General features: G+C 40.8%; 1 protein-coding gene across 1 annotated transcript; it reads right to left on the bottom strand.

Moving 5' to 3' along the window:
- Positions 1 to 17,909: 17,909 nt before the first annotated feature.
- On the bottom strand, positions 17,910 to 110,607 carry Gng2 (G protein subunit gamma 2). Its single transcript, XM_090345091.1, has 3 exons — positions 110,564 to 110,607; positions 32,312 to 32,428; positions 17,910 to 21,246 (listed from the first exon to the last, which is right to left on the bottom strand). The coding sequence occupies exons 2-3, from the start codon at positions 32,396 to 32,398 to the stop codon at positions 21,118 to 21,120; spliced, it is 216 nt and encodes a 71-aa protein (XP_090201217.1). The 5' UTR covers positions 32,399 to 32,428; positions 110,564 to 110,607; the 3' UTR covers positions 17,910 to 21,117.
- Between the last annotated feature and the right edge of the window lie 6,447 nt (positions 110,608 to 117,054).

Below are 117,054 nucleotides of genomic sequence, written 5' to 3'. Positions count from 1 at the left end.
AAAAGCACTGTCCTGAGAGCCAGGTTTAGATGCAGGCATCATTTTGGGTCTAGGCTTCCCAGGATTCCTCTCTGGGAAATTACAGCACTGAGCTCTGGTGAAAGATGTAGGATGGCCGACGAGATTTGTCCAGATCCTACTCTGGCATCCAGACAAGAAGCTGTTTTAAAAGAAGTTGTGTTTTGGTCTTCTTCATAGTCTATGCAATATCTTACATAGCTGTTCTCTGCTCAAGACATGCAAAGCCTCAGGTAGTTTATAATAGGTCATCTAAGGAGGACACAAATCCTGGTTAAAGAATGAGGGTGGGAAGCTGGGCACAGTGGCTCACTCCTGTAATCCTACCTACTCAGGAGACCGAGATTTGAGAATCAAGGTTCAAAGCCAGCCCGGGCCCTAAAGTCCATGAGACTGTCATTTCCAGTTAACCTCTAGAAAACCAGAAGTGGTGCTGTGGCTCTAGGGGTAGGGCGATAGCCTTGAGCTGAAAAGCTCAGGGACAATGCTCAGGCCCAGGGGTAGGGCAGTAGCCTTGAGCTGAAGAGCCCAGAGACAGTGTCCAGGCCCAGAGTTCAAGCCCCAGGACTGACCAAAAAAAAAAAAAAAAGAAAAAAGAAAAAAAGAAAAAAATGAGGGTGGGGAGCCTCTATCCATCTCATTCTGTGGATATTTCTTGAGTATCTGTGATGTAGCAAAATAGACCAGAGATGTAATAACAAGGACAGACATGAGTCTCATCTCTCTCCCTTCTTCTCTTTCCTCTCCTTTCTGTCTCTGTCTCTCTGACTGTGTCTCTATCTACCTATCTGTCTGCCTTTGACTCTGTCCCTGTCTCTGTCTCTCTCTCTTTCTCTGTCTCTCTCTGTCTCTGTCTCTGTCTCTCTGGATCTCCCCTGCCCCCCTTCACTCTCTTGCTCTCTCTGTTTCTTTCTTGTGCCAGTCCTGAGGCTGAATTTGGGGCCTGGGCACTCTCCCTGAGCTCTTTTACTAAGAGCTAGCCCTCTACCACATGAGCTAAGCTCCACTTATAGCTTTTTGTGATTAATTGGAGATACAGACTTTTCCTGCTTAAGCTGACTTCAAAAATTGACCCTCAGATCTCGTCTTCCTGAGTAGCTGGGGTTACATGCCTCAGCAATTGGAGTCCTTGTTGGACTCATCTCAGCCCAACAGGGAGACAGGAAGCAAGACAAAGGCTATGGAGCTTGAAAAGAGCTTGATGAGGACTGGTGGAAAAGGTGTCATTTAAGGTGAGTTATAAAATATGAACAGCTATTGAATTCTCAAATGAGGAAAGGGCAAAGAAACCAAGAAAAGCAAAAAGCCCTTTATACTGGGGGCTAATGGCTCATGCCTGTAATCCTAGATACTCAGGAAGCGGAGACCTGAAGATTTCAGTTTAAGATAGCCCAGGCAGGAAAGTCCCTAAGAATCTTATCTCCAATTAACCATCAAAAATGGGGGTTGAGCCAGGCGCAGTGGCTCATGCCGGTAATCCTAGCTACTCAAGAGGCTGAGATATGGTTCAAAGCCAGGCTGGGCACTAAAGACCCTGAGACTCTTATCTCCAATTAATCACTAGAAAAGGGGAAATGGGGCTGTGGCTCAAGGGGCAGCCTTAAGCTAAAAAGCTCAGGGACAGTGCCCAGGCCCAGAGTTCAAGCCCCATGACCCACAAAAGAAAAAAGAAATGGGGGTTGAGGGCCAGGAGAATGGCCTAGTGGTAGAGTGCTTGCCTAGTATTCATGAAAACCCAGGTTTGATTCCTTGGTACCACATACATAGAAAAAGCCAGAAGTGGTGCTGTGGCTCAAGTCGTAGAGTTCTAGCCTTGAGAAAGCCCCAAGACAGAGCTCAGGCTCTGAGTTCAAGCCCCAGGACTAGCAAAAAAGTAAATAAAAATTTTAAAATGAGGGTTGAAGAGCTCAGTGACAGCACCCAGGCCCAGAGTTCAAGCCCCATGACTGACCCCCCCCAAAAAAAATGGGGGTTGTATGTGGAAATGGAGCTGTAACTCAAGTGGTAGAGTGCTAGCCTAGAACACAGAAAATTAAGGATGGTTCCCAGGCCCTGAGTTCAAGCCCTATCTACACACACACACACACACACACACACACACACACACACACACACACACACTCGGAGTCATCATCAAGTATGCAATGTCGGGAAATCCTAGGAAAGGAGAATATGAATGAGGTAGAGATTTGCTGGTTAAGAGAGGAGGAAATGAGGGTACATGCTGAGTATTTCTTGTTTGAAGTGCTTAGACCAGAAGTGTTTCTGATTTTGGATATTGTTGAATATTTGCATAAACATAAGAGGTATCTGGGGATGGGATCCAAAGTTAAACATGAAATATTCATGTTTCATCCATATCTTTTTACAAATAGCCTGAAGATAATTTTACATAATATATTTAGGACATTTGCGTTTTGACCACACCTTGTCACTTGAAGTTAGTTGTGGAATTTTCCACTTGCATATTTTTTTTTATTAGGAATGCATACCTTATAATAGGAGGGCAAAATGGCAGGGCCTCACAGGCTTTATTCTATAAATAATAGCAAGTCAAAGGAGGTTGCAAGCAGGAGTGACACATTGTGATTTGGATTGAAAGATCCCTGACTGCTGTGTGGAGAACAGGATGTACCTGATAGAGAGGGAGAAGCTGGAAGGTCAGCTTCGGAATTATTGTGGCCACTATGTGAACAGTGGTGGGAATGTCAGAAGCTATGTGCAGATTGCCCTAGACTGTCTTTTCAGATGATTTCTGGGAATCATGCAGAATCGATTGTATGAGCTACCCACTACCATAGTTTTCTCTCTATTCCTCAGAAGACTTGGCATCCACAGCTATGTAGACCATTTTTTTTCATTTATAGAAAAATCAATTTCTGGGGCTGGGAGTTTGGCCTAGTGGTAGAGTGCTTGCCTAGCATGCACGAAGACCCGGGTTCGATTCCTCGGTACCACATACATAGCAAAACACCAGAAGTGGTGCTGAGGCTCAAGTGGTAGAGTGCTAGCCTTGAGAAAGTCCAAGGACAGTGCTCAAGCCCTGAGCTCAAGCCCAGGACTGGCAAAAAAAAAAAAAAAAAGAAAGAAAAAAAAAAAGAAAAATCAATTTCTTAGTAAAAAAAAAAAAAAAAAGAGGGATATATAGCTGCTATCAAGACAGATTTTGCCAAGTTCACGTGGCTCATGCCTGTAATTCTAGTGACTCAGGAGGCTGAGCTCTGAGGACTGAGGTTCAAAGCCAGTCCAGGCAGTAAATCTCCAATTCACCAGCAAAAAGAAGAAAAAACTAAGCACATAGGCCCTCAGTTCAAGTCCCAGTACATACACACACACACACACACACACACACACACACACACACACACACACACACATGAATGAACGCTTGCATGTTTTAAAAAGATAGATTTAGATTTTCTGGCTCATCAATGGGATTAAATTCTAACAGATTTTCCAGTGAGATGCTGGCTCCAGTTCCTCTCTTCAGTTCAGAAGAATTATGGTGGTTTCTCTAGTTCTAAAAGCCTTCCTGAAAAAATGTGTGCAATTATGTTGGGGTTTAATAATAAAGAAGACAAATCGTTGCTCTTTAGACTCATTAGCCCATGAACACTTTGCTGCTCTTTGGTTTTTCACATTTGCTGGGCTGTTCCTACTTAAGCTTTAGCAAATCTGAGCAGCCACCTCCTGGGAATTCAGTGCTTAGAACCCAAGACTCCATGCTGGGACCAGGTATTAGCAAAAGCCTAGAAAACACAATCGCTCTCATCCTTTCCTTCCAACTGTAATTACTCAGCTTCCCTGATGGCCTTGGTGGAATCTGAGACCTGACCTCATTGCTTCCACTAATGTCTATGCAAGAATAAATAATTTAGATTGCTAATGAGGGTTTGAGCTATTTTCCCCAATGACCCCAACTTTCTGGCAGCATTAGATTTCAGCAGTCTAGATAAGTGTGTTTCTAAAGCTCCTGCCATCTTTTCCCTCTCCATGGAGAAGTATGTGGATTTGATTTTCAGAATGGTGTAAGTCTTCCAAGGCTGTCTTTCATAAGCACCCCTGGAAAATAAAACAAACCTTCACTCATCACTCAAACCATTGCTGAAGAGCTTGCTAAAAAGCAGTTCATGACTACAGATTTCTGCTTTGAACCTCCTATGGCCAAAGACAAAAGGCAAGTTACTAGCAATTTATGGTGCATCCGTTAGGGCCCCCCCTTTACCCTAATGATTGCTCCAAATTTTAGGGAACTTCCAAAATGGCAAAGAATGGGAGGCAGAGAGGAAAGCAGTTGGGTATCTTCATTGTCCCTTACCAGTATCCCCTGGGATGCACTCAGTCCTGTGAAATCCTCAGTTCCTGCTAAGCCCGTCACATACAAAAATAAGACTGCGTCTTCCACACGAGAAGACGTTCATTCCTGTGGTCTCTAGGGCCCAGGGGACATTGATACTCTGCTGCCTTATGGCTTGTGAAACTGAGCAGCACAAAGAATTTGTGCTGCCTCAAAATATTTGCAAAGGACAGGACCCACATGGGACCCTCAGGTGTGTTTTGTTTGTTCTGTGCTAGTATGTAAAAATATAAAAGAAAATAAAATCTCTATAACTCAGATGATTTTATATATTCCAGATTTCTCGGAACTATAATAGACTCATATCACCTTAAAAAAATAAACAAAGAAGCAAGAAGAAATGGAGCAGCACTAAGATGATGATTTAACACACACACACACACACACACACACACACACACACACACACCACTCCCCTCAATGTTCTATATACACCTTTTCAAACAGGGTGTCAGGCTAGGTGGGGAGAATGTTTGTGTCTGCCCACCTTGACTGTTCTTATCCCACTAATCTCGTCAGCAGGACTATTCTATCCTGAGTCTGTGCTTTTACAGTCTGCTCTTGCCCATCACCATACCAGTGCATGTGTTGTTCTACCTTTGGACACGGATGGGCGTTAAACTCTTCAGGCATAATGAATGCAACCAGCCCAGAGTGGAGATACTGATAGGCCTTAGGCATCCAGCTCTGGAAACACTGGAGACCCATTTGGTTTGAGAGAAGGTTGCTTGCTTTGTTTCTCTCAGGCTCAGGGCTGTGGGAAAGTTTAGGCTGCAGCTTCTTTGTACTTCAGTTCTGCCTTTGTGTTTGAAGATTCTGACTGTATAAAGAAACATTTCAGCAAAATGTCCTGATGGAGAATAATACTGTCAGTTGTCACTACAGGCATATATAAAAGTCACTTGGAGTTTTGTTTAACTTTCAAGGTGCATGATAAAGCCACCTATTGGAGCCATACTGTAGTATTTCTAGAGAAATAAATAGCAATTAGTGTCACATAAAACTAAAAACTGTGAAGTTCACGTAGAATCTTGAGTTTGCAAAATTACTCGTGTTTCTTTGGTATCAAATGCTTACTAATGAAGTGTTGATTTTTTTTCACACAAAAAAATCTGACTATAGTAGAAGAACACAGCTCTCTTTAATGTGCCCAAACTTAGTCTAACTAGCTTACCTAAATTGGAATAAATGGTTCAACTCTCTATTTAGAATCCACATTTCTTTGAAGTTGGTAATTCCTGATTCTTTTCCCAGTAAAAAAAAAAAACAAAAAGAAAGAACTAAGAGATTAAAAAAAGGAGTGTTATTTGGAGGTTGAAGAGAGTTCATCCAGACCCACAAAGATAGTCCTTGGACAAAAATGTGTTCCAGGGCTGGAAAAATGTTCAAACCAGCCAGCTTGGAGAAGAAATTAAGAACACATGTAAAATCTTGCCTACACATTCACCTCCCAGAAGTTGAAAGAGGTCAAATCATTTCTATTTTTCAAGGTTTTATGTTTGCTTGTGAAATGAAAGAATATGAAACCTTAAAAATATGAGTACCACCCGGGCAGTGATGGCTCAGACCTGTAATCCTAGCTACTCAGGAGTCTGAGACCTGAGGATTGCTCTTCAAAGCCCACCCGGGAGCGAACCTCTGTGAGACTTTCATCTCCAATTAATTACTAAAAAAACCAGAAGTGGCACTGTGACTCAAGTGGTAGAGCACTATCCTTGAGCTGAAGAGTTCAGGGATAGGACCCAGGCCAAGAGGTCAAGTCTCATGAAATATGTATTACATATATAGTACACATGTATATATTACATATATAGTATATATATATATATAGTACCTATTAAATGTTAACAAATATCACATTGGCTGGATGCCCATGGCTCATGTCTGTAATCCTAGCTACTCGGGAGGCTGAGATCTGAGGATTGTGGTTAGAAGCCAGCTCTGGCAGAAAAGCCCTCAGACTCTTATTTCCAATTAGAGACTCAAAAAATGGCAGTTGGGCCGTGGCTCAAGTGGTAGAGCTCTATGCATGAGCAAAGAGAGGTCAGGGACAGCCCCTAAGCCCTGAGTTCAAGCCTTAGAACTGACAAAAAAAACCCCTCAAAGCAAACTAATAATTCAAATATACACATGTGTGTGAGAGTGCATACATATCCCCCTCCCCCTGTGCATATGGCCATATGTGCATGTGTGGAAGTTAAGTCTGTACGAGGCTTGTTTTTGTTGATGTGGTTGGTTGTGGGACTTGAACTCTGGGCCTGGGCACTGTCCCTGAGCTCTTCAGCTCAGGCAGGTGCTCTACCACTTGGAGCCACAGTACCACTTCCAGTTTTCGATTCATTAATTGGAGGTAAGAGTTTCACAGACTTCTGTGCCCAGGCTGGCTCTGAACCTCCATCCTCGGATTTCAGCCTCCTGAGTAGCTAAGATTACAGTCATGAGCCACCTCGCCTGGCTTGTTTCAAGGTCTTTGGGAGTTTGAGAATTGGAATTCAGCCAGGATATGGTAAAGGGCGGGGAGGGATATGGACTTGAGCTCAAACATCAGTACTGCCAAACAAAAAAAAACACAAACACTAGAATGAATGAGACTGATGGGCAGGATTTGAATGCAGAAGAGAAAGGGTTGGATGTATTTTGGGCCATTATGGTTAGAAGACAAATACTTGAAATCTTTGGGGCAGAAAAGAAGGAATACCAACAACAAACAGCCAGTTGTGTGACTGGGGTTTGAACTCAGGGCCACACGGTTATTCAGCTCTCACTTGATCACTCAGCTGGTGCTCTACCATCTGCGCCACACATGGAGCTCTGTCTGGCTTATTTTTTTCTTTTCTTTTATTGTTGGCTATTTTATAGATGGAGTCTCTCAGACTTCAATTCCTATGGTTTTTCCATATCTCAGCCACCTGAGCAGTTAGGATTACAGGCTGAGAGACTGGTATCTGGCTCTAGTGGTTTTAATTTTCCCTGTGTTTGCTAGTGATTATTCAGTCTGTACCCTCAGGCAGATAATTTTTCTGAAGTCTAGATCCTTGTAGTAAGCCTTCCTGTCCATAGATCATTTCCAGGTGGGTGCCCTTTTGGTACTTCAAAGTCAAAATTTCCAAAGATCAAGTGTGTTCCTTTTACTATCTTACTCCCAAATTTTCTTCAATTTCTGTTTCTGACCTGTTTTCCTTAAATCTGAAAAGTCATTCATCCACAGTTCTTTCTGTGTAGAATTTTCTCTAATCTCCTCTTCCGCATTTCGCCTAGTACCACCCACTCAACTCCATGGCAGCATCCCAAACTCCCCAGCCTCTTGTTACATCCTGATTTCCTCTTCCCATTTTACCTTCCACTGCGCTAATTGGTTGTGTTCTTTGCCGTGTAAAGGCTATTCCCATTGCTGGACTATAAACTCAGCCAGAACAGGGACTATTCCTACCTAGCTCACCCTATCTGAAGAACAAACTAAAAAGACTAGGGGGAGTGGCTCAAGTGATGGAGTGTTTCACTTGGCCTGGACTTCGATCCTCAGTACTGTGACAAATGGTCCCTTCAGGACCACTTATCCTTCTTGTTCAGCAATGAAGCCCTGAGCCACACTCCAGGCTCTCATCTGCTATTCCTTCAGCTTGCACAGCTGGATCCCTGGAGAGGCTGTCTTCATTTATAATAATTTCTTCTTTCCCACTTCGGTTGTTTCCCAACCTTTCAGTCATTGAGTTAATTAAATGCAGAGTAGGAAATAGGCCAAATCTCTTGTTCCACAAAAACAAATTACCCTTGCTGTCCTCCCCTTTTCCTTCTATGTGGGGAGCAGGGAACTGTCTCATATGTTTTCCTTCCAATCTACTGTGCTTTGTCCATCACCTTGAAATGGTTTGTTCAATAGCCCTCCCTCAGAGGAGCTCCAATTTTGTCTTTCTTAGGTTAGCCTCTCTACTGACTTCCTAGACAAAACATCTAAATGGAATATACCATCTTACCTTGCATCATTTAGCTAATTGAAACAAAATCCAGTGTATTATTCAACTAGAAACCCTTTTCTTTTTCTCTTCATTATATACAGTAGTCAGCAAGCCTGGGGATTTTCTTCTCTATCACAAACCCACTTTCTTTCTTCCTTCCCTCCTCCTCCTCCTCCTCCCCCTCCTTCCCCTCCTCCATCTCCTCCTCCCCCTCTACTCCTCCTTCTTCTACTGTGAATGTCTTTGGCCTCTTGTTCTTGAAGTCAAAGTTTCCTGATGTCTAAAACTTTTTGCACCTACTTACTTTAGAGGGATATTTTCATGCTGGTATTGAAATCAGGACCTCATACTCTTGTTTGGCTCTTTTACGCTACCACTTGAGCCACTCTTCTATTTCTGCTTTTTGTTGGTTAATTGTAAGTAAGAGTCTCATAGACTCTTCTTCCCTGGCTAGCTGTGAACCTGTATCCTCAGATTTCAGCCTCCTGAGTAGCTAGACTTGCAGGCACAAGCCTAGCTCCACTTACTACTCTTGAAACTTATATATTAATACTTTTCATAATATCTGTGCCACTTCTGGGATAAAGTTAAAATTTTTTGCAAAGAAGACCTTTGATTACCTGGTCTTAAACTTTCTTTCCTGCCCTTGCTTCCAATTTCACTGGTGGAATCAAGTAACATGGACTTATTTGCTATTCCCAGAATATACTGAGAGCTTAGCTTTTCTGTACCAGTGGTCTGGGGGCCTCCCTACCTCTGTCCTTTCCTAGCCTGATGGATTTCCAGTCTCTTGTGAAGTGCAGCTCTGACATCAGTCACTGCTGTGTTTGTTCCCTGACCTCTCCTTCTCCACGTAGGCAGTCAGGCCTGGGCTCTGTTGCTGTCACCTTCTGTTGCTCTCTGATGAGAAGCTCTGCAGAGTACCTTTCAAGCAGGCCTGGGTCTGCAAGAGACTGTCTGTCTTTTGCTGTGACATGCTATCATATAACATGGATGCCAAGTTAAACCAGTATTCCAGTGGCCTGCCACAGAGTGATCCTTTTATTGGCAGCCTCCCCAATAGTTGCAACAGAGTTCCTACATCCAAACCCATTTAGAGTTAAAAACAGACTTCCATTCATCCTAAGACAGTCGGAAGTCCAAAGTGGGTCCAGTGTTTTGTTTCAAGTCACCATGGAACTGGTTATGCCCAAACCACATCCAGATTTATACCCCATAGATTTTATGTATTGTTTTTTTAAAGGCTAGGAGCACTAAAACTATTTACGACTGCACCATCTATCTTCATTAGTATAACTCTTAGTCTAAGATTCTTGCCTTGGAAAAGCAAAGTAGGAAAGGAAAGCTTTGTCTCACTGTAGAAATTGTGGGAACTTTCATCAAATCAATAGTTTGTATTTCTGGACTTCCCAAATCTTGCTGTTTACTAATCCTAAACTATTATATCACACTATTTACCTGGTAATCAGTCCTCTCTCTTTAAAAATGTTGCCTTAACCCTGACCTGACTAGTAATAAACCATCATTGCTAGGCATCCATCAAGCAGGACACTTCTAGATTAGAGAGGCAATAACCTCAGATTACAAGCTGTTCTAGGAGTCAAAGTTTAATCGTCTTCTGCTTACCTTGGAGATTGTTCATTTGCATTCAAGGAGTGTTCTGTTCTCATGGCAAGTTTGTAGTGAAGAAATTGTGCATTCTTAGATATTAATGCCTGTAGTGCTAGGAACAACTCCACCAGGCCTGGGCACAGTGGCACAGGCCTTTGTTTCTAGATCCAAGTCAGCCTTTGGCTTCCTCCTTGGTGTCAAAGCCCTTCTACTATTAGAAACTCCATGATATGGAGTCTTCTGAGAACTTGACAGCAGAGGGTGCTCGTGAGAAAGAAAAAACAATCTGGAAGCTTTTCCCTGTCAGGGAACTGGAAAATTCCCACACAAGAGGAAGCACTTAATTTTAATTATTGTAATTAATGGTAAATTCAAGCAGACTTCCACAGGACAGAAACCCAAAACAGCCACAGAGTGATTGAGGGGCCAACTGCAGGAAACCCAGCAGAGAAACTTTCCCAAGTGGAGTTCAGACCAGGACTCCAAACTGCTAATGGGGTCTAGCAAAAAGCTAAACTCTTGAAATAACAGATTCTCCCCCCACCTCTGCATACATACAAGTAATTCTGAATGTTGTAGCATGAAGGGCATACCATGCTGAGGTTCTTCAGAAATGCTCACTCTGGGGTTTCTGAGAAATGACTTATAAGCAGAAGGCTACTCTAAGCTAGGAGTTGGCAACACTTTTTTTCCTCTGGAGAGCCAGATAGTTGAGATAGTTTTCACCTCTGAGGGTCACACGGAGCATTTATCACAATTTCTCAACTCTTCCCTTGCAGCTTGAAGTGGGCCCAGAAAATAAGAAAGGCACGAGAATAGTAGAATACTAAGGAAATCTAATAGACAATGAGGCTTGAATTCCATATAATTCTACATCATAATATATTCTTTTCTCAGTCATCAAAAAGTGTGTGTGTGTGTGTGTGTGTGTGTGTGTGTGTGTGTGTGTGTGTGTGTATGCCTTCACTTGTAGGTCATATAAAACTCAGCTGGATTTGGATGTGGCCTGTGGTTTGCCAACCTCTGGTCTAAAGCAACTCTTAGCCCAACCTCTGTAACAGCTCCAGCTTTCAGGGAGCAAACTTGTATAAATTCTTCACCAAATAACCATCTAGAAACAGTTATTCTCCAAGACAGAGAAAGGAGCCAGGACACCACTCTGAGGTTTGGTTGTATATATTACTTAACAGAGAAAATTGTTTTTTAAAAATTCTCTATCATGCTAGTGGCACAAGTATGTAATTATAGCTATTTGGGAGCCTGATTGCAGATAGCTGCTTCAGGCCAGCCCAAGCAGAAACTTTTGAGAGACTTTATCTAAATAATAACAGCAAAAGTAAGATTGGAAGCCTGGTTCAAGGGGTAGAACCTAGTAAATACAAAACCCTGAGTTCAAACTCTAGTACTAAGAAAGTTATTTCTTGTCATCGATCACCTTTTGTTACACTGCCACAGAATTAGAGAAGAGGGCTGAGGTTGTGGTTCAAATGGTGATGTACCTGCAAGGCCCTGAGTTTGATCCTCAGTACTAACCCACCTCACCCTCTAATTAAAATTAGTGGAAAAAAAAGCCAACATGCAGCTGGATGTACTAGACTTTGAACCTAAACTGAATGGACAAAGTGGCAGAATGGACATTTTGTACCCCTGACATAAGTTTTCTAAGGTGTTATATATGATGATATCAAGAGCCTGAAACATAAAAAAGTATATTAATTTCTTTTTTTCTTTTTCTTTTTTTCCAGTCCTGAGGCTTGAACTCAGGGTCTGGGCACTGTGCCTGGACACTTTTCTTTTTTGCTCAAGGCTAGCACCCTGCTACTTGAGCCACAGCACCTCTTCTGGCTTTTTCTCCCCCCTGAGTATGTGGTACTGAGGAATCGCACCCAGGGCTTCGTGTATGCTAGGCAAGCACTCTACCACTAGGCTACACTCCTAACCCTTAATTTCTTTTCTTATTGCTGTGATAAAATACCTGACCAAAACCACTTAAAGGAGGAAGGATTCGTTTTGGCTCACAGCTTCAGAGGTTTTGGTCTAGAGTCCTTGCCTCTGCTGGTTCTAGGCTCATAGAGTTGTAGACTATCATGTTGGTGGGAACATGTGGAAAAGGCTTCCATTATGGCAGAGAGGAAGTGGAGGGGAGAAAGGGAGATGGAGAGAGAGAGAGAGAGAGAGAGAGAGAGAGAGAGAGAGAGAGAGAGAGAGAGAGAGAGAGAGAGAGAGAGAGAGAGAGAGAGAGACAGAGACAGAGAGAGAGACAGAGAGAGACAGAGAGAGACAGAGACAGAGACATACAGAGACAAACAGACAGAGACAGAGACTAAGGGACCCATATAATCTTCAAGGCTTCACCTTCCTAGTTTCTACAACCTCCTCAAAGTATCACCACACATGCATCTGTGGGAGCACATTTCATATACTAACATGGTGTCTAGTAACTAACATGGTGTGTAGTACCCGATATAAGGAGTTTGGTGTGAAGAAACTTGTTTATGTATGAGAAACAAAGTGGTGGGTTTTATAAAGAAAGATAGACTATATAAGAGAGACAGACTGTCCCATCCCTGAGAGCAGAATCTCAATGGTAGGATAAGCCTATTCTTCCATAGCAAACTGTGCTCTGCTGAGAGCATACTCTTCCAGTTATGCAATTCTGGTTCTGTGAAAGCTCTTTGCCTTTTCTTTCCTTTGAGCTCTTTCATAATTTGGTGTGCTGTCAGTATCAGATAGCAATGCAAAACATCTCTTATGTTTGGATGTGTGACTGAATTCTGTCTGGGAGATGCTCAATTGATTGTCTCCTTTGTGAAGAAGCTAGTTTTGTGAACTCGTCAGTATTCCTAATGTATCAATGCCTCTCTACTCCCTGACTTTTGTTTTGAACCAGTTGAAAGGTAGGCCTAATTTCCTTACTAATAAGGAGTTGAAAAAAATTTTGACAAGTGTTTTCATGCCTGTATCAGTCATGACCTTACCTTTTATACATGAAAAATCATCTTCTAACTTTCTGTTTCAGTATGAAATTGAATCCAGGAGTATTGCTGTAGAGATTATTTAAACAGAATCCTGGAGGGATAACTTACCGTATTTCTCTCTTGGCCCTTTAAATCATCACCTTTATCCGTGTTCCATTCCTTACTCCAACTTTCTGTCTGCAAAATCATGAGTTAAACTAGAAGACATTCTATGAAGAAATACTACTCACACTTTAGTGCCTAATGATACCTTTATACCTTAAGAATCATTATAGACCTCCTCTAGAGCTTTGGCTTATGTGAGTTGTATCTAATACTGCTTGCTAAATTAGAGATGAAAATATATCTTTAAAAATATGCATTTGTGGGCCAGGAGTTTGGCCTAGAGGTAGAGTGCTTGCCTAGCATGCATGAAGACCCGGGTTCAATTCCTCAATACCACATAAAAAGAATAAGCCAGAAGTGATGCTGCTGTGGCTCAAGCAGTAGAGCTCTAGCCTTGAGAAAGCCCAAGAATAGTGTTCAGGCCCTGAGTTCAAGCTCAAGGACTGGCACAAAAACAAACAAACAAAAATGGGCATTTGTTACTTCATTGCAAATAACAATGACATGCATGATGTGTTTCTGTGAAGCACATTATGTATTTTTTATGAAAAATAATTTGTTTTTATGAAAATATATTTGTATAAAATGAATATATTAGTCTATAGAATGGTAAAAATACCTGGGATTGTTTTCTAAACTTTTGCAGCTGTTTTTTATTTTTTCATTGTTGTTGTTGCTATAGTTGTTGTTGGTTGTGGGGCTTAGACACTGGGCCTGGGTGCTATCCCTGAGCTCTTCAGCTCAAGGCTACCACCCTACCTCTTGAGCCACAGCACCACTTCTGGTTTTCTAGTGGTTAATTGGAGATAAAAGTCTCACAGACTTTAGTGCCCAGGCTGGCTTTGAACCTCGATCCTCAGATCTCAGCCTCCTGAGTAGCTAGGATTACAGGTGTCAGTCATTGTGCCTGCTGGCTTCTTTGATTTTAAATTTTTTGCCAGACTGGGTCTTGAACTCAGGGCCTAAGCACTGTCTTTGGGCTTTCGCAAGGCTAGCACTCTACCACTGGAGCCCCAGCACCATTTCTGGCTTTTTCTATATATGTGGAACCAAGGAATTGAACCCAAGTCTTTATGCATGCTAGGCAAGCACTCTACTACTGGGCCAAACTTTGGGCCTCTTGCAGCTATTTTAATTATCTAACTTAATAGACAATAATTGGATCATTTTATATGTATTTGCATTTAATCTGCTCTGACTTCAGTATCTAAAACTTCCAATGTCATTCATATGAAAATGAGAATAGAAAGGGAAAATGACGTAATAGTGTAATTACAAAAATAGCTTTGGCATTGTAGATCCTCTGACAAGTCCTCAGGCATCCTCAAGAACACCTTCCAGAACACTCTGAGAACTGTTTCATAATGTAAACCAAGATGGCTTACCAGTGGGGGTAAGGATGCTTTGATGATGGGATGTTCCAGGGCTCTGAATAGAATGTGCTTTCACAAGCTTTTTAGAGTAGCTTTTTCTTACATTTCTGAGTGTGTGTGTGTGTGTGTGTACGTGTGTACGTGTGCACACGCGTGTGTGCTCAGAGTAAATGTGTGTGCAGCACTGTTGTTCTATGCCTGGGATTCTGTTACAAGCCTGAGTGGGGTTATGCATGTTCTTTGGAGTGGGAACAGGAAATGGGCTGAGGGTAGGAGAACGAGATAAGGACCATTTTATCTTTTCCCAAAGAAGCTCCAGTGGGACCTCAACATCACATTTTTCAAGGGTTTCTGTCCAGCTAGTCATAACTAGACGCATTCAGTCCTCTTGCATCACTTTGCTTGTGGCCCTCTGGGAGAGGTAATGGGATCTAACAACAGGGAAGCAGTTATCAGAATGGTAGATGGAAAAGGAAGAGAAATGCCATCTCTCCCATCCCCTGAGAGTCCCAAATTAAAAAAAAAAAACTAAACACCCCGAACCTTCCTGCTGTAACTATCCTTCTTTGTTTTCCTTGTAACAAGCTCCTTGAGATCAGGAGAAGTTCTCCCTGGAAGGTGCACTGACAGCTACTGCTGATGTTTTTCTATTTGCCAAATGAAGAAAGGCAACTTGGAAGGCACACAAATTTGTTTTCATGCCAGACAAGTAATCTAGAGGCTTGATGTTTACAATCTGCTTATTTTATATATAACACATTCAGAACTTTCCTTTTAGCTGCCTTGTTATATATGTACATGCCAATTCACACTCTGAGATAGTCACGAAGAGTTAAATCTTTGTAACTTAGGTAAATTGAGATTGATGTCTGTCAGATGTCATTCCACAGCAATGTGGATTTGGGGGAAATATCCATCTTTCTAAACTTCAAAATCCACTCCTGGATTGAATTAGTGTAGTTCCTCCCAAAGCAGAGCCTGAGGCAGGGCCGCAGATGCAGGAAGATTATTGCAGAGGGTGGTGAGAATGATCTCAAGAAGCAGAAATGGGAGAAGGAAAAATAGATTAAAGGAGAAAAATCCAACATGATGAATTACTGGCCTGGTTACTGTGGGGATGGTAGAGGCTTAATCTTGCTAGGAACTCCCCTGAGATCATATAAAAAGCATCTTTTTGAGGGTTAAGGGTGAGCCAGGTCTTCATACCCTCCTTCCTTTCCCTCAGTGGCCGAGGTTCTTCCCAGGAGAACTGACTTCCACTGGGAAGAATGAGCTTGCCAAGACCTCTACACTGTAGCTGTAGCTGAAATCAGAAGTGGGTCATGCATGTGCAAGCAGCCACAGAGGTGTCTGCTTCGAGAAATAACATCTAGTCAGACCATTAATATCAGAATCAAATGGGATATTATCTACAAAATGTTTTGCAACCTCCGTGGAACATAATTAGGGAATTAATACATGCTTACTTTGTTATCATTATCACTGTGGTTATTAACATTTTACTTTCATGAGTGGCAGAAACAAAGGCAAGTGTATGGTTTTTATAGGCCTTCAGGAATGACATAAAATCGAGCTAGGCTTCAAGGACTCACCTCTCTGCTCTTCGGTTATTTATCGGGCAGTTGCTTTGAGGTTCCTGCCACTTGCAACTTAAGGGATCCCTGATGAATGACTACTCAGGGGAAAGGGGTGGGCTAAGAGTAGAGTATGAGGGTGACAGGGACATACCAACCAGTGTGATGAGAATTTAGACATGAAACATGGACAGTCTCAGTCATGGAAAGGGCTGTGTGTGTTGGGGATAGAGAGGAAAAACGAGATGAGAGTTGAGAAGGAATCACCTATTGTTTTCTGCCTTGGAAAGTTGCTATGAAGAAGGGACAGTGCTTCTTTATAATCCCTTCCTTCATGTATTCTTTCTTTCTGTCAATCTACCATCCAATTCATTATCTTTTAATCAGTCTATCATGTATCTACTATATTATATCTATCAATCATTTATATAATCTATCTATCGAGCTATCATCTCTAGAGCTAGGAAAGGGTGTTCCTATATAGCCTAGGCTGGCCTCAAACTTGTGGTGATTCTCTTTTCTTAGCCTCCTGGGTTGTGGGATTACAGGTGTGGACCACTTATATCCAGCTGGGATCAGGCATCTTGTCCCCATTTTAAGGTTTGAAAGAACTTGCCCAAGGTCACACAGGAATTCTGTGGTTAATTTCTGATTCCTCAGCTTAGGTCAAAAGGACTTTTGCTTGCACATTGTATGCACAAAGGTCACACGGCACCATCTTTCTGTACCTGAGGGTACAGATACATCTTCCTCCTCCAGCTTCTCTTTCTAACGGGAAAGAAATAGTAGGAATTCTCACAGAGGAAAGGCTTGAGAGCCCATGGCCCCCTTCATTAAAATAAATTCTGTCTGTGTCTTTGCTTCTAAATAGAAGAAAATGTAGATTTGGAGCAGAACCGAAGGGAAAGGGATTTCCCTTGGCAAATTATTTGCAGTTTGTGGATTGGAGCTGACCCAGCTCCAGTTCCCTTTGTCATTGTGAGATCTGTCTAAAATGTGACCAGCTTATTAAAGAACGGGAGCTGAAGAGAGTCCTCCCACAGGGTCACAAGGAAACAGGATCAGACCTAAAACCCATCCTCATCCTCCTCACAAGGTTTCCGGCTAGGACTGGCTGGATTGTCACCCTCTGTTTCCATGGTCACTGGTGACTATGCGTTCTGTGCTTTTCCTTAGGCATTCTGTTTCAAGCATGGGAATGAGTGGTCGTTGCCTACAGCATGCAAGAAAAGGCTCGGCCCCAAGTCACTAGCAGAGAATCTGAGCTCGTAGAGGGCCAGGACATTCTCTTTTGAAAAGGGATTCCAGGTGATGCTCAAGCAGATGACTCACTAGAAACAGTGACTTTCACGCCCTTCACCAAGTGGTTCCTTCAGCCCTGATTTAGGGATGCTGGTTGTTTTCTTTTGTCCCCAGCCCCCCGCCCCGGGAAAGAGCCAGTGCTTTTTTCTTTACTAGCAATATGCACTACAAATTGTCATAATTTGAGACATTTAGAAAGCTTTCTTGATTAGGAAGAACTTCAAGAAGCTGCTGCATCTAGAATTCTAAGGATCTGCCATGTCCAGCACTCCTTTTAAACCACACACAGTTTATGGCTCTTTTTGTATTCAAAGAAAATGCTTTTTTTTTTTTTGTAAAGGAAATAAATCTACTGTGACATGGTCATAGCAAGCTGAAGTGTATAGATCTTATCTGTATGGCTCAGCCGCCATGGTTTTTCCTTCTCAGATGGTCTACCTGATGTACAGAGACCAAGGGAGAAAATCTTATAGTCTCAGGTGAGTTATCCACTTCCTTACGACTTCTGGCATCCAAATGCTAAGGAAAATCAATGTGCTCCTATTTCCCCGTGCACCTGTGCTATGGCAGGGCAGACGAACCACCACGGAATGCTGGGTCCACAGGCCTTCACAATGAACTTGACTCCCCATGAGTGAATCTGAAAATTCCATTTATTAAAACAAATACATTATTCATGTGGGATGAAAATGTGCACATCACATTCAGGTTTTCCTGCTTTAACATTTCTCTATTTCCTTCTTTTTTTTTTTTTTTGAAGACACACTTCATAGTTCTTACGTAGGAAAATGTGAACGATCTTGGGCTGTGAAGAGTGACATCTATGTAACAAGTCGTCATTACCAGGAGCAGCTAGAAGCAAATATTAAGGAAGAAAAGTATAAAAAAAACCTTCAAAGAGCATGCTTGATTTTCTTTAAATTTTTTAGGTGAATATGAGTATAAAGAGAAATGATTTTCACTTGACTTTTCCTTTAAATCTTCTGATAAAAAAATCAAATAGTACCAGTCTTCAAAAAAAATTTTTTTCAATTGAAGTTAATACTGAGAATGTTTTTTTTTCTTTTTAGAGTTCCAGTTTTAAATATGAAATGTATTTTTGTGTATTTCCTAACTAATTCCAGGACAGAGTTTCATTATTATTCAATATATTATACAAGAATATAGAAATTAGGGCCTTCAATAATTAAGCTGAATTCTCCTATTAGTTACTCTTAAGATAAAATTATGCTGGTGAAAATGACTGTTGAATTTCTAAAGGAGAGGCCTAAAGTAATCAAAATACCTTCTTTTACCTTTAATTAATGCAAATATTAATAAGCCAAAACTCATATAAAGATTCTGATATTATAACTCCATACTATAAGACATGAAATTATGCAAAAGCTTAACCATTTTTTAAAATTTTCAGACAGGCTATGTGTTTTCTGCCTTCTTTCTCCTTTAATAAGCATAATCATATGCAACTCAGAAATTAAATTCTAGTTGCTAGACCTGAGTTAAGGTGCTTCTTAAAAATGATGTGTGTGAGTGCCAGTACTGAGGCGTGGTCTCAGTGCCTAGGTTGGCACACTATCACTTGAGCCACAGGTCCACTTGCAATGAGGGTTGGTTTTTTTTTTGTGTGTGTGTGTGCTTAAGGAGATAAGAATCTCACAGACTTCTCTGTTCAGGATGGCTCTGAGCATGGGTCCTCAGATCTCAGTATCCTGAGAGCTTCATTCCATATCTATTATTCCCAAGATCTAAATGTACACAGAAATACAAAGAGTCTGTCTGAAAGAAAGAAATGAGGCAGACTACGGAAACTATGTGGGCCTTCTAACCATGTCATCTCCACCCCAGGATACCTTTAAGTCTGTTGTTTCTCTGGCGCATATAGTCATGTTGCAGCTCATTTGGATAGCATTTTAGCTGACCTCATAGTGTTCCTAAGCCAATGGTATCATACTATATTTCTGTCAAAATTTGAAAAAACAAAAGCAAAATCCCACGATCTCCAGCATCCCCAGGACTATAGCTTTGTTTGATCAGAAACAGAAGTTTCTGGTTAAAAAAGCACATTCATACATCTCACAAATGATTCAGCATCTTTCTTTTTCCCACCCTAGACGTGAATTTGAATTGGACATATTTATTCCTTCACCAGCATGCCCACAGAGGAGCTAAGGAAAATATTTACAAAGCCTGTTGCAAAATCAGTCCTTGACAATCTTTTTTTCTTTCTTTCTTTTTTTTAAAAACCATCTTCTCTATCCTTTCTGTACATTAAACAAACAAACAAAAAAGCAGGAGGAAGAGTAATGGTGAAGGAAGAGGAAAATTAATTTGGAATTAATGGTCTTTGGGAATTTGAAAGCAAACAAGCTGTAGGAGAGTTTCTCTTTGACTGGAATTGACAGAGGAAAAAAAAAGTGAAAAAGGCCTCAGAGTCTGCCATTACTGGTGAAGCCTCTGTTGGAAGGGAAGAATGGCTCTCAAAGTCTTGTCTTGAGATGCAAGAAAGTTGTAAATTATGACAGAGAGATTCTGATAAAGTAGAGGACAAAATAACAAAGGTTTTGAAGAACATGCCAAGAAAAAAAACAGACTTGTTCATGTTGGAGCCAGCTGGCAGGAGGGCGTAAGGGGATAGGGGATTGGACCTGTCACTCAAAGGATGGGTGGAACCTACAGGGGTGTCTGGTCATGCTTGAAAAAGGATGATCATAGAATTCTAGTCAAAAGACTGGAGGGCCTTCTTTCTGTCTAGAATGTCCATTATTCAATGGAAAAGAGACATGCTTATACATGATAAAAAAAAAAAGATTTCTCAAATTGTGGTACATGCTTCTGTCCTGGACAAACCAAATTGCCTTGGTTTCTGGGAAATCTACTAAAGGGGTACTTACACCACTGAGAACTGAGAGGTATTTTAGGCATGGCTAAGGCTCTGAAGTGATCTCAGTTTTCCAAATAGTGAAGGATTTCTTTTTTCCCTCTCCTCAGGATCTTCTCTTTTTCTCTTCCTAGCTTCCCAGTTAAAACAACCAAGCTTCTGAATGGATGTAACATAGGGACATTTTCATGCAGAATTACTCAAAAAACGGTCACAAAGATAGGAAAGCACCAGTCACAACACATGATTTACTTTTACTTGCAGAATCAAAGCTACCATGTACAAATATTAGGAATAGTGATAAGAGAACACAGACAATTGGCAATTTTGTTGTTCTTACCAAGATAATATATCACAGGGAACATCTTCCTAAACATTTTGAGTGTTCATTTGAACTTGGAGTTCCATCTTACAGACTAGGCTAGCCTTCTCTTTGTACTACTTTAATGGGAAGGGGTAGAAGAAGGGAGAGGGAGTGGAGGGAGCACAAAGAAAGGCACAAAGACTAAATAAACATCAGTATCATTAAACTGAACCGTGGCTACACTGAACAATTCAGCTTATCAGAAGGTATTCTAAAGACAAGATTCATTTTGAGAAGGTCATACACATCTTAGCTCAGTACAGCTGTCTTTTTCAATGTTTATTTTTATTTTTAAATACGAAGCAGAAAAGTAAGGTGGGGGGGCTGGAGGTGATAGCAGAAAGAAGTGACACCAATCGTATTTTTTATACATTCCCCTCCTCCAGGCAGGTCTGCAGAATCAGATCTCTTAAGTCAGAAGTGGATCAGCTTTCATTCACCTAAAAGGGACCAATTCTTTAAACATGCACAACCTGGAGTTTCTAGGCTGGTTCTTCTCCCTCTCTTTAAATGCCATGGACGAGAAAGGCGCCCACTTTGATAAGAAACATTACGCCAATGTCCCAGGAACCCCGAGGCTCTTCAGCCTCTTCCTGGAAACTTAAAGGATGGCACAGAAGAACTTCTTCTCCCGAAAGGGGTTTTCTGAGGCTGGGACTGGGGTGAGCAGGGGGTCTTCCTTGGCATGCGCCTCACAGTAGGCCATCAAGTCTGCCGCTGCTTTGGAAACCTGGAGGGGAAGACAGAGACAATGGAAATGGCAGGGACTGTCTGGATCGGTTCTCCAGCCACGCTCTGGGGGTGAAAGCAAAGTCAGCACTGCTGACGCTGACTCTCAGGGCTGACCAGCAAGCCCTGCCCAGCGTAAGGTGTGTGAGGCACAGAGGGCCACACGGAAGGAACCACCGTACAAGGTCAAGGTCATGCAAATGGAAACCCTGATTTTTTTTTTTTTATTCTGGTCCTGGGTGTTGTACAGGACCTGGGCTCTGTCCTTGAGCGTTTGTGTTCAGAGCCAGCATGTTACCACACTATGTCATAGCTCCAGGTTTTTCGCAGCTAATTAGAAATAAGAATCTCTGTCTGGGCTGGCTTAGATCTCAGTCTCCTAAGTCACTAGGATTATAGGCATGAGCCACTGGTTCCCAGCCCCCACCCTCCTGCTGTATGGATCTCCTTTAGTTCTGGGTCTAGTATCTCACTTGTGCCACTCTAGTCACAGCTGGGTTACAAGGATTAAATAAGTGAGACAGTCCATGTAAATCATTTAGGGCTTGGCATCCAGCAAGCTTTCCACAAGAAGCAGCCATTGTTATCATCCTATACATGGCCACCTGTCTCTCTCTGCTTCAGGAATCCCGTTAGTGATGTTCAAAGCCAGGCTGATTCTCTCTTTAATCAAAACAGATCTGAAGGCACAGATATGTGTGTATGTGTACACCCAGACAAACAGACAGACAGACCGACAGACACACACACACAGAACTTTATGAAGTACCAAAATGCACTGTGTCTATGATTGCAACCCCACACTGCTCCTCTCAGAGAGGCTGTCACTGACTGTGGTGTTGCTGACCACTTCTCAGAACATTTCTGCCCCTCCTTGTTAGGAATTTCCAGTCATTTTTTCTCATCAGTGACCACTTTTCACTATGTGAGAGAGTGAATTTCATTGTGTGACTATCTGGGATGTGAAAGATGATCCACCAGAAGGATGACATTTGGAATGAAAAACATAAAGCCAAGAGTCCATTTTTTGCGCAATATATTTGCTCTGAAGATCACTGCAAGACTTTTCCTATGGGTGTCATGCCACTATAGTATGAGAGAAGGTTCTCAGAGCCGCTGCTACGAGCACAATCATCTGTAAGAGTGGAGTCCATTATATTAATAACATTTCCTGTACCTCCTTATCTGTGAGGTACACATACCCACACCACGTCACCGGTTACTGTCATCACCTAGCACCTGCCCTCACCAATGAGATGTGAGAACTGAGAGAGGTCACTTCATCAGCTGCTTTGTGCTTTCCCCCCTGCCACTGGGTCCAGTTGAGGTAAGGACTAGGAATGCCCTCAGTAGCTTGCACAAATGGAAGAGGGGTCACACTCTTGTTTGTTCCTTGTTCTAGGACAATTCTGATGCTTAAAAGGCACTCACATTTACCAGTAAGTGGTTGACATGAAGCTCAGTTTCATCTTCTTGGCCCATAAATCCTCCAATTCTGTTCCCTTTGGCACAGACCAGACAGAAGCTGCTGATAGAAGCCACTGTATGTGTCAAGAGTCCTGGTGACTATGACATGGGGACAGTGGCAGCTGATGATGACCCGATTAGATAAGATCTCATCCTAGGCCTATAAATCATAGGCTCACTTCATTCCAGACATTATTGCATTTCCTGCTTGGATATGTAGCAGGAGTGAGGAGTGCATTTTTGCTATTGTAAGCCCCAAAGAATCAGAGTCACCAAAACTAATCTTCCTTGACTGATTTGAAGAAGCATAACTACTGGCATAATTATTTGTTTGCTCTGAAAGGTCACTACAAACTGAATGACTAAACAACAGGATTTTATTGTTGCACAATGCTAGACATTTGTTGTTGGAAATAAATGTTGGTCCTCACCAGAGTCCTGGAAAAAGGATGGTTTCCATGCTTCTCCCTGGTGGTCTATTAGATACTGTCAATCTTCCTGTTTCTTGGATTAACAGATGCATCAGTCATGTCTGATTAATAGATGTATCACTCAAATCTTGGCCTCTGTCTTCACACGGTCTTCTTTTCTTTGTGGCCAGTTTTCCCATTTCATCTGTCACTTATCTGGGGCTCGCTGTAATTTGGTATAGCCTCCACTTAACTTGATCATACCTTCTTCCCAATTAAGGTCATTTTTTTTTGGCCAGTCCTGGGCTTGAGCTCAGGGCCTGAGCACTGTCCTTGGGCTTTCTCAAGACCAGAGCTCTACCACTTGAGCCTCAGCATCATTTCTGGCTTTTTTCTCTGTATGTGGTACCGAGGAATCGAATCCGGGTCTTCATGCATGCTAGGCAAGCACTATACCACTAGGCCAAACTCTTGGCCCCTTAAGGTCATCTTATAAGAGTCCAGATGGGCATGAATTTTAGGGGATACTATTTCACATAGTATAGCATATTTATGCAAAAACATCAATCTTGAGCTTTAATAGATATTGCAGTGCTCATAAAATATTTATATTGTGCTCCTATTTTGTCTCAGACATTGAGCTGAATTATTCTCTTTTGATCTTCAGCATAATCCTGTAGTAAGATTTTTTCATTTTTTATTAAAGAATTTATTAACATTGATTTTTACATCATATTTCAAATGATGTATTTAACAAGTATTCAAGAAGGGAATCTCTATATACAATCACAGGCACTTGGTTTTTAGAACATAATCAAAATTAGGCTAAGGGTTTGTATATCATAGATACATATTAATCAATGTAATAAAACATTATATCTATAGAGTCATAAGTTTTTATGTCTATATTTCCCATACCATGTCCATCTCATTGGGTATGCAAATATTGGGTCCTCGCTCTTGCTCTGTTTGGATCTAATAACCACATATTAAGGAAACCATGCACCTTTTGTTCCTTTGATCTTGACTTGTCTCACTCAACACGATTTGCTCTAGATTCATCCACTTCCCTGCAAATGCCATTATTTTATCTTGTCTGTTGGCTATGTATAATTCCATTGTGTGTGTATATCTATATCTATATCTGTATCACATTTTCTGAATCCATTCATCTGCAGTAGGGCATCTGGATTGTTTCCATTGCCTGGCTATTGTGAATAGTGCAGAGATGAACATAGCTGAGCAGGTGGACTTATCATATCTTGGGTTATGATGTTCAGGGTAGATGCCCAGAAGTGGTATGGTGGGATCGCAGGGAAGGTCTATTTTCAGTTATTTAAGACACCTCTACACTGCTTTCCAAAGTGGCTGAACTAGCTTACAATCCCACCAGCAATGTAGTAGGGTTCGTTTTTCTCCACAATCCCGCCAGCAACTGTCATTGTCTGAGTTCAAAATCTTGGCTATTCTTATGGGGGTAAGGTGGTATCTTAGGGTTGTTTTTATTTGCATTTCCTTTATGACCATGGATGATGAACATTTTCTCATATGCTTTTCTGCCATTTTAATCTCTTCTTTTGATAAGTCTCTCTTTAGTTCCCTTGCCCATGTAGTAAATGGTTTGTTGGGTTTGGGGGGTGGTTAGTTGCTTGAGTTCCCTGTAGATCCTGGATATTAAGCATTTGTCAGATGTATTATTGGTAAATACCTTTTCCCAGTTGGTTGGCAGTCTTTCTGTAGTAAGAATTTTTATCAGCCTTTTATAGATGAAAAAAATTAAGGTTCAGCAGATTACACGAGTTGTTCAATATCATATAGCAAAATTAACGGCAGAAATGGAACTTGGACCTTGACTTTTTTTTCCAGTACGCCACTGTCATCCATATATCAGCCACTACAAAGAGTGTCAAGTTCCAAAGGTTGAAAATGAAATTATTCATGCATCTTTACTAAACATTACTGTGATAAAAGTGAAAGGAAACAGCCTGTTCTTGTCTTAGCTACCCGGTGAAAGCAAAAGTCAAACCTTTAGGCTGAATTGCAACCCTTTTTTTTCCTTAGTGTTTTTTAGTTATTTGAACAATAGTCATTATTAAACCAATCAGGATCGTAGCTGTTAAGCAGCAGAGACTGTAAAACAGCAATACTGATCACACTGAAAAACAACATCAAACCCCAGTAACAGTGACAACCCATTGGTTGAGAAGAGATTCAGCACCGTCTCTTCCGTGTCATCGCCTTTCTGTTCCTAGGCACCTTTGATCATGTGGAATGAATTTTCTAAATCCCCTTTGATGACACTGACACACTAAATGGGGCAAAATGTAATAACTTGTTTAGAGTTGTTCATAGCTTACATTTGGAAAAATGAATGTCGAAGTACACGCGAGAAGTTGGTAACTAGGATTTAGTCATGGAGACATATCGGACAAAACCAAGTTGAATGACAGTCTAAAATAAATGGCCTATACTTTTCAAAAGTGTCAAGAAAGTCAAGGGAACTGTCACACAGGGCAACTAAGTGTAACGCAGTGGTTGTGAACTGGGTCTTTTGGCTAAAGAGGATATTATTGGGATGATTTCAGGGTCTCAGGACTGGAAGTTAGTCATGTATTCGTCTTAACTTCCCGACTAATGACTGCATCATGATAATGTAGAATATTCTTAGTTATAAGAAATATACATGAAAGTATTTAGAAGTAATGAAATTTTTTTGACAACTTATTCTCAAAATTCAGAGAAAATAAGGTAAGCGCTAGTGGCTCCCACTGGCTTAGGTCTGAGGATTACAGTTCAAAGCCAGTCAGGACAGAAAAATCCACCATCAGTCTTCTGATCTCCAACTAATTCTCTACTGGCTAGAAGTAGAGCTTGGACTCAAGTAGTAGGGTATCAGCCTTGAATAGAAAAAGCTGAGCAGGGGTGGGAAGCCCTTAGTTCAAGCCTTACTACTAACCCCCCCCCCAAATCATCATCATCCTCATCAGAAACAAAATTCTCTGCATGGTACTTTCAACTCTTCTGTAACTTAGATTATTTCTAAAAAAAAAAATCTCTTTATAAAGCAGCTGCCAGTGGCTATCACCTGTAATCCTAGCTAGTGAGAAGGCTGAGATCTGCGGATTTGAGTTTCTAAACCAGCCTGGGCAGAACAGTCAGCGAGACTCTTTATCTCCAATAAACTACTCAGCAAAAGCTATAGGTGCTGTGGCTCAAGTGGTAGAGCACTACCCTTAAGCACCCAGGGATAGCACCCAGGCTCTGAGTTTAAGCCCTAGGGCCAGAAAACAAAAAACAAAAACCTCCTTAATAAAGGAAAGAGAAAAGAGAAACTAGATGCCATAAATGCACACAATATTTTCAAAGTTATACTGCAAAGGGGAAGAAATAAATGAGATAGTTGCTAGAAGACGAAGTGGAGAGTCAAGAAAAATACAAGCTTTAGTCCAATGGAGAAATAAGCTGTATTCCAACAGAAAAGACAAAGAAGCAAAACTAAATGAGACACAATGGACAGGAGTGACTACAGGAGGATGCTAAATGCTTGGACCATTTTTCTTCTGGTTAGGTAGATAGAACGTGGTGCACAAAGGAAGAGATTCGTGAGTATGTGTATGTGTACACACACACGTGTGTGTGTGTGTGTGTGTGTGTGTGTGTGTGTGTGTGTGTGTGTGTGTGTGTTTTGGTATTGGGGCTTGAACTTAGGGCCCAAACTCTCTCTTGGTTTTTTTGCTTTATGGCTAGTGTTCTACCACTTGATTTATGCCTCTAGTCTGGCAATTGTCTGGTTAGTTGGAGATGGAGTCTCACAGACTTTTCTGCCTGGGCTGTTTTTGAACTGTAGTCCTCCAAGTCTCAGCTTCCTGAGTAGCTAAACTGACAGGCACGAGTCACCAGTGGCTAGTGAAAAAATTCTGTTTTGACAGCAACATTGATTGGTCTTCACAGACTAATCAACCGCTGAAACCCAGTTACTCCACAGTCTCATCCAACTAGAAGCAGAAAGGAGACTGTCCTAGGCTTTCCCAGTAAAGGCTAGCAGAGTCTGAAAGAAAAGAATCTACTCCAGACAGATGCTTCCACAGCCTCTGAGAAGAAGCTGCTATCAGAAAGGATGGAAAGCAGACCTCCCTCACCTAAAATGGAATGTAAGCTATAGCTCCATCTTCACTATACTTCATTATGCCTTGAAACTAAGACATGTCTTAAAATTGATGTCACAAAATGTGTACAAGCCATCATGCAAAGTGATAAGCAGACTTATCACTTTGGGATATTCCCTATACATTCAGGGTATCAGTCTAAACCCTGCCCTTTGGGTACAGCTGCCTGCATTAACAGAGTCATCCAGGGTTGACATAATTTTGATTTCTTGCTTAAAAGGATTCTGATTATACTACATGGAGGATGGAAATGGGGAGTATATACTGGGAAGACACACTGCACCTCTTTTACTGAAGTCTTTCTGTCTCTTACTTTTGAACAAGTTTCCCCCTCTAGCATTCAAATACAAGCTATCTTTTACCTCACAGCATCATCAGTAGTTGTGTGCTTTCTTGTTTGCTGTTTCATAAGTTTAAGTGTGACATTTCACACTATCTCCCTGCCACTCTCTTTGCCCCCTTCCACATTGCCATGTTTCCATTCTCTTTACTGCATTTTCAAGTCTAAAGTGTTGGAGTATCATTTAGCTATGCCTAAGGCTCATGAGCAGATAATGGTCTCATTAACCCCAATCTCTCAGGATCTGTGATGCAAAGGGATAGAAAACAAAGAAGCCGAGAAACAAAAATTCCATTCAGATCTAGCATAGCAGCCGGTGTGGTTCTGTAGGCTATCTGGGTGAAAAGGTCACCCCTGCCTCAGTGATGTCAGTTATACCTTCTTGTTAAACAGTTTACTCTGTTACCTTTGTGAAAGCTCTCCACTGTTTACTGGGAAATCACACATCTGGCATCTCCAGAGCAGGGCCTCCATCTGCTGACAGGGCTATGCCTAGGAAGTGGGTGGAGAAGCTGAACTGCTCAGAGGCCTTGCAGGGATTCTTCAAGAAAGATAAGCAAGCCCTCGACCAGCAAGCTGACGACTGTGATACCACCATCCCAGTTTTACCCAACAGCAGAACTACAAATAATCTGTCATGTCACCACCCCACACTTGAGGTGCTCACAGATGCTCTGAGGTGCAGGACAAATAGTGAAATACAGGCTGCTGCTGCATTTCCAATGAGGCCAGGTCTAATGACGTCAAGAAGGATGTGGAGAGGCGAATGTGAAGAGTGCCCAGGAAGAGGCAAGCACACACACTCAGGTGATTAGACTAATGCTTGGACTGTCTTTCAGTAATGATTTATTTGTATCTTCGGAAGGGCAATTAGGCTGTGGTGTGGCTTCTTCCTGGGGCCATTTGGTAATTATGTTTCCTGGATGTGTTATTTATGTTGCAATAAGCCTCATTCATCTTTTTGTAACCCTTTACTAGACTGACAATCTTTGTGTGTATGTGTGTGTGCTGGTCCTAGGGCTTGAACTCAGTGCCTGGGTGCTGTCCCTTAGCTTTGTTTTTTTTTTCTTTTGCTCAAGGCAAGTGCTGTACCATTTGAGCACCTTCTACTTTTTTTTTTGGTGGCTAAATGGAGATAAGTCTGATGGACATTCCTGTCTAGGCTGCCTCGAGCCTTCATCCTCACGTCTTAGACTCCCAAGTAGTCACTGGTCCCTGGCCTAGATTATCAATCTTTAAGAGCAAGGGGGTTTGGTGTCTTTTAATTTCTACATCTCTAGAACCTAACAAGACCAGCAACATAGAAACATCTCAATTACATATTTATTAGATAACTGAATGAATGAATGAATGAATGAGCAAAGAGGAAATATTGAACCTTGCAAGGAAAATTTAGGGAAATTTTGCAAAGGACCTAATGCTCAACCTAAATCTTGAAGGAGTCGAAGGAGTTTAGGGTTAGTAAAGTAGACAGGTAGAGAATCAAAAGAAATGGAACGATGATGTAAAAAAATCAGTGTTAATAAAATCTTTTAACAAAGAAAGAAAAATGGAATGTTCTAGGTGTGTGAAATTGCCCTCAAGGGAAGTGAAAACAGTTCAATGTGAAATGTGGGCAAGAGATGAAGCTGGAGAGGTGGTAGGAGCCAGAGGAACTTAACGAGTGGATTTACAAGTGCTGGGGAATCATGGTAAATTTCTTTCACCCATGGGAAGAGGAAGGCAACAAGGTTTTTCTCTGGAAAGTTTCCTTTGGTCGCAATGTGACAAGTAATTGGTAGCAATGTGACAAGTAATTGGTAGCAGGGATGGAGACAGGTTGAGACTGAACTACAGGGATCTGTTAGCAAGTCGCAGTAATCTGAGTGAGGGCTGAAGAAGGCCTGAGCTACTTTTGAAAGGTCTAGTGCAGTGGTCCTTCTCCTGTTGTGGGTGTCTAACCCGCATCCACACATCACACCCTCCTTCAGGAGCAGTGCCTGTGGAGGCAGAGAAAATGCCAAATAGGAGCTTTCTGCACATTTATCTAAATAGAGTCACCCTGAGAGGCAGAGTGTTATTTTCCAGAAGGTTCACAGAAGGAACACTTCTTCACACATGAATGAACTGATGCTCTTCTTTTTCTGATCCTTGCACAACCTTCATTTCTTCAGCAGTTGGTCTACCTGTCACCGGAGATTTTTTTAAGCAAGAGACAAGAAAAGAGGAGAAATGAAAGCTGACAAAGCAGCAAGGCATGTGGTAAGGGCCCTTTCCTTTCATTATCTCATTTGCAGATAGTAAAGAATGAAAGTCATTCAAAGTAGGGCACAGTGTGAAGTATCTCATGGTCTATTACCAGCAGTAAAAAAATTTTTTTGGTCATGGGGCCTGAACTCTGAGCCTGGTTGCTGTCCCAGAGCTCTGCAGTGCAAGGCAAGTGTTCTACCACACGAGCAACAATGGTGGTTAATTGGATATAAGAGTCTCATAGACTTGAGTGCTTAGGTTGGCTTTGAACTGCAATCCTCAGATCTCAGCTTTCTGAATAGCTAAAATTACAGGTGTGAGCCAGCAGTTAAATTTCTACAAAAGAAACCGGGTACCAATGGCTCATGCCTATAATATTAGCTGCTACTCTGGAGGTTGAGGTCTGAGGATCCTTGTTTGAAGCCAGCTCAGGCAGAAAAGTCCATGAGACTTTTGTCTCCATGGAACCAACCAGAAGCTGAGGGTGGAGCTGTGGTTCAAATAGTAGAGCACTAGCCTTGAGCACTAAAACTCAGGGACAATGTCATGAGTTCAAGTAGTCCTTCCTCCCCCCCAAAATGTACAAAAGATGGAAAAATGTACTGTACAACTGCTTGACTCATTTATGGAAGAAGATGAGCTCTCCCTTCACCATTTTTTATTTTGGGGTTGGTCATGGAGCTTGAACTCTGGGCCTCTGGGCCTGGGCACTGTCTCTGAGCTCTTCAGCTCAAGGCTACCACCCTCCCACTAGAGCCACAGTGCCACTTCCGCTTTTCTAGTGATTAATTGGAGATAAGAGTCTCATGGACTTTAGTGCTCGGGCTGGCTTTGAACCATGATCCTCAGGTCTCTGCCTCCTGAGTAGCTAGGATTACAGGTCTCATAAGCCACCTGGCTCTCCCTTCATTCTGTAGGACACATCTGATGCCAAGGCTAAATCTTTTGAATTGGGAGAGCAGTTCTCAGCCTAGCCTGTACAAGGAAATTCACTGAAGGTTGAGATCACAGCCCAGGATATTCTGATTTGACTGGTTTGAGAATTGGTCCTTTTCCAGATCCCTCTGAGTTTTATGACTACAGATAGTCTAAGAATTATTGCCATACACTCAGGGTTAGCAAACATTTTCTGGAAGGGCCAGAGAAATAAATATTTTTAGGTTTTTGTTGGCTGTGCAATCTCTGTTACAACAATTTACTCTGCTGTTGTAATGTGAAAGTAGTTATAGGCAATATGTAAATGAGTGAGTAAGTGTAACCATGTCCAAAATATAGTTTATAAAAACAGGCCATGGTTGAATTTGGCTCATGAGCTATAGCTATTGTCTCCTGAAGACTCTAAAGGATGGCTGGATTGACTAGGTAGCTGAATAAGTATGGAGAAAGTAGGAAAAATACTCTGGTTTAAAAAAGGCATTTGGCAGAAAGCTCTCAGTTTTGTTTCCTAAGTATAATGAAATATGTTTCTGACTTCATAGAATGCTTCTCACAAAGTACATTTGTGAAGACAAGTGAAAATTCATCTTATTGCCCGATCATAGCTGTCCATTCAGAAATGACATTGTAGAGCCAACTTCATACTCACAAACTGCCAACAAAGGTTTGGATTTAAAATCATGCTTCAATATAAATTAGCCCTAATTTATGGCAAAGCTGACAAGTTAGATCTGGGAAATGAAAGGAGAAGAAAAGAAGACTGTTAATTTGGATGAAACTATTTGGTTTGACATCTGAGGGAGACCTAATAAGGTATAAAGAAAAATAATCACTAACTTGCAATAGTAAAGAAAACATGAAAGGCAGGCACTTAACCTTAGAACTCAAATGAGGACCACACAAGCGTCCAAAGGGGACTAGATTCTTCGTGATGTTGGGGAGGTGAACTGGTAGATGGATGAGTCTTACGTGTTGCTGTATCCTTGAGTAGAATTCAGTCACAATACATGCTTTTTCGTTTTTCTTTTCTTTTTCTTTTTTTTTTTTGGCCAGTCCTGAGGCTTAAATTCAGGGCCTGGGTACTGTCCCTGAGCTTCTTATGCTCAAGGCTAGTGCTCTACTACTTGAGCCACAGAGTCACTTGTGGGTTTTCTGTTTGTGTGGTACTGAGGAATCGAACCAGGGGCTTCACACATACTAAACAAGCACTCTACCACTAAGCCACATTCCCAGACTCTGTGGTTTGCTGTTTTTAATATTTTGGTTTTTGTTTTGTTTTGTTTTTCATTCAACATGGTGACCCAGCTTTAATTCACACTATCATTTTATGTGGGGCGGGGTGGGAAAGGCAGGGATGGCAAAGACAGGAGAAAATTGAACATGTCTAATCATGAAGTTTCTCTGCTCTCATTTCTGGTCATGTTCTTGTCTGTGGAAGAATAATCAGACAACAGATGACCACAGATCATGTTCCTTACAATGCAACCAGGTGACCTGTGAGTGTTAGGTTGTCCTCACCTTTATCCTATCAATGTTGGCTTCCATCTTAAGCTGTTCTACCAGCTTCCTGGCTTGTGCTATGCTGGCAGTGTTGTTGCTGGCCATTGGAGTGCTGGATGGAATTTTTCAGATACCCTAGAAAAGAAAACAAATAGAATACTGTCAAGGAATTCACAAGCTGCTTAATGTACAAGTTCCTTGTGACTGGAGGATGCTAAAACAGGTTTTATAGACCCCTACATCTCAGTCAATACTATATCTGATTGGCAGGCAGACTAGAAGATAGAAGATTAAATTTGCTTTTTCCAATTCTTTTTTCACCATCTCCTTTGTAAGGGCTTGGGGTAGAGGAAGAGGGAGGAGAGAGATAGAATGTGCATGAATGTTCCCCAAATTAGGAGAATAAGACACGCTGCTACATTAAAGAAACATCAAATTATCTTGATTTACAAGATATGTTTAGAATGGTAGCTGTGACAGTATACACCATTACATATGTATTTGCTGTTTATTGGGTGCTGTTATTGTCAGATACTGTGTTAAGTGTACTCACAGGATAAGAAGGGAAAGGCAGGGCCGGGAGTTTGGCCTAGTGGTTAAAGTGCTTGCCTAGCATGCATGAAGACCCGGGTTCGATTCCTCGGTACCACATACATAGAAAAAAAAAAGCCGGAAGTGGTGCTGAGGCTCAAGTGGTAGAGCTCTAGCCTTGAGAAAGTCCAAGGACAGTGCTCAGGCCCTGAGCTCAAGCCCAGGACTGGCAAAAAAAAAAAAAAAGAAGGGAAAGGCAAAGAAAGGGAGCAAGACTAAAATTCATGCTTTAAAGTTTATACTGCTTTCTTCTGATGGGCTCAGGCCCTATCTTGCCAGCTACTGTGGCCAACTCTAGTTGTTATATTGTAGAGACATTAGACAAGAAAGTTGGTTTTTCAGTATTGCTTAACTCAGCATTATTGTAAAGGCTAAGGTCTCTTCATTCTATTTGAAATATGATTCAATTCACAATTTTTTGTTTACATTGTTTCAGGAACTCATCTGTCATGTCAGGGTGGAGGAATTGTTATGTGTTTTTGACTTTTTAAAAAAAAATTAATTAATAGAAGAGTTACATTATATTTGCCAGATAGAAGATGCATTACTTCACAAACAGGAACTGTTATGTTTAATTGATAAGTACCTTAGTTACTAGTATTTTTCCTAATCAAGTACAAAATATTTTTTTCAATAAAGAAATACAACATACATGTCTGCAAGTGGAATTCTATACTTATGTAGATCATAAGGTTTCTTTGTTCTAATCTGCCAGACTTCCTTCTCTGCTGTGCCTTTCCCCTTTCAAGTGTTGTCTTGATTTTATTTCTCTTCTAAATCACTTCTTGACCCATTGTTTCATTTTGCTCTTCATATTCATCTTGAAAATATCCTCTTTCAGTGACATATCTCCCCCCGCCCCTATTTGGATTGGGTTTTGCTGGATATTGATGTGTTATATATTATTTCTGGCCCTGCAGGTATTGGACACCCACACTAAGACAATGTCTGAGAGTTTCGAATTAACTAGAGTGCATGAACCAAGAAACGAGAAGCATTAAATATTGCGTTGGTCAACACTTGAGACATCATATTCTAAAGATATTATATTGAAAGTCATGACTTCAGATAGCTTTAGGAAATAATTTTATCTAGGGAGCAGGAACAGGAGTCTAAAAGAAAAAAAAAGGGAAGAAGAAAAGGAAAATCTAGAGAAGAAAGAATAATCCAAAATAAAGAATACATGGTTTTTACTACACACTAAAATGAAGAAATATTCTTCATTTTAATTACCCAAAAAGCAAGTCCATAACTCATTTCATGCATATTTCTTGATATATAATTCTTCAAGACAAAAGAAGAAATTATGTATAATTCTCTGTACTATGCATCCATAAAGAGTGTTACTTTATAATGAAAACTGCAAAATAAGCCACCCAAAAGCATTTGTAGCATAACTTGGAAGAAAATGAGCTGTTCTTTTAGTTTCTTTTCAAAGGGTATGGAGACAATTGAGTGAGAAGAAAGAATAAAGGGATTTTTTTTAAGCCAGAAAGATCTTCAAAATGTAATTTCATATATTTGAAGATCAAAGGAGGACGAAATACAGGTCAAAATCACAGAAAATAAAACATGATTTCATTGGCACGGTTAGAGACCTAATCACTCATTCCCCTTGGAAAATTATACACCTACAATCAAACAGCTAACATCTTAGCAAAAATTCATAGGTACAAGAAAGAGTACGGTTGTGTTCAGTGAGGGTAGTCTAACTCTTCCTGCTATCCTAAGTTGGAAGCATCTATGATCTTTACAGTTCATGAATACAGATCATGAACACCAAATACTATTCTGTAAAGCTAATATTTCTGACAAACTATAATTTAATCATCATGCTACAAAGAGGATCACAAAGTTCTACGGACCTCACAGGGGATCAGAAAGGTGTGGGGGACTGCCCTGCTGCTCTCTGCCCTTGAATCTAACTCAGATCACACAGTACCTAGAGCAGAGATTATAGTTTTTTTTCCTAATACCTCTTTCCTCTTTTTTCAATAGCTATGACATTATTTTTTCTTTCTGACAGAGATCACAAACCTTACCTGAGTAAACGCAGCTAAGAAAAAGAAAGAAAGGTAGAAAGAAAGAAACCAAACATTGCTGCCTCCCTTACAGCTAGATATAGTTACCTGACTAAATTTCGGTAGATAGAAACAAATGTGCCTTTGCTTCCATTTCTCCTGCTGCTGAACATTCTAGGCTGAGCGTGAAAGATCTGTGCCCTAAATGACTGTTGGTAAGCTCCATGCCAGCTGAAGACTGGCCACTTTATGTGAGAGAGAAATAGTGTCTGTGTTGCTTACAGCCCCATTATTACTTCCACTGGTCAACCAACCTGCTATTAACTGATTAAATGCCCCATTTCTTTCATTAGAGTAGCTAGGAAAGTCTGTGTCCTGAAGTATTTTCATGCTCTTGGGAAAAGCTGCAGGTGTCCTAAGAAAACCACAATAGTGTTAGTTCTATTACTTGTATAACATACACAAATTCACTGGTTTAAACAATAAGCAGACTTCTTTCAGTTTTGGAGATTAGAAAACTGGACCAAGTCTTACAAGGCTAAAATCCAAGTGTAAGCAAGGCTATCTTCCTTCTAGAAGTTCCTCTGGTATGCCTTAATTGCCTCTAACTTCTAGCAGCTTCTTTAAAGTGGGTACAAGTGGGTGGAATCCTCATATCCTGTCTTTTTGAAGTCACATCTCCCTGATTCTGATTCCTCATTTGTCTTCTTTCCACCTTTGAGGGCCCTGTAATTACAGCGCCCCTTTACCAGATCACCTGGGATCATCGTCCTCTCTTGAGGTCATCTGATTACCAATATTAATTCCATCCATGTTGATAGGTTTCAGGAACCGGAAAATTATCAACATTAGATGAGAGAGTTATTCTACCACCTTGGGAAGAAGACTTCTGCACAGGTGGGGAAGAGAAGTTGGAAGGTGGGAGGAAGAAAGAAGATGGACGACAAAGATGATTAGAACTCTGAATGCATTTGAAACCTAAACAGGCTTCAGAGAAAAGACAAATGTAGGCTTTGGGTTTCTGGTATGAGTCAGATGAATCCAAAAGGCTCTTGTTTTACCATGGCACCCTGTCAGAGTCCTGTGGAAAGTTTTATAAACATTTGATGCATTTCCCCTTCTCATATCCAACCAAATTCCTATAAAAAAACATGAAAAGAACATCTCTTGAAGATAGAAAGAGTGATAGACCAGTTCTTGTTTTTCTAAAACATGCTGCTAGCATTTGGATGATGGGTAAAAAAAAAATCAAGTGAAAATTACACTCCCATCTATTTTAGATTTTGAGTCACCTGGTAGGGAATTTTCATCTACTGGAAAGTAAAAAAGGAGCCACGAGCTGGGACTTGAGGGTAGAATCAACTGATGAAGATGCAGAGTGAGAGGATAAGCAATACTACCCAGAGATAGGGCAGGTGGGGGATCTGGACCCTGGAGTGGAGCTGAGCCTATATTTTGGCTACCTCATTCCATCTTCCCTTAAATGTAGTTTTCTTTCTTTCTTTCTTTCTTTCTTTCTTTCTTTCTTTCTTTCTTTCTTTCTTTCTTTCTTTCTTTTTCTCTTTCCTCCCCCTACCTCTTCCTTCTTCTCCTCCTCCTTCTAAAATCTTTTCTCTTTCATTTCCATTTTTTAAAAATTTGCCATTATGCAGAGTGGACATCTGTACATTTGGTGACTTAGCTCTTATGTGTTTTTTTCTTCTAGTTTCCCTCCACATCAAATAACATGACGCTATTATTATCACTTGCTGAGACTTACCCCTACCTTTCTAGCCATGAATGTGGTCCCCTAATAGAACTGTCCACCATGAGTCTCGGAATCCCAACTCTGAATGCTTGTTAGATCTTTTAGAAAAAGGTTGTGATTTTTTTCTGAATCTCATTTCCCTGGAGGCTCTTTTCTCATGTTGTGACTTACACAGAACCTGAAGGTCAGTGAAGGAAAGCTGACATCTCTAAATGTTAAACCCATGCTGTCCTCAAAGCAAGTGGCTTTGGAAATGTCAGAGAAGACAACATACATGGAGCCAGGCTTTCCATTTTTGAAACACCATGTGAGGTGTATTTCTACTCCTGTTAGGTGGCTTAGCTCAAACTCTATAAAGTCACCTAGTGCAAAACAAAGCAAGGAAAATATACCAAGAATGTGGGGAGAGGAGGGGGGAAAAAGCACCATCCTCATATTCAATTATGAAAAATACAAAGTTATTCTGTCTTCCAAGTTTGAAAGACAGTATTTGGACAATGCAACACACACCACACACACACACACACACACACACACAGAGCTTCTATAAGAAACATCCTTTATCATCCTTTATAGTACTAAATGCAGCATGAAGGTTATGATCTTAGTCATTGTGTGTGTGTGTGTGTGTGTGTGTGTGTGTGTGTGTGTGTCCTGGAACTTGAACTCTGGGACTGAGGATTGCCCTTGCACTAAGGCTAGTGCTCCACTGGAGCCATAGCTCCACTTACAGCTTTTTTTTTTTTTTTTGCCGGTCCTGGAGCTTATACTCAGGGCCTGGACACTGTTCCTGAGCTTCTTTTTCTACTACTTGAGCCACAGAGATAGTTCTGGCTTTTTCTGTTTATGTGGCTCTGTGGAATGAAACCCAGGGCTTCATGCAAGCATTCTACCGCTAAGCCACATTCCCAGCCCCAGTTGGAATACATATATATATATATATAAAATTTGTCATAGGGCTTGAACTCAGGGCCTGGGCACTGTCCTTAAGCTTTCTCAAGGCTAGCGCTCTACCACTTGATCCACAGCGCCACTTGCAGATTTTTCTGTGTACGTGGTATTGAGTAATTGGACCCAGGGCTTAGTGTATGCTAGGCAGGCACTCTACCATTAGTCTATGCTCCTGGCCCACCCAAGCTGGAATTTTTATAAGTACTGAATATGTAAGTTGTTTGGGATAGTGTTAATATTGTCTTCTAATGTGTGAGCATGGTCTATCTTTTCATTTACTTATGTGTTCTTTAATTTCTTTTGGAAATTAAAATTCATTGTGTTATCTCCTTGGTTAATTGCTAGGTACTGTTGATGCGCTTCTTAGATTGTTCAGTGTTGATGTATATAAATGTTATATCACTAGTTCTTAACATTGGAGAGGAAACTTTTCCTCTCCATTCCCACCTGACTTGAAAGCAGTCCTATGCGAAGAGAACATGGTTGAGGAAAGGCTATAATGAAGTCAAGGAGTAGGGTTAACGGAGTTCCATTAGATACTTATGCAGTCTCAACAATGAAGGACACATTTTCCATGCCAGTCAAATTGGGTAGAACTTACTTTGTTTAAAGAGAAAAGGAAATGGTTTGAATCCACTAGCTACTGAAACAGCTCTAAAAGAAATGTAACATTCTGCTGAATGCCACCTTTTTGAGAAGGTGAGGAGGCAGAGAGGGAGATGGAATCCACTTATAGTGTGGCTTTAAAAAAAATCATGATTATCAACTCCAGATGAACATTTCTGAGAGTCAGCTGGGGTGTTGAGCTAAGATAGGGCAGTGATAAAATTACTTCTTTTGGGCCCAGCACGCTGCCCTGATCTCAGTAACTGGTGGCAGCTGCCAGGTACTGGAGAATCTGGTGACCCAGGTAGGGTGGGGTATGTGTGTGGCTATATTCTTTGAATTTAACTCCTAATTATAATGCTGAAGTCTCATTAGGAGAATTATAAAAATAACCAAAAATAATAATAATTGGCTGGGCATCAGTGGCTCACACATGTAATCCTAGCTACTCAGGAGGCTGAGATCTGAGGACTGAAGGTCTAAGCCAGCCCAGGCAGGAAAGCCCATGGGAGTCTATCTCCAATTAGCCAATGAAAAGCCAGAAATGAAGTTGTAGCTCAAGTGGGAAAGTGCCAACTTTGAGCAAAAAAGCTAAGAAACAGTTCCCAGGTCAAGAGTTTAAGCCCTAGTCCTAGCACCTCCCACCCCCAACAAAATCAGGAATTTACCTTCTGGCAATTTCAAATAGTATTCAGTATTTTATCCCTACCCCAGCTTGACTGACTAGCATGGATACCCAGGCAGGGTCTTATTTCTTAGGAGGTGTTTGGGAATGTGTGGGTTTAGTTTCGGTTATGACAATAAACAGGGGTACATCTGGCACACAGTACACAGAGGCAGGTGGCCCATAGCTCTGTAGTGGCCTAGAAACAACCAATTGTGTGGTTCCAAATGCCCACAGAACCCTTCATGAAAACTGTGGAAAGACATCCCCCAGATGACTGTCACAGGCAGTCATGTGTCAAAAGCTGCTTAAAGCATGTGCCCGCGTGCCTGGGCACTAGTGGCTCATGTCTGTAATGCTAATTACTTGGGAGACTGAGAATGGGAGGATCATGGTCTTGAAGCCAGGCCAGGCAGAAAAATTTACGTGGCCTCTTCTCAACCACTAGCTCAGCACAATGGTGCATTCCTGTCATCCCAGGATACATGGTAGTCTAAGCTGGGTACTGAGGTGCCAGGTCTGTCTTGGAAGAAAAGACCATGAGATTCCTTATCAACAGAGGGAAGCAAATAACTAGTGCAAAACAATGCTGGAGACATAGCTCAAGTGGTCGAGTGTGTGCCTTGCACATGGTACTCAATCAAACTCCAGTAGCACCAAAAAGGAAGAAAGAAGCAAAGAAACAAAGAAAGAAAAGAAGAAAGAAGGGTGGGGGAAGGAAATAAATAAGGAAGAAAAAGAGAGAAAGAGAGTAAAGAAATGGAAGAAAGAAAGAAAAAAAACAAAAGAAAGTTTCTTTATGCAGAAAGGTCTGATTCTAGGCTTTTATATTCTTACATTATAGAATTCCTACTTTTCCAGTGGTAAGTGGTAAGTGCTCATAATTCTCATTTTCATTGTTATGCTTTATAAATATTGGCCTCTGCTCATTTTGTGAAATGTACTACTAGAAGATTATGCTGGGTTATATTTGCCAGCAAGCTAAAAAAATGCAAATAACAAAAATCCCTAGGACAATTATGGGGATTATGTGTGAGAGACTGGTTGAACTAAGCAAGAATGTCTTAATTATCCCACCTGAATTCCAAACCAAAGACTAATACAGAAGGCATTCTATTATATTCAACTTCTGGGGGGCATCCACCCCCATCTGAGCAACATGAGAAAGAGGCCTGTTGGGAATAATAACGTTTAGATGAGATTTCTGTGCCTAAAAATATATCCAGAATTTTGGTCTGTTTTAGGAGGAACTTTTCCGTTAAGAAACCATAATTTCCCTGTCATTTAGGCTTGGTTGTAAACACACAACCCCTTATTTTGTGGCACAAGGATAAATAAATGTTTTGATAATGAGCTCTTTGCCTTAGGAAGTATAGGTTAGTTGTGGAGGATTTCATCCTTTGCTTATTTTTTTTAAGCACAAGGCAGACTTGTCCAGGATCTTTAATTTTAGTTACAACTATGTCTTTCTCAGTACCATGCTTTTGTATTTGCAGTAGGTGCTGAGCAGTTTTGATTTATTTGTTTTTTAGACTCATGTATATTACATTGGCAATAAAATAAAAAATTTCTTATAGTCTCCCAGACTTGTCAATGTCTTTATTTTCAGTTGGTGTTAACATCATTGGTGTTTATTGTTAGTTGCTTTTGAAATAGAAAACTAATTTTAAAATATTCCAACTAAGAATTTTTAGAGCTCCCACAGTTAGTTATTTGGATAAATGTCTTTGCCAATTGCTTATACCGTAACTCAGTTTAGGTTCAGCATATTTTTTTTCCATTTACCTTTTTTTTTAATCCCTACTCTAATTTATTCAACAAGAAGTATTTACACTATTATTAAATTTATTCTTTTATATGTGCTGATTAGATTAATATGTATTAATATTGGAATATATTATAGAAAGTGTAGTTACACATATATGTATATGCATTCAATAACCATTCCTGTAAAGAGTTCTCACAATCAGAACATTTATGAATAGTGGTTGCAATGGATTTAAATAATTGTAAAATATTAGACTTACGTCTCCTCTCTTCTTTCCTCCCCTCTTTCCACTGCCCTCCTCAGCTCTTCTATCATCTTTCTTTGACCTTCTTTTTTCTTTCTTTGCCCCTCTGACCAATCTTTTGCCCATACTGTGGGTTGAACTTAGGGTCCAAGCTAACTCAGCTAGCTTGTCTAAGCTAGCTTTGACCCACGATCCTTTAGATCTCAGCCCCCTGAGTAGCTAGGATTACAAGTGTGGGCCACCAGAGCCTGGCTTATACCTTTCTATTATTAGTTTTCCATTTTGCCCTAAAAGTGCTAAAGAAGCATTTGGGCATGGTGGTACACATCTGTAATCCTAATTACTTGAGAGGCAAGCACAGGAGGATATGGAGTTTGAAGCTAGCCTTGGAAAAGTTAATGAGACCCTGTCTCAAAAGCAAAGTGAAAACAAAAAAGCTGAGGGGTCTAACTCAAGTGCTAGAGTACTTGCCTAGAAAGTTCAGTTCCCTAACCAGACGTCACACCTGCAATCCAAGCTACTCAGGAGGCTGAGATCTGAGGATTATGGTTCAAAACCAGCCCAGGCACGAAAGTCTATGAGACTTATCTCCAATCTTCCACCAGAAAACTGGAAGTGGCACTGTGGCTCAAGGGACAGAATGTTAGCCTTGCGCTGAAGAGTTCAGGAACAGCCCCTGGGCCCAGAGTTCAAGCCCATGACCACCACCACCACCAACAACAACAACAAAACAGAAAGTTTAATCCCCAAATACTGAAGAAAAAAAAAGCAAATAAATCGCTGTTCATCAGTGAGCACTAATTTCTTTTGATCCCTAGGGACTAATTTTAAATCAGTAAGCGTTTTATTGTGGACTTGCTACTTTTCCTTCAGCTCACTCAAGTGCTGAAAGATCTAGGTTAGAATCAGTCTTGTTCTCTCTCTCCCTCTCTCCCTCTCCCTCTCCCTCTCTGTCTCTCTGTCTCTCTTTCTCTGTCTCTGTCTCTGTCTCTCTCTCTCTCTCTCTCTCTCTCTCTCTCTCTCTCTCTCTCTCTCTCTCTCTCTCTCTCTCTGTCTCTCTCTCTCTCTCTCTGTCTGTCTCATCTTTCAGCGATTGGATATACTGTGAATTTTGGGTTGTCATAATAACTTGGCTTTCTCATCTGCCTTGGCTCGTTTTTTTTGAGCGACAGTGTAGAGGTTGATATCAAAACTGATGAGAATACACTGGGAATAGGTCTACATCAGCAGGCACAGAGAAGAGGATTGGAGATAGAGAATGTAGAACAATCTTAGACTGAATATTGACAGGCAGGGTGCTGATTCCCTCAGTTCTCCACCTCTACTCTAGATCTTAGTGTTCTGTTTGCTTCACCTACTCTCCAATACTCTTGGGAAATACCCCTATGTTGGATGCTTGCTGCCCCAGGGGACAGAAATTGGTGGGCCAGTGGAACCAATGGAAATCTATCCAACCCATAGGCTTTGAAGTGACAGTTTCCAGTATACAAAAAAAAAAGCTTCTAAAGTGAAACCAGCCCTGAACCAGGCAACTTACCCTTTATTGGTCAGCATTCATTGCAAATGCAGGACCATTTTAGTATACTAGGAATTATAAGAGACTGCCGCTAGGTTTTTCTTTGAGTAGTGCTGGAGAGTGGGCCAGCTAAATTCCCAGAGGGAATATTTAGCAATTAATCTATATCCTTAGTATAGTGGTGGGAAATAGTACAACACTGATGTTACCCCATTCTGCCTAAACACAGATAGTTTAGTTGAAAGCTTCCAGCCAGCAACCTGGTTGTATCTGCACAAATCCCAATGCAGAAATGTAAGACATAAGAAAAAGAAAGACAAGCCAACCTAACAACTACATGATAGTGAAACAGATGAAGTCTCAAAGAAGTTTAAAGAAGTTATTGTAAATATGGTCATTGAATTAAAAAAACATGAATAGCATCATGAATTAAAAGAAAAAATAAACACTGAATGAATTAAAGAGAATATAAATGAAATGTAGGATATAAAAGAACTCAACAAGGACATAGACATCATGAAAAGATTTCAAATAAAAATTCTGGAAATAGGAAGCTTAGTAAGTCAAGTAAAAACTGAGCTGACTCATCAAGACTAGATTAAACAATACCATGGCATGAAGACAAGGTAGATGTATTAGAAATGTTCAGAGAAAGGAAAAAATAAGAATGCATGACTGGAATTTAACTAGGACATCACTAAAAGAACAAACCTATGAATCATGGGCACACAGAAAAAAGAAGAGGAAAAAATGAAAACATATAAAATATATTCAATAAAATAATACAAGGAAAATTACCCAAATCTTGGGGAAAGGATGGATATCCATCTGTTTAGCACCCTAAACAGAGATGAATAGGAAAAATTTCTGTATCATAAAACATTCAAACATTAGGTATACAGAATAAGGAAAAATATTGACAGATGCAAGAGAAAAGCACCAACTTACATTTAAAAGCAGATCCATCAGTTTAACAACAGATTCCTCTAGAAAAATGCTGAAAGGAGGATATAAAATGGTACATTTCAAGCCTTCTTTCTAAATTGAGGGAGAAATAAAAACCTTTCATGATAAACAAAAGCTAAAGGAATTTATGGTCACTGAACCAGCATTATAGAAGAAGTCAGAGAAATTCTGTAGAAAAGAAGGAGAAACATAAGTGCAAAAACATAGGAAAGAATGAATCTTACTAGATGGTGAGGATTATAAACAAATCAAACACTACAAAACAACTACATGACAGGAAACTATTCATATCTTTCACTAATAATTATGATTGTTAATGTTCTTAATTTACCAACCTAAAACACAAACCAGTGGATTAGATTTAATCATAAGACTTGACCATTTGTTACCTACAAGAAACATACTTAATTAGTTAAGGTAAATACAGGCTTAGAGTGTAAGTCATGCCAACTGGCAGAACTGGTTAAGCACCTGCAGAAAACCAAATTTGGATCCTTCTTTGTCACCCTGCACCAGGATTAACTCCAAGTGGATGAAAGACCTCGAGGTAAAAGCTGACACACTGAAAACTTTACAAGACCTAGATACACTAGGCCTCCTTGGCACAGGTCAAAATTTCTTAATAAGGACAAAGAAACACAACAAATCAGAGAAAGTCTGGGTAAGTGGGACTGCATTAAATTGCAGAGCTTCTATATGGCAAAGGACATAGCTAGCAAATTAACTAGAAAGCCTACAGAGTGGGAGAAGATCTTCACTAACCATACAACGGACAAAGGCCTCATATCTAAAATATATCAACAGCTCAAAAAATTGAATCACTCCAAAACTAATCTCCAAAGAAACAACCATCCTATTAAAAGATGGGCCAAGACTTAAAGAGAGTCTTCTCTGAAGAAGAAATAAGAATGGCCTATAGACACATGAAGAAATGCTCAACCTCTCTGGCCATAAAAGAACTGCAAATCAAAACAACTTTGAGATTCCACCTCACTCCAGTTAGAATGGCCAGGATCAAGAAAACTAATAACAACAGATGCTGGCGGGGATGTGGATAGGAGGGATCACTACTACACCTTTGGTGAGAGTGTAAACTCAACTACTATGGAAAGCAGTATGGCAGTTCCTCAAAAGACTAAACATAGAGCTCCCCTATGACCCAGCAATTCCACTCCTTGGCATTTACCCAAATGTCCAGAAACAAGGATATACTAAAGCCACTAGCACAACAATGTTCATTGCAGCACTATTTACCATAGCAAAGATATGGAACCAACCCAGATGCCCCCCAGTAGATGATTGCATCAACAAGATGTGGTATTTATACACAATGGAATTCTATGCTGCTGTCAGAAAGAATGATATCGCCCTATTTGTAAGGAAAAAGACTTGGAAGAAATCATACTAAGTGAAGTAAGCCAGACCCAAAGGAACACAGGCTCAATGGTTTCCCTCATTTGTGATAATTAGTACACATCTAGGACTCTTCTAGCAGAGGATTACAATAGCTCAAAACCTAGATACATAAGGATCAATAGGATAGAATAGAAGACCCAGAAATAACATAACTACAGCCCTCTGATTTTTGAAAGGAATAAAAAAAGAAATCCATTGGAGAAAAGGTATCCACATGGGAATGTCTAAAAGGAGATTCCTATCTCTCACCCAGTACAAAAATACTCAAAATGAATCAAAGGTGTTAATGTAAGACCTGAAAACTTGAAACTTTTACAGGAAAACACTTGAAGATAGAGGTAGAGGCAATGCCTTTCTGAATTGGATTCCAATAGCCCAGGAAACTAGAGCAAGAATTGATAAATGGAGTTGCATCAACTTAAAAATCCTCAGCACATCAAAGCAAACAATTACCAGAATAAAATGGGAGAAAAGCTTTGAAAGTTATTTATTGGACAATGGATTAATATCCCAAATTTATAAAGAGCTAAAGGAACTAAATATCCAAAGAACACAAGTCCAATTAATAAGTGGGAAAAATGAATTGAATAGAAAGTTCTCAAAGAAGAATTATAAATAGCCAATACATGAAGAAATGTTCATCATCCTTAGCCATACAGAAAATGCAAATCCAAATGACACTGAGATTCTATCTCATCTTAGAATGGCTAGCATTAAAAATAACAACTACAACATATTCACAAATGCTCTTGAGGATGTGGAGTGGGGTGGGGAGAAGGAAACGTATACACAGTTAGAAATTCAAATTAGCATAGCCACTATGGAAATTAGAATTCTGGTTCCTCAAAAAACTACAAACAAAGCTATTCTATGATCCTGGTATGACCTTCCTGGGCAGATATCTGAAGAAACATAAATCAGCATATAACAGAGACACCTGCACACCCATGTTTAAAGCAGCACTATTAACAATGGCAAGCTATGAAATCAGCTTAGTTGCTTATGAATGGATAAAGAAAATATGATATATATATATATATATACACACACACAATGGAACTCGGCTATACATAAGAACAAAATTACATCATTTATAAGTAAACACATGGTCATCATATTAAGTAATATAAACACCCAGAAAGACAAATAGTATGTATTCTCTCTTGTATTCAGGATCTTGACCTAAAAAAATTTCATGAATGGTAACCCCTCTGTACATATCCCCGACAATAAAAAAAATTGTATGAATGTAAAAGCAGGCCTGTTTGCAGGGGAGGGGAGAGGCTAAAGGATAGGGTGAAAGAGAGGTAGATATAATCAAAGTTCATGATATACAACTGTGCAAATAGAAAATGAAACTCCTCACAATGTCTTTTGAAAGCAATGTGTGTGTGTGTGTGTGTGTGTGTGTGTGTGTGTGTGTGAAAGAATAGTAGAGAGAGTGAAAATGATCAAAGTATATCATGTACATAGGAATATAACAATGCAATCCACTTATACAATCAATATCCTTTCATTTAAAAGGACATAGCATTCCATGGAGCACTGGTTTGTATCTGGAAAAAAGAGAGGTAAGGCAAGGTCGGAGGGTGAGATTGGAAGGAAAGGACAGAAAGAAGGCAGAAGGCACAGGAGGACAGTCAACCCTAGGAAACAGCCAAGAATTCACAGAGGGCCATATGGCTGGACACCACGATGTTAGCTACGTTGAAGGATAGATTTATAAATAAAACAAAATAGGATGGCTGTAATCCTAGCTGCTCAGGGAGCTGAGATCTGTGGATCTAGGTTCAGTTCAAAGCCAGCCAGGGCAGGAATGTCTGTGAGTTTCTTTTTTTTTTTTTTCATATATTTTTCTTGTAATTAAAAGAAGGGTTACATTATATTTGCCAGATAGGAGGTACATTAATTCACATACATTGATACCCTTTCTCATGTCTTGGTCCCGATTTCCCTCCCCCCTCCCCCACCCCTCATCTTGTTTTCCCCTTTCCCTATCCAATTTCAAATAACCAAATACAAATATATCCAATATATCAGATAAAAAAGTGAGATACTGTAACAATATGAGATAACCAAGGGATAGCAAAAGAGATGAGAGATAACATAGTACATTAAGGACAACAATCACTCATTATATGGCTTTTGTTTCCATATCCTAGAGGTCCTTTCATTTAGCGTCATACTATATGGCCTTATGTATCTAGGTTTTGCTCTATTTGCTTCTAGGAAATTATTCATATTTACAGATATTTTATATGGATCATACCACTTTACAAGAAATTACACTTCCTCCATATTATTTCACTAAATTCATATATATATGAATATATAGTTCACATTATATTTTGAGCAACTTCATTAAAATATATAACGTAGGGTTAAAAATCAGAGCTCTCATTATTTCTAGAATATACAGGCATTGATATCAACAAACATAAAAAGACATACTGGTTATTATTCTGTACAAAACAGTATATGTTATTTATAGGCCATGGAGTGCAGGTGCTATCGTCTCGAGTCTAAGTACGGATTTCAGCTGCTTAATATCTCAATGTGTTTTACAGTGAGGCAGAGTTAGTGACACCTTCCTCTAAGGATGGAGTTCAGGGAAAGCAAGTCAATTTCATAAATAATGATACAAACTGCTTCCTACAGATTGAATCCTCAATGAACACTTACTTTTATCACTACATTTACTGTTAAGATGGCAATTCATTCATTTCTATTGAAACGAGGAGATAGGATCTAGCAGATGCCTTGGTTATGTGGTGGATGATAGAGTACGGGTTTTAACTGGTGCTACCTTGTCTTCATAGTAGAAACAGGGAAGATCCACCCTCTCAGGTAATAGGCATGCCTGAATTTCTAGAGGCAGGGGCATGGACTTGGAGAATAAGTTACTGGACCTGTCAGTTCCGTGTCTTGAACTTGGGAGACTTTCAAATTTCCTGTGACCCTGCCTCCTCATGCTGACCCTGTTTAGGCTCTGACCAGATCATGCCATTATGCCATGCCTTGTGTCCTGTGTCTACTGGTATCTCCTGTCTTCTGACTTTTCTCCAGTCTCCTTGGAGTTCACTTCAACTCTCCACTGGGGTTGATTTGGTTTACTGATACATTTTCTTTGCTTTACAACAATCATGGCTCAGTTTTCTAAAAGAAATAAGTGTATCCAAGGAGCTGCAGGTCTTTGTGACAAGAGACCACCTGTAGCCAATAAAGACTCCTAGTCTGGCTACTCAAAATCTGGCTTTGCTGTTTCTCATGATTTAGTTACCTAAAGCACAGATATAAATAAAAAAACCAAACAGATATTGCATTGAAAATGTAAAAGCATTTGAAAGATTGTAATGCTGTGTAAAATTTACCTAAATTGGATAGATAATAGATAGATAGATCCATTGGTAGGTGGACAGGTCATTACAGTACTTGAGGAACTAATGAAATGACCAGTCTTTTAGCCAGTAACTGAAGGAACAGTAAAAGTTGAGAAGTATAGCTAAAATATACAGCTGTTGTGATTATGTTACTACTACTTTTGATGATACTGTCTGCCTTTGGCAGATTTATCAACACCACAAGAAATCTACTTTCCTTAAATTACTCTTTTAAATTTTTTTTGCCAGTCCTGGGCCTTGAACTCAAGGCCTGAGCACTGTCCTTGGGCTTTCTCAAGGCTAGAGCTCTACCACTTGAGCTTCAGTACCATTAGTGGCTTTTTTCTATGTTTGTGGTACAGAGCAATTGAACCCTGGTCTTTGTGCATGCAAGAGTACAATCACACTAGGCCAAACTCCCAGGCCTACTCTTTTAATTTTTAATTCCAGCCAACCAATCGTCTGTGAATTTCTTAACTCCAATTAACCACCAGAAAACTGGAGGTAGAGCCGTAGTTCAACGTGGTAGAACACGAGCCTTGAGCAAAACAGCTTGGGGATAGCTCCCCTGGACAGGTCTTAAATTCAAGCTCCATGACCCACAAAAACAGAACAAACAAAAAAATAAACCAAAGCAGGAACCTTTCCTTTTCTCTCTCCTCCCTCTCTACCTTTCAGCGTTCCTTATTTCTGAGAATTTGATTTTAGAAGCCAAAGCTCTGTTCTTTCACCAGGGCCCTAGGAACTCATGCAAATGCATTAGCCTGTAGACCAAGAGCTCACCATGTACCAGGAACCTGGCCAATTGATTTCAAGCATGACTGTATTTAAGTCACACAACAAGGCAGGGGAAGAGAGTGCATCTCCCATGTTGGAGGAAACTGAGGCTTAGATGAAAACCACACAGCACTGAGAAGTGTTTCCAAGAAACTCTCCCCAGGGAAAGATGTTCTTTCAGCTCTTCCTAAGTCACACTTCCAGAGGCACCAGCCTGATCTTAATCAGGAGTCTATATGGTACATGTTTAATCATTTTCCCAAACACCACATAACTACTCACCCCCCCCCCCATCCACAAATGGCTGTGGGTCTGTGTAGCTTCAGGAAGGGGGCTATTGCATTGCTTCTTTTATATGCATTAGCCCAACAGCCAAACTTGGCTCTTGAGCCAAAAAGGAAAAAAAAATAAACAAAGAAGCAACCTGTCAATCGCATATCCTCCCTATTTGCATGTGGTTTATGAGGGAAGCTGCCACTTACCAAAGGAGAGAAAAGACCAGATCTGGTCTGCCTTTCCTCAAGTCAATAGGAAGCTGTGCTGCGTCGGGAGGAATGCAAAGCTGGGCTTCCCTGCAAAATCTCATCACCAGAAACCATGATTGGAAATGACAGCTCTCTGCTTTCCAATAAAATGCTGTTTTTGAAAGCATTAACCTCTATAAAAGTTAGCTTTTCTCTCGGAAAGGGGGTCATGGGTTAGCTCCATTTCATGACTTTGACAAAAAAAAATGAAGACAAAGAAGAAAAAAAAGAAAAAAAATCACAGCCTTGAAAAATGTTGACTTCAAAGTCATGAATTTCATGGCTTTTGCAAAATGAAAGAAGTGAATAGGCTGGGTTGCAACTTTAAAATGACACTGTAAGATTTCTGTTTTTATCTGTGCTTCGGAGGAGAAGGACGTGGCTCTTGTCCATAAATGGGTATTGGCATTATTGTTAGATGCAAAGCAGCCTTTGTTCACTCCAGAGGGGAGGAGGAAGCCCCGATCATGAACCAGTGGGGTTCCAATAAAAGAGGAATAACAAGCTAGTTTCCATAGAAATGGCTCTGTTAACCTCCGGAAGTCTACTGCTCTGTGACAGCAGGCTCCAGAGAGGTGTCAGGCAGTGGCCTTCTGCTTCCTTGGGAGATTACCTATTGTGTGATCGTTTGTAAGAACCTGCTGCTTCAATCTGTATTAAACCAGGATTTACTCCTCAGATCTCCAACCTGAAGAGTCTTCTAGTGTTCGGGAGACTTTGCTGGCTGAACCTCCTCACCCTAGCTCCAACAATCCTATCAGATTACAAAATGATGCAAATCCAGTGGAAAGCAGAAGTGCTGAGCTCCCCAGATAGGAACTGGAGCTCTTCCATTCAGGTTTAGTTTTCATCACTGTATTATGATCTGGGTATTCCCACAGATGCAACTGACAGATGGCACAGAAGGAAGAAGCATGCAATAGGAGACAGAAGAGCTGGATTCTAGTCAGCATGAAAACTCTCAGCTATGTTAGAATGGAAAAATCACTTAGCCTCTTTAGGCCTCAGTTGTTTAGCCATAAAGTGAAAATTGCACCTGTGTGTGCCTAATTATTTGAGACAGCACACTATATATTATGGAGTGCTACAAGAGACAGAAAAGGACCAACACCATTACTGAACAATTATTAAATACTGTGGCCTAAAACTATGACACGAATATTTATTCCTTACAACTAAGAACGCAGAAAAGGAACCATGGGACTAAGAAGGGCAAAGGAAAAAGCCTGTGTACACATTTAATTATGACTTTATTAAAAACTTAAACAGGGGCTGGGAGCATGGCCTAGTGGTAGAGTGCTTGCCTACCATTCATGAAGCCCTGGATTCGATTCCTTGGTCCACATACACAGAAAAAAGCCAGACATAGTGCTGAGGCTCAAGTGGTAGAGTTCTAGCCTTGAGAAAGCTCAAGGACAGTGCCAGGCCCTGAGTTGAAGTCCCAGGACTGGCAAAAAAAAATTTTTAAAAAAGCCAGATGCTAGTGGCACATGGATGTAATATAAGCCACGCAGAAGGCTGAGATCTGAAGACTGTGGTTTGAAGTCATTCTGGGCAGGAAAGTTCATGAGGCTCTACCTTCAATTAATCACTAAAAAGTTGGAAGTAGAGCTGTCATTCAAGTGGAAGAGCACTAGTCTTGAGCAAAATAAATGTTCAGAAGTCAGTGCCCAAGCCCTAAGTTCGTGGTCCAGGATTGGTATAAAAGGGTACAAAACCCTTTAGGCAATAGCAACTTAAGCAATCCAAAGCGAGAAAGGAAACATTTTTATTGTATTTTATTATTGGGACAATGTATAGAGGAGTTACAACTACATTCGTCAGGTAATAGGTGCTTTACTCCTCGAACCTTGATAACCTTTCTCATGTCTTTGACCCCCTTTCCCTCCCCTACCCTTCAATCATTTTGTTTTCAGGAAAGGATGTATAGACTTTTGCATCTACTTTTGAGATTTCTGACCACCTCTTAGAGATATAGCGATCGTTTGAAAATCAATTGTAACTCAAGATTAGCAAAGATCGATCAAGTATTTAATGTGTGTGAGCCAGAAGGAACATGCATGTGTCCCACTAAGTTGCTAAGGAAACCAGCTGCCGAGTGGAGCAGCTGTGAGAACAGTGTGGGCCTCCTCAATAATTCTAGGAAGGCCCTGTCTCTCATTGTTGTCTTCCGGAGGGAAAAACCCATGTCCACATATGGTGTCTGAAAAGGTTTCCTATAGTCATTGAACAAACTTGCAAGCCTAGCTAGCATCGGAGGCTTGAGTAACTGGCTGCCTTGCTCTTTCGCCTTAGGCCTATATCCCTTATGCAAAAGCCCAGCATACCACATACAGTAAGCAATCTGATCTGGCCAGCACTGCTGGCTCTGGCTCCTGTTGCTGCTTTGACCTTAGCCAAATCACCTCGTTTTCTTTTCTCCCAGTACAGCTCAGGTTCACAGTGGCCATGGCTTAGTCCACTGTCTTTTACTTCTCACACATAGAGTGTGTTCGATCTCAGCCCTAGTCTCTTGCCCTCTGAGAAAACTTCCCCAGGCTCAGAGTAACCTGCACAAGCCTCTTGAGACTCTGACATCCAAGGAGCCTGTGTGGGAGAATCCAAGGTACTTCTCTGTTGGTTTTGGTTATCCTTATTTAGTGTGGCTATTTATCTAACAGATATTCTTTAAGCCTACCACTTAATTTCCCAAATAATTGTGAGTGTGTCTGTTATCTTGCGCAAAGGCCTTTACATAGGTTGTCGTCTCTACTTGCAGCACTGCCTGTCTCTGTTTAATACTGCCTGTACCTGTTTCTCTTCTCCTTCCAGCCTAGGTTCAAATGTCAAGATTCCTGTGGAGCAAATCACCTAGATGTCCTCCCTCTAATTCCTGCCATTCTCAAGCACATCACTCTGAATGAATATTCCCTGCAATGCAGTACAACAATCTTTTTTTTAAAACTTAAAATAGTATATGTTTTATTAGTACCTCATTTATAGGAAAATAATACACAGAATATCATTTGGAAACTTTACAAAATACATACATATAAAAGAAATTAAAAATCAAATACATGCATATGGAAAAAAGTAAATCCTAAAGTACTGTGATACTTTTCCATTCCAATGGTCATCTGTGACATCTGATAATATTGTAATGCCCCAAACAGTCGTATCAAAGGACTTAAGCTTTAAAGTCAAGTACAACAATCTGTAACACACTATAATATTAAATGAATGATCATCAGTCTCTCCTTCATGCAATGTACACTTAGTGACTGTGGTGTTTACAGTGGATGGTCAATAAATATGTTAAAATAAGTCAAAGTCTTCCACAGTCCACCTGACTCCAGCTCTACATATTAGAAGCTCAGGAAATGTGTTCCACCTGTGAAGATGAGCAGGGCCTCAGCTGTGCCTCCCATTCACTCACCACACAGAACCTCCTGATGCAGATTGCTTATGATGGCTAACATAGCATGCCCTCCAAAAGGGTACCTCCAAACTCGCATTCATCTTATCTAGTCTTTGAATACCTCTACATTCCTGGGAAGCAATATATAAGAATAGAGTAGATCATCTCTCTTGCCATTTTTTCTAACCATTGCCAGGATCTCTCAGCCTGAGATTTGAGAATTGTGGTTTGAAGTTAGCCCAGGCAGAACAATCTGTGAGACTTTTATCTCCTCAGCAAAAAGCTAGAAGTGGAGGTGTGGCTCAAATGGTAGTGCAACACCCTTGAGCAAAAAGGCCTAGTGAGGGTGAGAAACACTGTGCATTTAAGTCCTAGTACTGAAACAAAAAAAGAAAAAGAAAGAAAGAAAAGAAGGAAAGGAGAAAGGCAGGAAAAAAGGGGAAAAGGGAAGGCAGGAAGAGAAGAAGGACAGAAGGAAGGAATAGGACAGATATTTTATGTTGGTGATGGTATTGGTGTTGGTCATGGGGCTTGAACTCAGGGTCTGGGTATCATCCCTGAATTCTTTTGCTCAAGGCTAGTGCTCCACTGCTTTGAGACACTGATTTTCTGGTGGTTAATTGGAGATAAAAGTCTCACAGACTTTCCTGCCTGGATAGGCTTTGAACCACAATCTTTAGATTGAGTCACTAGTGCCCAGCTTCCTTCCTTCCTTTATTCCCGCTCTTCCTCCTCCTTCTTCTCCTCCTCGTCCTCCTCTTCCTCCTCCTCCTCCTCTTTTTACAATGTCCTAAAGTACAAGTGTAGACAACTTGTGCCCTTGCGGATTCTGAATTTCCCTAGACTGGTGGGACTGGACCCTGTCTTGTCCAGAGGATGAAGGAAACTTATTGGAAGCGTTGACTTGGGGGCCAGGAATTCCTCTTACAGAAACAGGGTGAGCATTCCTAATCTGAAATCTGAAAGTGTTCCAAAATGTGCCATTTTCTTTAATGCCAGGATACCATACAGATGGAGAACTACACACCTGATCTCCTGTGACAGGTCATAGTCAGAACACAGGTGTGACACGAGTGGTGCCTAAAATTACCTTCAGGCTATGTGTCTAAGGTGCGATGAAACAGAAAGGAATTCTGTGCTTGTGACTCACATGCCCTTCCCCAAGCTATCTCACAGATGCATGCAAAGATTCCCAAATCCTAAACACCACTTGTCCCAAGAATGCTGCGTGAGGGATACTCATACTATTCTGTTTGTTGTGTAGCACTCACCTACTGCAGGTTGTGGGTACAACAGGTTGACAATTGTGTCTATGTGCTGGTGATAGCACCATGTTTTCAGGTACTAGTGTAAGGAGCTAGTGAACCGCTCGACTGCTCTCTTCTTTCTTCCTAGCCTGCTCTGTGAAGGAGGTCTTCACTTAGGAAGAGCAGTTAGCCAAGACTAAAACCTGGATCGACCTTATTTAGACCACGGAGTTGATGGAATTCTCAAGTCTCAAGGTTACAGGAAGTTCAGATGCTGTCTTTCAACTGCCCCCAAACAGGACTTTCTCTTACCAGCACTGATAAAAGAAATTTTGAGAAGCAGGTTTAGAAAAGTCTCCCCCAAAGTATGGAGGCCAATGGGGTATGGGCTTGAGTTTGGTTCCAGTTTCTCATCCATCCCTAAGAAGTCCTGAAACAAGATCCTCTCCAGAACTGGATAGAGGACTTTTTTTTCCTAGCAATGTCAAGTTAGAAAAAGGCTCCTCAGTAAATAAATGTATGCCACTGACTTTGAACCAGGGCGAAATATAAGGCATTTGAAACCCACTAAACGTGACCCAGTGTTCCCAGGTAAAGGAACTCCAAACGACCGAATGATTCTATGAATTGCCTTAGAAAACATAACTATACACTGGTATCAAAATCCAGGAGAGACACTCAGATTTTAGATACCTGGGTAGATGGAGCTTTTTTCTGTTTCTTGAATGGCTTTTAAAATCCCTACTAAACCCCTTCAGCAACAGCGTGGTGCTCACGGAATAATGGTGACATGTTCTGATAGGTTAACATGAAAAAAATTGGGCTCCATGTTTCCAAACTTCAGATTTCTTTTTCTGTACTCTTTTATGAAAACTGTAAAAAAAAAAAAAACCTGCAAATTTGACTACAAAGGTATTCTAATTAGTGTGTGAATAGTATTTGTTAAGCAGGTCTCTTCTTTTTAATAAACTAGGTTTGATGTTGTGCAGAAGTTGAAACAGATAATTGTGTGTGTCTCCAGAGAATCTTTTTAGAGGACATTTCTCTTTTATAAGTGTGATATTTTTCAGTGGGAATTTGAAGGGAAAGATATTATGGTGTAGTAGCAGAACTAAGAGGCTGCTTAGCAAGGGATGGACAGTCCGGGTACCCCCAAGGTTCAGAACTTAAGACATTTACAAAGAGAGCTGGGATGTGGGGTGCCACAGGGTGGCACAGGGTTCTGAGGCTGGAGGTCTAGATTTGATTTTCAGCTTTGCTGAGTGATCATGAAAGTCATCTCATCCTCTCTGGGGCTCAGTTTCCTTTCTTGTCGGTGAGAGTGTTAAGGTCCTTTTAACCCTGACTCCTGATATGATCGCTGATTCCTTTTCAGTTCTTTGTGTTGGTTGTTTCCTAGCTCTGACTTAGTTTTCTTCCCCTTGCTGTGTTAGTGAATTCTGAAGCCCTGGGACTTTCTCATCACAGTTAAGTTTAAGGCCATATTCCAAAATTAAATATACCAGGACAGTGGATAAGCCTTCAGTAAAGCTCTAAGACCATAAGGATCCCAGTTTAAAAGGGAAATTTTAAATTCTTCCATCTGAGACAATCTGATTCCTGGCTTTTCAGTGAGCCATGATTCTCACCATTCTTTAATTCCACTAGGATTCCAATCTTTTGAGCATGCTGCCTTTTCTCTTTCCTTCAAAACCGTCACAGTTCTGTCTGTGTATCTGGCTCAGATTCTGTCATTTAATGTATGGTACGGTCAGCCTTGTCCCTTCCAGGAACCTGGCCCCTTTCTTTCTTCATCTCACAGTCTGATCAAGTCTCCAGTCCTGACTGCATGTACTTCTCAATCGATTCTGGAGCAACTAGGGGTCGAGGTGATGGAGGAGGCAGTGGGCACAGTAGAGCAGGGTTGGGTGCCTCACTAAAAACCCCCAGACAAATTTTAAAAAAGGAGAGGGAGACTCAAATAAACAAGATTAGTGATCCTATGGGAACAATCACGACTAACATTCAAGAAATTCAGTCCATTATGAATTAGTACTTCCAGGGCCTATATTCAAAGAAACAGGAACATTTAGTAGAAATGGATGGTTTTTTAAAATAAACATAGGCTACCCACATTGAACCAAGAAGAGGTAAGTCAACCGAACAAACTGATTTCATACAATGAGATAGTGGAAGCAATCAGTGAAATGCTAGCCAAAAAGAGCCCAAGTCCAGACGGTTTCACTATGGAATTCTACAAGATTTTCAAGATGAATTCATAACTATACTCTTGAAACTCTTCCAATAAACAGAAGCAGAAGGAGTCATGCCAAACTCGTTTTTTTGTTTTTTTTTTTGTTTTTTTTTTTGGCCCCTTTCTCTTTCTGGCCCCGCTCGCTCCGGCCCGGCCCTGCTCCTGGCTTGCTCTGGCCCCGCTCGCTCCGGCCCGGCCAGCTCTCGCTTGCTCCTGGCTCTGCTTGCTCCCGCCCCTTCTCACTCTGGCCCCGCTGGCTCCGGCCCCGCTCGCTCCGGCCACCACTCGGTTGGGCTCTGTTCACTTCAGCTCAGCTCGCTTCTTTCGCTCTCTGTCGCCGTCGCAGTCTCGTCTCTGCCACTTTTCCGGTTTGGTTGTGTCTCGTCTCTGCCACTTCCGGCTTGGTTGTGTATGTGGGATACCGAGGAATCGAACCCGGGTCTTTGTGCATGCTAGTCAAGCACTTTAACTGCTAGGCCAAACTCCCGGGCCCCCAAACTCATTTTATGAAGCTAATATTACACTCATCCCCAAACCAGGGAAAGACTCAACAAAAAAGGAAAACTACAGACCTATCTCTCTAAAGAACACAGATGAAAAACTCCTCAATAAAATACTAGCCTACAGAATCCAGAAACAAATTTAAAAAAATTAAACACTATGACCAAGTAGGCTTCATCCCACAGATGCAAGGCTGGTTTAATATTTGCAAATCAATCAATGTAATACATCACATCAATAGAGCTAAGGATAAGAATCATATGATAATTTCTCTGGATGCTGAGAAGGCATTTGACAAAATACAACATCCATTCATGTTGAAAGCACTAGAAAAAATAGGAATAAAAAGTACATTCCTCAAAATAGTGAAAGTCATATGTGAAAAACCTACAGCCAGTATTATACTAAATGGTGAAAGACTGGAACCATTCACCTTAAAATCAGGAACTAGACAGGGATGCCCACTCTCTCCACTTCTCTTCAATATAGTACTGGAACCCTTAGCCAGAGCAAGAAGGCAAGAAAAGGACATCAAAGGGATCCACATAAGGAAAGACGAAATTAAACTATCCCTATTCACAGATGACATGATCCTTTACCTGAGTAATCCAATAAACTTCACTCCAAAACTCTGAGAACTAATAAAGCACTTTAGCAAAGTGGCAGGATACAAAAACAACCTTCAAAAATCAGTAGTTTTCTGTATGCCAACAATATGCAAACAGGAGAAATCAAGAAAATGATCCCATTTGCAATTGCCACCAAAAGAGTAAAATATTTAGTCATTAACTTAACCAAAGATATAAAGGAATTATTCAATGAAAACTTTAAAACCCTAAAAAAGGAATTAAAGAGGATACCAAGAAATGGAAAGAAATCCCATGCTCATGGACAGGGAGAACCAACATAGTGAAAATGGCCATACTACCAAAATTGATACACATTTTCAATGAAATCCCCATCAAAATCCCAAAGACATTCTTTACTGAAATAGAAGGTGTAATCCAAGGGTTCATATGGAACAACAAAAGACCTAGAATAGCCAAAGGAATTCCAGGCAAAAAGAGCAATGCAGGTTGTATTACAATACCAGTCTTCAAACTCTACTATAGAGCCATAATAACAAAACCAGCATTGTATTGGCACAGAAATAGACCACAAGATCAACAGAACAGAACAGAAGATCCAGAAATAAAATCATATACCTATAGTCAACTTATATTTGACAAAGGAGCCAGAGATATACAGTGGAACAAACACAGCCTATTCAATTATTGGTGCTGGGAAAACTGGGCAGTCACATGCAGAAAATTAAAAATTGATCCCAGCCTTTCACCATGTACAAGCATTCATTCAAAATGGATCAAAGACCTCAATATTAGACCTGACCCTGAAACTGCTACATGATAAGAGTAGGAGAGACACTGGAACTCATAGGCACAGGCAAAAACCTCCTGAACAGAGTCCCAGAGTCACAACAGACAGGAGAGAGACTCAATAAATGGGACTACCTAAAAATAAAAAGTTTCTGCACAGATAAAAGCATAGCTACTAAACTAGAAAGACAGCCAACTAACTGGAAACAGATCTTTACCAATAATACATCAGACAAATACTTAATATTCAATATCTACAGGGAACTCAAGAAACTATTCCTCCCCCCAACCCAACAAGCCAATCACTAAATGGGCAAGGGAACTAAAGAGAGACTTATCAAAGTAAGAGGTTAAAATGGCAAAAAAAAAAAAAAACCCAAACAAACATGTGAGAAAATGTGCATCATCCATGGCCATAAAGGAAATGCAAATAAAGATACCACCTTACCCCAATTAGAATGACCAAGATTCTGAACTGAGACAAGGATAAATGCTGGCGGGGTTGTGGAGAAAGAGGAACCCTACTGCATTGCTGGTAGGATTGCAAACAAGTTCAGCCACTTTGGAAGGCACTTTGGAAGTTTCTTTAAAAAAACTGAAAATAGACCTTTCCTACGATCCCGCCATACCACTTCTGGGCATCTACCCTGAGCATCATAACCCAGGATATGATAAGGACACCTGCTCTGCCATGTTCATCTCTGCACTATTCACAATAGCCAAGAGATGGAAACAACCCAGATGCCATACTGCAGATGAATGGATACAAAAAAGTGATATATATAAATATAGATATAGATATATTCTACATAGCCAACAGACTAGATAAAATAATGGCATTCGCGGGGAAGTGGATGAAACTAGAGTGAATCATGCTGAGTGAGATAAGTCAAAACCAAAGGAACAAAAGGGGCATGGTATCCTTAGTACGTGGATATTAGATCCAAAGAGTACAAGAGCGATGACTCAATATTTGGGTACCCAATTTGGTACTCAATATTTGGTCTTTGAGATATAATCATAACTACATAGACATAAAAATCTATGATGGAATATATACTCTATAGACAATGTTATATAGATTGATATGTATCTATGACATACAAACCCTGAGCTTAATTTTAATTGTTCTAAAATCTAGGTGCCAGTGATTGCATATAGAGAGTCCCTTCTTGAATACTTGTTTGTTAAACATGACATTTGAAATATGATGTAATAATCAGTGTTAATAAAATCTTTCACCCCCCCAGACGTTAACTTCCTATGGATTTAGCCTTCTGTGCACAATTCCTTAGTCATTTTCTAATGACTTTTTCACACCATCTCTTCTCTCCTCAATCTTCTCTACCTATCCCCTCAATCCTTCCTTCCTCCCCATCCTCATTTCCAGCTGATAACATTTCTTGTTTTCCTAAAAAAATTAGCAGCATCAAGAAGTGAGTGTTTATGTTCCTCAGGACGTGTATTTATGCATGAACATAATGAATGTTTATTATTGGATTTAGGGTCCACCTGGACAATCATCCTGTATCAAGAGACTTGATCACTCCTGCAAATACTTTATTTTCCTCATAGATAACCTTTATTAATGGCTAGGGTTCAAACCTGCTCTCTTTGAATCGTCTAGCACCATATAACACGATAGGTTCCATCCCTTTCCTTAAACACTTCCGCCTCTTGGCTTCACTAACATTACTCTTTTCTTCTTTTGTCAACCACAATTCTACTTCATGTGTCTATGAATTTACTACTTTAGTGAAAAGTAGAGTCATACACTATAATGTCTTTTGTGGTTGATTTAGCTCATTTATGATTCAAGATTTACTTATGCTGCAACATAACAGGATATTCTTCTTCTTTTTTAAAAAAAATAGATGAAATGATCTTCCTCATAGATACACATACCATAAAAATATTATTAGTCATGGAGCTTGAACTCAGGGCCTGAGTGCTATCCCTGAGCTTTTCAGCAAGGCTAGCACTCTACCACTTTGAGCCAAAGCACCACTTCTGGTTTTCTGGTGGTTAATTGGAGATAAAAATCTCACAAACTTTCCTGCCCAGGCTGGCTTTGAACCTTGATCCCTAGATCTCAGCCTCCTGAACAGCTAGGTTTACAGGTGGTACTCAGTCACACATCATGATTTATCCATGCATTTGTCAATGGATACTTGGGATGCTTTTACTTTGGGTTTAATGCAAATAGTGCTGCTATTGAACTGGAGTGCACATGTCCTGCTTTCCATTCTTTGGGATATATGCTCAGAGATAGGATTGTGGATCAACCTCTCCCCCATTGTTTTCTTTTTGTAAAGGAGATCGCACCATGTTGCCTAGAATATGTATGCTCAAGGCAATCCTCCTGCCGTAGCCTCCTCAGTAGCTGGAACTATAGACATGTATTAATGAATTTGACTTATTTTTAATTTTCTTTCTTTTTTTGTGGTACCAAGGAATCAAACCCAGATCTTCGTGCAGGCTAGGCAAGCACTCTACCACTAGGCCAAACTCCCAGCCTCTATTTTTAATTTTCTAAGGAAGCTTCATAATGCCTACAGCATTTTGCATTCCCACCAAGTTGAGTAAGTCTTCTACTAATTTTTCTATGTCCTTGCCAGCATTTGTCATCTTTAGTCCTTTTGGATTCTTGTCTTACTGTCCTCTCCAATCTTTTGTAGTTCCCCTCCTTGGCTTTTGCTGTTACTTGGAAATAAAGTCTTGCAGACTTTTCTGCCCAGGCTAATTTTGAATTGAGATTCTTTGCATCTCAGTTTCCTGAGTAGATATCTCAGTAACCTCAATAGCTCCGTCTATTCTTTACATAGCAACCAGAGTGTTGTTTTAAAAGTTATTTTAGAATTATATTGGCCTTCTGTTCAACTCTAATGGCAGTGCCAAAGTACAAGTCCTTCAAATTTTCTTCAAGCTCTGACTGATAAGGTATGATAGTGTGTGTGTGTGTGTGTGTGTGTGTGTGTGTGTGTGTGTGTGTGTGTATCTCTGATTTACTGTCGCCTCTGTCCTTATTTACCCATCCAATGAATAACTTGCTAGTTCTTGAATGTTCCTCTCCAAGGCTTTGGAGCTCCTGATGCTTTTGTTTGGAATATTGATCTAATTTACTCTCTCACTTTAGTCAGGTGTCTCCTCAAACACCAACTTGGAGGCTTTGCTGGCCTTCACATCCCTAGGAACACCCCTTCTCCCCGAGTTCCCATCTCCTTATCCTGATTTATATTATCATTCATTACTACCTGACATATATTTTAGCATTATTTGCAGGTACCACTCACTAAATCATAGGCTCCATAAAAGCAGAAGATTAGGCTGCTTTCATTATTACTGAATTGCTGGTGATTGGCATAGTGCCAGGCTTACAGGAAAATGAATGAATCTCCGTAGCTAGTCACACCATGAATTAATGAGTAAATGAGTGAATGAATGCAAGCATACATGGTGCCTTTGTCCAAAAGTGTGAGATGGGGACCTGGTTCTGTTGATCACTTGTAGATGGACCTTAAGCTACTTTGGACATAAAAAATGCCTACAGGGGGTATGGGAGCTTACTGACAGTTGGCTTTGAAACAGGTTCCCTTTGGTTTCTAAACAGTGCTCTTGCCCTATGGGTTAGGGGATTTGATGCTAACATTACATGATATTTCTGGAGCTTGTTGGTTCCATTTAGTCCATTTAGTGTTAGGTCACCAACATAGGTTAAGGTTAGCTTCAAGGACTCAGATTATATTTTCTTCTGTTTGGAGGAAACACTTCAGAGGCAAACCAGAAACAGATGTTGCAGATGAAGAAACAAAAGAGAGATCTGGTGACCTGAACAAGGTCAAAAAATGTTGGTTCCCTTGCTCTGAGAACTAGCATTTGCAGTAGGAAACTTGAGAACACAGAACAAGGTAAGAACATAGAACAGGCAAGGCCTGATCGTTCTGGTGAAAACATTTCATTTCCTCCATGAAGCAGAGCCAAGAATGGAGCTCACATCTAGAATCATTTTGTTTACAGTGGGGACGAATCTGTCAGGCTCATGCTTACCAAGCCTGCTTATCACCAAGGCAGGACTGGCAGAGCTGACACTGCCTGGAGGAATGAGAATATTTTGACCACAGGAAGGACACACAAAAGAATGATAATTTTAAAATATCCTCAAATGATGCCTGGCCGGAGCAGCTGAGGTTATGTATTGAGGTGAAGGGAAACGAGTGCTGTGCCTGGTGGGAGCAGTGTGTCTGCTGGTCTGTGTAGAAACAGATTCTGTATAGAAAGCATCTCCCAGATAGATGCTTCCTTTACTGGGAATTTTAAAATGAGGATTGTAATTCTCCACCCCTCCCCCCACCAAGGAAAGAAGGTATTATTATCTTCAATGGTTTTCCATAGGCACCAAGTCTCCTAAGACTGGTCTGTCAAACTGGCAGCAGGGCAATCCTCAGTGCCTGATGCCAGTCTCCATCCTTTGTTCCTAACCTGCCAGATATAGCAACTACAAGGAGGCTTGTGGGTAAAAGATTTCAGCATTATTTCATCCCAAGGGATAATTCTATGAAAATAGAACCAAAAGTGAGTAGGAAAGAGAAGTAAATCTTGCCTTCAGGTAGGTGTGTGTGTGTGTGTGTGTGTGTGTGTGTGTGTGTGTGTGTGTGTGCTTGAACTTAGGGCCTGGGCCCTGTTCCTTAGCTATTTTTGCTCAAAGCTGCCACTTTATTATTTGTGGCACACCTTCACTTCTGGCTATTTTGGGTGGTTAGCTGGAGATAGAGTCTTATGGAATTTTCTGCTCTTAGCTGTCTTTGAAACTTGATCTTTACATCTCAGCTTTCTGAATAGTTAGGATTATAAGTGTGAGCCACCAGTGCCCAGCCACAACTTTAACACCTGTATATTCATTCACCAACTCTACTCACCCCCATGCACTTCTGGGATTTAGGCTCATGTGTAGGACTAATGCCTGGTATATTTTTTTTCTCTACCCTTTGTCTGGCTGAGAAGAGCAAATGTTGCCAGAGCTGCTGGAGGATTCTGTGATTTCTGAGTCTTCATTTCCAGAGGCCCTGGGTGAAAGGTCAATTTTCAGCATCCACATGGGTTGTCAGTGAATGGGAGATGAGTCATGCAAATGAGCTGCATCCATCAGGGGGAGATGGACTGGCATGGTCACAAATGGGCAAGGGCCCCATTGCAACAGCTGTTTATAATCACCGGTAGAGCAATAACAAACAGCCCTGTGTCTCAACTACATTACTGCTTGACTTTCCACTCAGGTAACACCCAAGGAAGTAAATGGAGTCTGATGTATTTTACTGAAGTCTTATTAACACATTAATAATACAGAGTCATTTGCTACATTTAATTTCTAGGATTGGTCTTGGTCAGTAATATCACTTACTTATAAAATACTGGGTATTTCTCAGTGTGCATATAACAAACAACAGAAAAAATCAGTATGAAAGCAAGGGCAAGAAGGGGTTTGGGGGAGGGAAAGTGGGAGAAAAACACAGGAAGGGGTACCAATGTTCAAGAAGTAATGTATCCATTACCGGATGAATGTAACTGTAATCCCTCTCTACATCACCCCAATAATAAAATAATTTTTTTAATAAAAAAGCAAGGGCATAGTGAGGCATGGTTAGTGAATTCTGAGGCAGAACTATTGAAAATTCAAGACTAGCCTGGGATACACAAAAAGACCCTGTTTTAAAAAAAAGAAAGGAAAGAAAGGACAGAAGGAGAAAGAACGAAAAAAGAAAAGGAAAGCAAAGAGTGTATGAGCTTTTATAATCAGAACTCCTCTTCTGCCTAGGACAAGAGACGATGTCATGTCATCTTTTTTCCTTCAGAGCAACTTAGGCTGGGCGGCTGTTTCCACCCCAGCTTCCGCTGCCAAAGCACTGTTGCAAATCATCCTCAGCGATCCTTAGTGAGGGTCTTCCCGGAGACTGGATGGACAGCGGTCAGTGACAGCTGGAGGATTTTGTCTGTGGGGAAGGAGCCTCATGCTTTGGCATTAGCTACACAGGGAATGTTGAGTGATGGAATGTCATTTCTTCCAGGGGAAGGGTAGGAGGTAGCCTCGCACAAACTCAGTGAAATGACTTTAAGGATATTTTTCCCCCTTCAACCATTCTGGGGTTGTAACCCTAGATTTTGTACAAACTAGCTTAGTGGTCCCGGCAAATCACTTGTCTTGGATGCCTTTTAAATGTCAGTTCATCTGTTTCATTAATATCGGACAGACGTTTTTGTCATCATAATTTCTTTGAGGGTGGCTATGTGGACATTGTGAATTTTTTAACCCTTGATTCTAATACTGTAGGACTTTCCCCTTAAAAGAGTGTCAAATTAATATAAATAGCAAGATCCACCTGACCAAAACACAGTGTCAATCCATACCACAGACAGAATCCGAGCCCTTGATTGGAATCTAAACCAGAGGGGAAATACTCTTCCTACTTAAGAATCTCAGCCTCCATTCCCAAATACCTGAAAGCCACCGTTCTGCCTGCTGATGAGAAAATGTCCCACATCACAGGAGAGGCTTTTTGCCTTTTGTCCTTCCAAAGAAGTCCCTGGCAGCAAGGCAGGGCTCCAAGGCAGAAGCAAATCTGGTGCTCGCTCTGTATCTGCTAGCTCTTCACTGAGCGAACACATCTGGGCCTCACCATCTCACACATCTCAGACTTCCAAGCCTCTCCTCACACCACACTTTGACCTGATCTCAAACAGAACGGATTAAAACATGAGGGTGTACCACTTACCACTGCTCAAACGTGTGTTAGTCAGCTTTCCATCACTGTGACAAAACACTGGAAGAAATTAGCATACAGGAAGAAGGCTTCGGAGGTCTCAGGCAGTCCTTGGTGGGCTGAACCCACTGTCCAGCTTGTGGGTAGAGAAACATGGGAGAAGGTTGTGGACTGGAAAGTCCTTCAGCCCAGTGGCCAGCAAGCACATGGACTGGTGGTGGTGGTGGTGTGGGGGTGGTGGTGGTGGTGGTGTGGGGGTGGTGGTGGTGGTGGTGGTGTGGAGGTGGAGGTGGTGGTGGTGGTGGAGGTGGTGGTGGTGGTGGTGGTGGTGGTGGTGGTGTGGAGGTGGAGGTGGTGGTGGTGGTGGAGGTGGAGGTGGTGGTGGTGGTGGAGGTGGTGGTGGTGGTGGTGGTGGTGGTGGTGGTGGTGGTGGTGGTGTGGAGGTGGAGGTGGTGGTGGTGGTGGTGATGGTGGTGGTGGTGGTGGTGGTGATGGTGGTGTGGAGGTGGAGGTGGTGGTGGTGGTGGTGATGGTGGTGGTGGTGGTGGTGGTGGTGGTGGTGGTGGTGGTGGTGTGGAGGTGGAGGTGGTGGTGGTGGTGGTGATGGTGGTGGTGGTGGTGGTGGTGGTGGTGGTGTGGAGGTGGAGGTGGTGGTGGTGGTGGTGATGGTGGTGGTGGTGGTGGTGGTGGTGGTGGTGGTGGTGTGGAGGTGGAGGTGGTGGTGGTGATGGTGGTGGTGGTGGTGGTGGTGGTGGTGGTGGTGGTGGTGTGGAGGTGGAGGTGGTGGTGGTGGTGGTGATGGTGGTGGTGGTGGTGGTGGAGGTGGTGGTGGTGGTGGTGATGGTGGTGGTGGTGTGGAGGTGGAGGTGGTGGTGGTGGTGGTGATGGTGGTGGTGGTGGTGGTGGTGGTGGTGGTGGTGGTGGTGGTGGTGGTGGTGGTGGTGGTGTGGAGGTGGAGGTGGTGGTGGTGGTGGTGATGGTGGTGGTGGTGGTGGTGGAGGTGGTGGTGGTGGTGGTGATGGTGGTGGTGGTGTGGAGGTGGAGGTGGTGGTGGTGGTGGTGATGGTGGTGGTGGTGTGGAGGTGGAGGTGGTGGTGGTGGTGATGGTGGTGGTGGTGTGGAGGTGGAGGTGGAGGTGGTGGTGGTGGTGGTGATGGTGGTGGTGGTGGTGGTGGTGGTGGTGGGGGTGGTGGTGGTGTGGAGGTGGAGGTGGTGGTGGTGGTGGTGGGGGTGGTGGTGGTGGTGTGGGGGTGGTGGTGGTGGTGGTGGTGGTGTGGAGGTGGAGGTGGTGGTGGTGGTGGTGATGGTGGTGGTGGTGGTGGTGGTGGTGGTGGTGTGGAGGTGGAGGTGGTGGTGGTGGTGGTGGTGGTGGTGGTGGTGGTGGTGGTGGTGGTGGTGGTGGTGGTGTGGAGGTGGAGGTGGTGGTGGTGGTGTGGGGGTGGTGGTGGTGGTGGTGGTGTGGAGGTGGAGGTGGTGGTGGTGGTGGTGATGGTGGTGGTGGTGGTGGTGGTGGTGGTGGTGGTGGTGGTGGTGGTGGTGGTGGTGGTGTGGGGGTGGGGACGTGATAGAGCCTTAAAGGCACCTTTCTGAGGATCACTCATTTCACCTAGATCCTACCTCCTAACTCTATCACTTCCAATCGTCCATCAATTTCTCATTCCATCAATGGAAGAATCCATTGAACAAGTGCAGCCTCCATGATCTCATCACTTCCTCCAAAGCCCATCTCCAACACCAAAACATTGAGAACCAAGCCTTTACCACATGAGGTGAACTTCAGGTCAAAAATGAGGAATGGTGATGACTTTTTATTAAGTGTTTCTTCATAACTTAATAGAGTGCTTTCCTATGCATTATGTTTTGGTTTCTCAGCTATTCTGTGATGTGCACCCATTCTGACATGTTCAGGTTAGTAAACTGGACCTGAAATGAATTAACTTTTATTTTGGTTCACAAAAAATTTTATTTATGCCAATACCAGGATTTGAACTCAGAGCCTCAAATTCTCACTTGGTTTGTGCTTGAGCCATACCCCAGCCTGTTTTTTATTTTTTTTGCTGGATACTTGGAGGTTAAAAGTTTCATAGACTCTTTTGCTGAGGCTGGCTTCAAACTTCAGTCCTCCAGATTTTATCCTCCTGAGTAACTAGGTGTTGATATGAGCTACCAGTGGTGCCTAACAGTGCAAAATCTTTTAAGTAATACAAGGTTACGAACCCAACTTCTGATGTGTTCTCTGAAGCCAACTGAAACAAATCTCCTTGCTGAAAGTAATTCAAACTGAAATGTGAATGGCTGATACTTTAAACCCATCAAGAATCATCTACACTTAAAAAGACAGACCTAATGACATCGTCCAAAAAGATATGCACTCATTAACTTGACTTATGTAACTGAAACTTTTCTGCATAGAACCTTTATAATAACGATAAAAAAATGTAAGACCTAAAGGAAGTGGTGCTGTGGCTCAAGGGGTAGGGGGGTAGCCCTGGGCTAAAAAGCTCAGGGACAGCGCCCAGGCCCAGAATTTTTAAAAAAGGGGGCTGGGAGTTTGGCCTAGTGGTAGAATGACTGCCTAGCGTGCATGAAGACCCGGGTTCGATTCCTTAGTACCACATACATCGAAAAAGCCAGAAATGGTGAGGTGGCTCAGGGTAGAACACTAGCCTTGAGGAAAGCCCAAGGACAGTGCTCAGGCCCTGAGCTCAAGCCCAGGACTGGCAAAAAATAAATAAATAAATAAATAAATAAGACCTAAAATGGATAATGAGTCTATAGTTCCAGAATGAAGATAGTGGTAGGGGTGTACATTTTAGCATATTTGAGCTGAGATATTCTCTTAATTTAATTTAATCTTTGTCCATTCTTGTTTATCTGCACTAGAGGGCCTGAGCTAGAATGTCCTGAGGGGGTGAAAAAAACCAAACACACAGGACCCCTGTACCACTAGGGAATCTGTGAGCCTGTTCTGTCAAGCAAGCTAGTCTTCCATGGACATCTCCAAGTTTATGCAATTTGCATTGCAGTTGAAATTTGCCAAACAAATAGATTTTCATTTAAATTGAAACCAAATATCTACTCAGAGAATGGGAAAATGGAAATGTGTATTGGATTATATTTGGAGAAAGTAAAACAAGTCATTCTATCCCATGGCTTCAAAATACAAAGAGTGGTACTAATTATATTGTGTGTGTGTGTGTGTGTGTGTGTGTGTGTGTGTGTGTGTGTGTGTGCTTGAACTCAGAGCTTCTTGCCCTGGCTTTGCTTTTCTCCTTGCTCAAGGCTGGCGCTCTACCACTGGAGCCATACCTGCATTCCCGCTAGTGTGGCTCTCCACAAGCCTCCTTACTTCCATTCAACCTGGCCGTCCCCTGGTCGCTGTGAGAGTAGCAGAATGCTCTGAGTGGCTCCATGGTAAAGGTTTCTACTGGGAGTGAAGCCCACCAGCTCACCTGGGCAGCAATGGCTTCCTAACATGGAAAGAAACCTGAGTCAGGTCCCCACCATTTCCTATTTAATCCCGATTATTTTCTCTGCTCTGCTCAGGGGTTCATTAGAAATAGGAGAATGTTGGAAAAACAACAACCACAACAAATCAAAGCACCCTGCCCACAATGAACTACAAAATGATTTGCTAGAAACAATTGCTCTGCTAACAAATGCACACGCAGCCTGTTTAAGGATGGAGCCGCAAGTGGGCACAAGGCAGCCTTCATGCCACCTCCCTCGCAGCCTTGGAAATGATTAGCCGCCACCCTCGACTGGGCCCTCCGGAGACTGCCACCCCCGCTGCTCAGGAAGCAAGACCCGGCGCCGAATGAAAGGGGCCTTTCTTTATAACCTGGAGTCGGTTATTTCTTAAACAGACTCCCACATAAAGACTTTTTTGTTTCTCATTCTTTAGGAAAAACTGAGCTCTTTCTCAAGTCTTTGGGCAGAGGGAGGAGAAAGTAAAGGCAGTGGGCGACTCTGGTGGGGCATGGCTGGCGACAGAGGAAGGGACTCACCAAGAGAGTCAACCCTAACATCAGAGGACAGGCTGACACCTCAGGGCCACAGCTGGTCCCTATTCCTAGTGGGGGTCCCTACCCACAGTGAGGGGAAGCTCTCTGCTAATGTGCTTAGGATCAATCTCAAGCAACTAGGTTTGCTCTAAGTAGACCTCTTTTAACACCTTTTTCCTTTCTCCCTTTTCTTTTACTTAAAAAAGCTATGTTTTCTGCTTGACAAGATTCATAATTTTTTCTTCCTCATTAGGGTATTTTAATTTGTCACAGAAAAGTAATTATTCTTGACTGGGTGCCAGTGACTCACACCTGTAATCCTAACTACTCGGGAGGCTAAGATCTAAGGATGGCAGGTCAAAGCCATCTGTGGCAAGAAAGTCACTGAGACTCTTATCTCCAAATAAGTATGTGAGAGAGAGAGAGAGAGAGAGAGAGAGAGAGAGAGAGAGAGAGAGAGAGAGAGAGACAGAGACAGAGAGAGAGACAGAGACAGAGAGAGAGAGAGAGAGACAGAGAGAGAGAGAGACAGAGAGAGAGAGACAGAGACAGAGAGAGACAGAGACAGAGAGAGAGAGACAGAGACAGAGAGAGAGAGACAGAGAGAGACAGAGAGAGAGAGAGAGGGAGAACACAGAAGTAGAGCTGTGGTAGAATGCTGGCCTGCTGGTCTTCAGCACAAAAGCTTAGAGACAGCACCTAAGCCTTGACTGATGCCCCCACAGAAAAGTAGTTACTCTTTCTATGGAAATATAACCTAAAATTTGTCAGGCATTCCAAAATCATTTGGCTAGTAGATAGGAAAAGGCTAGAGTTTCATTAATTAAGCTATCTATTTATTGTATAGGTATTGTGGGTTGAACTCAGGGCCTAGGTGCTATCTGTTAGATTTGTTTTGACCATGGATTTATCTCTTTTATTCATGCTGTGTATTCTCAAAAGAAGATGAATCTCAGTAGATAATAACTTTTCTTTTCTTTTTTTTGTTTTTTTTTTTTGCCAGTCCTGGGCTTGAGCTCAGGGCCTGAGCACTGTCCTTGGACTTTCTCAAGGTTAGAGCTCTACCACTTGAGCCTCAGCACCACTTCTGGCTTTTTTTTTCTATGTATGAGGTACCAAGGAATCGAACCCGGGCCTTCGTGCATGCTAGGCAAGCACTTTAACCACTAGGCCAAACTCCCAGCCCCGATAATAACTTTTCTTTTTATCACATACCAACACCACAAGGGACTCAGTTACAATGCTAACAACAACAATAAAAACAACAAAAATGGACCAAGAACTGATTTGAGTCTGGCAGATCCAAGATACCATATTAAATACATCTTGCTATCATTGGATACTTTACCATTGTAATGCTCTTATTTTTTCACAGTGATAGTGACTTCTGGAAGTAGGGCAAAATTTGAAACATCTCCTGATTTTGAGAGCTAGACCAATAAAGGGATAAATGCCCTGAATATCCATTAGCTTTTTCCTGCAAGGTTGGCTCTCTATCACTTGCGTCACAGCTATCTACTTCCAGCTTTTTGCTGATTTCTTGGAGATAAGAGCATCACTGGATTTTCTTGCCTAAGGTGACTTTGAACCTTGAGCCTCAGATCTCAGCCTTCTGAGTATCTAGGATTACAGGTGTGAGCCACCAGCGCCTGCTAGGGCTAGAATTTTATAGTTCAATTTACTTGGCTGTCACAAGATCTGTCTGTTTGGCTATCTGTCTGCCTCCCTGCCTAGTTCTCTCTCTCATGCACATAGGATAAATGGTATAGTCTTATTAATTTTCTCTTTAATAATTAAACATTTAATAATAAGTTCTCATAATGTAATGGAGTTTGTGGCCTTACTAGGATGAGGATGCCAAAGACAGTACAAAGAAATGCTAAAAAAAAAAAACCCACAAAGAAAACAAAGAAAAACATGACAAGAATCTCAAAACCTGCGTGCATTAAGAAATGATAAGAAGTTGATGCGAGGTATTGGTAAACTACACCAGCTTTAATAAAACAGAATCATGTCAGGAGACAGAAGCTAGCTAAAGTTCATGTTCATGGCCGTTTTTTGACGATTTTTTATGACTTGAAATAATATCCTTCCCAAGTTTAATTTATGAAGTCTCATGACATTGTTTTTAAAGAACAAAAACCCATTAATTTAAGAGAACCCAGCATCTCAAGTAACAGCATTTATTTATTATTATTATTATTATTCCACTGCTTTGGTTCCTGGCCTCAGCTGTGAAAGCAATATGAGGTGAGCACTGATTTAATAACCTGTATGTACCCCATGCTCACGGGCTGAATTACTTTCTTACGTCCTAAGGAAGAAGAGAATCCCTGGGGGTATGAAATACAGCCTTCTCTTCTCGCAATCAAGAGTTGTATCTAGCTGGGTGCCAGTGGCTCATGTGTGTTATGCTAGTGACTTGAAAAGCTGAGCTTGAGGAGGATTGTTTTTGCCAACCCATGAGGATCCTGGTCCATACATCTACCCAGATAGGAATCCAACTCCTATCTCAAGAATAATTAGTGTAGCCAGATGCCAGTGGCTCATGTCTGTAATCCTAGCTTTTCAGGAGCCTGAGATCTGAGGATTGAGATTTGAAGACAGCCTAGGCAGAAATGAGATTCTTATATCCAATCAACCAGCAAAAAGATGCAAGTGCAGCTGTGGTTCAAGAGGTAGAGTAGGAGGCTTGAGCTCCAAAGCTCAAGAACAATGTCGGAGTTTAAGCCCAGGCCATGAGTTCAAGCCTCAGGGTCTCCCCCGCCCCCCAACAACAAAACAGTTTGTTGGCAGCTGGTGGCGCTAATCCTAGTTACTTTGGAGGCTAAGATCTGAAGATAAGTGCTTGAAGCCAACCATGGCAAAAAACGGCTGTGAGACTTATTTCCAATTAATTACCAAAAAGGGGCTAGAAGTGGAGCTGTAGTTCAAGTCTCAAGTGGTCGAGCATTACCCTCAAGGAAAAAAAAAAGAGAGAAAGAAAAGCTAGGCTCTGAGCTTAAGCCCCAGAAGTGGCACCATAAAAAAAAATGGAAAGTTCCATTTTGTGACTAAAATAATCATGGTTGCTTCATGCCTGTACTTTTAGCTGCTCAGGAGGCTGAGGTCTGTGACTCATAGTTCAAAGCCAGGAAATCCCCTGAGACTTATCTCCAATTAACCAGCAGACAGTCAGACATGGAGCTGTGTCTCAAATGGTAGAACACAAGCCTTGAATGAAAAAGTCAAGCAAGAGTAGAAGTTTGAGCCCCAGTATTGGCACATGAAAAATAAATAAAATAAAGCAATCATGACTCAAGATCTCAATGGTATATTTTTTTAAAGCCTGACTTCTACTTTCCCATCTCCTTTGATAAATGCTAAGCATCTTTAATCGGAGGATATTTGGTATGTTCCGGATTTATTCTATTTGCTTAATGTTAGAAAAGGCATGGCTCTAATGAACTCAGTCGTGGGTTCTGTCTCTAATCCCCTAGAGAACATGGATGTCACAAGAAGATTACAGAGGTGATCTCTGGGCGAAGACAACCAACCAGTCCAGCCACTGCTGCTCACTGAAGCCAAAAGCAAAGCAAATCCCTCCTCCTGCCTTCCTCCTGGGGTTCAGTAAGTGTAAGTGGAAAAACCCTTTCTTCCTCACCCTTCTTCCTAACAGTCTCTAGGAAGGAGAGACTAGAGGTATGAGATCCTCTCCACCCTCTGACAGACCCTTCTCCATTGCATAACACCCCTGGAATCTTTACTACTCTGGGCATGGTCCAAGGAGGTTGCACTTCCCCCAGCATCCTGCAGGTGGCTCTCCATGGACTGACTCGTTATTCTTGGCTCCCTTCTCCCCACTACAATGCTGTCAACTCTTCCTCCCAGGTATTTAATTGGATTAATTTTTTTTTCCTGAATTATTTTAGCAGAGGAAATTTTGGGTGCTTTAACACTGGCATCTTTGAGAACTGATGTACGAAATAACCCAGCACAAAGTAGACGGGTCTGGGAACTAACTGAACCTTCTGCTTGGAAGGCATTGTTTGTAATTACTCCACAATCTCCCTAAAATATTCATCTAAAAATATGGCATTCTCCCCTGAAATTAGTCCTTGGTTAAACACTATTGGCTATCACTCAACACAAAGAAGTGCCATGCAGAAATAAAATGATTATATGAAAAGACAGATTCATAGTTCCAGTCACTGCTTGGTTCACTCTTGTATATTTTCTGTCTCTCGTATGTACTATGATGTGCAGAACAGGTTAAGGAAATGGAAATACGAAGGAATGGCTTCCTGTTCTCAGGGTTTTCCTTTGAGACTAGCTTTCCTATTCTTGTACAGTCAGCCCCATGGTATCCTGCATGATTCTAATCCCTCCCTCTCTGGAAATGACATAGTGTATATATGTATCTTACAACAAATGGCATTATCTGTCATATTCTCCCACTGTTTCAGGAGAACCTGGATTGGGGCATCCTGTGGCATGTTTCTGTACCAGAAAAGAGCATGTGATTCTTAAGTTCTGAGGCAGAGAACCCTTTTTCTTCTGTCAAGGGCCATTTGGATATTTATAACTTCATTCTTGGACCATACAGAATTATCAACACAGGCAGACTGGCCATGGGCAGACCATGAGAAACCTACAAGAAGCAAGCATGTTTGTTCATGATTTGTCACACTGGATATGGCTCTTCATTCCTATATTCAGGCTAAAGAGATACTTTCAGGCTGAGCATGGGTGCTTTTCAAATCACTAGCAAAGAGCCATGTCATTCTTTTTCCAAATAGCATTTGGTATAAAATGTTTTAAGAACTAAAATTTTTATGTTAGGGCCGGGAGCATGGCCTAATGGTAGAGTGCTTGCCTAGCATGCATGAAGTCCTAGGTTTGATTCCCTGGTACCACATACTTAGAAAAAGTTGGAAGTTGTGCTGTTGCTTAAGTGGCAGAACCCTAGCTTTGAGAAAAAGTCCAAAAACAGTGCCTATGCTCTGAGTTCAAGCCTCAGGACAGGCACACAAAAAAAGAATAAATGTTTAAAAACCTTAAAGTTCATAAAGAAAGGATTTTATTTATTTATTTTTTTGCCAGTCCTGAGGCTTAAACTCAGGGTCTAGGCAGTGTCCCTAAGTCTGTATGTGCACAAGGCTTAGTGCTCTACCACTTGAGCCACTGTACCACTTCTAGCCTTTTCTAAGTTGTTTATTGGAGATAAGAGTCTCATAGACTTTTCTCCCCTGGCTGGCTTTGAACTGTGATCTTCAGATCTCAACCTTCTGAGTAGCTAGGATTACAGGCATGAGCCAAGGCACCTGGTGAAAGGATTAAAAAAAATAGAAAGTCATTTTAACTATGAGAGAAAAGAGATGGCATCTAATATATCACATTTGCCTATTTCCCCCTTAATATTTTCATTTACCCTGAGTTCAATTTGTTTTCTTTCCTGTTGCCTCTTTAAACCCTTCCTGTATCCAAAAGGAGCCTAAGTGTCCTGTGAGCTCCCTTAGGGTTTTTTTTGTTATTGTTGTTGTTCTATTTATTTTATTTGGGGCAATAGTAGTCTACAAGGAATAAAAGACATTATATTAAAGTCATCATAATTATCATCCTCTCCCTCACAATGGACCAAAGATATGATACAATAAATCAGAAACGCTTTGGTTAAAAGTTGTCATTCTTATTCATAAACTGGTGAATTTCTTTTACTATAAGGCATTAAGTCTAAGAGATGATGCCTTTAATTTAAGAAAAGAATAAGCGAATGGAAGGGAGTTCAGAGAACAGCCAATTTGACCTGTGAATATACCTAACCGAGGGGACCCAGTGCTTTCTATAATTTTCTGACAAGCTAAAGGCAAAGCAAGCTCCCAAGGAGAAAGAAATGCTCTGCAGGCAAACTCAAGCGGGCAGGCATGAAGTGTCAGGCTCCTCACCCTTCCTCAGGTCCAAGTAGGAGACCATGTGCAGGATACCAGGGTTCATTATCTCTCACCCATGCCCCCCAATTTATTGACAGAGGTCCCTGTGGTACTATCTTTGGATTTCTTTGAAAGCTATAAAATGAGTGAGTGGCTCTATAGTAAGATCAGTTGAGTTTGTACTACATTTAAAACAACAATAGCAAAACAAATGCTTGAAAGTGTTATCAGATAAAAAAATAAACTAGCCCACTGGGACCGGAGCCACAAGTTTCATCCGCACAGATCTCTGTTACTGGACCCAGTAAGACTGCTAAAAAGCTCCCTGAGACTACTTTAATTAGGTGTTGCCCTTACAAATGAATTAATTAATTAGAGATAAGCACCTGGAGCACATTAGTCTTGCTATCTATTTAAAGCTTTAAATAGATTTTAAAAAACCTGATTATACCACCTTATGATCAGATCCTATTACATGGGACAAAATGACACTCAAGGTGTTTACCAGGCCTCTTTTCAAAACAATGAGCACTTAATTCAAATCCTTCCCCTGTCCTAGGCAACCTTTAGACCAGAGGTTGCCTGGGGAAGAGCCAGGGTTACTGTGGCCATTGCTTCTTTCTCAGCTTTTTGTTTACTTTGGGTGGTACTGAGGCTTGAACTCAGAGCCTCAATTGTTCCACCACTTGAGCTATGCTCCTCGTTCTTTTATTTCTCAGATAAAATCATCCACTTTTTGAAAAGATATCACAGGTATGCTTCCTTAAGAATCTGCTTTATCTTGACATTTCGTACAAGGGGTTACCATTTAGCATGCCCATTAATATGTCCTTGGTGCATCTTGATCCTTCTTCCAGCATTCTCTCCCATCCCATCTGCCCCTTCCCCTCGACCACATCATTGCACACTTCCTTTAAGGACAATGACTATTATGACCATTCCTTCCCTTTTCCATTCATCAGCTCCCTCCTGCTACACCCCTCCCCATTCCAAACAGGTAACAGCTTTCTGCCTTTCATTTTGCTAAACTATCTGTTAGCTGTTCAAAGAGTTTGAACTCCTGTATATACTATACTTTAGTCAGCTTGGTCATGTGTATATGGATTTTCCCCCGCGTGTGTTTATCTGGGAGGTTGCTATTTGTATCTGTGATCTACACGTGAGAGAAATAGGTCCCCTTTGTCTTTCTAGACCTGGTTTATGTCACTCAATATACATTTTTCCCTCCATCCCCCCATTTTCCTCCATCCATTTCCCAATACATTATATAAGTTGATCCTTCCTTATTGTTGAAACAAGTCCATTATATATACATTTGTGAGTATATAAGCATTAATGTATATTCATAATTAAAGTATATTAATTAAAATTATTCTGTGATCCAGCACCATTTCTGGGCATTTAACTGAAAGATTGAAGGACAGGATACAATAAAGGCACTTGCACACTCAGGCTCAGTGCAACACTACTCACAGTAGCCAACCTACAGAAACAGCCCCAATCCCCTACAAACAATGAATGCAAGGAGAAAACGTGGGCCTCCCTCTTTTGTGTACACCTGAGTCATCTCATCCTTGCCTCGGGAAGAGTTGGGATTTCAAGTTTGCACCACTACACTTGCCTCCTTCTTTATCACAGATGAATGAAGTGAACCTACCTGGCAGGTCTCTTCCATCCTGCCTGGGGCTGTCTTAGCTATTTCATGCTGTCTAATGGCCTCTATCCAGTGGCACAGTCATGCATGCCTCGCAGCCTCTGGTTGGAACAATTGTGGTGACAGACACAAACAGGAGTAAAAACTAAATTACTTGGAAGATAGTACAACTTAAGTACCATCTGCAAACACACACACACACACACACACACACACACACACACACACAACCAAGCATAAGTAGTCTGGTTGTGGCATAATATCCAAAGTAAAGCTCTTACAAAGAGCTGCCCACACCGTCTTGTTTCCGTGGGAAGTGCATTTGGCCTCATATGAGACTCACTGACATCACAGAAGATGTCACTCCGCAGGGAAAAACTTACTCTGGAATGTCAGATAGGGTCAATCACACAGTTCTGTAATGGGAATTTCACCTCTGGCACTTCTGCTGGTTTGTCTGGAGAAGCTCAACAGTAATGAAAACAGACAGAACTTCATTGACAAGAGGGGCTCAGCCCTACAGGCAGCATCAAATACCCCCAGGAGAAGTCCTGGCAGCCATGGCTCGCCAGGGTAGCTGTGCTGCCTTCAGGAAGGAGCCTCTCCCTACCTAACTGGAATGAGCAGAAACCTCTGGACATGCAGAGATGAAGGGGTCTTTAAGGTTGGGGGGCAGATAGCAGGACACCTGGGCGGTGGGTTTTAGTTTGTTTAAGAGGCGGTGGGACCAGGGCAGCCGAGGGTTCCCTTCTCTGTCACACTATACACAGTGACTGGACTTGGCACCTGTACCACACCCATGCTCTTGTTTTCTGTGTTGTTCCCTTGAGGTGGGAAATGGCTAAAACAAGTATGTCAGTCAGCCTGCTACAGTTCTCTTTCCCTGCAGATCCTTGAACCTGTGAATCCAATGTTTCGGCTTTCAAAGGGATGCAGCTGCTGACATGCCCGGGGCCTGAGTATCAGGCTTCTGCTACCTCCTTTCAAATGGGGAGGGGAGATGGAGAGAGGAGGAAGAGCCTGGAGGTGGATGGTAGGAGAGTGTTTGATCTGTTCTAGTGTTTCAGTTCTGTATGTTCAGCCACCATGTTCTCCCATGATCCTTCCCCTCACTCTTCTAGTAACAACAAAAACTGACGCTTTCCTGTGATGGAGAAGCAGGTGGCAAAATGGTCAAGAGCGTGGTCTCTCTGCCCAACTGCCCAAATTTGGATGTCCATTCTGCCCACCCCCCATGAGCTATGTGACTTAGGCTAAGTGATATATCCTTTTGCCTCCATTTCCACATCTGGAAAGGGCAGGTGGTGATAACAAAGGACCCAGATCTTTTGGGATCTTGCAAAAATTAACTATGTTAATATATAAAAAGCATTGAGATCAGAGTCTGAGGCTGTTAGCTTTTTTTTTAAAATAAAAGATTACTAAGCAATTAATTTATACCAAAGTCTTTTCATGCTTCATTCACTGTATTAAAATCCTATCAATAGATCCATTTTACAGAGGTGGGCAATGAAGCAAGGATAAATGCTTTAGATTTCCAAGATGTCCAGGTTAGTGAGTTATGGTGGCAGGATGTTACCCCAGGCCACTTTCTTGCAATGCATCTCTGTGGCTTCCAAAGTGGCCACCCAAGACCAGCTAGTTAATGCTCAGGGATGGTTTTGCTTCCACACATCCCAGGATTATCTAGCAGGACACCTAGTCACGTTATCCTTTGTGGAGCCTGGCCAGCTGTGTGGGCATACAAGCCTTGACCCAGTTCCCAAGTCCCCAACCACATTCTTCACACACACACACACACACACACACACACACACACACACACACACACACACACACACACCACAGCTGGTACAGCCAGGAAAATTCTGAAGGTAATGACACAGAATTGGCTTTTTGTTAAATAACAATTCAAAACTGACTTGAGTAGCAAAGATGTAATGGAGAAGTTCAAAAGCTAGAGGCAAAAGGGAGGAAAGTAGGTTGTTCTGGAAGCTCTGGCAGCAAATTCCATGTAGACAGGTGACCCACATTATGTGAATTAAATGCTGCTTTGGAGGCATGCTGCTACGGGCTTCTTACAATACGGAACATCTCAGGGAAATGTGGAGATGGATTAAGGCACCAGGGCTTCTCTGCTGTAATTCAATTAATAGAATGGGTATGGACTTTAGTTGGAATCGTCCCAGGTGTCTGAAAGGCAAAGTGGGGCACAGGCTTTTAAATCTACAAGGGTAGAAAGCAGAGCCTCTGAAGTCTGCTTGGCCCCTACGGGGGGGTGCTCTGTGCTGCACTGGGTCCTAGCACAAAGGTGTTTTGCTCATGAAGCCCCAGTAGACAATGAGGGCAGGGGGCAGCATGGGTAGTGGAGCCTTGGCAGTATCTTCACCAGCTGAGCTTCCTCTCCCATCCTGCCCAGCAGTCATCTAACCCATTTCCTCAATGTTGGTGGTCCTGGGGTTTGAAACAGGACCTCAACTTCACTACTACTTGAGCCACTCTTCCAGCCCTTGTTGGGGGAGGGGTTTGGTTAGCTTTGGTATAGGGTCTTGTTTTATGATGGAGTAGCTAGGACTGCAATCCTCTTGTTTGTGATTCCCTGTGTCACTGGATTACAGGCACATATCACTTCACATAGACATTGTGAATCTGACTCTAGCTTGAGATGGCACATGCAGTTTTCTGTGTTTGCTAATTGATTGAGTTGGAATTTCTCCAACTTTTCTGCCCTGGCTGTCCTTGAACCATGATTTGCTGATCTCTGCCTGCCAAGTAGCTGGGATTACAGGCTTGAGTTAGCACATCCAGATTGTAGCTATTCTTTTGAAATTTTCTATACCTGGAATTCCTTTTCTACAACCTATTCCTTCCAGCAGGACGTGTATGTAGTTCTTACATGATCTAGCTCCTTCTTTTCTCTAGAAATGGCCTCCTTTAGTTCAAAGAGGCCTTCTCCTTCTGCTTCAGGGGTTTTGCTTGTCTTTGTTACTTGTTTTGCCTAGCAAGACTCTTCTAGCAGCTCTTACTCATCTCAAACTTATACTTTAGATCTCTGTATTCTTGGCTCATTGAAATACTGCTCATTTCCTAGATGTAATTAAAGTTTGTAAATGCATATTTGGACTATCTGGTTATTGTCCATTCCTCGACTGGGCAGGAAGTGCTTCATGTTGGCATCTGTTTTCAGTCATGATTATATATCCATGTTAAGAGGGCTTTTTATTGCTTCTGGGCTATGGTAGCTACTCAGTATGTATTCATTTTGGAATGACTCCATGAATGAATGAATTTCATTCTGCCAGAGTCCTGTTTCTCCAATTCTTCAGGATGAAATAGCAACCTTCTTTACATATTAGATATCCTAGTGACTTTTCTCAGGTGATCTGTACTGTTTAAAGGATCTTGAAGCACTTGTGAAGTTTTTCTGGAGGGGATGGTAGGAGACTGCCAGAAAGAACTGAGGGAAGCCGTCATTCTGTGATCTGCTTCGCCTCGTGTCCAGCTCCCACGGTCTGCACCAGTGGACATACCAGTGCCTGACGGTATCAGAGTTGGCTTACTAGGGGGAGAAGGTGTGCAGAGCTCTGGAGAAGGCACAGTGGCCTAGAAGTCAAGCTCACAGAACATTTCCACTTCCTGCTGGTGTCTGTAATCTTACTTCCACCACCTTTCCTTCTTTCTCCTTTTTCCTTCCTCCCTCCCTCCTTCCCTCCATCTCTCCCTCCCTCCCTCCCTTCCTGCCCTTCCTTCTTTCCTTCCTCTCGCCTTCTTTCCGTTCATTTCATTTTTTATGCTTAAATTCTTCTGCCAAGTAACATCATACCTTTCTTAAAACCAGGGCAAGTTACACGACCGTGAAGTCCGCTGGCTCTGTGTACACTTTTCTTACCACATTTTCTTACACTAGCATAACTGGGCACAGTACTTTAGGGGACCGCTCAGCAGTATCTAGGAAACTCTTAATGTATATACCCTTTCTCTCCAGACTCTTTCCAAAATTTTACCTCACAGAATTTCTGCAGACATGCCTCTAAGCTCTACCTCTCAAGTATCTCCCAAGTATCTAGGATTACAGACTTGAGCCACTGTACTCAGCTAAGACTTGTGCTTTATCAAAGACATCTATACTTCCTGCCTGACTCAACTAACTCTTACCTTATCAAGACAGTGGTGGCACATTAAATGTCACAGAAAACAGGCTAACACAAAGGTCAGAACACTGAGAAAAACCTATTACTTCTTTGATGGCTGGAGGCTGATAAAAGAAGATAGATTCCTTTCATAGACAGGTTTAATTCTCCTTAGTGCCAAGTGCCAATGCATTGAGGTCTTACTGTCATTACAATCTTTTCTGCTATGACTTTGGTGGGTTTCTACCTATCGCCAATAGTTTTGAAGCCAGCCGTCGACATCTGTTCAAAGAATTCTAGTGTGGCTTTTCCTTTCTGTTGAGAATGGTTTGTACCTGTCTTCCACAGTTTTGTATAACTGAAAAAGAATGTGAACATGAATCTGCACCTCAAAAATTAGCAGGAGGTTGGGGAAGCATGCCCAGCATGTACTCAGGAAGCCAGACTCTTGGCTATGCCATCTCTGTGTTGCCAGTGTGGTCCAAGGAGACTTGGCAGCAGCTGTCAGCTGGTGATTGTGCCACCAGCATTAACTAAGTAATACTGGCACAGGTCTTCCAGCAAGCTGTGTAGAGACTACATTCTATACACAGCTGTTCTCCTGTTTTCATGATTAGAGGTAGACTGCAGTGTGATAGATTGAATGCAAACTCATTAACAACAACAACAACAACAACTATAAAAACACACCTTGCAATAGTTTTCTCAGACCATGCACGTCAAAGGTTTATAACCTATCAGTAATACACTGAAATTTGAATGTTTTGGTAGGGAAGGGGGAGAGGAGTGATAACTTAAATGTTTCTAAGTTATAATGCTGGGAATCATTGTTCTAGAGATGTTACAGGGGGATAATTTCTCATTCTCCCCTGAAATGTGATTATATTCTAATCCAGTTAACCCATCTCTTTAAAGGGAACACTCGGTTCATTGGTTGAACCAAATCACTATCTGTACATACATTTTACAAGATACCCCTCATTAAATATGGAACTAAGATGTACCATCATATCTGAATTCCAAGTAAGTTGAAGAATATGAATGGTGGCATAGAAAAAAGGAAGGAGGAAAGAGGGAGCAGAGCAGGACCACTCAAAGTCAGGTGGTTAAAAAAACTGGGTGTAGAAACTGTTTTTTTGGAAAGCCTAGATTCTAGAAACTTCTATGAAAGAGACACAGAAAGAGTCCCCTCTGAATTTGCTGGCAAAGATAATGATATCAGCCTTAGGTCTCTGTCATATCTGATCTCATCCTGGTGAAAAATGTACCTCTGGCACCAAGCAGGACCAAATGCTATGGCCTGTTTGGTTCTATTCTGTATGTACTTGTCTGTCATTCAAAACAAAGATAACAAATGCATTCAACTTCTCTAATTTTATTTTTTACACATTTGGCTTCTCCTTCTTTAGTTAACTGACACATAAAATGATATGTAACAATAGGGCACTAGATAATTATCTTTTCATTTTTGATCTAAAGGGTGTGCTCAGAAGTGTTCATTCAGCGAAACTAGGTGGGGGAGGATTTGGGGTGGAAATTGTGCTAAGATAATTGAACTGAGATAATTTATCGTTTCTATTTTTGAGCTACCATAATTTTCATTGATATAGTTAAATGACAAGAAAAGATACACACACACACACACACACACACACACACACACACACACACTACTGACTGAAAATTAAAGCTGCCCACAGTGAAAATTTAAAATAGTTAAACCATGTTTGAATACAAAACTCTTTGTAAGGAAACATTACTGAATTCCAAACGACTAGGTACTTTGAGCAGAAATTTGTGAAAACTGAGACGATGGAGGAAATGGCTCATGCCTAGAATTCTAGCTACTCAAAAGGCTGAGGATTGAGGTTTGAAGCTAGCACAGGCAGGAAAGTTTGTGAGACACTTATCTCCAGAACCAGCAAATTTTAGCTAGAAAAAAGGTGTGATTCAAATGGTAACACTCCAGCCTTGAGCAAGTAAAGATAAGGAACAGTACACCAACAGACACACACACACACACACACACACACACACACACACACACACACACACGTTTCATCCATTGTGTCCATCCCTGGGTTCAGGATGATTTGGAAAGAACAAGGACAGTGCATGACCCAGGCATGTCAAAAGTACAGTGTGCAACTTGTTCACCCTCCCACAACTCCTAGAACTCACAGAAAAAAATGTTTTCAGTGCAATCACTAAATAAAATGCTCTCTGAAGCTATTTTTAAGTGCAGAGGTATTAGGTTTCTAGCACTGTTAAAACTCACCCTATCCAAAATGTTCCAGAACTTTGTGCTCCCTGCACTACCAGCCAGATGGGCAATTTGAAGACACAAACAGGAAAAGCCTACTATACTAAAAGCCACAAAGTATATTTTGAAGAATGTATTTAAATGGAACTGATCAAAACCTTGCCCAGGAATGGGGCACTGGTGGCTTACCCCTTTAGCTGTAGATACTCAGGAGGCTGAGATCTGAAGATCATGGTTCAAAGCCAGCCCAGGCAGAAAAGCCTGTGAGACTCTTATCATCAATCAGCCCCTCAAAAGCCAGAAGTGTATAGCTCAAGTGCTAGAGCACATCTTGGGATAGAGAAAGCTTCAGGAAAGCACACGGGCTCCGAGTTCAAGCCCCAGTACAGGCACAAACCAAAGCAAACCACAACCCAAATCTTCAGTGATGGTATTGACACCAAGGCCTCCTAGATAGCCAGGGTCTTGAGGCTTCCTCCTCTCCCCTTCATTCCTACCATCTCTTAAACACAGCCTGCTCTGCTGTCCCTGCCAACTCTGGGGTAGGTGGAGGGTGCCACACCCACCTCTGATCACCTTCCAGGACATTCAGTGGCTGCCAGGCCCTCCAGCATCTGTGCTGAGCCCCTCTGGGCCCACTGTCACTCCGATGGCCCTGGTGGGAGACATCTCTGGCTGCTTTCTCGTCACCACAAAGAGATGATTACTCTGCTCACTGGCAGGAGATCATTTGAGTCTGCTCACAGCTTATGCTGCTACATGCCAGGCCTGGCTACCCCACACCAAGTTATTTGCCTAAAATGATAATTCAGAATGATAATTCCCATCGACGTATCATCCACTCAGACAATAGGACCTAAGTATTGTCAATGGTTTGCAGTGCAGATGTGGGAACGCATTGGTGTTGTGTTCCACGTTTGAGCTTTGCGTGCACCAACTACCTAACCTAAATAAACAACGTGGGGGCAGCTGTTGGGAGCATTTAAATGCCAGTGGGTACAATTTCACCACTGTGTGCATTCCATCCTGAATACTGCATGGCTCTTTGTGGCACTTAGACAAGCAATAGACTCCAAACCTGGTTAAGGCTACTTCTCTGCATCTGAGAAGAAGTTAGGAAGGTGAAAACTGCTCTGTGCTCAGCCCAAAGCTGTACTGCTGTCCTCTTCCAGAGGATATGGGAACAAGGAAGCAGGATCACTCTCTGGGAGCAGATTATTAAATGTATTAAGTGAAATTGTCCAAAGCTCAGAAATAATTCAGAAGTTGGACACTGATGGTTTATGTCTGTGATCCTAGCTACTCAAGAGGTGAAGATTGGGAAGACAGAAATTTGAAGCTAGCCCAAGCAAAAATAAAAAAGGGTGTGAGAACCTGTCTCAATTGAAAAGACGAGGTCTGGTGATATTTTAGTACTCATTCTTTACACTAAAGAAGATAACCAAGGTCAACTTTAGCAACTAATAGCACCCTATTTATGGTAGGAAGTGTTAATAGGAGAATCATGGTCCAGGCAGTCTAGTCAAAAAGCAAGAGTGTATCTTAAAATAACCAGAGCAAAAGGGGCTGTGTAGGGGTAGTAGAGGGTCTGTAGCAAATACAAAATCCTGAATTCAAATTTTAGTATCACAGGAAGAAAGTAAGCAAGGAAGGAAGGAAGGAAAAAGGAAGGAAGGAAGGAAGGAAAGAAGGGAGGGAAGGATGAAGGGAGGAAGGAGGGAGGGAGGGAGGAAGGGAAAGAGAGAGAAGAGAAGAGAAGGAATAAAAGGGACACAGAGATGGAGAGAGGATGAGGGGAAGGAAGAAAGAAGGAAAGGGCAGGAGAGACGAAGAATGGGAGAAAAAAGATAAAGGAAAAAGATTAAAAAATTGATTAAAAAAGAAAGAAGGAAAGAAATGAAGAAAGAAAGGAAAAGAAGTAAGAAAAAAAGAAAGAAAAACATCACTGTGTATCTTTTAGTGCCATACTAGAGCCTGGGTTGGTCAGATACAATACAAGATATATTTTTACTTAATATACAGTAGGATGAAGACTTTGTAAAATTAGATGGTCACTCATGAAGGACTGATAAATTTTAAATTAAGTTTGTCTGCTAGAGATGTAACTTATTTGATTGAAAAATGGCTGCAAAGGTTATGGTGTTGATTTTTGTTGTTGATGTTTCTTTTTCATAGAAAAATAGCCGTTTATATGGAGCATGACCATAATTTGGGCATTCTTTCTTTCACTAACCATATGTCTCTTAAATTCCTTAAATCAGACTTTTCATTGAAGTTCAGCCCAATGAATTAATTACATTTTTGACTCTCGTGAATTTGTATGAAATTCATGTCTTACCTTTTCCCAAACTAACTATCATAATCAAATAGGTTTATTATTCTGATTATCAAACTGTAATCAAATATTCAGAGAGCTACAAAAATATCATCAAAGAAACAAAATGGTTTCCAGTGGCCAGTAAGTTGATAGAATTAAGTTTATCCCATATCATCAAGGAGGAAGAAATCAGTGGATAAGGATTCGAAACCTTAGTAGCAATGTCCATCCATCTGGGTTCTGAGCAGAGGAATGCAGCATCCACTTGACAGATATATGCGGGGTAGTCTGTCACCAGGCTGTCATGAGACATAGCCGCTATATCACTACGTCCTTTTTCTTCCATTTCCACGATCACTAGGTCACCACTGGCAGAAGTGAGTTTTCCCAGCAGGGAAGCATTGTTGGGGCCTGCAGAAGTAATCTATACAGTTGGTAGTTTGATTTCTCATGGTAAATGAATAAATTGGCAGTGGCATGTGGTTTTATATTTTTTCCCCAAAACCTGGCATCCTGTGTGTCTATGCTGTACTTTAATCACCTCTGGGTCTTCTACTAGATCAGCTTTCTGAGCCTGCAGACTGTGGCCTAGTCCAGTCTCCAGTGGCACCGAGGGAAATACCGGTAAACAAACTCTAGCTGTGGACATGGTTTTGTGAATTTGTTTGCGTTCAGTTTCCAATGTCTTGCAGACCGATAGTATTGTAAAAATCCAATAAAAATATATAACTAGAAAGCTGAAAACAAAAGATCTCAAAGAAAATGTAGACTCAAGTTTTTCATTCGTAGGTTCAACAGAGCTCACATTACTCTGTAAAACAGAAGTTTCCTTTAAGAATGTTTAAAAAAAAAAACTTTTCAATGCATGCTCTCAATATATGCACATATGTTCAGTCAGTGGAGCTACACTCATCTGAGACTCATTAAGAAGGTAAATAGTTGGGCCTTATCCCAGACCTCCTGAACCCAATCCCTGGTTGAGGGACCAGCAGTCTATGATTTAACAAAACCTCCCCTGTGGTTTTGGTACAGGCAAACGTTTTAGAATTAGTAGAAAACAGGAGTCGCTATATTAAAGGCACCAGGCCCTTAGAGAAAGTTGAAGCTGACAAGATGGGGAATGTAGGGAGGGATGTAGAAGGTACTCCGGGAAAATGGAGTCAGAGTAGCCCAATCGAAATCCTCAAATACACACACACACACACACACACACACACACACACACACACCTTTACTCCCTAAAATGTTTACAGGCCAGTGTGAGACTTGCTCTATCACCTTTTCTACACACAGATTTAATCTTAAATAGTTTAAAACTGGGCTGGGAGTTTGGCCTAGTGGTAGAGTGCTTGCCTAGCATGCACAAAGATCCAGGTTCAATTCCTTGGTACCACATACATAGAAAAAAGCCAGAAATGGTGCTGAGGCTCAAGTGGTAGAGCTCTAGCTCTGAGAAAGTCCAAGGATAGTGCTCAGGCCTTGAGCTTAAGCCCAGGACTGGCAAAAAAAAATAGTTTAAAACTATAAGAAAGCTATAAGATCATAAATCAAATTCAAATTATTATGGAAAGTTTTATTCTTGAGCTCATTATTCTTCCAACTAATCTATATGTCCATTTGTAATTTGAGTTGTGAGATGAAATAACACATCTTTAATATCTTAGAAAGATCAATCTTCCTTGACTATTGCTGATTGTTTGGAAGTTATCTGTTTTTTTTTGTTAGTCATGGGGCCGAAGGCTGGGCCTGGGCCTTATCCTTGAACTCTTCAGCTCAAGACTACCGCCCTACCCCTGGAACAACAGTGCCACTTCTGGTTTCTGGTGGTTAACTGGAAATAAGTGTCTCATGGATTTTTTAGTGCCTGGGCTGGCTTTGAACCTTGATCCTCAGATCTCAGCTTCCTGAGTAGCTAGGATTATAGGCGTGAGCTACTGTGCCCGGCTTGAAGGTTACTTCTTATCAATTAATTTTTCATATGATTTTTTCTACATTCCATAAAGTCTCCTGTCAGTGTTTTGGTTGCAATTGTTAGCTTGGTTCACATTAGTTAATTTGGTAGTGGATTAGAAAAGACAGGTTTGTGCATTCTCAGCCTAGCCCTGCACCTCAGTGTCTGCAAGATGGGAGGTGAGCCATGGAGCCTGAGCCTGGGAAATAGCAACCCAAAACCACCTCTGCAACAAATTAAGTTTAAAAAATGTAGAAATGACTGTGAAGGTGTTCCAAAAAGTCACAGTCCTTCTCTTTTTTCTCATTTCCTAAACACTGTCAGTCCTTACTTTATCTAATTAAGTCATTTTTATTTTGAAGAAAGAAAGTAATGAAGAATGAACATAACTGTAAGCAATATATTTTTACTTTTGTTCTTGTTTGACTATGACTTAATAATTTTAAGTACAGTTCATTTTTGGCCTCACTTTTTGGTAGGTTGTATATGGTCATAACATATATGATAATAGTATTATTTGACATAGGTAATGGTGTAATTTCTGATTTCTCAGTTCTTATTGGAGGGTTTTTTGTTTTTGTTTTTGTTTTTTTTCTTTATTAACGTTGATTTTTACATCATATTTTAAATGACAGGTTTAATAATGAGTGTTCAAGAAGGGAATCTATTTACAATCACTGAGACTTAGTATTTAGAACTTAATCAAAATTAGGCTAAGGGTCTGTATGTCATAAAAACATATTAATTTTAGAAAATAAAACATTATGTCTATAGAGTCATAGGTTTTTATATTTATATAGTTATGTTTATATTTCCATTACCATGTCCATAGCATTGGGTATGTAGTTATTGAGTCCTCGCTCTTGTACTCTTTGGATTTAATAGCCACATATTAAGGATACCATGTGCCTTTTGTTCCTTTGGTCTTGACTTGTCTCACTCAACATGATTCGCTCTAGACTCATCCACTTCCCTGCAAATGCCATTATTTTATCTTGTCTGTTGGCTATGTAGAATTCGATTGTGTATATATACCACATTTTCTGTATCCATTCATCTGCAGTAGGGCATCTGGATTGTTTCCATCGCCTGGCTATTTTGAATAGTGCAGACATGAACATAGCTGAGCAGGTGTCCTTATCATATCTTGGGTTATGATGTTCAGGGTAGATGCCCAGAAGTGGTATGGCGGGATCATAGGGAAGGTCAATTTTTAGTTCTTTAAAAAACCTCCACACTGCTTTCCAGAGTGGCTGAACTAGTTTACAATCCCACCAGCAGTGTAGTAGGGTTCCTTTTTCTCTACAACCCCGCCAGCAACTGTCATTGTCTGAGTTCAAAATCTTGGCCATTCTTGTTGGGGTAAGGTGGTATCTTAGGGTTGCTTTTATTTGCATTTCCTTTATGACCATAGATGATGAACATTTTCTCATATGCTTTTCTGCCATTTTAATCTCTTCTTCTGATAAAGTTTCTCTTTAGTTCCCTTGCCCATTTAGTGAATGGTTTATTGGGTTTGGGGGGATTAATTTCTTGAGTTCCCTGTAGATACTGGATATTAAGTATTTGTCAGATGTATTATTGGTGAATATCTTTTCCCAGTCAGTTGGCTATCTCTCTACTTTTGTGACTATGTTTTTATCTGTACAGAAACTTTTTATTTTTAGGTAGTCCCATTTATTGAGTCTCTCTCCTATCTGTTGTGACACTGGGATTCTGTTCAGGAATCTTTTGCTTATGCCTATGAGTTCCAGTGTGTCTCCTACTTTATCATGTAGCAGTTTCACGGTTTCCAGTCTGACATTGAGGTCTTTGATCCACTTTGAGTTAATGCTTGTGCATGACAAAAGGCTAGGGTCAATTTTTAGTTTTCTGCATGTGGCTGCCCAGTTTTGCCAGCACCAATAATTGAATAGACTGTGTTTGTTCCACTGTATATCTCTGGCTCCTTTGTCAAATACAAGTTGCCTATAGGTATGTGGTTCTATTTCTGGGTCTTCTATTCTGTTCCACTGGTCTTCTGGTCTGTTTTTGTGCCAATACCAAGCGGGTTTTTTTTTTTATTATTATGGCTCTATAGTAGAGTTTGAAGTCTGGTATTGTAATACCACCAGCATTGCTCTTTTTGCCTAGAATTGTTTTGGCTATTCTAGGTCTTTTCTTGTTCCATATGAATCTTTGGATTATATCTTCTATTTCAGTAAAGAATGTCTTTGGGATTTTGATGGGGATTGCATTGAATTTGTATATCAATTTTGGCAGCATGGCCATTTTCACTATGTTGGTTCTCCCTAGCCATGAGCATGGGATGTCTTTCCATTTCCTACTGTCCTCTTTAATTTCTTTCGTTAGGCTTTCATAGTTTTCATTGAGTAATTCCTTTACATCTTTGGTTAAGTATATTCCTAAGTATTTTATTCTTTTGGGGGCTATTGTGAATGGGATCATTTTCTTGATTTGGCCTTCTGTTTGTGTATTGTTGGTGTACAAGAAGGCTACTGACTTCTGAAGATTAATTTTGTATCCTGCCACTTTGCTAAAGTAGTTTATTAATTCTAGAAGTTTGGGAGTGGAGTTTGTTGGGTCACTGAAGTAGAGGATCCTGTCATCTGCAAATAGGGGTAGTTTAATTCTTCTTTCTCTATGTGGATCCCTTTGTTATCATTTTCTTGCCTTCTTGCTCTGGCTAAGGGTTCCAGCACAATATTGAAGAGAAGTGGAGAGAGTGGGCATCCCTGTCTAGTTCCTGATTTTAAGGTGAATGGTTCCAGTCTTTCACCATTTATATAATACTGGCTGTAGGTTTTTCATATATGGCTTTCACTATTTTGAGGAATGTACCTTTTATTCCTATTTTTTCTAGTGCTTTCAACATGAATGGATGTTGTATTTTGTCAAATGCCTTCTCTGTGTCCAGAGATATTATCATATGATTCTTATCCTTAGCTCTATTGATGTGATGTATTACATTGATTAATTTGCGAATGTTAAACCAGCCTTGCATCTGTGGGATGAAGCCTACTTGATCATAGTGTATGATTTTTTAAATTTGTTTCTGGATTCTGTTGGCTAATATTTTATTGAGGAGTTTTGCATCTTTGTTCATTAGAGAGATAGGTCTGTAGTTTTCTTTTTTAGTTGGGTCTTTCCCTGGTTTGGGGATGAGAGTAATATTAGCTTCATAAAATGAGTTTGGTATTGCTCCTTCTGTTTCTATTTCTCGGAAGAGTTTCAAGAGTATAGGTGTTATTTCATCTTTAAACGTCTTGTAGAATTTTGCAGTGAAACCATCTGGCCCTGGGCTCTTTTTGGTTGGCAGTTCCCTGATTGCTTCCACAATTTCATTGTAAGGGATTGGTTTGCTCAATTTGTTTACCTCATTGTTGTTCAGTTGGGTAGCCTATATTTATTTAAGAAATCATCCATTTCTACTAGATTTTCTTGTTTCTTTGAATATAGGCCCTGGTAGTACTTATTCATTATGGACTGAATTTCTTGGAAATCAGTTATGATTGTTCCCGTGGGGTCTCTAATCTTGTTTATTTGAGTCTCCCCTCTCCTTTTTTGATTAATCTTGCCAGGGGTCTGTCTATTTTGTTGACTCTTTCAAAGAACCAAGTTTTTGATTTATCAATTTTTTGTATAGTAGATCTTATTTCAATCTCTGATTTTATTTTTGTTATTTCTGTCCTTCTAGCTGTTTTAGAATTAATTTTTTCTTGCTCCTCTAGGTGTTTCAGTTTCTTTTTTAGGTTATTTACATGCTCTTCTTCTGTCTTTTTAATATGCGCTCCTAGTGTGATAAATTTGCCTCTTAGAACTGCCTTTGCTGTGTCCCATAAGTTCCTTTGTGATGTCTCTTGATTGTCATTACATTCAAGGAAGTTTTGAATTTAATTTCTGATCTGATCTGTTACCCAGGAGTTATTCAGAAGTGTGTTGTTCAGTTTCCAAGTGATTGAATATTTTTTGACTTTGACTGCATTGTTCAGAATTAGTCTGACTCCACTGTGGTCTGATAGGATGCATGTGATTATTTCTGTCCTCTTGTATCTGCTTAGGTTTTCTGTATGAACTATTTATTATATGATCAATTTTGGAGTGTGTTCCATGTGCTGCTGAGAAAAATGTAGAAAGTTTCGCCGTTGGGTGGAAGACTGTGTATAACCCAGCTGGGCTATGGTGTCATTTAAGTAGATGGTGTCTTTCCGGGGAGGGGTGGGGGAGGGGTCCTCACATTTTGAATTCTTTGAGAAAGTTGGATGTAAGCTTTGTCTGGATTTCTTTTCTGGTTTGAGTCCTTCTCCGTTATTTCTTGAGTTTGTTGTTGTGGATTTCTTAAGGTAGTTGGCTCGTGGGATTCCCTGGTTCTCTCTTTTTGTGGGAGAGAGCTAGGCAGTGTCCCTATTGTCTCGGCGCCATCTTCCTACTCCCTTATTTTTTTTAATTTTTTTTTTTATTTTTTTTTTTGGTGAGTCATGGAGCTTGAACTTGGCCTGGGCACTGTCCCTGAGCTCTTCAGCTCAAGGCTACTGCTCTACCCTTGAACCAAGCCCTACTTCCATTTTTCTATAGGTTAACTGGAGATAAGAGTCTCAGGTCCTTTTGTGCCCAGACTGGCTTTGAACCTTGATCTTCAGAGCTCACCCTCCTAAGTAGCTAGGATTACAGGCATGAGTCACCATGTCTGGCTCATTGAAAGTTTTAATGTGTTCAAGAGAATGACACAGTTTCATAATTGTTTTATGCCTGAGTGGAAAAATTTACTTTCCATAGGAAATAAAAAGACTCCATCTCCCCAGCCTGGAGGGGTAGCTCAAGTAGTAGAGAGACAGTTATGAACAAGACAGCTGAACAATAGTATGAAGCCCTTAGTTCAAGCCCCAGTTCCAGAAAAAAAAGAAAGAAAAGAAAACCTCTGTGCTGTGAGGGCCATGATGAATAGAGACCCCAGTTTAAAAGGGAAAAATATCCAGAATAGACGAAGAATTCCTGCAACTCACACAACAGTGAGAACAGCAACACCACCACCAGCAAACACTCTTTTAAGAAGATATATAACTGACAAGTAGACCCAGGAAAAGATGCTCGATATCACTATTCATTACGTAAAGGTACATCAAAACCCCAGTGTTATTTCCCCATTCATTTTTGTAATGAATGTCTTCATTACAAAAAAGAAAAAAGAAAGGAAAAGAAGTATTAGTAAGGAGACAGAAGTATTACTGTTGTAAGTATTAGTAAGAAGACAGAACACTGAACTTTGGGTAGGAGCATAAAATAAGGCACCTGCTTTGAAAATCAACATGGTGATTTCTCAAAAGTTAAAAATAGACTTAGAATTATCATATGATTCAGCAATTTCAGGGCTGACTATATTCCCAGAACTGACAGCAGAACCTTTTATTTTTATTTTAGCTAATTAGTTAATTTATTTGTGTGTGTGTGTCTGTACCAGGTCTTGATTTCAGGACTTCATGTTCTCAGTCTGCTTTCTTGCTCACAGCTAGCACTACACCTCTTGATCCCCATCTTCAGTCCAAGAAAACACTATCATTCACACCCGCATTACTCATGATAGCTAAAGTACAGAAGCAACCCAATGTCCACTATGGTGAGTGGATTGAACAGAATGTATATAAACCCATTAATCGAAACAGATCATAATTCCGCTTACTGTCATTCTCATTCTTATGCATTAGTTCCAACTAATATTGGGGATTGGGATGGTGTGAGTACTGGAACAGAGGTTGGTTCAGTGGGTCAGAGTGTGTAACACTGGAGGGTAACTGGAAATTGGCAGGTGCAAGGACATCCTAAAGCAGAAGGGCAGAAAGAGAACAGAGGAGGGGAAATAAGCGAGTCCTTCCAGCAGCGCTAACTGTAAACTCTTACTCGTCAGAAAAGGATGAGGAAGAGAGTTTCATACACTAGGACATGGGTGCTTGAAGGTCTTTTAGAGTAGAAATGGATTTCCAGATAACTCGACACGGCACTGTCAGACATGGAGATTGTAATCACAGCTGTATTTTCTCCCTTCTCCTTTTTCTTCTTACTGCTATTTGGAGGGGAAACACATCTGAATCCTAAAGTCTTGATTAATTTGTAGCATGAATTTTATTCTTACCAAATCCTCACAGTATGATAGTAGGAGCACAGAGCAAGCATTGCCAATGGTCCAGTGCTATGGTCATTTGTCAAGGAAGCCATGGGTAGGTGAAGCAGTCCTAGGGGAAGCAGCTGGAAATTTTTCCTTGAGAATGCTAGGGACATCTCTCTTCTGGAATGCTGCAAAGCTATAGAGCCTGAAGTTCTGCAGTGAATTCTGCACTTTGCATTCAGTGTTCATCCTGCCATGTCAGTTATTTTTAATCTAGACAAAGAGAGCTTTGCCTGCTCCTTTGTGGATATGTTGTTTGTTCTATTGAGCTTTTGCTGAAGATGTTTACAATTCTTTCCCTTCCTCTCCCTCTCCCTTTCCCTCTCCCTCTCCCTCTCCCCTTCCTGTCCCTCTCTTTCTCCCTCTCCTTCTCCCTCCCCCCTCAATGATTTTTTTAAAGCTTTTTTTTTTGGTGCAATTTGTGTCTTTCATTTTTAATGGTAAGAGGACAAAGAAGGAAGGGAACAGCCATAAGAATCATCTTTCTCTTGGCCAGGTCTGTGTTCTTTCCATCCTATACCTCTTCCAGTCAGACCAACTTAGTGCTTTAGCATCCTGTCTTGGGAGTAGATCTTGCAGGCCACAATGTGAAGAAGTTCCTGTTTGCAACCCAGGGTGCAAGGTGAATTACAAGGGTTGGTGCGATATGTGAACATCCTCCTGTAGTTTTCCCTAAGGGAAGGCCATCTTGCCTGGATGTTATTTTATTTCCATGGGGAGATGGCTTCATTGTGGTTGCATCTGAAGTAAGTATGTGGAATGTCACATGGCTTTCTTTCCAGATGTTTTAAGATTTCCTCCTTACTAAAGTTTAAAAAAATGTTAGGAGTACACTTTGATCAAGTATAGAAATATTTCCTTTCTCAAATTGTTGACTTCTAAAACTTTGTTTCTGTGGCTAGCTCAAGCACTTAACCCCTAATATGTTGACATTAAGAAATTTGTGTTGCATCCTAGAAGTGGATCATCCTGCCAAGAATTATTTTTATAAGTTTTTTTAAGTCATCTAATTTCTTATTTAATTCTATAACTTTTCAAAAACATGCTTTCTTAGATAACTATTCAGGAGTTTTTCATGTACTTTATTTTCTTTACTGCCTCTAGAAATATCTTCAATTATGATATTACAGTTTTTATAAATGGCCTTTTATCTTACTCCCCTCATTTAGAATTTAGTTGAATAATTTTTAAAAATTCTGATATAGATTTTTTTAAATCAGATAAATTTAAATTACCTTTAAAACTGATGAAAGTTTAAAAAGTTGTTCTTCTAGTCTTCTTAAAATTTTACTCTTCAGAGTCACAACTTTTACAAACTAAATTATTCTGAAAATTCTCCTTTGACTTGTGGTTCAGCTGCTGAAGATTTCTGAAGGTTTTCCTCTGAGACATTTTTCATGGGGATTTTTTAATAGATTAAATATGACTGTGTCCATCTTTCAGAGATGAAAAGTTTTATCATCACTAACATTTGGAGAGTTCTCTGCTAATTGAAGGAAGAGTCAAAGAACTTTGTGAAAACATAGGCAAAGGATGTGAAATGACAATACTCAGAAGAGGAAATGCAAAAGGATAATAAAAACATATGAAAATATAACAGGAAAGACAGGAATGCAAATTAAATCAGACGTCATTCTTTACCCAATGGAGTGGTAACACACAGTGCTAAGTAGAATATAGAAAACAAGCAATCTCATACTTTCTAATGGGACTAAACTGTTAAAATCTTTCTAGAACAAAATCTGGCAATGAATTTTAATTAAGAGACATATTTCCTTTGATTTAATAATCCCCTTTGGGGATTAAACTAGACTGATGTAGAAGGACAGATCAGTTAGGGAAAACCACAAAGAAGGACAGTGTTGATGTCTCTCCAAAGAAGGGGAAGTGAACAGAATCAATCATTAACAGGAATGAATTAGGTTAACACCTGCAAACTAAGTGAATGGCTATGACACGCTTATAAAACCAACTACTAACAAGATAGCACTGTTAATATGTGAAAAATCTTCATGTAGTCTCAAGGCATAGGGGGGTGTGATCAAATGGCACGGAAAGGGTAGTTTACCTGTTTTTGAGGCAATGGAGTGGTATTCTGTTAGGTCTCTATTCTAAAATACATGTTATATGTTCATAAGCATGAATAAAAATGTGGAATGGTTTGTCTAAATATTAACAGGGGCTTCCTGGAGGAGGAAACAAACAAAGGAGGAGAATGAGCTTTTCTCCCTACTCATTGTTGGACTGTTTTCCTTGTACAAACAAGGACATGCTGCTCAAGGGGTAGGGCATTAGCCTTGAGCTGAAGAGCTCAGTGACAACACTCAGGCCCAGAGTTCAAGCCCCATTACTGCTCTCCCCCCCCCCAAAAAAAAAATCTAGTACAGAAAAAAAGAAGCAGTAAAAGAGACAAGATGCTTAGGCTGTGTTGTACTTGAAAATGCAAGTCCATTTAACTTGCTCAAATTTAAAAAGCAATATTCCTGATTCCTCACACCAAGAGTGAAAAATGAAACCTCAAGCAATTCTTTATTACTAAAAAGATGAATAATGATAGGTTGTATCTACAACAAAATTACTCAAAACAAATTCAGAGAATGCTAATTGTCGATAAGCAGAATCACAGAAACTCTTCCACATTGCTAATAAAGAGTCAACTGGTGTGACCAATTTAAGACAATTTGTGACTACCTAATAAAGTTGGACATGTGCATATCCTAGGAGTTAACAGCTGATCTCCAAAGTACATGTTCTAGAAAAATGGGTGCATATGGCCTAGAAGGCTTACACAGAATGTGCAGAGTGACACAGTTTATCAGAGTAAAACCCTGGAAGCAAATCAAGCACCTAAAAAAAGAATTAGCATGTGATGGAGTTCATGCAACAGAAGAGCAATACTGATACAATTATTAATGCTAGAGCAGTGAAAATGAGGGAACCGGAAGCGATGGATATCCATCTGGATGAATCTCAAGCCATAATGTTGGGTGAAAATCCAATCTATTCAAAAAAGAACAACAACATGACTCTGTTTAAAGCTCCAAAGCTAGCAAAAGAAAGTAAAAGCAGGGGAATGAGTAAGGGATGAGTCTACACTATGGCTTTCTAAGAAGGAAAGATGAGATCAGGAAAAGGAAGTCTTTCAGAGTAGCATTTAAAAGGCGGAGCAATACGTGTGGGTGCTTTAATAATAGTCCTCAATAGATGTGTGTATTTGCATATATCATTTTGGATGCATGATGTATTTTATACACACAGACAGAAGGGAAAAATCTAAGTCCCTTCCAACAAATCCTGCCCTCTCACTGCAAAAGCACATGGCCTTCCATGTCAACTCAGTGTTGTAGGTGTTTAACACAAAGATAGGATTTTTAGAATAAGACTCAAAGCAACATCTGGGGAACCAGGAGCTTTCAGTACCAGAATAAAGCAAAAAGTTACCTTAGGCACTTTTTGTTTCTGTAGCATGCCAGAAGTTAGAGTATAAGCAGAAAACCCAAAGTAAACTAAATACACACACACACACACACACACACACACACACACACACACACACACACACACACACACACACACTGCTATATGAGTTTTTCAAGTCACCATGGAAAACATAACTTGTCAAATGACAGGAAAAGCAAAGTAACATTTCTTAGGAATTTCTTAGCAGGGTCACATTGGTATGACATCCTCACTGAGTAAATAATGCCTTTCGTTCTCCTTGAATTTTTAAACAAAATGACACCAAACTTAAAACTTTGGCTAATAAGATTTTCAAAAGCGGTGGCAGGGGGTGGGGAGAGTTTGTTTGTAGCTGTTCTCAGCTGGAACTCCAGGAAATACAGGCTTCCTGGGTGGGTAAAGAGCAAGTGGGACTCTACATGTAGACACTACAATCTGGCTCCTGAATCAGTGCGGCAGAGCCCAAAGACATTCTAAATAAGGTAGTGACAAAAGCTAATTATCAGACAGAGAAGTCTATTCTGATTCCCATCCTCCATAGCAGGTAGAAAGCCATACTGGATGCTAACCAAATCACTGAGCCACTGTTCGTTCTGATATGCCTCCTTATCCTTTCCAAGTGTTCAGTATTTACATTGTTACTTCAGTCCCTCTGTCTGTCCACTACTGTTGGGACTTTGATGAATTATGTCTTGAACTAAGATGCTTGGTGAACAGGATATCCTGTATCAAGTTCACTAAGGCTGGAGGAAAGAGTGATTAGGTAATTGGAATGTGTGCTGTTTGTAAAAGGAAAGGAAAAGACAAAAAATAATCAAAGTAGCTACTGGCATTTTATCATCTCAAGGAAACCAGAGCAGCATGAAATTGAGCTACCTCCTTTCAGCAAAGGTAGTTTTACTTGCCTATGGTTCGTTTGTTTTTACCTCCTGTGGCTAGAAAGTTTTACTCTATGGTCAAGACCTGGGAATGCAAGTGCAGCTCAAACCACCAGTAAACCGCTTTATATTTTCTTTTTGGCAAATGAAAAAGAGGGAATGAAATTAACTGCTCTTCTTGGATGTTGTTCTCCCAAGCAGTTTTTCATCTTTTTGAAACTATGGTATTCTTGAGATCTTATGGAATGCCCTAATGAGACTCAGTATATTTGCATGTATGTCGCTATCATCATTATTAAGTTCCTGAAGATAATCAACCACTAACAACAAAAAAAACATATCCATTTGTAGTCAATCCTGTTTCTCATCCCTCTCACCAGTTCCAGAAACCAGAACCTACTTTCTGTCTCTGTGGATTTGTCTATTCTGGACACCTCCATTAATGAAGCATATCATGTGCTGTGTTAGGTCTAGTTGGGTTCACTAAGCATGAGTACTTTATTCCTTTTTATGGCCAAATAATTCATTTGCCAAGCCATTCATCAGTTCATGGACATTGTGGTATTTCCTCCAGGTTGCTTATTTATGGCAAGGAGCAAAAGCAAAAGGCAAACCGAGGAAGCTGAAGGATCTGGACTTTAGGTCTGAACTCATACTGCATCACGGATTAGTAAACATGATACAGTTCTATATGCAACTGTAATTGTACCACTTCTGGAGGATATAAATGGAGAGGTCAGGTGTGGGAATATAGAATCACTGATTTTTTGTTATATTATTAATGAGGAAAGAAGAGAAAGCCTTGTGTAATGTCCGCCAATAGGGAAATAAACTGAACTACAATAGAATATTACTCTGTAATACAAGATTGTTGCCAGGTACAGTATGGCTGCATCTCCATGTGACCAGGCTGGATGAAGAGGGGATGAGGAGAGCATTCTGGGAGATGAAAAGGCATTTGGGCAGAGCATTTGGACTGTGCACATGATTTCACAGGTGCAAGCAACCAAAATTCATTGAAATCATGCACTTTATAACCATGGGCATAGCCAGATGCGGATGACTCATGCCTGTGATCCTAGCTACTCAGGAAGTTGAGATCTGAGGAGTGCAGTTCAAAACCAGTCCGTTCAGGAAAGTATGACTCTTACCTCCAATTAACCACCAAAAAGCTAGGAATGGAGGTGTGGCTCAAGTGGTAGAATGCCAAGCTGGAATTAAAAGGCTCAGGGACAACACGCAGGCCTTGAGCTTAAGCTCTAGGACTGACATGCATGCACACATTCACACACACACACACACACACACACACACACACACACACACGTCATTTATTCTGTATTAGTTACATAGAAAGTTAAAGCAGTAAAAAGCATTTTTTTTTTACAGTGAGTATATCTACTCATCAAATTAATATATATTTTTAAAGAATAGGGTCTGGCTATGTTAGCCCAGGCTGGACTCTAACTCATAACAGTCCTGCCTCAGTTTCTCAAGTGCTGGGATAGTAGGAATGGGCCACTATGTCTTGCACCATTGTGTTAACTGAGTACATGCAGTTTTATCTATCAATTTTGCCTGAAGCTGAATATATAGTTCCTCAAATATTTTCATGACTAATAGATGGAAAAAACAGCTTTTCTATCCCATCCATGGTGTCAGTTAATTTGATAGGAAGTCAAAGTCGTTTATATTTGACACATTAGGATACTTGAGCAGAGTTAAGAAACTTGCCAAGGCTCACGCTCAGTACGAAGCCAAGCTCTTCTGTTCTTCACATGAGTGTGTCTCCATGCCACACTGCCTCTCACTCTTCTCACAGACTCAACTCTGCTCCACAGTTCCTAAATCTGAGATTCCCTGGTCTGTAGAAAAGGTTTCTACTTGAGGGTGGCATCCTATACCTTCTTTCTTTTGCCTGTCATTTCCTCATGTCCATTTTTTTTTTTTGCCATTCCTGGGGCTTGAACTCAGGGTGTGGGCACTGTCCTTGAGCTTTCTCAAGGCTAGAGCTCTATCACTTGAGCCACAGCACCACTTCTGGCTTTTTCTATGGATGTGGTACTGAGGAACCGAACCCAGGTCTTCGTGCTAGGCAAGCACTCTACCACTAGGCCAAACTCCCGGCCCCCAAGTTGTTTTCTAATTATAAAGTTTATCTGAGTCTGTTGATTTATTCCTTCTTTATAATTCAGAATGGTTAATCTAGATAGATCAAGGCAACTAATCCTGATTCCTGGCTCAAAGGAATGAAAATAATTAATCTGAGATTAAAAGCCAGCTTGATAAACTCCCAAATCAGCCATTTAATCCATTAGCTTGGCAGTGTGTTTGTTTAGGATAGTAGTTACTCCTTGGATTATGGAAGGACCAACAACATGGCGATATACACCAGTTTTATGGTGCCCAGTTTTTCTTTTCTTTACTCTTCCTTCTTTTCTTTTTTTTTTTTTTGAGCCAGTTCTAAGGCTTGTACTCAGGGTTCCAGAGCTTTTTGGGTTTTTTTGCCCAAAGACTGTGCTCTACCACTTCTGGGTTTTGGGTGGTTAATTGGAGAAAAGTCTTTGGACTTTCCTACCCAGAGTGACTTCACACTGCAATCTGCATATCTCAGCCTCCTGAGGAGCTAGCATTACAGGTGTGCCCAGCCACCCGAGTCCAGCTGCACTATGACCTTGATCAAGTAAAATGAATACAGATGGGACATTTGGATGAAACAATTTTTTTTGCTTTGACAGTCGTATTTTCAGGAGGGAAGCTCTGCTCTTTCTTTCATAAAAGACATTTGTAATGACAGTTAACTAGGCCGCACGGACTTTTGCCTGGTAAAGCCATTTTCATCTTGCTCCACCCAGCATTATACCTCAGGAGACTACAGTAGACAGACTCAGCCTCAAGCTTGCTGGCTCTTTGCCTGCTGGCTGGGTTTGGTCAACTGGGGGCATGAGCAGGTCACAGGAAGACAGGAAATACATTCTATTTGTTTCCTGAGACTCTTGTCTACAGTGTTGCTATTCCTCTTTTCTGTAGGCCACAGATCCACTCGGAAGACTCTTGCTGAGTGCTGGAGGTTCAAGCCTGTAATACCAGCTATTTAGGAGATTGAGATCAAAGGATTGTAGCTGGAAGCCAGTTTAACCAGCAAAAATCTGGAAGTGGAGGTGTGGCTCAAGTGACAGAATGTCAGCCTTTGAGTGAAAAAGCTAAGGGATAGTACCCAGGCCCTGGCTCCAGTGTTAGTGCACACACACACACACACACACACACACACACACACACACACACACACCCAGAGTCTTTCTTACTCTCCTTGCTTTAAATCAGGATGGTAAAAGGGCCTTGGGGATTTGCCCTTTCCTTTATAGTTCCCTATACTTTGTCCATAACTTTGTAAATGTTCTCTGTATTGAACGCTGCTAAAATTAATGACTTTGGGTGTCCCAATTGTTTACAATAGTGCTGATATTTTCTGAGACTTGAGAATACAGAATATGAACATTGTCAGAACATGAATCTATTCAAACTCCTCCATTTATTGGAAAACACTGACTTCCATATTGTTAATTGCAGGCAAACTAAATCCATGCCTCGGTGAGATGTCAAAGAGCATTGATTCAACCTTGGGCCAATATGTACTTACAATTGGGTAAAGGTACACTCACAGAGATTTAGAGACAAAGAAGGTGATAGTTTATACAATTGAAAATATGAGAAATATGGAACATTTTCAGATTGATAGATCATGCTTTTTTATGCTCAGTAAATCATTTTGCCACAGTGGTTTCAACTTTTTGTTTTCCAAAGGGTTCTGTTCTCCTAAGATTTAGATCATTTTGGGGGGAGTTCTAAATATCAAATATAAAGCAGTTGTTTGCTACACTAAAAAAAAAAATAAAAAATAAACCCTGACTGAATAGCAATCTGAGATTGCACGGAGGGGCTATTTGTTTTCCCTCCTTGAGAACCATTATCATATATAGTGAAAAATGTTAGAGCAGTAAAATATACTTCATGTGTCATGGATAAGTTATCATCTCAAGTAGATTTCGATTGCTTAAAGCTTAGAGCAAAGTTACATCTTTTATGGAAAAAGATGAATCTTGATCCCATGTGAGCTTAGAAGAACTAACACCTCCCTGGAATCGCCTCTATTCCGCCCTTCCCATATGAAGCATAAGAATATCCAAAAGTAGATACAAAAAGAAAAAGAATTAGAAAATTCTAGCAGCTTCCATTTAATTCTACATAAGACCATATGGTTCTCACAGAACCCTTGCTTCTTATTTTCCATATGAGTGCTAATTTCAAACTTCCAAGTTTTCCTAACTTGGTGTAACTCATCAGTGACAAATCCTCATCTTAGATCTATGTCACATTTTATGATTTACCAGGTACTTTCCAATTCACTGCATCAATGGATACTTAAGGACAGTTCAGATGCAGTCAAGACGACTATTACAACCCTGATTTATGGATAAGGAGATGAAGGCTTTAGAGTCATTGGCCAGGATTCTTTTAGCAATAACTTGAATTAGCTTATGTAAGCAAATAGAAATGTATTGGCTCATATCAATGGAATTCTTGGACTCTAATTGTTACTAGACCACTAGTTTGCTCTCTTGCTTACATGTACTCCCTGCCTTTCTTCCTTCCTCCACCCACCCAGGCCCTCTATCTTTTCCTTCCCCTTTGTTCACTGGCCGCGTAGACTGTAACATGACCTACTCATGACCAAACATGAAGACTTCTCTTTAATTGAATTAAACAATCCAGAAGTCAACCTCCTGACCGCTGCTGGTTGCCTGTCTCCTTCTCAACTAACCCACTAACCCTTGTGGTCTAGGACAGATTATTATGGCTTTCTCATCATGGGCTGATTTCCACGCCTAGGCCCAATATGACCTAACCAAACAGAAGGGAAATCCAATAGCCACGGAGAAAACTGAGGAGAGAGCCAGTCACCCTAATTTGGGCACTGTCTTTAATAACTTGCCCAAAAGGCAGAATCCAGAAGACTGCACAACCAGATTTTCAGATCACAATGACCCTTCTCGATCTGTCAGTACAGGAATCACTCAGGTGCGGCTAAGCTTGTCAGCCTCCTGGGTACCACGATGGTCTGGTTCAGGACTAAAGAGTTGGAGAACACTTGGTTTCTAGGCTTGATCCTATTATCTATCAGCTCTGTGACCAGCCAGGACTGTGGACCAGTTACTTGACCTCCGGAAACAGCAGCTTCCTCTTCAGTAAGGCAAACAGGTCATCAGAAGGATGCAGGAGATGATGCATTCCAGATGACTTGAAAGTTATAAAAGAACTACAGTGGAGGTTGCTAGTTGTGTCACATAGAAATGTTACAGAGACTAAAATTACACATAACATTCTACACTTGTTCTCCACACCACCCTTTCTACTGGCATCCCTCTGACATTTTTCACTCTCAGTTCTTAACAGCACAATTCAAAAATGAAGCATCAAATAGTGATTCGACATGAAAAGACTGTTCAGAAGAGAAGCTCAGAAACAGACGGTTTAGTGGCACTTAATATACTCACCTTCTTAATACAGATTAACCCAGAGGTAGAAAATTTCTAGATCATACACACGAAACAGTTAACATTGGCTACCTCTAGAAAGAAGCAATTGCTTTTTATTTTTTTAATTTATCTTCTATTGCACAAAGTTAAAAATTCTTTCATGCATATTTTGTTTCCCCATCCACCTTTTTTTCTGGTCTTAAGGCTTGAACTCAGCACCTTGGATCTGTCTCCGAGGGTTTGTACTCTACTACTTGAGCCCCACTTCCACTTCTTGCTTTTTGGTGGTTAATTAGAGATAAAGGTCTCACAGACTTTCCTGCTCGGGCTGTCTTCCAAATGCAATCCTCAGATCTCAGCCTCCAGAGTAGCTGGGATACAGGTGCAAGCCACTGGGCCCTGCTACAAATATTCCTTTAATAATATAAAATAAACATCTAAATCTTGGTGAGCAGATAAAAGGAAGACAGGACATACCTAGGATAGTATTTGGTGTTTAACAAGTTTTTAATAATTGCTTATTGATCAAAGTAGATATTTCTAGTTATACCTATCCAGTAAAGTAAATTCAATTCACTAGGATAAAACCTAGTTTTCTTTTCCATGAAAATACTCTTTCTCCTCTAATCATACTGTGAGAAATGCTCGCTTCTACCTGCTAAAGAAATGATTTTTAAACTCTTATTCATACATTGAAAATGAAACCTACCTCCTAATTTCAATTATAAAACACCGTTCCCCCGTGGCTACTCACGGCCACATTCCAACTCTTGTGAGCAGACTTTCTTATTAACATCAGAGGAGGCTTCCAGGAACCTATTGCATTACAACTAGAAGTTTGTATGATATTTCTTTTTTTGTTGTTTGATATTTTCTAAGAAAATAAAAGTTGCTTGTATGGCAGCATATACCAGTGCTTAAAGAAAGATTAAAATAGCCTGTTGAAAAAATGATGCAATAACTATGGACTTTGGATGTTGTATAGCTGGCTAAGCACTGGACTGGTTGCCTAGTTACATCTCTGCAGAAAGGTTAAAATGGTTGCGTCTAAATCTAGAAGAAATTTAAAACCCCAAGTTTCATAATTAAACCAAGGATTGTTTGTGAACCCTCATGAGGCAGTCATCCCTGGAAAAAAGAACCCACAGGTCATAAGGGCCTTTGGAGCTCTAAGGCACTCTTCTAATAATAGATGTTTCTATATGTGAATGGTGTTACCTTGGTTGCTTTTCATTCTCTTTCACATCAGGACTCTTTCAATTTTATTTTCAATCATAATTTAGTACTCTAAGCTATTAAAAAACTTTCCATCATAGCTGATAAACTTCCATCTGATGGCAGGTGGAAGAAAAATCCAGTGTTTTGAATTGTGAATCTTAAGTTTCAAGGAAGATTAGGCCATTCTATAAGAATAGTGAAAACTATCTATTTTTGAGAATAAATAGTTCATGTCTTTACTCTCAGAGATGGTCCTATTTTACCCTCTGGTGTTTCCTTCCTTCAGTTTTACCTTACAGAGGATAATAATTTAGGACTAGAAATACGATATGAGTGTATTAGCTTGAATGTAGATTTCTTCCAGCATTTGTAAGTATGAAGCTGGCATTAAGAACTTAACGCTTCTTGACCTCCCAGAGTAGATCTGGAAATATTTCCCCAAGGTTGCTATTTCTGCAGAAGGCACCTGCTCAGTGTTTTCTCCAGGCTTTCTTCCACACTCCCTCCCCAACCCAATCACCCATTGCAAAGTCTGGCTGAGAAAGTAGAGGTGTTCGTTACTTCTGTAGCTTTTATTTGGAGATGTTTCTTTGCTAAACTGTTGGGAATTGTTCATTGTACTTGAAAGAAGAAGTAGGCTTCCCCAAGAATAGGCAGTCGACTTTTAGAGGCTGGCAGTCTTTAAAAAACATATATATATATATATATATATATATATATATATATATAATTTTCCATCTTCTGAAATGTGCTAGTTGATAGATCTAAGTCATTCCCTATTCCAATTCCCTCCCTTGGGGCATTCAAAACACTCCCTCAAAACTGCTTATCTTTTTCTAAGCAATCTATCCTATCTCCAGGGTGGATTTGGAGGTAGGGAGGTTTGCTCTGTCGTATAAAAGTCAGGATTAACGGTAAGAGAGCTCCGTGCTGTCCTTGCAAATTTGAGTTGTATAAATTCCACACCCGCTGACATGCTGACAAAGCTTCAGGGAGGTCCTGTGGTCACCTCGGTAACATGGTTGGGAAAGCAAGCTGCCCTCCTTAGAGGCAGCTTGCAGGAGGGTGCTGCTAACACCTAACTCTGGAAAACTGACAGGCAGGTTGGATCGTTTCCACCCATGTGTTAGTGCTGGTTTGTTTGAGTTCTGAATCTTAGGAAGTTTTATGTTTAATTGACTTAGATCAGCTCTTGGTATCATGGAAGGTTGTTTCTAAGACCACCCCCCCATGGATACCAAGCCTGTAGATATTCATGTCATATTTATATCCTTCTGCATATCACTCTCCATCCTCTAAATCATTTCTAGATGACTGTGAATACCTAATCCAACATAAACGCCATGTATATAGTTGTTACACCGTATTACTTAAGAGCTAAGGACAAGAAAAAGTCTGCCCATGTTCAGTTGTGAAGCAATTAAAATTTTGATCTGGGGTTGGTTGAATCCACAGACATAGAACTCACTAGTGCAGGGGGTAGCAGAAAGTATGGATGGATGTGGGGTTACCAAAAGATGTAGATTTATTTATAACCACTGTCACCCCAAACCCTGGGAGTGGCCTTGCCTCTCAGGCATTTAAACTTTGTATTTTAAAAGTTCATCAACCTGAGTCCTACTTCCCCATGGAGCCACTTTACTGGACATCTGGGGTGAGCAGCTACTCTGATTTCCTGGCAGCTTCTCAGTTTCAGTACTGGAAGTTCTGTGTCCCTAGAAATCCCTCAGAGGCAAATCAGTATCATTTAGTTCTCTATAGCTAGCCTGTTTGGACTTTCAATCTTCCCTGCTACTAAAAGTGGGTAAAAAGAGTGACTTGCTAGAAAAATAGCTGAAAATCTCTGCCCCAAATTTCTAGCCACAAAGATGGTTTTCAAAAATAAACAAACAAGCCAGCAGTTCTTTTTTTTTCTTTTTGCCAGGCTAGAAATGGTTTCCTCATGTTGCAGGATTAACCTACCTAATATGTGAAGAAAATTAAACCCATACCTCAACTCTGGCTAACATAAATACCTTTACAGTGAGGTTCTGAGATCTTATTTTATCCCCCTTCATTTCCACATTTCTCAGCCTAAAAAATAATGCAATATGTGATAGGTAGACATAACAGCGCAAAATAAAACCCTCACATTTCTTTGGTCTTATTCAAAGCTTTATATCCTGTATGCTCTAGGCAAACTCACCAGAGTTGGAGAAATGCCCAAACCAGCAAACTCTCCAGAGGCCACACCTGCAGCACTGCAAAGTCTAGCCAGGAAAAGGACCATTAGATTTCAAACCTGTCTGCATTGCACCAAACACTCCCAGAAAACAAAATAAAAACAGTTTCAGTACCTGGACTTTCAAAGTGAGAACTACAGATCTAAAAATGAGGATTTGCTTCATTCACTTGGGAGCCCAAAGCCTTCTCAATCCTGGATAATTAAATACTACATGATCCTGTCTGAACTATCTGAAGCATTTCTATTCTTTGGAGCAATTAATCCCTTTGATTAGTAGCAGTAGGCAGAATAAGAGGCCCTAAATGTGTCTGTCTCTTAATATGCCTGGATAAAGGAGCTTTGAAGATGTGGTTACATGAGGACCTAGTGATGAGAAGATTATTTTGGTTTATTCAAGTGTGCCCAATCTTAACATATGGGTCCTTAAGAGGGAATCCTTCCTGGCTGAGTTCAGAGTTAGAGAGAGATGTGACTGCAGTACAGAGCCACATAGAAATGTAGTGTTGCTGTTTTTGAACATGGAGGAAGGGGACCTCCAGAAGCTGTAAAGGACAAGGAAAGGGATTCTCTCTTAGAACTTCCATAAAGGCATGCAGCCTTCTGGGTATTTGTGGCACAAGCAAGATCCCTCTCATTTTGGAACCACCAAGTTTTCAATCATCTGTTACAGCAGGAAGAGAAAAACACATGCATCATTCATCACTACTGTTGTACAATTGGTAAGGTACCTTAAAAAAAGACTTCGCTTCAGAACTCAGTATTTAATATGCTTCTCCAGACAGACTTAAAATAATAGATTCAGTCCTAGACCAAACATGCTCAAAAACACCCTGACAGAACAAGACAGTGCCTTCTTTTATATGTCTACTTTGCTTAGTTTCTTCATTTTGTTAGCACAGAGACTACTCACATAGGGAATTACTGAGACGAATCATTTCACATGAAGGAATAATGTTTTTAAATGAGAGTGGCAAATGCCAACTCCTATTTAAAAGGTTGTGTGCTAAACAGTTGTTCCCAATGTTTCTGGATACCATGAGGATGGGAAGATGCCATAGTCCTTGACCAAGAGCACTATGAAGAATTATCCCTTTCAACACATGAGCATGCTCCATTAAGAAACTCTGCTTTGATTTGACACTTTTCAGGGCACTTCGCAACATGAAGAAAACACATAAACATCAGACAAGAACATGAGGTCTTCATTATAAACACTATTTGACAGACTATAGGTAGGTCTCAGACCTCACCTGAAAGACACCAGGTAATTAAATCCAAAGAGCCCAAATATAAGGTAGTAGATGCTATACATGGTTTTAAAATCATACATGTGTGCCCATGTACTCTCTCTGTTTCTGTCTCTCTCTCACACACACCGCTTCCTTCTAATAATTCTATTAAATTCAAGACCAGAGATTTCTCAACCCAGCTGTACTTGGTACCCAAGCTTCTACTGTAAAGATTTTTTTTTTATGCAACTGGACTGGGTAGAGTCTGGCAGTGTTTTTTTGCTGCTTCAGTGGAGATTTTGATGGGCAGACATGACAAATACATTGCTGTCTTCAGTAGGATTCAGCCTACAGGATATACCCAGGAGATGAAGCTGCTTCTTAGGTTTGAATCCGATCTCCTCTAACTGTGCTTAGCCATTTATTATTTCCTATCTTATCTCGCAAAAGATAAGAAAAAAATCTCTCCCTCTCCAGCCCCTCCCCCCACCCCGCCTCTCTCTCTATGGTGGGGCTAGAACTCTGGGCCTGGGCATTGTCCCTGAGCTCTTCAGCTCGAAGCTACCCACCCTGCCCCTTGAGCCACAGCCCCACTTCCAGTTTTCTGGTGGTTAATTGGAGATAAGAGCCTCACAGACTTCAGTGCTTGGGCTGGCTTTGAACTGTGATCCTCAGATCTTCAGCCACCTGCTTTTCTTATTGAGGGCACATTGCACTAACCTTTGAAAGCCTCTTTGCCGTTGGTACTTCTTGCCACTTTGCCCACCAGACTACCCTTTTCCTCTGGCATCACCACTTTTTCCTCACACCTCACCCACAGAGCTCCTTCTGTGCCTGGCTTCTCCTCCCAACACCAGTCACAGAGGGGCCTGTATGGTTTTCATCTTCCTATTCCCAGCATCTGGCTCTCATTCTTTTGTTCATTCATTCATCAGTTTTATTAAATATGTAACAAGTGCCAGACATGCTGACTACATGCTAGAGGCAAAATTGTTAGTGGATTAGAAACCACGCCCGCTCTCTCAAAGCTTTTCTTAAATGGGAGACAGATTGCTGGATAAGCAATTGTGATATTGGCAGGTTAGGAGAAGGTTGCTTGTATTGTTACATTTTATTTTATTTATTTATTTAATTTTTTTGGCCATTCCTGGGCTTGGACTCAGGACCTGATCACGGTCCTTGGGTTCTTCTTCTCAAGGCTAGAGCTCTACCACTTGAGCCTCAGTGCCATTTCTGGCTTTTTCTATGTATGTGGTACCGAGGAATCGAACCCGGGTTTCCGTGCATGCTAGGCAAGCACTCTACCACTAGACTAAACTCCAGGCCCAGTATTGCTAAATTTTATATTGTTGTATTTCAAAGATGGTTAAAAAGTAAAGAGCCAAATACAAGTTTCAGAAATTATGGCATATTCTAAATGTTTATACTTGGCCATTCAAGTTGTATGATAAATGTCATCATTACATTCTCTCAGTGTGTCTCTCAGTGATAATTTAGAAATTATCAAAAGTCCAAATCTGAGGATGTCATGGATGCAAACAAAGGAAAGTGGAGTCTAAGGAACATTTGATGTCTAGTAAATTCTAAGTAAGCCTTGATGAATGAATAAATGAATAAATGAGTAGTGCCAGTAAAGTGAATAAATCAGGTCACTGGTAGCTTATGCTTTTCATTAGAACTTTGCAATAGCCATTGTGCAGTATTGTAACCAAAAAACTGAAAAGCCAACCATCAAACTCAAGTGGCCACAGGGTTCTACCCAACAGACAAAGAAGTGGAGTGGGTGAGACTATAAATGGGAAATATTTACCTTGAACTGATCGTTCTTGGAAGTGGGTGGTGATGACACAGGAGCTTATTATATTATTATCTCTGTTTCAATATATATGCTAAGCATTTTTCATAATAAAGTTACATTTTAAAAGGGTGTGAAAAATCCAAGTCATTAACTCAAGAAAACTATTTGCTTGAAACACACTATCACATCAGAGGGTTATGGTGACCTTTCAAGTTTACAACCAGATTCAAGTAGCTTTAGCTAGAACAGGGTTTCCAGAAGAAAGCCTATCCACATTTCTTGTTATCTTTGTTGTGTAGGAAAGGCTTTACAATGTCTACAGCCAATCTAAGGTCGTGGGCTACCATCTAGGATCAAATTGCTCTCCATTCTGTTCTGCACAGAGTATGATCTCCTGAAATCCATCCATCATGGCTGGTGCCATGGGGTATGTGTTGCTAAAGCAGCAACTTCACAAGTTCTCCAGTTCAGATATTTGGAAGGTAATGAAACATAAATCAGAGTGAAAATCCAAGCTAACCTATCATCAAAGAGAACGATGCTCTTTACCTTCCAAAGTGATGTCAATATTGTCAAATACCCTTTGAGTGTTTTGTTTTCTACAAAACACCGAGTGTAGATAGGAAAGAAAAGGATGGAAAGAGTGACCCTGATCAGAAATCACCACCAGACACGTAAATGGACATGTTACATTGTAATCCTCATATACAATCATTTGAAGACTAAAAATACAATAAAAATGAAACTTAATAGGCTTAGCAGTGCCATCTTGAAGACTGATTAAAATGTTTTTCCTTTCTCTTTTGATTTCTGGTTAAGTTCAAGAATATCCTAGAAGAAAGTGTTTCATAAGTCTTACCTTTTTAAGTTTGAAAGCCGGAGGCTCACTGGCAGAAGTGGCTGTTGAGAAAACAGAACACATTTATTTTTTTCTCAGAAAATATGAACTTGAATAAAATACAAGAAAGAGCAAGGAAATCTTTCTGCAACTAGGGTTGCTGATAAGGACTGTGTAGTTTTTAGGGCAGGGTGCTGGAGGGGGGACTTATATTTCAGAGCCTGGACACATTGAATCAACTCTTTTCTGTTACGAAACAGCATTATGAACTAGGAGCTCATTTTACTAGTCTGCATAGAAGAAAACATAAAATCACAAAAGCTACCTAGGAACTTAAGTGAAGCAGAAATCTTGGTAACTGAGGCTGGGCACTAGGGAATGAATAAGAGTAAGATTTTCTCTTCATTTAGAAAGATGAAAGCCACAAAGACAGAATCTATCCTGCTGGATAGAGAACTTGAAACTTGTATGTATCTGGCCCTTTAAGAGGGTAGATCAGAACAAAGTTGGCTAGCAGTTATCTTTCAGCATCAGCTTCCACAGGTTGTCCACATTTATAATCTTCACTCTTAATAACCCCTGTGAAATGCTCAGCAGAATTGGCCTAATTAGAATCAACCTACCAGCTGCCATGGTTTATATCTGTGAAGGTTCCTATTCAGAGGAGCTTCCTTCTCCTCTAAATCTCGAGAGTGACCACCCAAAGGGAATTGCCAGAGCCTTGGGGAACACTTTATTATTTCTTTTTTTTTTGCCAGTCCTGGGCTTGAGCTCAGGGCCTGAGCACTGTCCTTGGACTTTCTCAAGGCCAGAGCTCTACCACTTGAGCCTCAGCACCACTTCTGGCTTTTTTTCTATGCATGTGGTACCGAGGAATCGAACCCAGGTCTTCGTGCATGCTAGGCAAGCACTTTAACCACTAGGCCAAACTCCCGGCCCCACTTTATTATTTCTCTTTTGTTCTGACTCCGAATATGAGGTACCCATTTAGAGAATTATGACTAAGGGTGAAAAATCAAATTCACAATGAGCCCAGGACCAAAAGTGCATCATTATCTCCAGAGAGCTCACATGGCTTGAGACTGGTATGTATGTTAAAATCTCCACCCAACTTTCTTAATAAAGACCCAGAAACAGAACAAATGTTAAAAAGTTTGGACAATTTGGTCTGCATTAAATTGAAGAGCTTCTGTATGGCAAAGGACATAGCTAGCAAGTTAGGAGAGTAGGAGAAGATCTTCAAAAATCACACAACACCACCTCACTCCAGTTAGAATGGCCAGGATCAAGAAAACTAATAACAACAGGTGCTGGAGGGGATGTGGCCAGGAGGGATCACTACTACACTGTTGGTGGGAGTGCAAACTCGTTCAACCACTATGGAAAGCAGTGTGGCAGTTCCTCAAAAGACTAAACATAGAACTCCCCTATGACCCAGCAATTCCACTATTTGGCATTTACCCAACCATCCAGAAACAAGGACATACTAAATCCACCAGCACAACAATGTTCATTGCAGCACTATTCACCATAGCAAAGATATGGAACCAACCTAGATGTCCCTCAGTTGATGAGTGGATCAACAAGATGTGGTATTTGTACACAATGGAATTCTATGCTGCTGTCACAAAGAATGGCATTGCCCCATTTGTTAGGAAATGGAAAGACTTAGAAAAGATCACATTAAGGGAAGTAAGCCAGACTCAAAGGAACTTAGGCTCAATGGTTTCCCTCATTTGTCATAATCAGTAGAAACCTTGGGCTCTGCTAGCAGAGATCTGCAATAGAGCAAAACCTTGATACAAAAGGCCGCATAGTAGGACACTGAATGAAAGGATCTCTAGGATATAGAAACATAAGCCATATAATGAGTGATTGTTGTTCTTAAGGTACTATGTTATCTCTCATCTCTTTTGCTGTCCCTTGGTTATCTCATATTGTTATAGTATCTCACTTTGTTACCTGATATATCAGATATATTTGTATTTGGTTATTTGAAATTGGATAGGGAATGGGGGAAAACAAGATGAGGGGTAGGGGTGGGGGGGAGGGAAATGGGGACCAAGACATGTGAAAGGGTATCAATGTATGGGAATTAATGCACCATCTATCTGGCAAATATCATGTAACCCTTCTATTAATTACAATAAAAAAATATATGGAAAAAAATCACACAACAGACAAGGATCTCCTATCTAAAATATACCTACAACTCAAACAATTGAATCTCTCTAAAACAAATCTTCAAGGAAACAACCATCCTATTAAAAGATGGACCAAAGACTTAAAGAGAATCTTCTCAGAAGAAGAAATAAGAATGGCCTATAGACACATGAAGAAATGCTCAACCTATCTGACCATAAAAGAAATGCAAATCAAAACAACTCTGAGATTCCACCTCACTCCAGTTAGAACGGCCATGATCAAGAAATCTAATACCAACAGATGCTGGTGGGGATGAGGCCAGGAGGGATCACTACTACAGCATTGGTGAGAGTGTAAACTCAACCACTATGGAAAGCAGTATGGCAGTTCCTCAAAAGACTAAACATAGAGCTCCCCTATGACCCAGCAATTCCACTCCTTGGCATTTACCCAAATGTCTAGAAAGAAGGACAGACTAAAGCATCACAACAATGTTCATTGCAGCACTATTTACCATAGCAAAGATATGGAACCAACCCAGATGTCCCTCAGTTGATGAGTGGATCAACAAGATGTGGTATTTATACACAATGGAATTCTATGCTGCTGTCAGAAAGAATGACATCACCCCATTTGTTAGGAAATGGAAAGACTTGGAAAAAATCATATTAAGTGAAGTAAGCCAGACCCAAAGGAACATAAGCTCAAAGGTTTCCCTCATTTGTAACAATTAATACACATCTAGGACTCTTCTAGCAGAGGATTACAATAGCTTAAAACCTAGGTATGGAAGGTCATATAGGATGAGACTAAATGAAAGGATCTCTAGGATGTGGAAGCAAGAACTTTATCTTGTGTGATTGTTCTTAATGTACTATGTTATTTCTCTTCTCCTTTTTTGCTTTTTGGTTAATTTTATATTATTGTATCTGACTTTGTTACCTGGTATATTGTATATACATTTATTTGTTTATTTGAAATAGGAAAGGGAAGAGGACAAACAAGATGATTGGGAGGGGGTGGGGGAATGGAAATGGGGACCAAAACATAAGAAAGGGTATTAATGTGTGAGAAGTAATGCACCTATTATCTGGCACCTATTATATGTAACTATAATCCCTCTGTACATTACCTCAATAATAAAAAATAAAATTAAAAAAATCTCCACCCAAACTTTAAAACCCTAAAAAAGGAAATTAAAGCAGAACTAAGGAAATGGAAAAACCTCCCATGCTCCTGGATTGGAAGAATCAACATTGTGAAAATGACAATCTTGCCAAGGGCTATCTACAAATTCAACGCAATACCCATCAATATCCCAATGGCATTCTTTAAAGAAATAGAAGAGGCAATTCAAAATTTCATATGGAATAATAAAAGACCCCGTATAGCCAAAACACTTCTTAGCAGAAAGAACAGCGCTGGAGGAATTTCAATTCCAAACTATATATACTGTAAAGGGTCCTATGTTTCAAAGTTATTAAAAAACAAACAAACATTATTTCATGACTAATGACAGGCAAAGGGAAAGAAAACAAGCCAAGGGCAAAAAAAAGCGCAACCTATTCTGAGAGAATGAACCCTGGGGATAACAATGAGTAAATGGAACCTGCAGCAAAATAGGCCTTTTCAAGGTGCTCTGAGGCCAGCACTGCCCATAGCAGTGTCTCCAGAAAAGAGTCTAGCACCCTTTATAAGACGATACAGAGATTGTCTTCATCATTATATTAGTGACACCAATTTTTGGTTTAAGCAAAAAATGTAGACAAATTATTCGAAATAGCCTGGTTATTGACAATATAACCTCCTAAGTAAAACAGAAACTCTACATGACAGAACAAACGCTGGATGCAAGAAATCCAAATTATAAGGAAAATGTATATGATACAGTTACAAATATAAAATGTTACCTGTAGTATAGTTGCAACTAGTTTTGGAATGTTTAACTATCTAATGCAATTTTATTAATATTTAGCATTTAAATAATATATAAAATATATATATACATATACAGTGGGGTTTCCCCCCCCCTCTCTCTTTGTGGGTCATGGGGCCTGGACTTTGGGCCAGGGTGCTGTCCCTGAGCTCTTCAGCTCAAGGCTACCACCCTACCCCTTGAGCCTCAGCCCCACTTCCTGTTTTCTAACGATTAATTGGAGATAAGAGTCTCATGGTCTTCAGTGCCCAGGCTGGCTTTGAACTATGATCCTCATATCTCAGCCTCCTGAATGTCCAGGATTACAGGCGTGAGCCACTGTGCCCAGCTTGGTTTTTTTCTTAACTGAGGTTTTTACATTCCTATGCTTCCATTACTTAAAGTCTGAAAATATTCAGGAATGGGAAATTCCAGGAATAAATAATTCACGTGGTAAAATACGTGCTCATGCACTTTTTTCCTCTGTCCTGCTCAGAACATGAATCATCTCCTGGTCAGTGTATCCACATTGTATAATGGTACCCCACTCTTAGTAACCTGACTTAATAGCTGTTGTTTGCATACCCACTGTTGTGATCTATTGTAGGGCTTGTGTTCAAGTACGCTTTAGATGGTAGCTTCATACTGTGTCAGAGTACTGGCATCACTACTTCTCCTCATTTTACCAGCCATCATCATAAGAAGGGTGAGTACAGCATAATCAGCTATCTTGAGAAAGAGTCCACATTCCTACAACTTCTATGACAGAGAATTGTATTAATAGTTCTGTACTATAACACAGTTTTAATAGTTATATTGATAAGCTAAGATATCATAGATATGGATATCTAGGGAAATAATACATAGTGTTTGCTACCATTTGTAGATTCAGGTATTCAGCTTGAAGACATGAAATACATCACTGAAAATAAGGAAAGATATTGTGCATGATACTCTTTTCCTTCTTCTTTTTTTTAACCGGTCCTGGGGCTTGAATTCAGGGCCTGGCCCTGTCCCTGAGCCTCTCTGTGCTAGTACTATACCACTTGAAGCAGAGCACCATTTCCGGCTTTTTCAGTGTATGTAGTACATGCATGGCAGGCAAGCAGTCTACCAGTAGGTCACACTCCTGACCAATGATACTTTTCTAATGCATATTTTCTTAATGTTTCAACATATATCTTCTGATATATAGCACATAGATACACGCTAATCTATAACCTGTATATATACTGTGTCTGTGCATACATTACACACAAATGTTATATTTTAAGTGCGCATTATGCCTAATATCTTAAGCTGCAATAAAACCAACCCTGGAAGACAATGCATCAAAATACCAACAATATATTAGCTCTGTGTTATAGGGTGATAGAAGTGGAAGAAATCTTAGATATGACCCCAAATATGCCTTCTTCTTCCTTGTGTTTAACAGAATTCTGAGTGATTGCATACACATGTCAGGAGAAGCTCTTTTCCGTACTGTCCTTTGTAACTAGGTATAAGATCACGTGATGCAGTTCAATGGGATCACAGCAAGTTTTACATGGAATTTCCAGGTCCTACCTTCCCCTTCCATCTCCCCACCCCGCACTCCAGGCACTTCCTTCTGCTCACATCTGATTACAGTCAGGTCCTTATGGAAAGCTGCCTTTGACTATGAAAGTCAGAGAAATTCTAGGAATGACTGAATAATGTGACAGAAGATCCCAGATTCCCTGCATCATCTCATGAAGGAGAGCTGCTTACAAGTTGTTTTTATTTTATTTTATTTTTTTGGCCAGTCCTGGGCTTAGGCTCAGGGCCTGAGCACTGTCCTTGGGCTTTCTTAAGGCTAGAGCTCTACCACTTGAGCCACAGCACCACTTCCAGCTTTTTTCTAAGTATGTGGTACGAAGGAATTGAATCCAGGCCTTCGTGCACCCCCGGCAAGCACTCTACCACTAGGCCAAACTCCCGGTCTGCTTACCAGTTCTTGATCACCCATTTCTGCATTAAAAGTAAGTTCTAACTTCCTTCTGCCACTATAAAAGCAGACCTCTGTTATGTGCATCTTATTTAGCCAACAACTAAGTGAGAAGTGCCATTCTCGTCATTCCTTTACAACTTTCAATATTTTTTGTATTTTTTGTAATTATCATGAGTACTTTGATGATCAGAAAAACACAGTTTTGTTTACTAATGTTAAAGATAAACCAAACCAAGAACAAAGTTCAAGCAATATTTGTCTTCTTTCCACATATCAGAATAAAAACAAAATCTACTGTTTAGAAACAGTTACTGTGTCATACACCAGGGTATAAATCTCACCCACACAAACTGAGTTTTTATGAATCCCTAATCACACCTCACTTTATTTCAAGTCTTTTGAAAAATAACTTTAACAAGTAAAATTTGTTCTAACTCCAAGAATGTTTTAAAATCTGCTTGAAATACATTCTAAAGAATCAAA

Source organism: Megascapheus bottae, chromosome 14, assembly GCF_031878675.1.
Source record: "Megascapheus bottae isolate mThoBot1 chromosome 14, mThoBot2.hap1, whole genome shotgun sequence".
Taxonomy (NCBI): domain Eukaryota; kingdom Metazoa; phylum Chordata; class Mammalia; order Rodentia; family Geomyidae; genus Megascapheus; species Megascapheus bottae.
Note: the sequence above shows the minus strand (reverse complement) of the source record. Positions and strands in the feature narration are given on the sequence as shown.

Coding starts and splice junctions, on each gene's coding strand:
- Gng2 (XM_090345091.1), bottom strand. CDS start 32,398: ATGGCCAGCAACAACACTGCCAGCATAGCACAAGCCAGGAAGCTGGTA. Junction 21,247..32,311: donor CCAACATTGATAGGATAAAG/GTGAGGACAACC, acceptor CTTCCCCTCCAG/GTTTCCAAAGCAGCGGCAGA.